We start from the raw sequence: 144,179 nt of genomic DNA, 5'->3' as shown, positions 1-144,179 counted from the left end.
AGGATGTAGCACTGTCTGATAATTTCTGTATTTTCTTTGACAGATCTATCCTACTATTGAAGCTAGATCTGTGTCTGTCAAGAAGAGATGCTTAAATGAGAACACTAGTGTGCTATTTATGAAGGCCACATCTTTAACACCAAGCATATCTGCAGACTCTGTTGATTCTCTCCTTGAGTCCTTTAACTCAGAGTGTAATAGATGATATTGCTCCTGTGAAAGTCAGGAAGAAGAGTGGCAGACAAAAATCACCTTGGCGAAACTCAACAGCAGTGCAAAATATGAAAAGACAATGCAGAAAAGCTGAGCGCATGTGGCGGAAGATAACACTTGTAGTCCATTATAACATCTATAAAGACAGCCTCCATGCTTTCAATGTGGAACAAAGCTAGACATACTTTCTTCTCAAATATTATAAACAGAAACATAAACAACACGTGCACTCTTTTTGCTACTGTAGAGAGTCTAACAAACCCCCAAGCCAGATTCCCAGTGAAATGCTCTCAGACAGCAAATATAGTGAGTTAGCTTCTTTCTTCTCTGAGAAAATCAATAATATCAGAAAGGCGATCAGCAAATCCTCGCGTGGCACTGAGGTCAGACAGATCAGACCACATCCGCAGAAAGTTACTATGTCTGATTTTGCAGAAATTAGTGGTACAATTTTGGACGAAACAGTTCAGCACCTTAAAACATTAACATGCGCCTTTGACACAATCCCCACTTCCTTTTTCAAAAGTGTGTTAAACTGCTTGGAAGCGGATCTCCTTGAAGTGGTAAATTCCTCACTTTTCTATGAACTTTTTCATAGTCCCGTAAAACTGCAGTTGTCAAGCCCCTCCTGAAAAAGAGCAATCTGGATAGCAACATATTGAGCAATTACAGACCAATCTCAAATATTCCTTTCATAGGCAAGATCATTGAAAAAGTTGTCTTCAATCAGCTGAACAAATTCTTAATCACAAATGGATACTTTGACAATTTTCAATCTGGTGTCCGACCACATCACAGCTCATAAAGATAATAAACAATATTTGTTTAAATACTGATACAGGCAAAACATCAATTCTGGTACTACTCGACCTCAGTGCTGCATTTGCCACTGTCGATCATAACATACTGTACATCTTGACAGGCTGGAAAACTGGGTCGGGCTTTCTGGGATAGTCCCCTAAATTATTATGTGAGTATAGGAGACCATAAGTCTGAATGGACATCCATGACATGTGGAGTCCCTCAAGGCTCAATTCTTGCGCCACTCCCGTTCAACCTGTATATGCTCCCACTGAGCCAAATAATAAAAAATAACCAAATTGCTTACCAGAGCTATGCATGACGACACACAGATCTACTTATCCCTATCGCCTAATGATTACAGCCCCATTGACTCCCTGTGCCAATGTATTGATGAAGTGAACAGTTGGATGCGCCAAAACTTTCTGCAGTTAAACAAAGACAAAACTGAAGTCATTGCGTTTGGAAACAAAGATAAAGTTCTCAAGGTAAACGCATACCTTGACGCTAGGGGTCAAACAACTATAAATCAAGTCAGGAATCTCGGTGTGATTCTGGAGTCAGACCATAGTTTCAGTAGTCATGTCAAAGCAATAACTAATTCAGCATACTATCATCTCAAAAATATTGCAAGAATTAGATGCTTTGTTTCCAGACAAGACTTAGAGAAACTTGTGCATGCTTTCATCACCAGCAGGGTGGATTATTGTAATGGACTCCTCACTGGCCTTCCCAAAAAGACCATAAGACAGTTCCAGCTCATACTGAACGCTGCTGCCAGGATTCTGAGCAGAAACAGAAAATATGAACATATAACACCAGTCCTCAGGTCTTTACATTGGCTCCCAGTTACATTTAGGATTGATTTTAAAGTATTATTACTGATATATAAATCACTCAATGGCCTAGGACCTCAATACATTACAGATATGCTCCCTGAATATAAACCTAACAGAACACTCAGATCATTAGGATCACATCAACTAGAAATACCAAAGGTTCACTCTAAGCATGGCGAGTCCGCTTTTAGCTATTATGCCAGCGGCAGCTGGAACCAGCTTCCAGAAGAGATCAAATGTGCTCATACAGTAGTCACATTCAAATCCAGACTCAAAACACTTCTGTTTAGCTGTGCATTTACTGAATGAGTACTGTGCCACTGTGCGTCTGACTGATTACACTGTATTTTATTTCTGCATTCTCCTTTTGATTCTAAACTCAAATGGCACTGAAAATTGGATAAGAGACTAACATAAATTACTTAATTGGAGATATTGAGAGATGAAACCATGCTGATGACCTGGGTCTGTGGTGGAGTAGTAAGTTTGATGTATCAATTAAACTCGAGATTCTGTGGGGTGCGGACTGGATCGACTCCATTCCTAGAGCTTCTGAACAAAGTTTTTTTTGGGGGGTGCGGACTGATGGGGCAGTGAACCCAAGGAGTCAGTCCTAGAGTTCCTCCTGTCCGATTTAGGGATCTATTGGAGACGTCAAATAGATTAGCTTGCTTTTATTTTGTGATTATTTTTATTCCTTTCTATGTAAAGCACTTTGAATTGCCATAGTGTATGAAATGTACTATATAAATAAACTTGCCTTGCCTTGCCTTATCTGTTATGTCTTAAGTGAACATTTGGTGAACTGCTGGAGGAGAACATCTGATGAGTAACCTTATATTATATCTATGCGGTACAGTAGGCCTTAATATAGGCTGTCTGTTTCATTAATGTTAATTAAACAATTGTGGTATAATGGGAAAAAAAAATATATATATTTTTCCTATAGATATGTTTTGACTTGGTGTATGCCAAATTTGGTGTTATTACCAGAGATTTTAAGGTTGACTTTAAGGACTTTAAGTTTTTTTTAATAGGGAATGTACATTTTGCCAGCATAGGTCACATATATATTTTTTACAATTATTTTTTTACAAAAAGAAAATAGCAACAAGCTATCTATCTATTAAATAACTTTAACTTTTGAATTTGCCACAAAACAATGACATTCTAAGCAAGTCGTGGTGACGAATCAACAGATTTGGCAACGACAAAGTAGAATAAATCACAGAAAGCTAGACATTTAATTTTGCAAGGCATAAAACCCCTTATAAAACAACAACAACAAAAAAAACATTTATTTTATACTAAGCATATTACAAATCCATTAACATATTTACTGATATATCGCTTGAGTCTTACTTGTATAAATATTTTAATTTAACTTTATTTGGATTTCATCTTTATTGCACAATGCACATCTCATAATATTAAACCTAAAATGTGTTTTAATATCACTATTAGTAAGGATAGAATCATCACTGTATAATATCAATCTTTAAATTCAAGATATTTAAAGTGTACCTAAAGTATACTTCAAATATAAATATATATTATATACACAATCAAATAAGTATCTCTTTATTGGACCTCAACACTATTTCCGTATAACTAAAGTGCATTAAACAGTTGTTCCAATTTAGCACACTTTAAGTATATCAACTTACTATACCCAAAGTACAATTGCAGGGTCTTTATGTTAAGTACATAAATATGTAAAAGTATTTGTAGTATGCAATTAAATGCAATTCAAATACATTTTAGTATATTTATTTTTCACCAGGGACTGGATCTACAAGATCAATTAATGTTGGTTAAATCTTTCAGTTTCAAAGCAGCAGTGGCCCAAAAGGATAAATTCTTATTCTATCACACCGCCTCCCTAATAAACTGGCGAGCTATTCTTATTGTTGAGCCCCAATGTATTAAAATGGCCACCAAGACGACTGACTTGCCTGTGAGGGACTTTGATAACACAAAGGTTTTTGAGAGAAAGTTTTGCAAATGCTCCTCAGTCTCTTTCTGTCTCTGAAATTCAGTTCCTGTGACTTTGTCAAGGAATGCAAGGCGTAATCTCTCTCTCTCTCCTTCTGTCCACAAATGCCTCTTTGAATTGACATGTTGACCCAGAGAGAGGCTAACTTTTCTGTGTGATCCTGGGTCAGAGTTAAAATGAGTCAGAACATGCTGACATCACAGAAGCATGCAATTATCACCTCTTACTCTCCAAACCGGCTGTCCTCTCCTTAGACACATATTTCTGAACCATTATGAGTAATTTCAACATGTTTGAAGTTTGCCCTCAGAAGATCTTGACATCATTAGCATTAATATTAGACAACGGCGCAGAGCTGTGATGAGTTTAACCATCTGAGAGTTGAATTCATTAATTGACAGTTATTAACATGCAAAGGTAGCTTGTCCTCTACCAGAACGACACTTTAAATTGATTCTGAGTGGCTCAACCAGACGTTTAATTTGGAGAGGCAGGGTAATTCTCTGAATGTCCTCTTGACAAAATAATTCTCCTCTCTCCCTGAAGGACGTTTGTCCTCTTCAACTACTGAAAACAATTTAAGAGTCCTTCTGATAAAATGGCTCAAATGTTGTTTAATTAGTTTAAAGGAGTGGGTGATTTCTGGTTAATTAAGACTCTATTAACAGTGGTGATTCCTCATTAAAAACGGAACATTATTAACCAAATAATGCCCTGTACAGATAGATCAGATTTATCATAGGGCGTCTTTTCTTCACTTCTAAAAATGAGGGTTCTTTATTAGCACCTGTGTGGGTCCATGAGGAAACTTTAACATCCTTGGAACGTTTCCATTGCACAAAAGGTTTTATATAGGCTAGCGAAAAAAGGTTTCTTCAAATTATTAAAATGTTAGAATGTTAGAAATCCCTAGAATGCATAAAGTGTGTCAAACTGACACAGCATGCTGTGATTTTTGTAACTGCAACTGCGGGCTTGTGGTTCAGACACTGTAGTATTTGAAGACTGCTTTAGGATCTGTGAAAGGGAAGAAGAATTTATATAAAATGAACCAATGATTAACATTTTTGTGTCCATGTTTGAATTCGGTATAATAATTTGCATAGAAATGCATTAGAATTCCGTTGACTTCTCAGTTTACCTTTCAAAGCTTTGACTATATCCTAATCAAGCTAAAAATGAGTGTCCATTTTTTTCCTCTTGTCTGTCATCACTCTATGAGTTCCATTGAACATGAGATTAGAAGAAGCCCACCACAACTTACAGTGAGCAGAGTTCAATCAAAAAGTCACTGATATAGTTATTTGCAGCAATAAAGCAACCTGTGAGTATTAGAGGGTATGTTGTATATTGATAATTGTGGTTTATTTAAACCAGGGGATTTCCCATGAACGTGTCTTGTGGTCATGTGGTCTCTGTTGCAAATTAGAAGATGTGCAAAATATTGTATGCCAGGACAACTAGGACAAGTGACTTGCAGCTTTACTAAAAAAAAAACAATTAAATAAACAGATTTTTACATGAATGACTCAAAGGCAGCACAAATTAGACACCTGAAATTAACACGTTGCTAACATTTTCCTAATCACCTTTCAATAGGCCTGAAAAATCTCTATAACAGAGGTCATATGAGATTAAACCAAACTTACTCTCTTCTTCGCTTGTCTCTGCAGTCAGATTTCAGTTTTTCTTCTATAGCAGCTGGTCTGAAAAACAACAAATATCAATATATATGAAAAAGAGAGATTATATATACACACACACACACACATATATATATATATATATATATATATATATATATATATATATATATATATATATATATATGTATGTACACATATAAGACAAATTATGTCTTTTTAAGAATGACAGTACGCTGAGGACAATGTACTTGGTGGGTAATATAATCAAAACCCTTCACAGACTCAGCAGTTTCAAATGTATGCTCTCTTATAAGCATCCCTTTTAACAATGTAATCTTTGTATTTAGTAATTTGTAATTAGAAATATATATTAAATCAAAAAGGCAATAATGTTGTGAAGCTTGAACAAATATACACACCAATCAACACACAATTGACCGTTCGCAAAGACCCGCCCCCCTTTAGTTACTGTCGCTATGTCCGACAAGCTACGCCGTTCTCACGCCACACCATGTTCTCACGCAGTGAAAAATACATCGCGGAGCAGAGAGGAGACTGACAACACGCTGACAGACAGGACAGACCAGGTTACTTTTCGGTTACGTTTGATATTAAACATATTAAACAAAGTCTCACCTTTCAAATTTGGTCATTTTTTTTAAAAGAAATTTAAACAATAAATACCGTTTTGTGGCTCTTTAATGTGTCGTAACAAATCGCTGTAGAGCATCAGTTAAAGCTGCTCGTGAACCGATCATCTCTTCCTTCTAGTTAATTTATAGCCTCAAATAAACATGAACAAACATAAGAAGGAATGTTGTTTTAACCACGGAAAGGCGTCAGTACACTCCGTTTTTCAAGTTCAAATCCTCCGATGTTAATCTACTAACTCTCCTTACTGCTTTGTCGGACAAAATGGCAGATGGCGAAGTATGATTGGTCAGATCACCTGTCAATCAAGCTCCCTGCGAAAGGTCAATTGGCTGGTCAGCTCAAGACAAAGTAACTTTATGTTATTGCAAAATTCACGTCTTTTTCACCAGGGAGGGGACCTAAAATGGTTCTTCTATGGCATCACTGCAAAAAAAAAAAAAAAAAAAAAAAAAACCTTTTGGAACCTTTATTCTTTCAGTGTTGGCCTAGGACTTGCTGGATAGAGAGATGAGCATTATTCTATAAAACTGAGTGTGGCCTAAAATAATTATATTAATGATAGATTTACATACTTTGTTATGATACTGTACATAAATTGTGATGTGTGATATATGAGAGACTTGAAAGTAGCACCAATTTCAGTTAGGCAGATGATTGGTTGCCATGGACGACAGCATATTTAGGAATATTTGACCACTGCATGTCACGATTGACCAGGTTCAAGCATGGAATAATTCAAACCCAATACACTTTATGAAGAATTAAATTATTCAGCTGAGCTTCAGCTTTTTAACTTTAGCCATGTTCATGCATATTTTCACATTTTCGCAAGAAATAGTTTGAATTTAAGCAACAGGCCTGGATCAAGTCACGAGAAAATAATGGAAAAACACTAACTTTACTTACTGTGCGTGTTACTGTTTAAACAAAACGTTAAAGTTATCATCATCTGCTTACTTTTCTTCTTCTTTTATTATTAATGCTTTGTTTTCATTCCAGGGCAATATTCCGTGAAACAGCAGAGACTAATGCAGCATTACGTATAGAAATAGTTTTAACATCCATGAGGCCACAATCTATTTTGCCCTGGTCTGCTCTGGCATCATCCGCACTGAAATATAATACCCTCAGAACTCTGGAAGGATTTTCTCCCATTGCATCACAGGGTATGAATTGATGGGCACTATCACATGTGAGCCAAGCAATCGAGTCTTAGATTAGATCCATATGTTCTCAGAGAGCCAGGTCAACTGCAGATACGCACTCGCTGTCTCTCTCTCCTGCTCTGACACAGGGGAATGAATGAGTGTAATTTCAGAGAAAGGGTGAGGGAGAGCCAGAAGGATGGATAGAGAGAGGGAATGAGAGGGAGATAGAAACTTTCCCTTGAAAGTGTGTGGAAATCATTACGGTGCAGAAATCGGAGCGTTTGTATAGAATAAACAATCTGAGTTCTGTAAAGTAATACTGACAGAAAATAACATTTGGAAAATTATTCTGGAAATAGGGTCGATAAAAAGTAAGTAAACAGCGTGTACTCTCATATTTGCTCTGTGGGTATGAACAAATTTCAGAAGATTTCTAAAAGGCTGGAAAGGGCGCATTTAAGAGCTCTGAGCCATTTATAAATTATATTATAAAATATTACATACAGTGTAAAGCTCAGTCCTGCAGGTAAACTGCAGGGATAAAGTACAGCATGTGCTGATTATATCAGCCGAACATCAGAACTTGGCTCTTCTCGCAGAATTAAATGAAGCCTTGAGGAGTTTTCTGATGTTTCAGCTTGTTTTTAATGCAGAAGGCCCTGTCATAAAAATTGCTATGATGAAAGGAACGGAATTAATATAGTTATTCACAACCTGAATATTTGTCAGTTTGGCTGAGGAGACACATAGGATGATGGAAGAGGACGCTTTAAAAGTTCATATATCCTATGTGCTCCAATTCTCTTTCTCTCTCTCAACCACACACACACACACACACACACACACAGAGAAACCCTTTCCCCATTTTCTGCCTATTTTTAAATTTGAGAAATGGACACAATGAAAACGTTATCAAACTGCAAACAAATGAAGGCTAATCTTGCTGCTATAGCCGGCAGAATAGGTGGAGAGAGTCAATAGACGTGAGCCGAAAGGCAAGATCAGCTTGATTAGGGAGAAGGACGGCCAGCGCATCCAACAGAGAAAATTACCCTCAGGTACACACCACGTGTCCACAGTCACAATCTCATGTAGTCCTGCCTCTAATCTTTCAAACACCTTCATTAAGGATTAAAAGGCCTTTCTATTTGCCTGCAAATGTAATGTGATTTTGAAAATCAGAATCTAATCAAGGTAGCTTTGACCTTTTGGTCCAGTAGAATTATTGTTGGATGAGCAGTCTCATTCGGTTAGGCTCGTCATTTATGTTGTTAGTCAGCTTAATGCTGGAAGTGTCAAGGGGCTTCCTTAACTCGCATTGTGGCGGCCTCTTGTGGCTACATCTGGAAGTGAAATACATACAGTACTGCGTTCCAGTACAGAAAAGTGCTGTCGCGCTACCATGCTCGATGGAATCGGATGGTAATATCATGATCCTTTGACATATATGCCTATAACATTTTACCGAATGAATATCATTACGGTTCGCCAAGGTACTAAGGGCGTCTAAGGCCACCATGAAATATCAGACCACTCCTTTAGCTCAAATCTGGATGCACCAACCAGACTGGAAGGATTTCGTCTAATGTTTTACGAAAAACTTTGTTGCTTATACACACTACCGTTCACAATTTTAAGGTCAGCAAGAAAAAAAAAGAACGTGTGTGAACTTATCTAAAAATTCCAGCACTCTTTATCAATTAAACGAACATGAGAGTTGAGGTCTGGGTTGTCATGTAGGCCTATAGCCTAATAACTTTTATTCAGTTCTACATATTGTCATTTCCATCATCCAGAGATCAGCTTTACATGATACAAAACAATCCTGTCAAAAAATAAAACGACAGACATATAAACAAATTGATTTGAAGATGCAAACGTAACACCCGATACCGTGATTCCCAGAAACAAACACAATTTCAGTGACTTCTCCAATAATGAATCCCAGTGTCATTACCACATGAGATTCCTGACCACTTTCCTGACCAGGAATAACTGCCACTAATTGCTACATTCGAAAGCGTTTAGATTAATTGTTCGTAGTAAGCACTTTAATTTGATTGACTTGTGCTAATGCATATTCAACACAATTAGCAACAAAGGAGTTGTAATATTTTTCTCTCTCTCCGCACCCAGAGCCTCAGCTCTTCTTCATAATGTCAAAGAGGATCCACTGTTTTGCAGAATAGAATAGTCAGGCAGTTCAAAAGTTTGGGGTCAGTAAGTCTTATGCTTGCCAAAACTGCATTTATTTGACCAAAATACAGTAAAAACAATATTTTGAAATATGTTTACTAATTACAGTAACTATTTTATACTGTAATATATTTTAAAATGTAATTTATTCCTACATTCAGTGTCACATGATCCTTTAGAAATCATTAATATGCTGATTTAATTGCTGCTTAAAGGGATAGTTCACCCAAAACTGAAAATCCCCCAAAACCCGTAGGATTGATGTTTATATGCCTTAGTATAGAAGTCTAAATTCAATCTGTTCATCATATAAAGTGATCGTGTCAAAGTGACTTTGAAGATTGCTCTTCAGAAAATTTTGACTAAAATTTGCTCAATTCATATAGTTCTCATAGTTTTAAAATCTCTTTAAGAACTGTGTGTCAAAGTGGTAGTTGTGTAGCTGTCAATGGAGGGACAGAAAGCTCTCAGATTTCATCAAAAAGATCTTCATTTGTGTTCCGAAGACGAACGAAAGTCTTACGGGTTTGAAATGGCATGAGGGCGAGTAATTACTGACAGAATTTAAATTTTTGGGTGAACTAACCCTTTAAGAAACATTCCTTATTATCAATGCTGAAAACAGTTGTGCTGCTTAATTTTTTTTGTGGAAATGTGATTTATTTTTCAGGATTCTTTGATGAATAAAAAGTGCAAAAGAACAGCATTTTTTTTAAATAGAAAGCTTTTGTAAAAGTCTTTCAATTTAATGCATGCTTCCAGAATAAATGTATTCACGTCTCAAAAAAAAAAAAAAAAAAAAAAAAAACATTTTTTTTTTTTAAATTAAGGACCCCAAACCTGTACAGTAGTGTATATACTAAGACAATATCTAAAGACATTTGACTTCTAATCATTTTCATTAACTAAGACTGTAATGCTTGCAATTAATGTTTGGCTCTTGTGAGACTGAGAATCACACCAATGCAGTTTACAAAGTGTTTGTTCCCTAATTCATTCATGCCTACATTCATTAAATATTAATCAGTTAAAGGAATTAAGACATTAGGCCATTTACATTGAAATAGACCCACTCCATCAAAAGTTTAATTTACGAGTCTGTTTATATAGCATCTCATAGTATGTCCAACTACTTCTTGAGGACACTGTACAGTAGGTACCAATCTTGTAAAAATAGCGGATGTACCATACCATCATCACTTTTTGCCCTGTTTATTAGGATAAAATAATAAATTGAATTAACATTTAACAGTGGCCACACTTGTGAATTATCATTAATTTCACAGATATAACTTACAAAACGGAACAAGACAAGTGCCACAAAAAGGCTGGCACTGGTGTTTCAGCTACACAGACGCTTTGCAAAACGAGTATGAAACATGAGTCCCTCTAGTTTTAAGGGGCGTGTCTGCTGTGAGATGTACACGCCCACTGCTATGATTGGCTTAAACCTTTGCATATGAAATAAGTATTAATTGTGTAACTCTCTCGAAAACTTTTACTACGTTTTTTAACTATTACAGCTATCGAGATTAACTAATCATGAAAAGTGTTGATTATAGTATTAGATCTTTTTTTAGATATACTCTACATTATATTTAGATCTCTACTCTACTTCATCATAACTAACAGTGCAAACAAGATGTAAATAAGAGATTCATTGTGCAGTGTAGACAGCGTCATTAATTATAATGGGAGTTTTGGCGGGAGTCCAGAACTCAGTCACTGATAAACTCGCGCTGTGTGATTGACAGCTCCAGCGCTTTCTGTATATAATTATCACAATTTAAATAACAGATTATGTTTGTGCTACTTAGAGAAACGATGTGAAGTTAACCATTGATTCATTGGCTCGATTTACTGACGCATAAACAGAAATAAATGATTTTGAGACAAATAACATCTGACTGAACATAAATCATTACATATCAGAAATCACTGATTGTAGATCAGGCATTAGAATTAACCCTGTTACTTACATGTTAGTGCATTACTGTCTGTTTGCAAAGCTTGCGCCGAAATTACGACTGATTTACCTAAGAATCCACAGTGAAATGTACCGAACAAACAAATAATGCTGAGATATTCACATAGTTGAAAATAAATAACCTGCTTTCCTATCATTAAGATGCTTTGGAAGGTAATGTTATTTTTAGTCGAGTGATAATTTATCGCTCTTCTCATCTCACTAACGCGCCAAAAGATTTGATGATGTCGAAGTAAGCATTGATCTGATTCTGCAGAGGCAGTCTTTAGTCGCACTATTATGTCATAAATGTGACAAAATCTGAAGAGTCATTTTCAGAGCTTGGTTTCAATAAAAGATGTTTTTGGACTAACAAGGAAGTTTTAAGCTCTGAAACGTATAGAATGCTTTTTATTGTACAGTGACCTCTTACATGTCATTTCATGACCCCTTTAATGAAGTGCTGAAATGCATTTACCACGCTACAGGAATGGTCAAGCAAGTAATACCAGCAATATTTGCATACAAACTTTCAGTAAATCTCATTTGTAAAGGGCTTGCAAGTACATACCTTACATTAAAAATCACCGCTGGTGAAAAACTCCACTCTAGGGATCACACACATACCGTATTACTGAGAGTACTTGCAGTAAAAGTGCTGTAACGTCAATACATGTCTTTTTTTTATTCTTCTCTTTTCTTGCAGAACTAGTGAACAGTCTTTGGTCAAAAATAAAAAACCTTTAGAACAACAATTCAAGGCTTCCTCCTTATTCAAAGCAACAAACTTAAAATCAAAGACCAATCTGATTGGCTGTAGAGTGGAGGTAACGTCAGTGAAAATGACCCATGGCTTCAGCGGCTTTCACCCGCACGAGAGGATCTGGATCCTGCAGCAGCATCACCAGACCTGGAGAGAGGAAAAAATAACTTAGTCCATTAATCAAAGAAAAATTATACTTTCATTGAACATACAAGTCAGGTTATAACCAACCAAGAGCATGGTGCATTTACTGTATTTAAGAGTTTCAACAGCAATACATTCTACATTGCACTACCAGACAAAATCATCATTAAAATAGAAGCAAAAATAATAGATTCCTTAGGTGCCAAGAAACAGCAAATGTAGCACAATAACAAGGATGTGCTGTCTTTCCTTAAATATTTCTCTTGACTGCAGATATTATTATAGAACTGCTGTACCTACCCTTGGTCACTGACCCCATATTCATATGGGAGAAATGCTCATCAGGAAGGTTTCCAAGCAAAAACCCTAAAAATTCACAAAACACGGTTACAAAACCATCACAAAATAATAGTAGGGAAAAAAATACTAGAAAGTTATTTTTTTAAATATTGTATTGCACTATTAAAGTTAAAAACAACTTTTCAATGAAGCATAAATATTTGCAATACTAAACAAAATAATAATAATAATAATAATAATAATAAAAGTTTTTACCAATGAACATGGCAGCACCGCCTCTGATCTCAGACCAGTTACTCTTGAAGAACTGAATGACTGTGATGTGGTAGAAGTTCAGCATGCCTGGGAAATCCTGGATCTTTGCGAACACACATTATGATTGTTTGTTTTTTTTGGACAAAATTATCAGTAACAATCAGTAACAATCTGTTCAGGCCCGTTCACACCAAGGACAATAACTTTAACGATAAATATAGTTTTGAAAAAATCGTTCTAAATTTAAAAGGATAGCAGAGTCCCCGCCTCAACTATAACAATAATGGCACAGAGGAACGATATCATTGGAAACACTTTCACAATGTTTGCAAAAATAAAAAACATTAACAGCCAATCAGAATCCATTCTGCTTTAAAAAGCTTGAGCATTTAAAGCAGCAGACAACCAAAATGCAGCACATGCTTGTAATAAACAGAACGATATTGTGTGTTGGTGTGGACGCTAATATAGTTATCGTTATAGTTATTGCTCTCAGTGTGAACTGGACTTTAGTCCCCGTATTATAAACTAAAACTGCTGACAACATTAAAAACATCAAGTATATCAAAGAAGAATACAAAGATACATGCAAATGTGGCACAGCACAGTGATTATAATAACAGTAATCTTTATAAAAGGGAATCAGTCAACTCATTAGCATGCAGAGAGAGATGAACAGAATGTACTGTGCAGTTATTCTATGCATGTACTTATAATTAAGTTTTGGTTCTTGCCATACTAGGTATTTGGTGAGGTCATTAATGAACTCTCCATAGTGCAGACCCTTCTCCTCAAGAAGATGATTCTGGAACATGGCAGAGATCTGTTCTGAACCTACAACTGGAGCGCACACGCGCATTGCATACTTGCATGCCTAGGGGAACAAAGAGACACACACACATAAACACAAACATGCAATAATTCCATTATTATTATTTTTGCATAATCCTTTTTAACTAAATTTCAATGTTTATACCCATTATAAGCAATCATTGTTGTAGGAGTGTGTGCAGACTAAACACTGACCTTGACCACTTGAGGGTTGGGATCATTGAGGTGCAACAACAAGCTGACCAGAACATTGTGGATCTGGTCTTTAAAGATGGGCTCACCTGAGCCGAACTTTGACAGGTTTCCCAGGAGCATGATGGAAGCACATCGGATCTCATCGTTCTCCTGACAGAACATGACAAAAGATCTTTCAAGTAAACCAAAACAATGTACTCTAACAGCCTGCATTTACCAAGAATAACCAAGAATTTACTTGAGAAAGTCAAATGTTTTAGGACCTATTTGTACCAAGATTTTCTCAAGAAAATTGTCAGTCAATATAGGTGTTAACCCTCTAGAAAATGTTGATTGTCAACTTCAGAAAGTCAAACAAAAGTTATTGAATATTTATTTTCTTTTTATTTAATTGTTTGAAACTTGTGCAACCATGTTACCAAAATCAAGGACATGTGTACATACATTTTAAAGCTGATATTTAAATAGACAACATTTATCAATTTTTCTTGGTACAGTATGCAGTCGAAACCATAATTTGTTTTAACCTCAAATTTGTGTGCAAGAGCTCAACAATTTTTAATAGTATTTATTATCATCTATTTATTAATTAAATTATTCAGTATGATGATGAATCATGCAGTAGAAAAGGTCCCAAATGTGGAACACACGCACAATATTTTTGGTAATTATTTTATGTAACATAAATAGTTGTGGAAACATTGGACTTGTGCTTTTTTATGTTTTTAAAAAAGTAGAGACACCAAAGAAACTGTTTTATCGGTAATCAAACTGATATTATTATTTTTTAAATTAGAATAAATAAAATGTTTACAGCTTCATAATTGTGATTTACATATTCTGAGCCTTCTCTCAAAACTCACATTCTCCAGAAAGGGTTTTATCTTCATGAAGATGTAAACCACAAGCAGTTGGACATTCTTTTGGTCCAGGTAAAGCAATATCTTGGACATTCCTGACATGGCCTCCAGTGTGATGAGTTTCCCTGGATCATCCTTCTCTTCCATTCCTGAACTCATGGCTGCTAAAAGCTCCTTTGCGTACTTATTCACCTGAATGAGAAGAAAGAAAAAAAAAGTTTAGCAATGTATAATTACACACTTAACTGACTGATTTTGTTACCAAGCTTTTGAAAGTAATGACATAACTTCATTTGACGACAGAGAGAAGAAAAAAATCAGAGCAGAACAATGGAGGGCGCGGGGAACATGGGGAACTTTTTGGCAGCAGTTGTTAGGTAAAATCTTTTCATTATTGTTGCATAAACGAGTTGCCATGTATCTCACACTGTTGCCAAGAAACATTGCCTAAAAAAATCAATTAGAATTTTCATCCAATTGGTGTTTTCAGATGTCAAGCAGAGCTTCTGTACCTTCTCGGGTGAACCCACAGCAATGTTCCCCAGGCCTCGGACCGCCAGCATGCGGACAGTACCGCAGGTGTCAGTAATTCTTTCCATCATGTTGTTCATCAACATGTCCAAAATCATCAGTTCAGTCACTACATGGTGGTTCAGCAGCTAGAAGGAGTAAACACATAAATCTTGACATTTAAATCTAGCAACATCTGAAAATATAATATAATTATAATATATATAATATAATTTAAGTCGTATTGGACTTAAAGGGGTGAATACAAGAACAGGCCAAAGTTTAGTTTATAGAATGTAAAATTAGCCTGTAATTATTATTTTATATATATATTATTACTATAATTATCCTTGCTGAATATAAGTATTCAATTCAAAAAATCATACTGACCCCAAACTTTCGAACAGTAGTATAAAATAAACTACTGTTAAAAAAATATCTAAAATAAACACTGAACAATCTGTGGTTTTGTAAAATAATTAGTCTTTAGCTATTCATTGTTACTAAGCTTTGAATTTATCTGTTAAAAAAATTTAAATCACATAAATATAAATGTTCTCACCTCAGAGAAGAAGGCTGTGACTGTGATCCTCTGGCACTCGTAAATATTACAGAGAGAAGGGCACAGACTCTCCACAATTGTGGGGAGTCTTGGACCAGCATGCTTTGCCATTGCTCTGATGATAGAAAGAATAGCTTTTTCAAAATCTAGTATTGTAGAAGACCACATTTAATCTTACCACAATGAGACAGAAAACAGCATGTTAATTCGAACAATTATTTATTACTCTGAACTTGCCAATTTCCACAAAAACGTAGCATGAGACAACAGCTTGAAATCGACGTGTAGCACTGTCAAAATGTTGTAATTGAACACATCCTGTGTCTTCAAGAACAGTTCTATGGTTATACACATCTAATTTAACATAGCAGAACAACAAACAGTCCAAGAGAACTGGTGTATGACGGAGGACAGGTGTGTGCACCTGGAGAGCATAGTGACTCCTGTTGTGTGCTGCTGCGGGTCCTTCATCTTGTCCCAAGCTCCCTCCTGATCTAATGGTTTCACGACAGCGTCTAGCTGAGCTCGACCCAGCAGGATCCGCAAGGCCTCCACTGCCACACTGAACACACACAGCAAAGAGAAACACAGATGTCTTATTAACTCCATATCAAATCCTGAGCTGCTTCCGTATCTGCGTGAACAGTTAACTTCAAATTCACCATCCGACCCAAAATGAAATCTCCTAAGCGATTGATTTGAAACCCCTTTTTAGACAGCATGACAGTATGTTGCTAAGCTAAACAACAAATAAGCACATCTATTTGGTGAATTTTTTTGTGCATTTTTAACTACATGGTGCTATTTTATTCTTCAAATTGGCAAAAGCTTCTTTTTTTGTATAATGACCGCTAAACTGTATATTTGACAAATAAAAACTAACAACCATTTTCCTAACCTCTGAACTCATAGCACTCCATGATCTCGTTCTTCTCACATTAAACAAATATGAACCCTTTTGACAGACTGTGATAAACATAAACACAAATCTAGAGAAGTTTTTCATATTTTCATAAAAAAAAAATTAATACACTAGAATGCTATACTTTGTGTTATATTGCTTTGGCAGTTAATGACATACAATTAATTAACGCTTCTGCAAGGCTGAGGGAGTGATCTTAATTAAGAGGAAAGTATATTAATGAATAAAATATCATTGACATTAAAATACTGAAAAAAAAACTCCAATCTCTATTTAAATTATTTTGAAAAGAAACATATAAAATCAAGAACTGCAAGCTCTTGAAATTTCTGGAATCATAGTTAATTTGGTATATATCAATATTCCCAGTTTCTGTAAATACCCCAAAAGATTAAAAACAAGTAGCTTTCTCACAATTACAACAGAGTCAAAAAGTTTGAGAACACAGTGTAACTCTGAATAAGCACAATAGCACACAATTGCATATGTATGCCACTCACCCGCACACATCAAAATAAGCCACATTGTTTTTGTTGGTTGTTTTGCGGTCTGAAATGATGCTGTTGCTGTTGAGATCTTTAGGTAGCTGAACTCCTACGCTAGAACCCAAACGCAAAAGCAGAGCACTGAAGAGCTTTGGAAACAGATACGCCACGGCGTCAGCTGACTGACCATTCAGCATCATCTCACGAAGGGCACATGTCATCTAGAAAACATGGAATAAAAATCAATAACTATTCATTATCAAACAGGACACTGCACTGACAAACAGACAGACTACCGTTTAAAAGTTTGAGGGTAGCTTTTTTTTTAAAAATAAATTAATTCCCTTATCCAGCAAGGATGCATTAAAAAGTGAAAATAAAGAAATTGATTAGATTACAAAAGATTTATATTTCAAATAAAACTTGTTCTTTTAAATGTTCTATTCATCAAAGATTTCTACAAAAATATTAAGCAGTACAATTGTTTCAACTTTGCCATCACAGGAATAAATTACATTTTAAAATAAGTTGTCAAATTGTAATATTTCACAATATTACTCTTTTAATGTATATTTGATCAAATAAATACAGTCTTGGTGAGCAAAAGAGATGTTCAAAAACATTTTTAAAAAAATTCACTGACACCAAACTTTTCAATGGTAGTGAAAGCCATTTAATAAATAAAAGGAATAAAAGAGGTTTAACAGTTTAACACCATTTCCTAACTAATGCAACAGTAAAGAATCAAGCTATTAATTGCATCCACTAGTATCTGTTTCAACAAGCAGTGACTGTCAATAACATTGCCAAACACTTGACATGTCAGGATGGGAAGTATGAAGCTCACAGTAAAATCCCTACATCCTGCTTCACAAGGATTGTGTTTGCTTTGTTGTGATTTTGTTGCTTCATGCAGCATTTCTCTTTCAATAAATACAGAAACATTACTTGACTCTGCATAATTGACAGATTATGTCTAGTTAGCATTATGTGTTTTAAAAGCCAAATGACACAAATATTAAAACTTACAGCCAATGGTTGGCTTGTGGCAACTTTGGTCAAACCAGGTCTTAACATGGACTCCTTCTTATCTACATAGGGAACCATAACACTGAGCTTCTCGATAATCATCTCCATGATTTGCAGGGCCAAAGTGCTGTCTGCTCCTAGAGCCATCCACATCTCACAGCTCCAGCTGGAGAAAACACACAATGACACACACACACACACACACATCAAGCACATCATTATTATGCTTGAGCATCATGGAGCACATGCCAGACAATGAATGCCATGCACATAAACAACACAAACAATAATCACCTGTCGTATGGTAGTGGGTAGGCGACGAGCGTGTTGACCACTGTCTGAAGGTGCTGTGTAGCGAGGATGAGGATGGACTGACCGATGGCCACCTTAACCTGCTCTTCACCAATCACCTGCAGCCGGTTGTGCAACACCTCCAACATCTCTGGCACCTGACAAAGAGTCAAGACACAAGAAGTGAATTTTGGGAGTGTTATAGAAAATACTTTTCAACTAATTTTCTGTTACCATTTACTAATCATTTCAAGCAGCTAAACTACAGATTGAAATTTAAGTTTTTATTCACTAAAAATCCACTCTATTGCCCTTTGCCAAGGGCATGATAGAAGTTTTGTCCAATTTGAGAATTAATTTTTCTTTAAGTTTCAATATTTCAATGAATGAGTTGATTTGATTAAAAAAAACAGTCTGAATGATTAGCTGGAGTTCAATAATGACATAAATTGCATAAAATGCATGTTATTGCATACAAACACTTGTAGCTGTATATAAACTACATATTTTGCTATAAATTGTCAGTTTACAACAAACCAGTTCATTCAAATAAATAGGATGATACATAGAGATGATATTTATTACATCAGTTGTCCATGTCCAATATATACTGATCATGTAACATTTGCCTGCACTAAAAAAAAAATTGATTTCCCAAAATCCGATGAAAGTGTAATGTACCAGGTCCTGCAGGCCAGCACCTCTGTTCTTCAGCAAGGTGTTGAGGATCACGCTTGATGCTCTGGAACAGTTGGACTGAGAGTCCACCAAACCATCAAACAGCATAAACAACAGGGTGCTCAACTGCTGCTGGGGCAAACGCTTACTGATGATCTAAAACACAAGAGAGAGGGGGTGAAGAGTGAGAAAAAGAGAGAGAGAGTGGATCTTTAAAGATCTCTGGAAGCATCAGTGCTTTAGGAGAACATTACATTGAAGCAATTTACCTTGGTTAGCTCAGAGCAGGTTTGATACAAGACTGAATGGTCAGGATTGCTTAGCTTCTCACGAACATCTAAAAGACCCTCAACTGAATCGTCTTTGTAGTCCAGAGAAAAGCCTGTCAAACAGAGAAAAATGGAAGAGGCAAGATACTTTTCTAAGTATTTCCAGAACAAGATAACAGTGTAAACAAGTTCATATTGACACACTGTCAATCTGAAGGCCACCCTGGGTCAGACAAAACAGAGTTGTGCTATAAAAAATAAATAAATAAATAAATAAAAAAAGGCAGTACCTTCATAGCGCAGCTGAATGTACATTAGACTATAGACGCAGTCTATGGCTGCCCGCCGCACCTCAGGGTTTGGGTCTGTGCACCGTGGGGCCAGACGCCCCACAAGAGCTCCCAGATTATGGAATGTCACTAGATTCTGAGAAAGAAAGAAAGAAAGAAAGAAAGAAAGAAAGAGAGAAAGAGAGAAAGAGAGAAAGAGAGAAGAGAGAGAGAGAGAGAGAGAGAGAGAGAGAGAGAGAGAGAGAGAGAGAGAGAGAGAGAGAGAGAGAGAGAGAGAGAGAGAGAGAGAGAGAGAGATTAGCACTGAGCATGAGATCTAATAAGATTTTAACTACAGTAAAAAAAAAAATCCGAAAGCACATATTTCATTAATCAGTGCCTTGAGGAAGCCAAAATAATTTATCCTGCTTAACATTTTAGCTTGGGCAGAATAAAACTAATATGTACTTAAAGTGAATGCTTTGTATTTAAAGGATGTGAGAGGATTGTCTTAAACATACCAATTCAAAGTGTTCAGGGTAACGATCTACAAATAACCAGAATACTTTTTCCATGCAACACATAAAATAACACTTTACTTGCTAAATTTATTATCATAATTTCAGAGTTACTTCAAACAAATATGCTTCAAAATAATGACTAATAAATAATAAATATCTGTAATCTAAATATCTTTTGATTATAATATGATAAATTACTTTATTTTTTATTATGTTTAAGCATGATGGGAATTGTAACATGAAGAAACATTTCCCAACACTAGCAATTCAAAGAGTCTATGACCCTATCAGTAATTACTCTCACACACACACACACACACACACACACTACATATATAAACATCAATGATGTCCTTTACCTTCACATTGAGATGGTCCAGATAAAAACGCAGTAACTCTGCCATGGTCTTTGCTGCTCTCTCCCGCTCATATTCTTTTCCTGAGCTCAGCCAGCTCTCAATATGCTGAGAAAAAGCAAAAGCACTCAATACATGGGGTTCAGACAAAGAGACTACAAAATGGCAAGTGACTTTTATAGTAACTACTTCACCTTAAAAACAGACTGCAGACCATCAGGACTCAAATCTCTGGCTAACACATTCTTCAGCAATTCAAGAAGAGCGTTAAAAGTATCTGAATATAAGGCCTGAGGGGAAAAGAATTGTAATGGAAAACATTTAAAGCATGCATGAGACAAAAGAGACACTCTCCCAGGGATGCATATGTACTGTACATGCATATTTTATTCTGACCTCTCTTTGCTGTGGATCCAGGGCTTCTTCATCTTTAGCTTTGTCCAGAGTGTCCACAGTAGGAAGCCCAAAAACACCAGTCAAACATATTTTTAACAAGTCAAAGTTTTCATTTTCTGATAAAGGAGGATCTAAGTTTCTGAAAGCTTGAGTCAAGTTCTTGATAGATTGTGGCACTGTTTAGCATCACGATGGACAAACATGTTTAGCATATATTTACAAAGACAAACTTTTTAAAAATAGCGCAGATGAACACTAGACAGATTTAAAATGGTAGGATACATGAGGTTGGCACATGTGGTCATAACCAGATAGCGAACAGGGGTCCGCATGACATCTGCTGGTTCAGCTTTGATGAAATCCTGCAGGAACATAAAAGACAAATGCTAAATAGGTATATCATATTCTGAAACTGATCTGAGATTTACAAAATAACATTTCATTTTATGCCACATTCATCTCCTAGATTTTGCCCAATGGAAATTAAATCTTCCTTATACTGCAAGTACATTGAAAACATAATGTATATTAAAAACTGAATGATCTTCAAATCAAACCTCTCACCATCATAACACCCATCAGCTCTTGTTTGCGGGAGAACAGGAAGCCCTGTTTGCGGACACTGTTGCTGATGGCCTTGGCAATGAGTCCAACACTATGAATGAGACTGAGCTTCATAGTCATGTCCTATGAAATGCCCATGAACACACACACACACACACACACACACACACACACACACACACACACACACACACACACACACGCACGCACGCGCACACACACACACAGAAAGAGATGAAAACACACTCAAACTGTGATTTATGGAACAAAGCATATGTCAATCAAACAGAGCAGGCAAATCAAGACCTGGAATTAGAAAAGTATGTCCAGGTCAAAGTTGCACCCAGCATGCTCATTTTAAATAAATAAATATACATGTTTTACTCATAACATTTACTTACTTGCACTTTAAACAGTGCAATAAGAGATGAAATCACAATGTGCAACAATTTAATTGTGATTCAATAGAAAAAGAGTTGAATGGATAAATCAAGCCACCTTAAATCCAGAAAACCATGTATCTAGACACTGTGACGCTTTAGTAAGACAAAGGTTATTTTCAGGTTAGTGAGCTTTTTTTTTTTGACCTTCTCAAAAACCATGAATCTTTTACTTACAAGTGTAGTGTTAAAGTTTTTAAAATGTCATCTTTATTTTATATCTAATTTACCAGAAGACCTTTTTTAAAGATTTAGATGAAATATGAAGAGCTTTATATCTGCGAAAACATTTTTTTTAAACTCAAGTCTCATAAAAAGAGTCATAAAGAGATAGCTTTTTGAGAGGGTCAAAAGGTTTTGATTGCAGCATCAAGACTGAAGAGAAAGTGAGTTAAAGTTTAAAGGTCAGAGGTGAGAGAAGGTCCTCATGATCTCTTTTCCCTTCACGGTACCTTGGTCTCTACTTTAATTCCCAGAACCTGTACAACAATAAAAGTAATGATCCAATGTAATTCACAAACATGAAATATAATCCATTTTATTTAACAATAATCAGAACTTCATGATTGGGCACACAATGGACTATCAGAATGATGAATTATGTGACCCTTCTTCAGATACTTTAAGTACATTGAGATAAATCAAAATTGCCTTTAGTTATTTGTGCGCGTGTGTGTGTGTGTGTGTGCGTGCGTGCGTGTGCATGTGCGTGTGTGTGTATAAAGTTGTCCTAAGAAAAGAATGGGTATTGTTCAAAATTCATGTATAACTTTGATGAAAGGTTTTGATCCACTTTAAATGTTAACTACTGTAGTGTAGAATAAATATAAAAAAATCTAATTTTAATGAATTCAGTGAATAAACAAAGCAAAATTCTCCAAAAATGTCCATAAAGACTCACATAAACTCAACTTTGATATTCAATTTGGACTGGAGTGCAGAATGCTAACAAAATGAGTAACATGGTTCCCTAAAAGTGAAATTATTTTAAATCGCACAGTTACATTATGAATATGGATAAGATATGTTTCTGCACTCAAAGAGAATTAATGATCCTTATCATTAAAAATCGTTTAGATCAAAGTGTCATAACTGCAGCCTCAAAAGCAGCCAACTGAATCTTGTCAACATATACTAGGACATTCAGAGGACTTATTTAGGAAAACACCTCACAGCAACAACACTTTTTTTTTTTTTGCCTCACTGCTATAACAAACAATGAGAAATGATTAATGTATTATTCTGATCAAATAAATGAGCTGTTCATCTAACATAATAGAGCTACAGAGGCATGAAAATTAAAGTTCTTCCAAAAATCTCCAAACAAACAACCAATGCAAATGCAAGTTGAGTCAAAATTTTATAAAACTGACTAATACCCCAAAACTCATTGGTCAAAACTCATAATAACATTTTAGAATTTAGAAATACCAGTTTACAAATACTTAGTAACACTACAATACAACTGCTGTATTTTCAGGCCACAGAAAGTCTTTTTACGCTGCAGACAAAAAAATATTATGGTGTTACAGTTGAGCCCTATGCGTTTTACCTTGGTGTTGAAGTTTTTCGAGATGTTCTGGAGAATGTCACTATCGATGCGAGTGAGGAGCTTATCTTCTGGAGCGTGCAACGCAACATAGCCGTAACACAAAATTAAAGTGCTTTTCATTTTCTCCACATCAACATCGTTTTTATCCTGAATGACAAGAAAAGTAACACAACAAGATACATCTGTGAAATACGGTTTCTGAAGCGCTTTATAAACCTAATATAATTATCCTTTTACTACCTAACCTTTGCACAATGGACCACTGTGCACTGTTAAATTTCACAATTATTATTATATATATATATATATATATATATATATATATATATATATATATATATATATATATATATATAAAAAAGACTATTTCAAACTAAATTTAAATTTTACAGTTTTTAACACCTGATTTGAAAAAAAGAAGATATTTTTATTTTGTATTATGTGAGAAGCACAATGAAACTCGCCATACTTTGAGAAGACCAAATATCCCTATATATATATATATATATATATATATATATATATATATATATATATATATATATAAAAAAGACTATTTCAAACTAAATTTAAATTTTACAGTTTTTAACACCTGATTTGAAAAAAAGAAGATATTTTTATTTTGTATTATGTGAGAAGCACAATGAAACTCGCCATACTTTGAGAAGACCAAATATCCCTGAGGCTTTCCTGAAGGCGTCAGACTTCCCAAACTCCTCCAGTTTTTCCAGAGTGCCATCGAGATGGCTGCTGGCACACAGCCCGATTCCCATGGCAACACCCTGCAAACCAATTATTGCCTGTTACTACCATTATTCTTAATTAGCAGCTTTTAAATAACTGCAAAAACCCTTATATAACAAATTTCTAATCTATGATTAGAAATTATATGGGATCTATGTTCTCAATGATAACTGATAGCACAGCAGAATAATTACCTCAATCTGGATACAGGTATGGATCAAAACGGACTACTGTATGGACTACCGTATTTTCCAGAAGTCATATTTTTTTTTATCTTCTGAAACATGCTGCAATTTATCTTCCAATATTCTATATAATGGAATTAACCTCAAGCACACAAAAGCGTTTATAATAAGTTTTGTTTTTAATGAATGCCACTTTAATTTATGTTTGTTTTATACTGTTCTGTTAAGAATACCATTAAATTGAAAGGATTTGTTGTGGAGTGAGGGGAACTAAAATACATATTTAGAATGTTTGCCAATGTTTCGTTTTATTTACAGATAGAATAATTAGCGACTAGCTTTAGACTTCTTTTCTAATATTTGGTTTAGATTTAATCATTTTTGTGATAGTGTGGTAAAAGGGATGCATTAAGATACATAATTCCCCAGAGAGAGTTTAGTGTGCTGTCTAAACGTTGTTCTTGAGCAAGCAGTTTGACTGTCAGCACATAAACTCTCTCTTAATTCAGAAGTCAGAAGTGAACTGATAGGTGCGCGGTGTGAACTGAGATCGGTGTACCGTTCTTTCGATTGCATCATTGTGGCGAGTGCTGATCAGGATCTCCTGCAGCTGTTTCTTGACCAACTCTTTATTATTGCACTGCTGGAGAATCACACCAACACACCTATACAAAAAACTCTGAAAAAAGAGAGAAAAAGAAGAGTTTGTCAAAAGAATGCAGAAAATTAAGTCAAATTCACATTTAAATAAATATTTCGTTGGGGGGAACTGCGTGAGACATTCAATATGTAGGCTATACATCCAAACAAGCTGAGAACTATGTTCTTGAATTGCTTTTTTATACATATTTATATTTTTTTAAATCTTTTACACAAAGCATTCAATGCACACCAAGAAACTGTCACTTGTTTAGTTCTTTCACAAATGATCACAACAGAAAATAGCTATTGGATGTGGACTGTTACTTGTCAGTAATATTAAAGCTTTACTTTTTTTATACCATGAAGAGGCACAGATGGATTTCTAAACTGACCTTCTCCTCCAGTGAGTTGTTGTAGTTGGGCAGGTATCGTGTGGCTTCTACTGCAAGCTGACCGGTCCACTGGCTGTCATCAATGGCTGCCAGAGTTTTAGACAGGAGCTTCATCACAATCAGAAAGCAATGTCTGATTAATCACCATCAATAACTTTGGCCACGTTCTCTTCTCTTATTCATATAGATTTCTTGATAACAGTTTTCTTGATATCGCAAGCTTTTCTTTTCAATAGTCATTTATGAGTTCATACACATTACTACAGACCTTAAGTAAACTTTCCTCCCACTTCTTTTTGTCCAGAGATTCTTCTGATGATTCTGGTTAGAAAAACACAAAATTCAGTCAGAGATCCATTCAAACCACACTCTGGAAAAACTCAAAGATAATGGGATACCCATTAGAAGTCTTTAAAGCTTCACCATGTAACTATCTTGGAAGAGTCACGGAATGTGAAATAGGAGTTCTCATATTCAAACATAATTTTGGCTGTATCTTGGAAACATCTGGTTGTCTTGTGAGTCTCTAAGGACAGGTGGTTTTGGGAGGCACTTGAGATCATAGCAGATGATTCAAGAACCTCTCCTTCAACTAAAAACTGACGGAGCAAGACAGAGCGAACCTGTAAAGTTTCAGTTACTGGCATAGGTGTAATTTGCGGGTGGGACAGGTGGGACAAGTCCCCACCACTTTTTGGTAGGGCCAATATTGTCCTCACCACCTTTTGAAACATCTCGCGGAACGGATGCATCTAAGGAAGTATCTATAGCTGACTATAAGAGTAGTAATTGCATTCATTTGTATTAAATAAGAGGTGATCTGGCGCCGGTGATGTGAAATCACAAAACAAAGTGCACACAAACGTGTCCCTGCTCTTGATAAACAATAATTGATGAACATCTTTAGTTTTAATATGAAAAAAAAATTAAATAAAAATAAACTATACAAGAGCGGATTAGAACCCAAAACCTCTAACAAGTTTAACAAAAGTTATACCCCCGGACCATAAAGGCACACAAGCTTTGCTTGCGGATCAGTGCATTTATTCACTGATGTGAAGAAACTCTGTACTAACAATATATTGTATTCTACAGTAGTCAACATTTGAAGTGGATATATATATTTTTTTATCAAAGTTGTCCTAAGACAAGAACGGGTATTGTTCAAAATTCATGTATAACTTTGATGAAAGGTTTTGATCTACTTCAAATGTTGACTACTGTATATATGTAAGGATGAAAGAAACTATCACATTAAACGAGTTCTGTCTACAAGTTAAACTCAGCGTACAATTGAAATTGATTTCTGTATATCATAATGTAATTTTTTCTGCAATTGTTATAGTACATATGTGATAAAGCAATGTATTAGGACTCTCCCACCCACACATAGACACACACACTCCTGTCCCACCCACTTTTTAAAACAAAGTAAAGCCACTGGTTACTGGACTAAATACAGAAACAAGACCTCTTATGTCAGTAAACTGACCTTCTTCGTTGAAATATCGCAGTTAGATTATATAGTTAGATTAGACACAGCAGTGCTTCCTTGCAAAGGCAATCAGACTAAATGGATTCTTTCATAGATCACATAATTTCTCATGATATCGAAATTCAGTTTCAAGATGACTGGACTTTTGAAAACATGGTGAAACACTGAAGTGTGCAGGTGGACGTTATGACCAGTAGGTGGCGTGGTCTGGTGGCCTTGTGAGGAACAGCCCTGTACCTAATCCTCTACATCACTGTTGTATATTTTAACAAACCTTCAAGAAAATCGAGCAGCTTTGGAATCTCATTTTCCCACAGCGGCTCTGCTTTAGAGTGAATGTTAGGGCTGATAGAGTTGAGCAGACTCAGGGAGGGAGCACCGTGTCCCCTGCACCGAAATGGGAATGAAGCATTCACCTGAGGAAAAGGTTACATTTATTTCAGATGTTTAAGGTCTGCATTAAGCAGCGACTAAATTACATCATGAGCCAAAAGAGTGGAGAAACAGAGACACAAAAAAATGGACATAGTTAGCTTAACACTAATATTATGTATATGAATATCTCAATGTGTTCAGTGTTTTGAAACACTACTGTTCAAAAGTTTGGGGTCAGTACGCTTTTTTAATGTTTTTTATGCTCACCAAGGCTGAATTTATTTGATCACAACTACAGTAAAAGCAGTAATATTGTGATATTATTACAATTTAAAAATATATATTTTTTAATATAATCTTAAATGTAATATTTATGTAATATACTATTTATTCCTTTGATGGCAAAGCTGATTTTTCAGCATTATTTTTCAGTCTTCAGTGTCACATGATCCTTCAGAAATCATTCTAATTTGGTGCTTGTGAAACATTCCTTATCGCAGCTGAAAATGGTTGTGCTGCTATATTTTTATTAAAACATGATACACTTGTGATCATTTATTTCATGATTCTTTGATTAATAGAAAGATCAAAAGAACAGCATTGATTTGAAATATAACTTTTCTGTAACAAAGTAAACGTCTTTATTGTCACTTAATTGTCAATTTAATGCATCCTTGCTGATTAAAAGTATTAATTACTTTCAATAATAATTCAAAAAAACTGACCACAAACTTATGAACAGTACTGTTATGAAAGTAGCACTGGTATGTTGCAAAAAATTGTGAAATATTCAGTTTGATAATCATCATACAAAAATAGGAAGAACTTTCATTTTACAGTCCTGTTCCCCATGTACATAATATGTATTATAATAGTAATTGCAATAACTGGGAAATAACTAGGTACTAAACCTGAACCTACACCTAAACCTAACCCATGTAGTTACCTTATAATACCCAGTACTTTCTTAGGTCAGTACACTGTAAGTACACGTAAGTGCACGTACTGTAAAATTAAGTGCAGCCCAAAAATATGCCACAACTGACCAGAAACAAGAATCAAGCAGTCCAGAGAGGCATGGAAAACCTAACTCGTTGCCCCGCTGAAACCGATAAAGAAAAAAGAAAAAAACCACTGGAAATTCAACACTTACCAAGAGCCTTATCATCAGGATATATTGTGAGGGAAGACTATAGCCTGCGGGAAGAGGAAAGAAACAAAGCAAGACAGAGAGAGGGGGAGAGCAGACAAGGGTAACCCATTAGTAAAGCACATGATCCAAAAGCATTACAATTAACGAATAAATAATCACTGAGCCTGGGACTTATTTGTCCTACTAGAGTTCAATTTAATCACTGTCAGCGTAAGAAACAATTACCCTCTGCCCAAAAAACTTTATTCAGTTGATAAATACCACTTTTCATTTGACTAATTAGAAACAGACTCAACAGGCAAAGCAAACGACTTGCAATGAAAACAGAACGTCTGCAAGTGCAATTTAGTTTCAGTCCAACAACGAAAAAAAAAAAAAAGATTTAACGGCGGCTGCTGGAGGAGACAGAAAGTGTGATTCAAGGGTTTCTGCAGGTCAGACATTGGAAAAGCTCTTAGTCTAAGACTAGGCTCATCAGTGACATCATGATCATATATATGTGTGTGTGTGTCCACACCTTTTGCATTGAAGTCGATGATGAAGTTGGGTTCTTGTGCTGTTCGCTTCTTGTTGGCCAGAAGAATTAAACTCTTGCACAAGGGGGTGGTGGCGTTGGCATACTGATTTGGGGTCAGGTAGCAAAGCAACATCGGCCACAGGACCTACACGAAAAATAACATGCACTCAATTCAGATGTACATACATTACGTTCAGTAAAAGAAGTGCAAGTGTTAATATCTTACAACGGTTTAACTCGAGATAAATAAATACTGAATAATGGATGTTTATTGTATATAATAAACAATAATAAAACATAACAAATATATATTTATATGGTTTGTGGATTTATATACAGTATATACACTGCCTGGCCAAAAAAAAAAGGCACAACTTCATAGGACCGCGACCACCTTTTTCTTTGATTAGGGAATGCATTCGCCAAATTATCGTTTGAATAAGCATCTGCAATGTCACAACATTATTTTCTATTCAGAGCTGCATTCATTTCTCATCAAGATCTTCTACTGATGATGGGAGAGTCGGACCACTGGGTAGTCTCCTTCAGCACATCCCAAAAAATCTCAATGGGGTTAAAGGAATAGTTCATCCTAAAATGAAAATTCTGTCATCATTTACTCACCCTTAAGTTGTTCCAAATCTGTATGAATTTCTCTGTTATGTGGAACATAAAAGAAGATGTTTTGATGAATGTTTGTAACCAAACAGTTCTGGGGCACCATTGACTTCTACAATGGAAGACAATGGTGCCCCATAACTGCCTGGTTACTGACATTCAAAATATCTTCCTTTGTGTTCAGCAGAAGAAATAAATTCATACAGGTTTAAAACAACTTGAGGGTGAGTAAATGATGACAAAATTGTAATTTTTGGGGGGTGAACTATCCCTTTAAGTTCTGGACTCTGTGTGGTTAAAAATTTGAGCCCAACAATCCTGGTATTGTCATTTTGGAATATGCCCATGCCATCAGGGAAGACAAAATCTATTGATGGAAACCACTGATTATTCAGTAGTTAGCCGTCCTCATTTTGGGCCACCTGACCAACTAAAGCAACCCTGCCACACTGACAGGCTTGTATGGTAGGCACTAGGCGTAATGGATACATCACTTCTTCTGCATCTCTTTCTACCCTGATGCTCATGCCCATCACTCTGGAACAGGTTAAATCTGGACTCATCAGACAACATGACCTTTTTCCATTGCTCCAGAGTCCAATCTTTTTTGCCCAACTCTTTTTTCCTCCTGATTAGCCTCACTGATAAGTGATTTTCTTAAGGCTACACAGTTGTTTAGTCCCAATCCCTTGAGTTCGCTTTGCATTGTGCGTGTGGAAATGCTCTTACTTTCACTATTACACATAGCTGTGAGTTCTACTGTTTTGTGAGAAACTGATTTTTTTCTATTATTTGATTTCACCACATTTTTTAAGAGATCTCTGATCAGGATCAGAAAAAAAATAAAATAAAAAATAAAAAATCTCACTACATTTCTTTCTCAAAGATGATGGTTCACTGCTATCCTTCTAGGTATTAATCATGCATTGGACCCAATTTTAGCAGTTTCAGCAATCTCCTTAGTTGTTTTATTTGTTTAAGTAAGGTCAGATTTTTGGTCTGAATTAAGCAAAGTAACATCTTTTCCATAACCACAGGATATCTTCCGACATGGATGATTAAGGAATGTGAAGCTACTCACTGCATCAGATTAAATAACTTCTTGTAAGCTGAAACATAATAATCTCTGTATTAATTATTATGCTTTCAGTGTCTACCTTGATAAATCCACACAATAAATCTCATAAAAGTGTAAATTTAGTGCTTTAAAACAACATGTTAACAAGTAAGACACAACAAAAATCTAAAAATAGTCTGGCTAGATGTGCATCTCCTGACATTTTCCTGGTTATCGTTTGAATGTGTTTTGGCAGAGTGAATGGAGACAGTCTCATCGGCACATAAACTGTCTTTGTCTGTCTTCTGAGGAGAGATCCCTGTCAACAGCCAGCTGTTGATGTTGGGAAGCTCACAGGAAAAAAGATCTAATATTTCTCTAGACACTCTTTCTTACAAGCAGCAATGCCGGGCTGAGGCTGCTGACTTTGGCTGTGAAGATGATGGACTGTGCTGAATGACTGCAAAGCCCATCTCTCACTATAAGAGTTTCATTGAGTTGTCTTCAAGATAGTAAGACGCATTGCAGATGTGCATGCATCTGATTTAGTGGCAGTGTGACAGTCACCACCACAGACATTGATGTTCCCCCTAATATTCAGAACAGTGGGAGATCAATATTGGCTTTCTGATGGTTGATTTTTAAATCACTACACTTGGTCCCCACAAATCCAGACAATCAGGTCAAATTCTTCAGTGGCAGCTCCTTTAAGAATGATGGCATAGATATGACAGCTTTATGACACTCATCAAGTTCACCTGGCATACATAAAATGACATATCAGTCAATCATAATGTTGCACAACTGTAACAAGAAAAAAAATTGTAAACATTGCACATTTTGAAATGAGAACCATGACTTCAAGCATCTAAGGAAACCATTTTAATTTGTTTGCGGAAGGTGTACAATTGTGTGTACTCACATCAGTCAGCCGGCCCACTGTAGTAGTGAAAAGATGTAGAGTGTTATCACACATGCTACGCAGAGCCTCATTGGTCACATCCTCTGGGTCTGGTGGTCGCTGTCCTCGCTGTATGAATTTTAACACAATTTATTACCCATATTGTATTACACACCCGAGCATAACTAGGGCTAGGCTAAAACCAATAATTGTTCAAAGCTATCAAACAAAGGGAATCACCCCAGCTAATGCAAATATTTAAAAACTAAGCTATGCACTGACACATGACTCAACATGGACTATGGACTGAACAAGCTTGCAAAATTGAATGCTTAAGAGGTCTGAAACAATAGATCATTAACAATCTTGCAGTTCAATGCATGGGAAATCAAGTGAGATTTGTAGACTTATCAAGAATCTAAAATGAGCAGAAAGTTCAGTTGCAGCTACAGTCATGTGACACTGCAGTAAGATAATGAAATGTGTAGCCAGTAAAGGTTGTTTGTACATGATAAGTGTCTGGTAGAGCACAGTGCTGAATGATGAAGCGGACGAGCATGTCTCCTCCCTCCAGCTCTAGGTAACCATGATGAGCCATCGCACTGATCACCTGCACCACTCTCTTCTTCACCTGCACAGGTAAACAATCATTAAGACCTCAGAATTTCTGCACATTTATCCCCAGAAAAAAAAGTTTCCACCACATAATTCCATTAAACACAATACATAACAGTGACAATGACACTGCAGCATAAATGATAACAACAGGAAAACAAAACAAAAAAACTCTTATGCATGAACATTTACTTTTGAACATGTTAGTAGACAAATTAAATAAACTAGTGTGACAAATGTATTTTAAAGGAGTTTATTTTCTAAAGGTCCACTGGGGCAAAATTGCCTAAAGTTGATGAAACACCCTAGCCTGGTTAAAACCAGACCCTTCTCAGTTGAAACTGAGTATAGGGTCTGGGGAAGCTATGTATACAAATCATTTCCAAAGGGGCGTCACCAACTGACGTAGCTCAAATTCATCTGGGCGCAGTTGTATAGTCTTAAAACCAATCAGATCGATGAAGGGGATGACGTATGCTTCGAGTGTTGTTCTTTGCTCCGGTTTTAACGAAAACGGTAAGTTTAAATCGCTCAAAACAGACGCGATAATTGATTCGTTTATATACTGTCTATGATTCAAAAGAGTGATGTTTCACGGCGGCAACCGGCGTCACATGTTGACGCTAAAGGGTGCCCTTTGCGTCGGATATTAAAGAAATTTCAAAAGCGTCAGTATTATGACGCCCTAGGATGAGAATGCGTTGCATGTAAATCCCTCCCCAAACGTTTCTGATTGGTGCCGCGATTTCAGCAGCACAGTAATGAGTTTGAATGGGCTCTTCTCCAGACTATCCTGAAGAGAGAATTAAAATTCGCCGGAAGTAGTCTGGGTTTTCCCAGGCTAGAAACACCCATGTTTTGTCACATATCACATTCAGAGGATTTATTATGTACCTTATTGCTGTGGTCAGCCAGAGGTTGCCTGATGCTGGTTAGAATTAGGAGCTTCTTGGTTTCCATAGTGGAGGCTTTAACAGACAGAGCAGAGTTTTAAAAACACAGATCTGCAAATGACTATCTCAGCAAAAAAATCTGATCCTTTCATAACCAAGTATGACAATCTGGATGTGTGTGTCTGGTTGAGAAAAAAATCATTGACGTATTTGATTACATGTTTAAAACTCACTGGATGAGTTGATGAGGTGTCTGAGAACAGCCAGTGAGCCCATTCTGTTCCTCTCGTTACTGTTCTCCAACCTCTGGAGCACAAACACTATCAGGCGGTCCGGGAATGTGTTTGCTGGGAACAAAAACAGCAAAATATAAAATCTGTCAAGTTCACCCTCAGTTACCATCATAGACTTTGACAGTGTTCTATGCCAATAAATGGACCAGCTAGTCAATGGTGTCTGGTATTGATGTCTGGTAAATGATCCAACATAGAAATAGCCCATATAAAGTCTCTGCTTCATTATTTAGACCAGTGGTATTTGACAGGTTTTGTTTTAGGACCCAAGCTGAACATTAATAGGTAAAAACCTGGGAACTAAACTAAACTAAACTAAACTAAAAAAAAAAAAAAAAAAAAAAAAAGTGCCTATGTAACCATTCATAAATGTAAGGAGTTATTTTTTCTAATTTATGCTCTTTTATGCTCCAGAACAGATCTAGTACTAACACCTATTATTTTCACTGATGAATGACACACTCATGATTAAAACATTATGACTGACATGCACACCCAGAAAACACATAACAACTCTTGGACTCCTTGCATCTGCTTGACAAAACACAAACGCGAGAGGAGAGAAATCCAGCTGGTGTGTGTCAGCTCAAATCAGCACCAAGCACACAACTGTACAAGATCATCTCACTGATTGAAAGAGCCTGCTGGTCGGACACTTTAACTTAATCTCAGCTCAGACTCCATCAGCACATGACAAAGATATAGCAAACAGCAGTCAGCTGATTTAGAACACAACCTTCACTTGAGTTCATGACCACATGGCTAGTAAAAATAAATTGATTTCTATGATTTTACACTTGCATGCACCTAAAATAATAAAGAAAAAGGTTTAAGCAAGACTCACCAAGGATACTGAAGCATCGCAGGACCTCGTTGTGATTTTTCACAGTTGGAGGGTTGCTGAAGTCTACAGGTGAGCATATCTGGAAAGAAAAATTAAAGTATTAAATAACTTTAAAAAATGCTTTTTTAATGAAAAACACAGTGATGAAGCATAAAGGCAATTAAATAATCTAAACGGGTTTTCTCATTTAAAAAAAAGGGTGTAAAGTTTAAAATAAATGTAATACATTTGAATAAAAAAATTCTCAAGTTTCAAAATTAATGGTGTAAATAAAACATCAGTCAATAAACATCTTTTCTAAGCCGATTTCAAATTAGATCAAAACAAATCCCAAGGCCTGAGAGGTGAACTTCTGTGAACACTTCCTATTATGTTAAACTGTTAAATGGCCCTGGGTTGCTCTATTTGTAATGCTGTGGTTAGGCAAATTAAAACCTGTTCCACCAAAATGAAAACACAATTGCAAGAAGTTAAGCAAGAGATTTAGAAGTCTGTAAAAGGTGGTGCACATAAAGAGAGATTGAGAGAGACACTGACCTGCTGGTGCAGAGCAAGTAAAAGACCATCCACCTGTGTCTCCAACACTCTGCTGCCCATATTCACAGAGGCCTCCAGTACCTGACACAAGCTCTGAACAAACACAAACAGCATTAGACTACATTAGGCAGTACAGAGACCTGGATCTCCTCAAAGATCAGTCATTAAATCTGATTTTATTCCGTCATGAACCAAGTCATTAAACAACACAAACAATTACACATTTTCACGTCTTTATTGAACACACTGTAGAAACATTCACAGTCCAAGGTGGGAAAAGTATCTGAACTTGGATTGAATAACTGGTTGACCCATTAACCTCCACCAAACATTTCCTGTAATTGTGAATCAGATGAAATGGTGAGGACTTTACCTTGCTGATGATATAGTGTTCTGCATTCTTCTTGTAGAGGCCCAGTATGGTGGGAAGGAGTTTGGGAAGCTGTTCTTCCAGTTTATCATGTGCCATCAGATGACTCATTGACCCGAGAGCCTCTGCAACAGTCATACGTAGCTGCCGAAAGATACACGAGAACAATCAGGTACAAACATGTACATGGATGAACACACACGCACAACAGATCAAATTGGAAAAAAAGAAGAAGAAAAAAACTGAAAAGCTAAAAAAAAAAAAATGGATGTGGATTGGAAGTAAACTAATACGTTATTTTACAATCACTTTATGAATATGTTTTTATTATTTTGATGATCAGTGACCAAGGAGTATTTAAATGACAGTTTTGAATAAAATGCATGATTTGTAATGCTTCCATTATTTTTAAAATTTACTTTACTTTTTTACTTTTAAAATCAGTGCTACAAAAATAAAATGTGTAAAAGTGAAAAAATACACACAATCCAATCTTCAGCTATTACAAAGAAATCTCTGAAAGAAGCAGATTTAGTTCACAGGCTCACATGTTTTTTTCCTGCTTCAATTCCAAAGAAAACTGAAATGAACCCATTTGGCAAAAGTTCATGTCCCTCTTTAGTCTCAAAAGTGAGTTAGCTGTAATTGGATGTGTGCTCTGTCTCATTGAGTGTACCTTGGACTCTCTGCTCTGGATCCAGCTGTTGAACAGGATGTCGTAGGCTGAGTAAATCTCACTGGAGAAGGTGTCTTTACGCACAGTGGGGTCTGGAGCCTTGTCTAAGTTGGCCAGATATTCTAGAATACTCTCGCTAAACCGGCAGAGAGCTAAGAAGAAACGTAAACAGGTGAGAAGCCACGTCACATCAAACAATAAGGACGCATCCTTACTGAATAAAAGTAATACTTTCTTTCAAAAATGACAAAAGTGACAGTAAAGACTTTTACATAGTGATGAGTAATGGGTGTGTTTTGGGATTTACGAGCGTTAAACCAATCAGAGTCTCATCTCCCATTCCTTTTAAAGGGATAGTTCGGCCAAAAATGATTTGCTCACCCTCAAGATGTTCGAGATGCATATGTCAATCTTTTTTCAGACGAACACATTTTCAGTTATTTTAGAAAATGTCTTAGAACTTTCAGTGGTTATAATGTGAAGCTATGGGGTCCACCTCCTTCAAGTCCCAAAAAGTGCATGCATCCTTCACAAAAGTAATCCATCCGGCTCCAGGGGGATAAACGAAGGCCTTCTGATGGTAATCTGTGCGGTTTTGTCGTAAAAATATACATATTTAAAACTTTATAAATGAAAATATCTGGCTTCCGCCACGTTCGACGCGCGTTCACGGCAGATGGATGTCGGCGTATGACGTAGGACGTTGCACTAGAAACTAGCAAAAAACACACGTGTCGCACTTGACGCTGCATTGTGCCGGGTGTAAGATAGGGCCCTTTGTCGTTTAGCTGACACAGAAAATGTAACACTTTACGCAGACCTGTAATTGAGCTTACCGGAAGAGAAGACCCATTTCATGTTGTCTTGTTTGGTCATTCCCAGCATGGGCAACATGGTCCCCAATATAGCACTGAGAAATGGCACCATTCCATATACTGTGGGGCAGAGGTCAAACATATCAAAACCGGTCAGAAACATAACCAAACAAGAACACAGGACTTAAACAAACAGTCCAAATCTGCATTATGGAGATATTTCTATGTTATTATTCAAATACGTTATCTTAAAATAGTGACCTAAGGGGCATAAGGGGAGTTTAAGCTGTTAGTTATACAGCTTACAAGTGGCTACAAATGTACATAAGACAAAATAGGTTGGGAAACACTGGTGTTGACTCCAATGAAATGTTAAAACAAAGTTTATAGAAAGTGAAAATAATAAGTACTAAAGTGATGGTAAAAATAATAAATACGGTTCAGTCAAATGAGGATCTGAAAAAATAATGATCAACTGTCAAATGCAACAAAGCATGATAACATAATTTGCTAACTTCCTGACAAAAGTTTGCAGGTCAAACTGTAACTTCCCTTTCATTTTCTAGTTAAAAACTAAAATAAAAGCTTCAAAAATCTTATACTGAAAATTCTGTAAAATTAATCAAATTAAATTAGAGCTTTATAAAAGAAAGACATCACTAGAGAAAACTTTACAAATTTCATGAGTTTTGATTAAGGTTATGTACCATTTGAGTCTGAGAGATTGGCTAGTGTTTGGACCACAAAAAAGTGAGGCAAAACTCCCGGCTGGAACTTCCCGAGTATCTCCTCCATGATGTCATTAATATATTTGTTTCCTACAGCAACCAGTATATTACTGGCTGCTTGCTGCCAGTCTGGGACAACTTCCTGTACAAAAGAAGACAATTTGTTTTATATGTTCAAATACAGAAAATCATAAATTTGTGTTGCACATTATAATATACAAACAATAAAGAAATAAAAATAATGCTTTAAAATACTACATTTTGACATGTTTAGGAGTAACCAGTCACATAACTATTTTCCTAAATGTCATTGAAAAGTTTAAGCAAGACACTTACTCAAAATAGACCCAGTTCTTTCCTCTATTTTTTTTTTAAATAACTGTTTTCTATTTAAATATATCTTTTTTAAATGTAATTTAATCCTGTGAGGGCAAAGCTGAACTTTCAGCATCAAATATGCTGATTTAGTGCTCAAGAAATATTTATTGTTATTATCAATGTTGAAAACAGTTGTGCTGCATATTTTTTTCTAATATTTTTGTGGAAACCGTGACAGATCTTTTTTTTTCTTTGATTAATTGAATTCAACATGTATTTAAAATATTGTTGTAACATTATAAATGTCTTTACTGTCACATTTGATCAATGTAATCCTGAACAAAAATATGAATTTCTTTAAAAAACTTTTTTTTTTAAATCTTAACGATCCCAAACTTTTGAACAGTATTGTAAATCAGTTTTCTCACCTTTGATTTAGTCATCTCATCTGATGCCAGATGTATAACACTCTTGATTTTGGGGTAACTGATGTCATCAATCCTGCTCTTCACCACCATCTCAATGGTTTGCAAGACCACCATTCTGTGCACAACCACCAGCTACACAGGAAAAAAATGACTTGCAAGTAAGCTCATGCAAGACATGCAAAGACATGTTATCACAAAACTAAATCGTAAAACCACAGTCTCAAATTTAGCAAACTCATACATCCTACATTCATATCTGACAAAGCTGGTCAACTATTAAAACAGACACGAGCCAAATCAGAGGCAGGCAAAAGCAACACAGCCATGCCTAGGCATTACAAATCGATAAAAAAAAAGAGATCTGGCTACAGTTAAAAAGGTTTATTACAAATGACATTAATGTGTGTTTCCTTTATAAAGAAACATGCACTGAATTGTTTTCCTTTCTTTCTGGGGATATGCTTTCAAAAGGCGATATTGATCTCAAAAGGTTCCCTGGGAAGTAAAATTCACCAAACAGAGAAATCATGAAAACATGGCATGAGACTACTTAATGTGACACACTGACGCCAATTGTCACATCATCAGAAACAACAAAGATAGTTCTGCTTCCTGTTAGCAGGAAGTGTAAAGTTAAGTGCGCTTGAAAGTGAAAATAGCCCAGCTATCATTATAAACATCTGCTCAAGTAATATAGATTATGCTAGAGTATACTAAAATAGAAAAGGTACTTGTTTTAAAAACATTGTTACCCTATTTTTATCATACAATGGTTGACAAGTACACTGCCATTTAAAAGTTTGGGCTTGGTATGACTTAATGTTTTTTTAAAGAAGTTCTTCTGCTCACCAAGGCTGCATTTATTTAATACAAAAAACTTGATATTGTGAAATATTATTAATTTAAAGTAATTGTTTTTATTTTAATATATAATTTATTCTTTTGACAGAAAAGCAGAATTTTCAAAACATTCTTTGTTGTGCTGCTTAATATTTTTTAGGAAACCAGGATACATTTCATCAGCATTTATTTAAAAACTTTTGTAACATTTTAAATAATCTTTATAGTTCAGTTGATCAGTTTAATGTATCCTTGTTGAATAAAAATATATTCATTTATTTAAAAGAAATCTTACTGACCCCAAACCTTTGAATATTAGTGTATCTAAAGCTACAGAGACAAGACTGAATCCATGATATCTTATGATATTTGATGCTTTTTAGATCATATAAAACCACAACATTCAGCATTAATCTATTTAACCCATTCTAATAGTCTTCACAGAGGAAATCATACGGAAACACACAAGACAAGCATTTGAAAATTTCAAGAGAGAACATAATATTTCTCTGGAAACCCTCTTTCAAAACAGGTTCAGATGTTTCAAGAAAAATCTTTGGCTGACCTTGGGGTGTTTGAGCAGGTAGTCCTGACACATGGACAGGACTTTATCAGGCTGCTGGTTCCCCAGTGTCAAGATGGATTTCCTAACCTGTTCCTGTACCACAGGATCCTTGTCATTGGCAGCATCCAAAAGAGCCAGGGTCACCTCTGATTGCATAAAAACATGCACATCAATATGAGCACAGAACAGGATGGAGAATTTCTGAAATGTGTGTACTGGTACACAAATAGAGTGGCTTTATCCTTATTTGTAGATAAATGAACATTCATAGTAGGGAAGTAGGCCTATTATTATATAGGCCTACTTCCCTACTATATAGTAGGCGAAAACAGTATGTGACAAAAAGAAGTATGTCCGAATTCACAGTACTCATTAAAGAGTAGGCAAAAAGAACCCAGATGATCTACTACTTCAGGCGAGATTCTGAAGCATGCGTACGGAGAACACTTTACTATCCCATGAGGCCACAGAAGAGGCTTTGTGAATGGCAGTGAACCTACGCAACTGATGCTGGTAGGTCACATAATGACAACATGGCAAATGTAGTATGTCCGAATTTCATTCATACTACTCACATTCATACTATAATATGTGACCCTGGATCACAAAAGCAGTCATAAGTCGCACGGGTATATTTGTGGCAATAAACAACAATACATCGTATCGGTCAAAATTATCGATATTTATTTTATGCCAAAAATCATGAGGATATTAAGTAAAGATCATGTTCCATGAAGATATTGTGTAAATTTCCTACCATAAATATATAAAACATTTATTTTTGTGAGTGAATGCAGCACAATCACGAATATAAATGGACAACTGGCGATTTTCTCAATGTTTTTGATTTTTTTGCACCCTCAGATTCCAGATTTTCAAATAGTTGTATCTCGGCCAAGTATTGTCCTATCCTAACAAACCATAAATCAATGGAAAGCTTAATTATTCAGCTTTCAGATTATGTATAAATCTCAATTGCAAAAAAATTACCCATGTGACTGATTTTATGGTCCAGGGTCACATATAGAACATACTTTTTTTAGCGGCCACAAAATAATTAATTATTCAAAATAAGTACCTACTCAAGAGAGTATGCAATTTCGGATGCATCCAATTATATACTACCATTAAAAAGGGGTTATTAAGATTGTTTCATGTAAAAAAAAAAAAAAGTTTCCTATGCTTACCAAGGCAGCATTTATTTGATCTAAAATACAGTAAAAAAAAAAAAAAATACTTTTCCAATTTAATATATTTTAAAATAGAATTTATTCCTGAATTTCCAGCAGCCATTTTTCCAGTCTTCAGTGTCACATGATCCTTCAGAACTCATTCTAATATGCTGATTTAGGCCTCAATAAACATTATTATCAATGTTAAAGCATTTTTGTGGAAACTGGGACACATTATTTTCAGGATTCTAAATAGAATTATTTGTAATAGAAATCTTTTGTAACATTAGAAATGCATTTCAATTTTGATCATAATGCATCCTTGTTTAATAAAAGTATTAATTTCTTTTCTTTTTTTTTTTCAAATACTGACCCAAACTTTTAAATAGTACTGTATACAAGTACATCGTTTCTCATAGTTTTGCCACTATGCCAGTTTCTCAATGGACAAACTGACCTTAAATCATTTTTATTAGTCTTACTATCTCATACTACGCGGTAAATCCAGATACAAAAGTCCTACACAAACATATTATTTCAACACCAGACATTACTGTTTCTCACCTACACAAACACAACTGTTGTTAGTGGGTGATCAATTAATCATTGGGATTAGTGTAATTAACTCGTGCTCTAGTAGGTCACAAGCAGTGCATTGAGGACATGATGGATGCCTCATGATATGACTCACTCCTGCTCTTAAACTTACAACACAGAGAGTACAACGTAAGGGGGAAGATCTGCAATGCAGAATATCTTAACACAAACTTTGCAACATCTGGACATTTTAACCATACTTAATCTTCACATACAGTCCCATCTGATGAGATTATTCTAATCTACCTACAGCACACAGAGTAAATGAGTTGCCTAAACATACTCATTGGGCAATTAGCTTTAAATCCAACCTAAAGAATTCAGTGTTGAAAGACACTAATGGGATAAGAGAAGCTCATGACTGGATTAATGTGGGAGTTCATTTTAAATGAAAAACAGGTGCTTTCACATAAATATAGACGTGTATCTATATCACTTAATCTGCCTCTCCATCTCTGTTAGGGCTGAGCTAATATGCGAATAATCATGATATAGATTAATATTCAAATGTTTAGGGGTTAGTCAGATTTTTTTGTTTTTAAAGAAATTATTCTTTATTCAGCAAGATGCACTAAATTGATTACAAGTCACAGTTAAGACGTTATACGGCTATAATGTTACAAAATATTTCTATTTCACCAAAGAATCTTGAAAAAAAAAATAGATCATGGTTTCCACAGAAATATTACTCTTTTTTTTTTTCATGTGGCAGAAAGTTCAGCTTGGCCATCACAGGAATAAGTTACATTAGATTAGAATTACATTACATTATCATTGAAATTATAATAATATTTCACAATATTACTGTATAAATAAATAAATGCAGCCTTAAAGGATAGTTTTGTCATTAATTACTCACCCTCATGTCATTCCAAACATGCAAGTTCATCTTCGGGAACACAAATGAAGATTTCTTTTATGAAATCTGAGAGGTTTCTGTCCCTCCATTGAACATCCATGCAACTATAACGGTGACGCTTCAAAAAGTTCATAAAGAGATCGTAAAATTAATCCATATGAATTGAACCAATTTAGTCCAAATTTTCTGAAGAGACTCGATCACTTTATATGATGAACAGATTTAATTTAGGCTTTTATTCACATATAAACATTGATCAGCGAACATAAACAGAAGCTCAAACATACTGCGTAACATACGAGAATGAACCTCGCTGATTCTGGCAGCTTCCGTTTACCACAACTGATGTGTGAGTTGATGAATGTATGTGAATAAAATTCTAAATTCATTCTGTTCATCAAATAAAGCGATCGTGTCTCTTCAGAAAATTTGGACTAAACCGCTCAATTCATATTAGTTATTTGATCTCTGTCTAGCTGCCTATGGAGACTACAGAAAGCTCTCAGATATCATCAAAAAGAGCTTCCTTTGTGTTCCGAAGACGAACAAAAGTCTAACGGGTTTGGAATGACATGAGGGTGAGTAATTAATGGCAGAATTGTCATTTTTGGATGAACTAACCCTTTAAAAGAGATTTGGCCAGCAGCCATAAGCATTACAAGTAACACTGGAGATGAAAATCAAAGCAATGTATAACTTGAAAAACATTCAGCATATTATAACTCTAGACAAGTGTGAAATGATCATGCTTACAAGTGCTTGTGTTTAGGTGTGGACTATTAAATTAGTTGACATTAAGTATATAGTGGGAAAAGTGGACAAGAGTGTTACTTACGCTCTACGTCAGTCTCCTCTATAACACCCATGACGAGGATAGCAGCAGAGATTTAGGAATACATCTGGTTGTCCAGTATCCCTCAAAAGATCCCACTCTACAGATACAAACCAACAACAGAGATGAAACAATAATCAGTTTTATCACTTTTTAAAAAAAATATTTACATTTTGTAATATCAGGCCTACTGATAAATGGTATATTTAATGATAATAATAACAATATACTTTATTCGTCAACAACAATATTGTGTTTGTAATATCATTATTGTTGTAGGAATATTCACAACTAATATTTAATTGGTGTATTATAAAGATGATTTAATCCTCACACTGTCATAAATCAAACATTTAACACAAGGCTACATCTCGGTGCCAGTCATAGAAAATATCTCTAAACACCACAAAGTATCAAAACCTAGCCAACGGACTAGACTGACAACATTTTTGGCACCACGTGTAAGTGTAACGTTTCTTGGGATCGTAAGTGCACCTATGATCCCTAAAAATGCTGTCTAGGTAGGCAGCTCATTAGGTTTTGAGACACAGCCCGACACAGCATTCCATGTGATTTGGCAATCTGGCATAGAAAATGCACAGGTCATGTAACATGCAGTGAAAACGTCGTCTGAACATATTGACTAATAGCCCAACTAACACTGTAGGTCACTTCCACAGTCGTATTTTAGTATTTCACGCTCAATGTCAACTTCCTCAAAGCCACAGCGACCTATTAAACTACAATGACAGCGTTTGCGTTTCACTTACATTGGCTGACATGCGCTCAAGGCAATTGAAATACAAATAAAAACGTTTATAATGCATTTACAACAACGTAAAATTTCTAAAGATGAACAATATATTAATCGTGTTACCTTTCTGCTTGACTCGCTCGCCCGCAGGCTACACACTCCGATTCCCTTTTCTCAGATGCATCGAGCAGTTATTTATCAGCGAAGACCCTAATGTAAATCCGATAACTGATTCCGATCCTGAACGTAAGCGTGTGATTGATTATTCGGCTGAGGTTGATGATGGTCTCATGGACGCTACATTGTATCATAGGTAAACACGCCTAATCACGTGCTTCTGCTCAGGTCAGGAGGAACGCATCAGAGTGGGCGTGGCCTGTCGCGTGGTCCTCTAAACACCAACGAAGAAGACGCGCTGCATGCAAATCAACCTACTTAATTATTCATGTGTGGCGTATGTGAGGAAAACGTACAATTTGGGAAGGTTTTCAAATGATCTATTACGTTGTATCTGTCATGCTTAAAAATAACGATTTAATGTTTGTTAATGTAAATTTTTTCAGCTTGTCCCACTGGAACAAGGTCAATTAAGAGATAAATTTTGCAGAATAACTTAAAAATATTACTAAATTATTATTAATATATTAGAATAATCAAACTCAAATCAAAAGTGAAATTCAAGACAGCAATCAAATTTCTATCCTACTCTATAACTTCTATAATATTGTTCGTATTGAAAAACATGCAGAACATACATTCTTGGAAGTTCTGAAAAAATAATAATAATAATATTCATGGTTAATTAATATAATATAATATTATATATATATATATATATATATATATATATATATATATATATATATATATATATATATATATATATATATAGTGAGGAAAATAAGTATTTGAACACCCTGCTATTTTGCAAGTTCTCCCACTTTAGAAATCATGGAGGGGTCTGAAATTGTCATCGTAGGTGCATGTCCACTGTGAGAGATATAATCAAAAAAAAAAATCCAGAAATCACAATGTATGATTTTTTAACTATTTATTTGTATGATACAGCTGCAAATAAGTATTTGAACACCTGAGAAAATCAATGTTAAAATCAATGTTAGAGGTCAAACGTTTCCTGTAGTTTTTCACCAGGTTTGCACACACTGCAGGAGGGATTTTGGCCCACTCCAGAACCTTGATATGCTTCTTACAGAGCCACTGCTTGGTTATCCTGGCTGTGTGCTTCGGGTCATTGTCATGTTGGAAGACCCAGCCTCGACCCATCTTCAATGCTCTAACTGAGGGAAGGAGGTTGTTCCCCAAAATCTCACAATACATGGCCCCGGTCATCCTCTCCTTAATACAGTGCAGTCGCCCTGTCCTATGTGCAGAAAAACACCCCCAAAGCATGATGCTACCACCCCCATGCTTCACAGTAGGGAATTCAACAAGCCCCATCCAAACACGTTTAGTGGAATTATGACCAAAAAGTTCTATTTTGGTCTCATCTGACCACATGACTTTCTCCCATGACTTCCAACTAATCATCCAAATGGTCATTGGCAAACTTAAGACGGGCCTTGACATGTGCAGGTTTAAGCAGGGGAACCTTCCGTGCCATGCATGATTTCAAACCATGACGTCTTAGTGTATTACCAACAGTAACCTTGGAAACTGTGGTCCCAGCTCTTTTCAGGTCATTGACCAGCTCCTCCCGTGTAGTTCTGGGCTGATTTCTCACCTTTCTTAGGATCATTGAGACCCCACGAGGTGAGATCTTGCATGGAGCCCCAGTCCGAGGGAGATTGACAGTCATGTTTAGCTTCTTCCATTTTCTAATGATTGCTCCAACAGTGGACCTTTTTTCACCAAGCTGCTTGGCAATTTCCCCGTAGCCCTTTCCAGCCTTGTGGAGGTGTACAATTTTGTCTCAAGTGTATTTGGACAGCTCTTTGGTCTTGGCCATGTTAGTAGTTGGATTCTTACTGATTGTATGGGGTGGACAGGTGTCTTTATGCAGCTAACGACCTCAAACAGGTGCATCTAATTTAGGATAATAAATGGAGTGGAGGTGGACATTTTAAAGGCAGACTTACAGGTCTTTGAGGGTCAGAATTCTAGCTGATAGACAGGTGTTCAAATACTTATTTACAACTGTATCATAGTTAAAAAATCATATATTGTGATTTCTGGATTTTTTTATTTTTTATATATATATATATATACTAATAGTTTCTGTTAACAAAAAAAAAAGTTTGAAAACAAACCAACATTGTTATAATTACACCAGAAATACTGGAAATATCCTATATGTTAATATACCCAATATGATCAAATAATGTGTTGGACAAAGAGGGGTCTTCAGGTCAAAAAAGTTGAGAGCCACTTCTAGGCTCTCTTTGTCATGCATTTTCACAGAATATAGTATCACCTAATTGAGCACGAGGAAAGGAAAGTGTTGTCATCCTCTATATGCTTTCTGTTAGTTGATTTGCCATGTCCAGAAGAAATCTTGAATATTTCAAGTGAACCTGCCTCCAAAGGTTTACAGGTGTTTTTCTCAGTTCACACAACACACACTAGAGGGAGCTGGTGAGCTCTTTAGACTTGAAATGTGTTGACTCCACAACCCTTTGGGCTTTTTCAGACGGAAGCCTTCCCTCTGGGCCCTACAACTTTTCCCATATGAGTTTATTTATTGTTTGTCAGTTACTGAGGTATAGACCTTGCTATAATAAGTTGCCTGTGTGACAGCTATTCTGGCCGGTCCCTACAAGATCTGAATCTTAAAGCCACAATGAAATGGAAGTGGCGACATTTCTTTTCTTCCGTGTTGTGACGTCCGGGTGTAATGAATAATCAAAAAAAGAAAAATGCACTTGGGTTATATGCATCGATTGTTGACTGGATGTTGAGATGTGGATGGTGCACTTATAAAGTAAAGGCAGATGAACGAGAGTCTAAGGGGCAAAAATTATTTGGGAAGTCAAACTTCTTTAAAAAAGGTATGCATGACAAAATTGTTCACAATAGATCTAAACAGAGGTGTACAGTAACAAGGTACATTTACTTGAATACTGTACTTCAGTACACTTTTTGAGTATCTGTACTTTAGAGTATTATTTTTTCTAACTTCACTACATTTTAAAGACAAATCTACTTTTTGCTCTACTACATTTTTGTCAAGGTCCTTGAGTAGAAAGTAGTAACGTCAGTCAAGGGATGATTTTGGTTGCAGGGTTTGCATTTTGGTTGGTCGTTGGTTTGACCAGTACGGTGACGCATTGCTGCTTCATAGGCTACATATTTTTTCTCCTCAATTATGTCATAATAACGAGATCTTATGTCGTTAAAACGACATCTTTTTCTCATAATAACGAGATGTTGTGTTGTTAAAACGACATATCTTCTTGGCCTTATAAGGACATGTGTAGTCATGTACAAAATATGCCTTTATCCACATAAAATTAATAGCCTATCACGCCTTTATCACAGTTCTACGTTCAAAAAGCTTAAGCAAATAGTAGCAGCCCCCAATCAGGCAAAATTAATCAATGAGGCCCTTTTTTTAATATATTTTATATAGGCCTAAAAGTTTTTTTTATATAATATATTATATAAGATTTATTGTTGTTAATAGGCTGTATCTTCATTACCTAGAGATATAATTAAACAAAAAGTAGTCAAAACACATCTAACAGAACATAGCCTAAGTTGTTTATTTTTAACAACATTGTGTTCTTGTTTTGTTTAATTAACGAAATGTAAATCTTCGTCTTTATAACAGAAGATACAATACAATACAATACAAAAATCTTCAAGATACAGCCTACAATCTTCACATGTATAATTGTCACCTTATAAACAGTCCTTTGTGTGGTGGAATGAGCAATGCTAGAAATATATGGTTAGTATCTTAATTTCAACTTTATTTTATTATTTTATTAGTTCATTAACTAATTATGCTAACTCAACTAATTTAATGTAAAGAGCTGGATACTAATTGCAAATTAAAGGGATACTTCACCTCTGGGAAGATGAATGTGTATTTAAAATAGGTCATTTAAGTAGAAGAAATGTGGAGAATTTTTTTAATTTGGAGCTTTCTAGACTGAGAAAAGCCAGAAAATGTATTTTTGGCTTATGTGGATGAAAGACAACAACTCCCAGAATGCACTTGCTTCGCTGCCTTAGGAGGCCACGCCTACCGGTAAGAGTGCGCAGATGAAAACAACAAAGCTAGCCTACGTGATGAGTTTACGAGGGATTTAGAGATCGTCCAAGATGTCCGGGATTCGGCTTTTGCGTTCTACAGTCGCCATTCATCATGTTAACTGTGGCGAGCAGGACGAGGCGGACGGCCGCGGGAGAACAGCGCGAGGCCGGTGGCGTCATTACTGAGACGCGCCGGGTCTCGCATCTCTCACGGAGGAGCGGGAATTTTCTTAGCTAGGGTAAAGCGTACATCAACCGATCACTTGTTTAGCGTTCATGTAAACACTACAGTCAGATTCACCAATCGGAATTAATTCAGTTAGATTGAAACGAGAGGTGTGCATGTAAACAATGAATGGCGACCGCAGAACGCAAAAGCCGAATCCCGGACATTTTTAACAGTCTCGCCCGCCGGACAAGTCCGGGAAAAGGAAGATGGTAACCCCTACTTACTCAGCTTTCTCCACAGAACAAGAGCATGCTAGCTTAGCTTCCAAAGAAATACGGCTGATACTGTGTACATTCTGTGAGTGAGATCCCACCCTCTATGGGCGGGTTGTAAACATGCGGAACAACGCCTTCTACTGGCTGTAGTCTTTAGCCTCTGGACAGAAAATCCTCCGATGACGCAAAATGACGATTTTTGCGTCATCGGAGGATTTTTTCCAGACAAAAAATACATAAATCTCTCGTCTCAGGGGGATATGAGGGTGGAAAGCATGGTAATTCGAAAATACTACAGGTTTTCTACTAATACAAAGCTTAATGCTAAATCCTGAAGTAACCCTTTAAATAAAGTCAAATATTAAATGTAGGCTATTGATTGGAGTTGCCACTAAAGATTTTTCTAGACTAGTAATCATTAATTTAAGCAATTAGGACTAATTGCATGTTTGTATTCAATCCTGGGTGCATATAGCCTAGTGGTCAGTACACTCTGCACTGACATTCATTGCTTTTCAGCTTATTGCGACCCGAGTTCAAGTCCCGGTTAGTCAAAACTTTCTTGATACTATACTGTCCTATCATAATAAAAGGCAAAATATATAAATATATTCTTTAAACTGATGCAAGTTAAGCTCCATCCACACACAGAATAGAATAAGCATATTTTAAGCCGATACATCAACATCTCTCATCATTGTGGTGGGGGAACGGATTTCGACAGCTGAACTATTTGCCGTCGGATTCTGTTCCCCCTATGTTTATTACACAATGAGTTTCTAATTTTTATCACATTGCATCCACTTTCTAAACCCAACAGCCTAGTGGTCAGTACACTCTGCACTGACATTCTTTGCTTTTCAGCTTATTGCGACCCGAGTTCAAGTCCCGGTTCGTCAAAACTTTCTTGATACTATACTGTCCTATCATAATAAAAGGCAAAATAATTAAATATATTCTTTAAACTGATGCAAGTTAAGCTCCATCCACACACAGAATAGAATAAGCATATTTTAAGCCGACAGATTAACACCTCTCATAATGGGAGTGGGGGAACGGATTTCGACAGCTGAACTATTTGCTGTCGAATTCTGTTCCCCCTGTGTTTATTACACAATAAGGTTCTAAGATTTATCAAATTGCAACAAATTGCTAGCCAAAATAGCCTAGTGGTCAGTGCCCTGACAGTATTTTTTTTTTTTTCTTTGGGCGACCCTTGATTAAGTCCCGGTTCGTCAAACTTTCTTGATACTATACTGTCCTATCATAATGAAAGGCAAAAAAATATATTCTTTAAACTGATGCAAGTTAAGCTCCATCCACACACAAAAATAAAACGGATTCCGACAGCTGTTTTTTTTTTGCTGTCGGATTCTGTTCCCCCCATATTTCTGACACACTGAGGTTCTGATATTTATCAAATTGATGCTGTTTAAGCTCCATCCACACACAGAATAGAATAAGCATATTTTAAGCCGATACATCAACATCTCTCATCATTGGGGTGGAGGAATGAATTTCGACAGCTGAACTATTTGCTGTCGGATTCTGTTCCCCCTATGTTTCTTACACAATGAGGTTCTAATATTTATCACATTGCATCTAATTTCTATACCCAATAGGCTATAGCCTATATTCCGTGCTCAGGCGCATACATAAAACTTGTGGCAAAGCACCGGCAAAAGTAGGCTAATGATAATACATTTTCTGGAAATTTTTTTTTAATTGTTTATTAATGAACTAGTCTTTTCTAAATCAGTGTAGGATGCCTGCAAACATATCTCCATACATCTCTGCTGTAATTTAGCCTAGATGCGCCTTCCATACGGACAGGATTACATAATCAGTACCATACGTATTTGCTTTCAATTGTATATACAGATAAACGCCCAACGCAGGTTTTTTTCTTTAAATAAATTCGTTTAAGCTTTAAAATAAATATTGTTTGTGGGCTAATTAATACCACAATAATTTGTTTCGTTTATTTTATTAAGCTTTTTCTTTATTATAAGGGTTTTCTATGGGAGGAAAACGCTTAGCCTAATGTGCAATTCAACACAATGTTCGTATTCTGGGCTCACCTGCTATTAATAAGGTGTGTACAGAATTTGATCTTTTAACATGAATGTCCATTGGAGGCTGCTATTTATTCAGCTTTTTGAACGTAGAAGTGTGATAAAGACATGATTGGCTATCAATTTTATGTGGATAAAGGCATATTTTGTACATGACAACACATGTCCTTATAAGGCCAAGAAAATATATCGTAGCATCTCGTTATTACGAGAAAAAGATGTTGTTTTAACAACATAAGATCTCGTTATTACGAGAAAAGATGTCGTTAAAACGACATAAGATCTCGTTATTACGAGAAAATATGTCGTTTTAACGACATAACATCTCGTTATTACGACAAAAAAAATTCGTTTTAACGACATAAGATCTCGTTATTACGACATAATTGAGTGGAAAAAATAATATGTATGTGGCAGCAATGCGTCACCGTAGACCAGAACCCGACGTCTGTTTGACGTGATTTTGGTTAGAAATGAAAGTCGGGTCGACGTCAGAACCCGACTGATGTTGGTGTCTGGCGTCAACCCGATTTTCATTTTCAACCACAATACAACGTCTGTCCAATGTTGTAGATTAACGTCAATCTGATGTTGGATTCTGACATCAACCTGATTTTCATTTTCAATGTTGGGTTTGGTCTTCAAAATGCGAATTTTGTCATTGTTTTGGAGCACACTAGCTTATAGATAACAGTAAGGCTAACATATTCATACTAAAAGCCAAACAACTTAAAAATAGGGCACTATTTGAGGGAACAGCCATTTGGGTGTCCGAAACCATTGTGGACGTTATTGAGTGCACTTATTCAATCTCACATTCAGTCCCACTACTGGAACTGTGTTCTAGAAATAAATTTGATAATGATATGAGGGTAGGCAGGCATAGATTCAGAGGCATAAGGTGTATTACATACAACAATGCAACAGTAATAAAACAATGCATTGACATTTACTTTTTACTTTTGATACTTAAGTACTTTTGAAAACGAGTACTTCTGTACTTTTACTTAAGTAAAAATCGGTCTTTAGAACTTTTACTTGTAACAGAGTAACATTTGACCGGTAGTATCTGTACTTTTACTCAAGTAAGGAAGTTGTGTACTTTGTCCACCTCTAGATCTAAAAAAATGCATACATAGGGTGTTTTCATTTTATGCCGATTTTAAAGAGGACACTGCAGTGTTATTTTAGTATCACTATTATAGTTTTATTAATATAAAAAATATGAATATTAATATTTTGGTGTTTTTGTTAGTTCTTTAAATATATCTATCTAGATTATTGTATCTGTTTTATGAAAAAAACCTCTTTTAGTTAACTATCTGAATTAAAATAAGTTTTTATATTTTTATATTTATATTATTTATAAATTATATTATTTATAAATTACAAAAATGTACAATAACCCTGCATTTAGCCACAAAAAAAAACTATACATTTGAGTGAGACTGATTGTTGTGAGTTTACAAACATTTATAATCGCATTGCATATTTTGTGCAATTGCAATGCGTTCTGCATGTCATCTAGCCAACATAAAACAAACAGTAATCATGCATGCACATTTTATATCAAGTTTTAGACATCTAACTGATATGAGTACTGAGAATGCAGTTACATCATTCAAATAAATATGGCCTTAAGAATGACTTATGGTTCTTTACAAATCTGTTCTCTATAATATTCAGCTGTTAGGAATTTAGCAAAATATAATTATCCAAACTGTATTTATAATGTGCTTTTAAATTTTTCATCAGTGGTGATATTTAAATATAGAGCTTTGACTGCAAAGGTCTTGAAATGATGTATTGCAGTTGATTTGTGTGTCCTGCTGTTCAGGCACTGCTGTAATTACACAGCTTTTATTTGCACAGCATGTATCATATTTTTCGCTCTTTATGTTCTTGGCCTTGTCAGAGAGTTTAATGAAAGTTTTACTGCAATTGATGAGACACAACAGGGATTTTCAGTCTTATTAGAAAAAATCCAAAGTCCACTAGACTGGGTGGCATTTTTAATTAGGAATGCAAAACTACTGAGACATTTTCTCCTAAGTTAATGCATAGAGAAAATTGGAAGCCAATCCATTTCACCCCAGTAGGGACTCTAGGTCTGAGAGAGAATTACGGAGTCAGTCTCATAAACAGACCTCGGGATGAATCGCTCACAAAAACCTGCTGCTTTTACTGAGAGGCAACTAATGTATGACAGACACATGTGTGCACTATGCAGCCAAATAAGCAGATGAAATATTTTCAGTCATGAAAAATGTGACATTTTAGAACCGCTTTGAATATGTTTTAATATACTTTTGTTTAAACAGCAGTTATAATGGAAAGGATTCTTTTTCGGCTTTCATGTGGAAACGATATGCTTTGCCGCCATCCAAATATGCAAAACCACCTTTAATATAGATCAATAATTCATATAACATTTACACACTCAATGAATCAAGCAATCAGATTCACATATGGGTTTGACTTTATATCAGCACAAGAATGTCTAAGTTTGAAATGAACGTAAATAACTGAGGATAACAAAAGTCCCTCACACTGCATAAAGGAGTATCTGTAATGCACACTCAGTCACTTAAATGGCATGACAAATTTTAGAGCCACTTGCAGCTCTGTCATTACTCACACAATTAATATTTTCATATTCAGTGAAACGAGAGGTGAATCGAAGTGATATAAAGGTTAAGCACACGCCAAAGCTCTAAACCACACCCTTTACGTAGGGCCTAAACACAGAAATCAGGACCACATGTGGAGGGGAAGGAAAATTCCAAACGGCAGCACTATATGTCAGGGTCAGTTTTGCTGTTAGCGCAGGGTGGAATCAGTACAGACAGGAGTGTAATCTGATCTGTGCACAGATCTCTGACGTGGTGTTTGAGAACAGTTCAGGATTGTGTGTTTAGGCCAGTGGACTGACTTTCTTTGCTTCATCTTCTCACTCTCTTTACCTGTGTATCACCCAAAAAACCTGGTTAGATGTTTGTTGATTCAAGGTCAGTTTTAAACTATTTGAACTAATTTTAAACTATTTTAAAAACAGAAAGAAAAATAGTTGCAGGAATGGGGTGTAGTAATCATATAAAGGAAATTGATAAAAAAAATATTACTCAAACAGGCTAACAACTGCAATCAAAGAGAAAATGCAAGTTGCGTCCCAAATGATGCACTATACACTTATACACTATACTTATGCTCTATATACTCAAGCATGTATTTTAATTTTATAAGGTTATTTTATCATTCAGTATTGGTGTCTGCCTGCAACAGTTGGGTTCCGGAATTAAAAATCTTATGACAAAAAAAAAACGAGTTTGCACGGATGTGCAAGTAGTGAATGCTGTAGTAGCGTAAAGAGCCCGTTTCTTAACAGGCTCGACCTGTGATCTGTATATACATACACACGCCTACATAATTTCCATATGAAACACATAACATAAACATATTAGCCAAATGAAAAAGTGTAGGAGAAATTTTGATTTATTAAGAGTGACTTGTCCCCCTGAGGACTCTGAAAGCAGGTCTCGGTCGTTTCAGCTGATGAACTTGTTGACAGTTGGTTTAAAAACTGTATTTTAATGCTGGTTTATACTAGACAGATTTGACACAGTTATTGCTAACGAAGAATAAGTAAGCCCAGAGGTCTGAAATCTAGAGTCCAATATAACTGGTTTTAAGACACATATCTACAGCTGGAGATTACCTGTGATGATGTCATATGGTTGTTATCACTCTAACTGACGGGAGGTTGGAAGAGGAGGGAATGATCTTATTAATGGCATTAAACTGTCTGCATAGGTCTGGAGCCTCTCTCTTGTGTGTGGCATGAATCCAGTGCTGTTGGCTGGTAAAGTGATCCATATGATGAGGGCTCTGTTGCTGAAGCCAGTGTGAAAACCGATACAGCATCTACCTGTCAAAAGTCTGGCAACAAATGTGTCTTGGATCAAATGAGACATCATGCAAATCAGGCTTAAATATGAGAAACAGTTTTGCTGTTTGTCTGCTAAGCATTTAAACTGTACTTTTTCAACCCACCAACTGAACCTAAACTGTACTTTACACCCACCAACTGAACCTATAATTATTTTCTTGCGGTTTATGATCTTGCCTTTCTCTTGCCTTTTGGCTCAGGTGTTCTTGACATTAATAAAATCCACAAACTGAAAGATTCTGGCGGGCTCAAACCTTTTGTTCCACAGGCCAGATTTATCACACCAAAACCTGCCCCAAACAACACGCTCTCCAAGATCCAATTGTGTCGTCACTGTCATTGATTTAAAATATGTGAATTTAGCTGCATGTAAAATATCCCAGTGAGAAATTTTGCAGGTGGAATTTGGCTCAGGAGGAAACAGTGAAGTCATGATTATGAGGTCATATTACTGACCTATGGGATGAGTGTCTGAATTATTTTATTTCCCCATTGAATCCCTTTCTTATCCCTAACTTTGGCATTCTTAGAAATATTTTAATATTATACCAGGCACACTATCTTCAAGACCGATTTTTTTATTATTATTATTATTTTATTAATGTATTTGTATTATTCAGCAAGGATGCATTCATTTGATCAAAAGTGACAGTAAAAACATTTATGTTTCAAAACATATATATTTTAAATTGGGGTTTTTTTTTGAAGAGGAAGAAAAGTATCACAGTAAACAACATTCCAACATTCATAATAATAAGAAATGTTTCCTGGCAGAAAATCAGCATATTAGAATGATTTCTGAGAATTTCTAAAGATCATGTACTGAAGGTTACATTTACATTATATGGTTCAATTGAACCAATTCGGATTTTTTCCTCCCATGTGGCACAGATCGGATATGACCCACAAACGTGTAAGCAGGAAAACAATCACATGGATTCCGATATTCTCAGATCGGTTTCAGGCCTCATTCATATGTGGAAATAAATCTGATTTGAATCGGATAAGTGCATCTGCATCTACCATGTAAGCAAATCGGATATTCCCATCAATGCGAGTTGTACGTCATTGAAACACTAACGGTGGTGAATGACGTCAATTCAGATGGACACCAGCCACGATCACATAACCTTTTCCAATGGTGCAATGGAGGACGAATGCTCAATCCAATGGAGTCATGCTGAAGTTTTATGACTTTTGTGCCTTTAGGGTGAAGACACAATGCAGGCAAAAATGCAGGGTTGTTACAAAAACCTTTAAAGATGGTGCAGAAAACATTGTTTCGCCAAGTACGTGTAAATGCAGATATCGGATATGGGTCACTTTTAAAAGATGATGTAAGCTGGTCATCAAAAAAATCAGATTTAGTCAACAAATCAGAATTGGGCATCAAGACCTGCAGTTTAAAGGGGTGGTTCGGGATTTTTGACATCGGACCTCATTTTTAAGTCAGCCTGGTTGTTATTCATCAGTGGAGACATTTTTAAAAAAAAATTATCCAGTCCTTATATTTGGATAGTTAGCCGATGCTAGGCTAGCGCGAGTCAAGGGTAGATGTTAGCCAGCCATTAAAAACCGTTTTACCCACTCCACAGTGCACCAAACGCAAATCAATTATAACACTAGACTATCGATGCAAATGTACGTTGAGAGAATAATGTTAGAAATCAAACTTACCTTTCATCTCAATGATCCCAAAGGAACTAGTTTCTCAGCAGCTGCGGAATTTTACTTTGCTCCAGTTAGTAATGCGGCAAAAAGTAAACACAGAAAAGAAGCGCACTACAGTGTGTGCAGTACATGTGTGTACCGGCTCACTCGGTTGCCTAGGTAATCAATATCACTCCGCTGCTGCTGTAGACAAGGCTTATGATTACAGGGAACAAATTATAACTAATGCAATGTGATGAAAGGTAAGTTTGATTTCTAACATTATTCTCTCAACGGACATTTGCATCGATAGTCTAGTGTTATAATTGATTTGCGTTTGGTGCACTGTGGAGTGGGTAAAACGGTTTTTAATGGCTGGCTAACATCTACCCTTGACTCGCGCTAGCCTAGCATCGGCTAACTATCCAAATATAAGGACTGGATAATTTTTTTTTAAAAATGTCTCCACTGATGAATAACAACCAGGCTGACTTAAAAATGAGGTCAGATGTCAAAAATCCCGAACCACCCCTTTAAATGCGGCCATAGTGGTCCAAGAAAAAAAAATACTTTTTCATTGTAAGTGTATAGAATTTTTACCTGTTTTTCTGTCTGCCAGGCAAAAATCAGAAGGCTGATTACTTAGAAAAGTAAAAACACACCTTTCCTCAATAACAAGCACAGTTAAAGTCTGTAGCAGAAACAGTATGGGACAAATTACAAACAAGTTACAAAGATTTGTCCAGAAGATGAGCTTAAGTGATGCTTAAGTCCAAATAATTAAGAAAAATAAGCTGTGATGTTGTTAATAGGATTTAAAAATCAATTTTCTTAAATATTCTTGATTCCTGACCGTTGCTGGCAGTGGAGGAAGGTCCAAGCTTATCAGAATTAATGGACATAGTGTAGTGTTAGGATCTTTTCCACTCTCCACATACACAGCTTTTTAATACACGATATTTTACAGCCCTTGTGGCTTTTTCTTATTAAGCATGCTGAAACAGCTTTGTGTTTGAACAGCTGTGAACTACAATTTTACTTCTCCTGAGGACACTCAACACTTGCAAAAATATGAGTTCACCCCTCTCCTGTCTTTCGTCCTGGACACTGACACCGGCTTGTAAATCGGTAAATCTCTGTGAATAAAGTTTTATTCTGGGCTTTGAGTGATTGGCCACCTCAGGCTGGTCTTCGCATACCAGCGCTGAGCTCATGTGTGTGTGCTTTGGGCCATTCTCAGAAATGAGTCAGATGATACATGAGCACGTTTGAATAGTGAATCCTTTAATTGCAGGTTTAATCTTTAAGGAAAGCTAAGAGCAACTTGTACCTGCTGACCCACTACAAATAACAACTCGGTATGTGGCAATCTCAGAAATATTTTAGAGTTTAGTTTTGAACGTAAATGGTATTAATCAATAATCTGAGGTGGGCTCTTTTGGAGTTTGAATTGTGTTGACCTGGAGGATGTGAATTACAAAGGCAAAGTTGTAAGAAAATAACCAAAGAATAAATCCTTTAAACTAGAACTTTATATACTCCCATCCCATCCAAGGGAAATAAACAAGTGTGATGGTCCATTTGAGTTAAATATTCAATATTTGCTCCAATAATACCTTAACATTTAACATAAACATTGTATTTCACCTCAATTAAAAGCAGGGTTCTGTTTAGAAAGACGTCAGGATCAGTTTTTAATTCTCTTAAGCAAGAGGATTAAGGTATCAAAACACTAATCATTTTGTTCCAGCTTTCTTTAAACTAAGTCTCCATTCCATCCCATTTGAAATGAGAACATTTCTATTGCCCACCTGAATAGTGTTAGTTTACTTGTACTTTGTATACAAAGTGCTTACATTTCGAAACGCATAGAAAACAAAAAACAAAATGAATGGTCCACTACTGTCTGGTCCAGTGAATAGTAACCATATGAAACTAATTTTCTTACAAAGAAATTAAATTATTTTTAGTTAATGGAAAATTCAAGTAGAGTTTTGATAAGGGGAATAAGAAAATTAGCTCTTAAAGTAATTGAAGTGTATATGTCAAACTATTCATGTCGTTCATAAACTGGAACATATTAAGGAGACGAACCCTGTTTAAACAGTCTTATGGGAGGTCCTCAAAATACAGTGAAAAGCAGCAACTGTAAAAAGTTTTTTATCTTTCGTTGTGCAACTATGAGGAAGGTTTTAGTGTCATGGCACACATATTGATGCTTTACAAGCCCTATAGTTTTTTTTTTTTAATGAGAATGAAAGGAATTTTAAAACAGTATATCAATATCCTTAACACCATGCACAGTATATTCTTAGAGCTCAATGAATTAAATCACCGTGCTGAGACTGGACAGTCAGAGAAATCTGAGAAAGAAAGAAACATTCTGTCCTTTGTATAAATTTTGGCACTACCAGATACTTTATTTCAAAGCAGAAGTATGAATTTATGCTTTATGCGTGTTTGGAAAGAAACGTTTAGGATAGAAAACCTGAACCGTTAAAGATCCACTAAGGACATGTTCAGACTCCATATAAGACCTGGGAGTAACACCAAGGCCATAAATCTTTCTAGCCAATGAGCTTCATGTTAAACTCTTATGATATCCTTGTTTCTGTGAAGAACATTTAACATTTCAAGCCATTTTAATCTTATACTACAGTTTGTCAATCTTAAAAAATATGAATATTTCACATAAAGGGATAGTTCACCCAAAAATGAAATGAAAATCTTTCATCGTTTACTCCCCCTCAAGTTGTTCCAAACCTATATGAATGTCTTTCTTCAGCTGAACACAAGTACTGGCATTTCTGAAAGGGCTGAGGCTGAGGATTTAGTGAGTATGAAGTGAAAGTATTTGATGAGCTTATACTATGTGCGGAGAGCATTCACTCAATATTATTATCTCATTTTTGACAGAGGTGTCTTTTAGAGGCTTTTGCATCGGAGGTCTTCATATATATATGTGTATTTCTAGCTATGGAACAAGCAATATTCAATTAGTTAAAATGTATGAGATTGAAACAAATTGCATTTATTGATTGTAAGTGTATAAAGTATAAACCTGGTCATTTTGTATTTAAAATTACGTTAAATCTGTGTCCAAAATAATGGAAATTTTATATGCAATTCAAATATATACATTTTCAATTTAGGCATAAAGGATGTTGCATAAACTATGTAAACATTGACTAGATGGACGACTTTGACCCCTGTTTTTTCAGCCTTAAGAGGCTGTGTCAAGTTAAAAACAGATCATTTTAAAATGCGTCCCAAAAGTCCCTCCATTCTTTTCCATTCAGTTGCGCTTCATCTAGAAGCAAACAGGTCAGGGAGCACAAATTATTTCTTTTTTCGAAATTGGACCCACTAATGTAAACCACGGAATTAAACAAGCTTTAGCTCGTGTAAGTTCATCTAGTCATATTTCATTATTACTCCTTTTTTATTTCAACTAGGGATCAGTTTCTGCTTGGTAAATTCTTGGTGTTTGGAATCAAGACTAGTCCAATGCCATCTGTTGGTAGTAATCCACTTGTCAAGCATGTGTTTTATACTAAGACGACCAGAGATTAATTTCACGGTGATTCTGTGCATCCCAAGAGAGTGTTAAGCAGCCTGCTTAGCTCTTAAGTTTAGAGATTTACTGCGGTGCAGGGCATCAGTCCAGTGTCCATGCAAACTATGATAACAAACATGAACACATGCGAACTACGAATGCAACATGAGGGGACAACACGATGGATAATTCTAAGCCATTATGTCTGACGTATGGTTGGTTTAAAATGAAAATTCTGTGATTATTTACTCATTGTCATGTCTTGTCCTTTAAAACTAAATGTATTTCTTTCTTCTGTGGAACCAATTCTCACTATATTAACTAATTAGTAACTATGACTTTTGCATCAATAAACTCCTAATTACTGTTTATTAATAGTTAGTAAGGTAGTTGTTAAGTTTAGATATTGGGTTGTAGAATATGGTCATGCAGCATAAGGCATTAATATGTCCTTTATAAGTACTAATATACAGCCAATATCCTAGTAATATGCATGCTAATATGCAACTAGTTAATTAATAGTGAGAATTGGACCCTTCTTTTTCATACAAGAAAAGTGAATGGTGATCATGGCTGTCAAGCAAGATTTTCTGTCAATTTCAGTCTGACCACCAGACAAATCTATTATATGGTTTTGTGAATCACATGGACTACTTTTATGAGGATTTTATGGTGTGGGTTTTTTGTTTGTTTGTTTGTTTTTTGCCCTTTGTTGAGTTTGACCCTTTAAGGCAAGTCATTTTACTTGGCGGCCATCTTTGAAACGCCTCTCGCAGCTATAGTGACACAATGATTTTACTAATTAGCATTTGGCTCTTTTATTTAGAAGGTGGGACAATTCCGCCATATTGTGGGTTACACTTTGTTCCATTCATAAGTAATATGAGTGAACCATCTTTGTATATCTAAAGTTTTTGGTTTGACCACCCTCAGAAGGGGTCATATGGAAGAGAGCACCACAGACATTCTGCTAAACTTCTCTTTTTGTTTTCCACAGAAGAAAGAAAGCCATACATGTTTGGTAAAACATGATGGTGAGTAAATAATGATAGAATTTTTCATTTCATTTTGGGTTAACTATCCCTTTATGTGCTTTCCAGCTGAGGACTGGTTTCTGGTTTATGGCACTCTGGGGGTTTCCTGTTGTGCTGAAGGTCAATACACAGCTGAAGCTTGAGAATGAGGGAGGGATAAATCAAGGTATGGTTATGAAGGGTAATCAAGGAAGGGAAGCAGGAAGAGCTGCTTTACTACGGCTGCCATGATCGGTATTTGACAGCTAAAGTGGCTTGAGTGGGTATCCTCGCAAGAAAATGAATTACTCAGGAAACATTACAGCACCTGCTCTTACAGTAGTGCTTTTACACTTTGACTTTGTAACAAACCTCTCCTTAGATTTCTCCAAGTGAAATACATGTGAGAAATCACAGGTGCCTCGTCCACCATTACTCTAATACATAGGGGAATTATTTTATTTATATAAAATAAAATAAAAATCTTTGGACTTCCTTTCAAAGATATAGTGAGGGATATTCATCAGCTAAAAATCATATAAAGTCCAAAATGATTGATAATAATAATAAAACAAACCTTAAAAGAGGTAATCCTTGCACAGTGGCAGTAGTTGAGAATATCCGAAAAAAATCACTCATCTGAAAGATATGAAACAGAAACATGCCATATCTCATCTAGAAAGGTTTCAATAATAAAAGCAAATCAGGGAAAATGTAAGCCTTATGATATTCCACTTCTTTAGCACACTTTATTAAAAGGCAAAATATGGATCTTTGCTTCCCATCCCTGTTAAATCTCACTTCTAAATCACGCAACACTGAATAAACATACGCTTTATTCAAGCAGAAGGTGTTACACTGGGCTTTTCTATTATGTAAAGCCAAGTCAGATGTTACTATTTACACCAAACCTGAGTGAAAAATAAGATGGAAAACTGTCTAGGCTGAAAGTTTGCATTTCCATGCATCTAAAATATTCAGCATCATACATTTTGAGTGATATTCAACTTTGCTGACATAAAAACCACATGTATGTGTATGTGGGCTCGAACAGAACATTCTGTATCTTCAAAATGATGTGAATAAAAAGCACCACAAATAATCAAACATCAGTTTTTTATAGATAATAATACTCTGTTGTAATTCTGGATATGACATTTGAACAGACAGTTAACAGATTTTCAATGTATTTGGAGAATGTAAAAATACACTATTTTATTAATATATTTTGAGTGGCATTGGTTGCTAAAGATGCCATTACAAAACCAACTCACATAAAAGGTATAAAAATGGATCATATCAGACAAGTTAATCAGCAAAAAAGGAGCATATCAGGTTCAGAGAGGGAGAAGAGAGGTTAAACAAACTCCACAAACCCAACACATTATAATACACCACATTACGTTTCAGACACAAACCATGTGGAACTCAAAAATGATGGATCTGGCATGAAGAGAAGAATGTTCCTCAGGCTTGCACATGCTTTTCTGTCTACTTGTGTTTCTCTTGGCAAAGCTCAGCATGGCCATCTTGTTTTTCACAAGGAGCCTCTGTCCACGCGTATATGGTTGAACTTTATGAGCACAGTAGACAAAAGTGGCTGAAGCACATTTCACCGGCTGGAGGACCCTCCATCCTCTGTCAGTTCTAGCTTTGGCGCGGTGGATGAAACAAAGCAAATCCGCAGTCACAGAACCGGAGCCTTGATATAGGCTCTAAGGCCACTTAGCTCATGACTTCAGAGTGAACTTGACGGCTGGAAATATTCCAAACTTACAGTCTCTCTGCTCACCTGTCTATTGTAGATAATGGGGTTATTTCAATGGCTCAAGTCAAGGGCTTTAGTTGTCATGCACAGACAAACCAGCAGTGTTAATCTTGTCAATGACAAAAAAGTTTTTAACAAAGGGTTTTTTGATTTTGAAGTGCCAAAATGCTAACTTGTTTCTGACAAAAATATGTCAGCCCTGCAGGACTCTACACTCAAAAAAATGCTGGGTTGTTTCTGTAAACAAATTGTTGGGTTGATTGTGCTGGGTCAAAAAGTTGGGTTGTTTGGGGTACTGTAAACACATTATTGGGTTGCTCATGCTGGGTCAAATGAGTTGTAAGGGGGTCATTCACAAATAAACCGCTGGTTGGGTTATTTTGACCCAGCAACTGGTTACTTTTTTCATTCTTTGCGGAACTTTCTGGATTCTTCACTTCTGACTCGAGGAGCACGCCACTCGGAGCAGGCAGTGTTTTATGGTAAGCAGGGCCGGCCCGAGGCATAAGCGAACTAAGCGGCTGCTTGGGGCCCCCTCGCCACCAGGGGGCCCCCCAAGCGAGTTTTTTTTTTTTTTTTTTTTTTTTTTTTACATATTAATTAACTTAAACAAAAGACATAAATGAATGAATGGATTAATAATTCAAGACAAGAAAATTCTGATTTCATGATCAGTACTGCCTACAACTGGTGCAGTGACTGCCAGTGTTTGAGTCATGCGCATAACCTTGCGTGCACTGACAATTCGTGCGAAAAGTCACGGTAATGTTAAGCCATGTCACAAAAATTTGATTTGATCAATGATTTATCCTTTAAGTTTAATGATATTCAGAACAGAACAAGGATAAAAAATAACTATAAACAAGCCAAAACGAATTAATTTAAAGCGAAAGTGAAAGCGGCGTTGGGCTCACGTATCTCTCTCATTAGAATCAAAATGTTTAAACATTCGCGATGGATTTGGATGGCAAACTATTCTTTATTATAGGCTTCTTTGTACTTCACCCACGTTCCAATATCGAAGAAAAAAATAATTCTCTTCACATGCGCAAAAATGTGCTTGAAATCCAATCGAGGGAAAAAATCATTCTCTTCACATGCGCAAAAATGTGCTTGGAAACATCACAGTGGAGCGGTGCTTAGGCTGCGCAGCGTTGAATGGTACGAATTAGGCTACTACTGACTATTTAAACAGAGCAGTGTAATTTTTATATGTTAGGTTGACTATTTTTTTATTATATTTTATTACGGCTATAACGAACAGGATGCGATATCATTGCAATGCTATGTTGTGTGTGTGTGTGTGTGTGTGTGTGTGTGTGTGTGTGTGTGAGGCGCGGACGCGATCGAACAGTGGAAACATAAAAACATATTCCGTCATGTTCATACAAGTCATCATTTAAACTGCAAAGTGTTGCAAAGCGTTGGAGGATATTTTGCAAATTATAATTTTTTATATGTTTTGTTTTCAGAAGTTTCAAAGAGTTAGTAAAAGAGTAAAGAAAAAGTTAAAACATTTTTATTTAAGTATATCTATTTTTTATTAAGTATTTATTTTGTATTGATACATAACCTCATTGTATTAATTTATAATGTAACATTATAGAGTGACATTGTGTCAATAATCGTCAAGCACAGCACAGGTGACTCCGCGTGTTGGGAGGGGGCCCCCAAATCAAATTCTGCTTAGGGCCCCCAAAAGGCTCGGGCCGGCACTGATGGTAAGTTAATATGAATGTTTACCTATATTTTTAATAAGTTGTGGTGGTAGCAGCAAGCTAATTTCACTGTTCAACATACAGTCTTTGATGTGGAAGTGTGATGGGTAACGTATTTATTCTGTGAAACATTAAATAGCCACAGCTAGCCGGTTAGAATTTTTGACAAAATGCTGCATCGTTAAATCCTTAGTTGAAATTAAACCAGCTATATATGCAGCCTTTTTGAGTTTAAATTCGTTTAAATTCTAAATTCATCATGTAATTATCGTAGGCCTATTCATTGTGGACGTTGCGTATTTAAAAGTGAGAAAAGCGTTTTGTATGAAATCCATACGCGCAGTTTCCCTCACAGGGCTCGCACGTAAAATCAGCGGGAAATGAGTCTCTAATGTAGGCTAGCTAGTGTGAGTGAAAAATCTGCTGGCGTAGTTTTAGAAATACTCGTCAGATGAAGTGACTGAGGTAAGTTCCAGCACAGTCTACATGTGTCTTCTGTAATGTCTCGAACCATCGTTTCTGCCAAAAAAAGGCTTTCAAGAGCTTGATAGCCTAGTTTTTTTAGTAAATGTATGACTTGCAATCTTTATAAACAGCGACTGAGGAAAGGAGAAATAAATGGACAGGTTTTGAGAAGAAAATGATACCCGTTTAGTTGAACGAATGATCGTCAATATTTAAAACTTAAAAAATGTAAACTTACATGATAGCCTACCCTATCACCATGCATGTCATCTTTCATTTTATTGTGTAACATCTAAACGAGGCGATCATCAGCGCTGCCAGTCAGGAGATTAATGAGCAACTTTGTGGGTTTGTGAGTTTTAATGTTAAAGACACTATCAACATTACAGTAATATTTAACTTTTAATAAAGTAATGTTTTATTTCAATGCCTTAATGTTGATAATATTTGTCCAAATTACTCTTTTATTACTATTACTATAATTCAGTTTGCAAATACTGAATACACATTTTGTTTATTTTTCACATTTGGTCATTTGGTAATGTTTGCAATAATTTTAATTGCATATTCAATAATAAATTGATACTTCCACAAAAAAAAGCTTAACTTGCATGTCAGTTTTATTGCAACACTCTAAGTGATTGTCCGGGAAGCAGACACACTCTATCAGTTTAAATCTAGACTAAAACGCATCTCTTTTACCTGGCATTCATATAGAACATTATACATTTATATTATTCAAATCAGTTAAATGATTATTAGGACACTTTCCTATAACACCTGATGTACTCGTATTTAATAAGAAGAATGGCATCTATGCTAATGTTTGTCTTTATGTTCATTCTAAAGTTTACTAAAGTCAGCCGGATCCGGGCCGTATCCAGATCAGAAGGTGGACCTGCGCCTGGACCCATCCATGAAGCATCCCTGAAGTGCCAGCCTCATTAGCCCTGTGAAGGCCTCATCGACACGACTGATCCTCAACAAACTCGTCTCCATACCGGTGTGATGACTCCGACTTCCAACCAGATGGAACTGGATAAATATTCTGAATGTTCTTATTCAGTCTGACCTGTAATGCTGCCTGAATCATAATTATACACTGTTCGCTCGATGGCCAGAGGAGAACTGAACGACTGAGCCTTCACCCAAGGTTTTTTTTCTCCGTTCTGTCACTGATGGAGTTTTTGTTCCTTGCCACTGTTGCCTTGGCTTTTGGCTTGCTTAGTTGGGGACATTTAATATTCAACAATATTATTATAAGGTGGACGATGGCGCAATTTTCTTCTATAAACAAACTTTGTTGTATTATTTTCATGTTACAGTATCACTGTGAAGCTGCTTTGATACAATCTGTATTGTAAAAAGCACTATATAAATAAAGATGACTTGACTTGACTTGTATAATCAACAGGTGAGGACCAACATGGTTGAATATTTACAAAATGAGATGACTGGAGAATTGCTGCACATTCTGTGCCTCAGGGATGAGACGAGGGGGACATGTCAGACCTTTGACATTGATTAACATTTGTATTCGTTAAAGAAAAGTATTAAAGAAATGTATCAAATAAATAAAAATAAAAATGAGATTGAAATCACATATAAAGTGGCCTCTCTGGTTTATTGTATTACAGAGATAATAATTATTTTACATTCGTAATATAATAAATATTTGTTACTAATTTTATTAAGGCAATGAGACAAGAAATAACCCAGCACATGAGTAAGACTTAACCCAGCAAGACGGTTAATTTCACCCACTGGTTGGGTCAAATGAATGACCCAGAAATATGGGTTAAATGGTAAAACCCAGCACTTGGGTCAAACCAACCCAGCGCGTGTTCTGTCCAATAGTGACCCAGCGGTGTGGTTAAGGTTGGGTTATTTTTTAACCCAGCAGTTTTTAGAGTGTATAGTGCACTCTTTATAATTTCATTTTAGTAGCTTGTGATTTTTATTTAAAATGTTTCAATATGTGGTTTAATTTTACATTCATAAATTAGAACATTATTTAAATTGACCAAAATTAGATGTTATTTTAGTCAGAGTAAATTAAACCAAAACTAGTGACATGACACAAAGAAATAATGACTAAATTTAAAAGATATTTTGGTCAAAAGACAAAAAGTATGACTAAAAAAAAATCAAGCCTGGTATTCAAGCCCGGTGTATGGCAATGGCATTGACGCTATGGAGAACCAGTACCCATTATGCCATGAATGCCTGCCCCACAAGGCTGTGAATATGCACAAACATAGAGGGCATAGCATAAATTGGCTCAACGAATTAACAGCACCATGGGGGCATCCCATTTGACTCATATGGTGGCATTACTCCATAAGCCAATACTCCCCGATACTGTTTCTCTACAGCAAGGAAAGTCCCGGCTGTTACACCTTTCCCTCCCTTGCGGGACAAGCCTCAGCCCTTTACGGTCCCAAGAGCAAAGCTCTAAGGGTAAAATACTCAACATGGTCTCAGCTATGTCAGGCACATAACACCAGTAATTTCAAAAGGCTCTTAGGGAGCAGCCTACCGAAGACAGCATTTCCAACTACAACCTTCCATACAATCATACCGCAGGGGAGCTTCTACTCCGTTTTAAGGACCCTAGAGTAGAACAGCGCTTGCTCCATTGTTAAGGCAGGAACCTTTAAAGAGGATGCAGCACAAGGGGAGAGATACCTCGCAAGCAGATCTTCAACTGGGGCATTCCTACATATCGCTGCTCAGTCTCTCCACACATGAATAGTTTGAATGCATGGGAGGGACTGTACGAGCCGAATACAAATTTCTCCATTATCTTAACATTTCTCCATTATCTTAACACCTTAATGAGGAGATATAGAAGGAATAAAAGGCTTACAAACATATATGCGGGCAGCGGAGGAGGCGGATTATTAATAACACCTGCTTCAACTCTCTATGCATCTAATTCCTCAGAATTAGACACATCACAGCAATCAATAAGGTCGGAGGTGGCCACAGAGCAGCTTCCTGAACTGACATGAAAGTCCAGAAGTCCAAAAAGGAAAAAACTCCTGTCAGACTCCTCCCTATGCAACACCTTCAATCCACGCAATCGATCCCGCACTGCTGCCTCGGCAGCCGCTTGACCCGAATCGTGATGTGCAGATTTTCGACTCTCATACCTCAAGAGAGAATCAAGGATGGAGCTTCCCACAGCGAACGCATCAGAATGAATACATTCAGCTCCCTCGAGAGTTGAACACGCTCCGTACAAACACTAGATTCCCTTTAAACTAAGAGAATCAAGCAATAACAGAGCCTCCTACTGCGAATGCATTGCCATGAGCACATCCAGCTCCCTCGAGAGTCAAACACGCTCCAACAGACTCTTATCTTATACACGCATACAAACAAGCGGCTCCTGAAGGCAAAAAAGCAGAGGACGTGCAACTCAGGCACCCTTTTATATTCACGGGCTATGACGTGTATGACGTCATGGACTGCCAGCTGCCAATAATTATTGCCGTTCGTTTACAATTGCTTCACGCCAATATCAAGACACAGCATCAAAGTTCCACTTCAAAAGGGACCTGTGTAAAAATGTACACTGCACACCAGCCAGATGAAATGATGATGCAGACTTCTCACATTCCAGTGTTTCTCCCTTTGGTCCAACTGATACAGTACATCAGTATGGCCGCTTTTCTTGGAAAAAGCAGAAAAAAACACTTTCAGTATTTCATTATTATAAAACATCTTAACCCATGAAGCATACCAAGCACAGAAATCACTTCTGAGGGCAGCATTGAAAGGTTTGGAAGAGGACTAATCAGTTTCTTAGTGGGTGTTGTAGAAAACACCCCAAAAGAAATAAAAATCTTGAAACGTTCTCAATTCAGTCCTAAAAATCCCTCTCCATTTAAAGATAGCCAGGCAGTGCTTAAATATAAAATAAGAACCTCACTTCTAGAAAAAAAGAATACAAATATTTTTCAAGTTCCAGCGCAGAGCGAAGCAGGGTTTTTTGGACATAATATATTGCATTTCATCAAGCGTACAGAGGATTTGAGCTGTAAACTGCACTTTCCCTGCATTTATTTTCTATTTTGCAGCCATTACAAACACATTTGTGTGATTTGTAATCTCCGCAGGCTGCCGTGAGGACATTTCAGCTGAACTTATTCATTAGCCTCTTGGAAGATGGTTTCAGGGCAAAGGTTAAATCAACAAGGCACCATTCCAAACCATCTTGAGGAAAAACTGCACATCTATTTAAGTGAGTTACATCTCAGTAGAGGAAGTGATCAAATGAAAACATCCAAAATGATCAAGGATAATCTAAATGATATGCAATTTAGAATTCTTAATATTGTTGGAATGAGGTATCCAGTTTAAGTGTGATAAGTGAGGATGTGAGAAATACCTTTTCCATGCTCCCTGTCAAAAGACACCTCAGAAATCCACAACAAAATCCAGTTTTAGTCCACTCTAAAGCCATCTTGGGCACCGCCGGTCAGCTATTTCCAGTAATGCAAGTAAAGCTCCCATTTACTTGAATGGGGAAAGAACAAATCATGAAACCAACCATCAATATTACATTCAAATTCAAATGAGGATTAAAATCTGACAACAATAGTATCATAAATTGTTCTTCTTTAAATCAAATTACACCACAAATATGTATTTTTCTGGCTGTTCCATCAACTTCACATGCACATTCTAGAGTAAACAAACAGGTGATGCCTCTATGAAAAATGAAATCTTGTAACTACAACATATATGCTGAGTGTTATGATTTCTCCCGTTCATATCATAATGTCTCTGCCCACACTGTTCATCAAATACCTTAAAATTGCAACTGTCAGCTTTATCATTACAAATTACCCATATAAAGTCCATAACTTCAGTCCATTGGTTAACATCCCATGATGACGTATCCAGCACTGATGAAACTCTTTTAAAGAAAGTTTTCTTGTGGTGCTGATGAAGTGCTGATGTCCCCTCTCTGTCTCGGGCCGGTTTCAGGCATAACTCAGCAACACAAATCCATCTGAAATGAGCCAGCATTAAGAGGGCAATTTGGCAATTCATTTCAGATGGCGGAGTGACCGCAATTATTTGTTTTTGGATGCTATCGAGGATGTACGTTTTGAAAAAGGATGTGTGAGGGTAAATGTTCCGCCAGTATATGACTGATATATGCCTTGTGGATTTCCTTTACACTCACTCAGAGCTTTTACTCAATGGATAATGACAAGCATATGTCCTAAGGATCCTTCGAACTGTGCGAACACACACACACAGGAATCAGTTTAAATTATGAATAGACCGCATGACATACTAAATCACCATCATAAACGAATAGCAAAAACTTCCTGTAAGGCTTCAAAAAGTAAATTTGAAAGTTCATACATTTTATTGACAATTTACTATAAGCTTCAACGCCAAATTTACTGAGGCCGTTTTGTAAATCATTTGAACATTTTATGGCCTGCATTAAGGGTTTTCATATTTCTGATCTGGCCACTACAGTCAAACGATTTTGCCAAACACTATAAAGAAAAGAAACAACCAAGCCAACGCTTGAGGATAAAGCAGACACAATTGTACATTATACTCAATTCTTGTTTTTTACGCCATACATAATGGAGCCCTGAGAGTTTCCAGCAAATGTTTGTTCTAAAAATCCATCTGCATGTACTCACCCACACCCAAAATGGATGACTTATTTCTGGGCCCTAATCTACATTAACAGGACTGTACAGCCAAAAAATTAGCTCATTGGTCTCACTGCAAAAGATGATATAAGCAGCCAGTTAGCTACTGCTTACATTACAAATGACCACAAGCAGCAAAGTGGGGCGTGCAATGTTGATGGAGATGAAACGGTGTTGGAAATGGTCCATGATGGAATGAACGGCAAAATGAAAACCTCCAGTTTCCATTTAAGGTCCATTTCCGTTCAGATATGTTCAGGATGTCTATGTGTTTCTGGCTGCTACTGAGCTGAGCAAAATTGTAAAAAACAAGGTCATTCACTTTTGCACAAAATTATGAATGCATATTTCAGCTACATTATTTGATGCATCTAAATTTGCAATAGAATATAAATTAAAGATAAATGCTGAGGACAGACAGTCAAGGTTGAACACTCACTGTTACTCACATAGTGTATTCCTCAGAGATGTCTATGAATCACTGTTACGCTCCGTGATGTAATGAACATATTTTAAACGTAATGTGTAATGTAATGAACATATTTCATGGGCCATGCTGGTGAATGTTGTAATGAAAACATATGTGACCTTCTGCACTCTGACATTCTGCCTTGGTCAAACAGGAATCGGCAATGTCGCAGGGTAATCACCATTAATAAAAACTAATAGCTGCAAATTGCAAATTTCCTGCCAAGCTAGCCATCCCCTTGAAAAGTACTTGAGCCTGTAAATGTGTGATTTTTTTTCTACTTAAGTCTGAAAAATCTGACATTTTTATTCATTATTGTAAGTTTAAATTTCAAAACCACTTAAAAATATTAGGAAACTGTTGATTATTCACCTTATTTTGCAACATGGAAGTAATCTATTTTCTGTGAATGTGTAAGACTTTTGATTCATTAGCCACATAAACAGTAAAACTATTTGCACCACAAACCACAGTGTATTTGTAATTACGACAATGCATTAATGCAATAATATGCAATAATATGATAAGAAATACTAGTTTGCAATTTCAAGCAGCATTATTTGCGTAATGAAAATATCTGTATAATGTTAATCAGTTTATTATTAATTGAATTAATAATGATTAACATTTACTGTTTTTTATTTATTCTATATATGTTTAGGCGAGAGTTTATTCTCATTGTCTCATAATATAAATGATGGCCTACAGTAGTTATATGATAATTTAATTCTGACTCACTGCTTTCCATTTATTGATAAAGCATGTAATTAAAAAAAAGTAACAAGAAATAATGCAATAATTATATTTTCAAACAAATTTGCAGAAAAAGCTTTATATCATTTTTTTTTTTTTTTTTTTTTTAGATTTACTAAATTAATAAAGTGTGAATCTTTAAATTAGTGACGTGATTATATCCAAGATGATAAGCAGATGTTTTATGGATTTGTTCTGGTGGTGGCACCTGGAGCAGATAAATGAAGTGTTACCACGATGAAGAGTTAACAAAGAGGAGAATGCTTTGAATTTAAAAGAGTCACTAAATTAGCAGTGAGCCATTGTTAGCGGGCCACAGGTTAGTCCCAGGGCTCCAGTTAGGAGGGGCGGAGGTGGATTTACAAGCCCAGGCCAAAGAGCCGCAGTGGGATTTCCTTCACCAGCTGCCTGCTTTACAAGGCAAACTTCAAAGATAAGGCCTTGACTTACCCCCCTCCAGTCCCTGCCACACCACCAACTACATGCCTTCTTTGGGTTACACAGTGTGAGTAAAGCAACATGTCTCATGGTTCATTTGTAATGACTTATTCTGAGTGACACACTCCAGTGTGTGAGAAAATGCCTGTTCACTAATGGGGTTTTTGGAAAACCTGTCACACATGATGATGGCATGGGTCCACAGACCCCCAAATATGATGATCCCCTTCCTAACATATACTGTAAAGGCAGCCATGTATCATCATGCATAAAGACCGATTTGTACTGTGTGAGAAAAAGCCTGATATAAAGACATGTAGTTTGCCAAATTAAATAATTGGCTTTTATATTATTGCTATACTGAAGCCAATGCAAAGTATTAAAATATTATCTGGAAAATATTGACTTTTTATTGGTATTAAAGTGCCCCAATTATGGTTACGAATATTCTTTTTCATGCAGTGTGTAATATAGCTGTTTGTGAATGTAAACGTTCTGTAAAGTTGTAAAGTCGAAAGTGCACGATAAATAAAGTTATTGTCTCCCAAAAGAAAGAATCGACCCAGAACCGCCTAAAAGAGTCGTCTGTAATTCAAATCCCACTGTGTTGCGGTTCTATGTCACTAGATAAGACATTTGCATAATGCCCGCCTACTGTATGGTGTATGTTGTCCGCCCTTGAACAACTTGTCCCGCCTTCAAACACCTAATTTTAGTTCAACGCAGGATTCGCAAAACACTTGCTCCGGAAAGAAGGGTCGGTACCCAGTTTATTTGGACCAGCTGGCTCCTCAGAATCACAACCTGTAAGTATGAATAATTATTGATGTTTATATTTTCTACTGAGTGTTCAAAATACGTAGTTTTGTGTTTTATATTGTGTAAGTTTCCGGTTAACCCACGGTATTACTGTCTCACTGAAATACTTCTGCAAATCAGCTGTGGGACACTATTACCTAAAACTGTGTCTATTAATGCAGGTTGTCTGTCGTTCTTACTACTTTGAGTAAAGATAAATGATGGAGCAAGATTTGTTTTGCCAACTTTAATGTTACACCAGTCATTCACATTAGTGCTCGGCTAACATATGCACCGTTATTGATACAGTTACAGTTCCCGCATGTGCATCGCAATAAATTTAAAATATACTTATCGGCCTTTTGATAGAAATACACTTCTTAATGCTGAGGTTCAGGTTGAATAATGTTTCATCATCAGACTCGCACTCGGATTGATATAAAATCGACGTCATTGTTACTGTCTTTACAGTGTGTACATCTCTGAGGACTTAGGAAGCCTCCGGAGCTGAAGTTTAGTTATGTTAATTAGCTTCCGTCAGGCGCTGTAAGCGGTAAACCAATCACAACAGACTGGGCCATCTGACCAATCAGAGCAGAGTAGGCTAGCGGAAAGGATGGATTTAAAGAGACTGATTTACCCGAGTCATTTGATCATGCTGTTGTGTGTGTGTATATATATATATATATATATATATATATATATATGTGTGTGTGTGTGTGTGTGTGTGTGTGTGTGTGTGTGTGTGTGTGTGTGTGTATGTAATCTATACATTATGAGAAAATCTACACATTATAAGTGTTTTTTGACTTTTAATGCATGTAAAGGAGACCTCCAGAAAAAAAACTTTAAAATAGCATAACGAATCTATTTTTTTACTACTCGCTATTACCATAATGTTAGATGTAAAATGTGACCTTTTAAAATTTAATTCAAATTTATTTTTATAGTGTTTTTGACATTATTGTTCCAGAGCAGTTGTAAAGTACATAATACAAAATACTATTTTTTATAATTTATAATTTATTATATTATATTATATTATATTATATTATATTATATTATATTATATTATATTATATTATATTATATTATATTATATTATATTATATTATTCAGGTTCTATAGGGTAAGATCTGTCGGAAAAGCTCTGAAGGGCACAGAATTCCAGAAGTTTCTAAACAGTTCACTTTTTCCATCTCAAAACCCCACTGACCTGCTTTGCCGTCTGAATTCTTTGGCTTCCGAGGAACGGGACGATTACGGCATGGAATTTCAGTAAAGACTGACTTCATTTCTGCTCCTGAAATAGAGGGGTTGGAAGTCAGAGGCAAGGCCACAGAAAGTGGCAATTACCAGTCAGCAGTGGAGAGATGAGTTAGACGAGACGCCAAATTATTTCTCCCATTTCTACTGAGGGGTTGAGCTTATGTGACCAACTCTAAATAGCATTGCCCCATTTCAGAGAAACCACCCCAGTCTATACATCTAACCGATGAGATCACAGTTCATTACTAATTAGACCTCTTGCTTGACACTTAAAGTGATATGCGTGTTAAAATGAGACAGCTGATAGGGTCCCTCCTTCCCTGTCTCTCTCCCTCCACCCCTAAATCCGTCTCCTCTTACACTAAATGAGCCAGCTGCGGAGGCCCTGTCCTGTCAGGCGTGGTTGCTGCCTGCTGGCCTGTCCCCAACTATGGCTAGACAGCGGAGTCCCCCGATAGTTGACTGGACGTACGTCCGGCAGACATCCATAACGACTGTCTGCAGTCCTGAGCAAAAGATTAGTGATGGATTTTGACAGTTTCCCAAACTATGCCAGAAGAGTTCAACTACACAGGGCACAAGAAGAAGGGCACTTAAAGCTAAAATGACGTTTTACCACAGATGTTCCAGGGAAAGTAATGATAATCAGATGTAGGGAAGAACAAACTACCGATCTGTTCTGATTTATAGACATCAAGCTTCAGTATACACAGCATTAATGCAATGGGCTTTTTCATACTGAAGTATGCTATAGTTACTATTTCATCTAAATTAGTCATTCTTGTTATGCAGTGCATTTTCTTCAAATATCCTTATTGTAATATACTGGATGAAATACGAAACTTGAAACTTTTAAAGAAATCAAATAGCTTTTTTTTTCTATTATTACAATATTCAAAATCATTGAAAAAAGGGATGTATTTTAATTGTAATTTAATTCTAATTTTACAACTATGTCCCTCTTTAAATTTTTTAAGCATCTTGGTAAGACAAAAAAAAATGGAAAAAAGAAAATCTTGAAAATGTCTTAATAAATTGTGTATTTTTTTGTAACCAAAATATTTCAAACAAAATGTGTTTTCTTCAGAACATTATTAAAATTGGTCTTCATTTTATAGGTTTTATGTTTATATAAGTCCTTAATATCACACAAATCATATTCCATCAGGTTAATAATTTGTATCATTATTATTAAATAATAAAAGTTCTTTATGGCATTATCATCCAGGAAGTGACATCATTTTAGAAAACAACAGCAAAATCATCACATATTAGCAGTGGGAACAAACCACTTCAGTATTCTGTAAAACAGGTTGTTTCGCTTCCGGTTCTAGTCTACTGTATGTGCTTCACTCAAGATACCTTAAAAGAAGCAAGCAAAGATGAGCATAACCGAATGATATCTAAAAGTTGTTTTATTTGTCTTCTTCTCATTAATAATTAGATATTTAGATGGAATAAAACGGCAACAATAAAAAATAACTAGCTAGGTTAGCTGATTACCTAAAGTTCATAGACATCGTCATCAGTTCATACTGCCGTTAAAACTTTCTCTGACAAGCGGATGTGATGAGACCGGTTTTCCTGTTTGTACATGTGATGTTTGGCATAAAGCCTATGGATTTTTATAAATGAATCATCTAATATTTTGAGGTCTTAGTTGGTTTGTCTCATTCTAAAACATTCCATCTGGTTTGCAGAAGTAGGTGTGATAATATTAATATTTAAAAAGATTATAAAAAAAAAAAATCTAAATTAAAGGCAGGGTAGGTGATTTGTTCTAGAATTTTTTTTTTGTTATTCTTTTTAAAAGTCTCTTCACATCCTGATAGCAATCACTAAGTTAAGTGGTCTAAATATATTTCTATGCATATACATCGTCTGTTTATATAACGTTTTTGTTCATTATTATTGTAATGTTATGTGCTTTGAAACATGAGGTAGTTTAAAGCCGTCTCTTGTGTCCCTGCTGTACGCGTTCAAGTGTTTTGAATGAAGCGTGGCTTTGGAGTACGCTCTGAATTATAATTCCATCATATAATTTAAAATAACCAACACATATTTTTTTCAAAAGATCAAAAATGTACAACAGGAATGACCAGAACCCCTAAAATGTAAGTGAATCAGGGTCCTAAAATGTTTGAAAAATGTTTAGATCAATAACATACCATTTTTGGCAACGTTTGACAAGTATGGCAAATTAAAATGTCAGTGTGCCCGTGACTGTCATACAGCTTTTCAAACAACCAATCCATCTATCGCCTTCACTCAACCATTATGAGAGTCATTGTGCTTACAGTGAAAACTCTCCCCAGCCCAGGGCACTTCCTGTTTAATTAGCACTAGAGCTGCTAGTGGACAATCTCCATGCACAAGAACCAATATTATGAACAATGAAAATGATTACTATTATTATGAATGTTGTATAATATCCTGTGATATTACCCCTCAACAACTGTGCAATCATTTGTCAGGCCTCCTGTGACTGTGGTGCCAAAGGCAAAACGATCTGGGCTACCGTCCACAGACTGAATGCTGTATTTAGGTTCAGATTGGATTGATTCATGAGCACCTGGCCCTGACGACTCCTGTTTTTGACAAAGAGTGAGAGAGTGTAGACAAAAAATGGAGAGTTAATGGACTGAATTGAAAATTCAGTGTGAAAGGACCAAAAAAAATGTAATACACTGAAAGAAACGAACCAATCTATCACACTGATTAATCTTCTGTGGAAGCACTTCAGGGTCACGTTTTTAAAAAAAATACTAATGTGGAGTGAAAGAGACAGAGGGAGAAAGAGAGAGTGAGTGAGAGAGAGAGAGAGAGAGAGAGAGAGAGAGAGAGAGAGAGAGAGAGAGAGAGAGAGAGAGAGAGAGAGAGAGGGGGGAGAGAGAGAGAGAGGTCCCTGATTTCTCTCATTCCTCCCACTTGCTCACAGGATTTCACAGGGAAGGGAGAAGGGAGAGCGAACCCCAGCCACACCCCCTGACTATAAATCCAAGGCATAAGGAAACGCTCAGCTGAAATCACACGTGGAACTGAAGGATCTGGAGCTCACAAACCCATTCACACACACACACACACACAAACACACGCGTGAACATACAGATTCTGGGAGGTGGCTTGGCATGCTGTTAGCCTAAATAACTCATGACACTGGAGAGAAGAGCATTTCTTGTGAATGAGTGAGTCCGAAGTGACTCAGTCAAGCATCACTGGATTGGTTGGATCCCTCAAGCAAAACTGGTAACAGGAGCTTGGACTCAAACGACACTAGTGTGTCCTGGTGTGTACGATTAGAAATAGGGATTGAGTTCATTCTTGTGTTTGTGTAGACTAGAAAATATTCAGTGCTCTGGTGTGCGAGGTTGAAAAGCAAGGTCCTGGGGTCCTGTAAGGTGCTGAGCATGTCTTTCGCGATGGTGCGACCAACCCCAGGTAATTTCTTGTGCTCTGAGATCAGCATGCATTCCGAGGACGACGACAACGGCAGCGAGGGTTCTGGATCCGAAGACAAGTCCTTCCGTATGGCAAGCCACAGCTATGGTGCCTTTAAGTTGGGTGTTCCCAAAAAGAGGTATAGCTGCCGACCGGTAGCGGTTCCTACCGAGATCCGTTCACAGATCGTTGAGGTACGGCAGCGGAACACTGCAAATGCCCGAGAGCGGGATCGCACGAACAGTGTGAACACGGCGTTCACCGCTCTGAGGACGCTGATACCCACCGAACCAGCCGACAGGAAGCTGTCCAAGATTGAGACATTGCGGTTGGCCTCCAGCTACATCTCACACCTGGGGAACGTCTTGCTGGTTGGAGAGGAGTGTGGAGACGGCCAGCCCTGTCTCAGGAGTCCTGGAGCCCTGTATCATCACCACCACAATCTCCAGAAGAGCTCGACACCCAGCCCGGACTCGGAAAACTCACAGCCCAGACAGATCTGCACCTTCTGCCTCAGCAACCAGAGACGACTGGTGAGTAGCATGATGGAACGTAGCTGTCAAAATGTATGAGTTTCCTCAGTTTGCAGTCATTTAGCCCTGATAAAGACCTGTGTGCCTAAATAAAGTATCATTTTTTCAGTTCCACTTTCTAATAATTTATTTACTATTAAAGTGTTGCTGATATTGCCTAAAAAAATACCTTTGTTCTTATTATCCACACACATTGTTGATTTTATTGCACCAGAATAACTATTAAAAATGTACGAGCGGTTAGTTAGAGGTCAGATATCATCTTAACATTTATAGAACAGTCAAAACCTATAAAAATTGGTGTTTAATAATAAACTATTATTATTTTGTGACAGGTTCAAGGTTAGAGGTCAGTGCATTGTTATTCATCCATGCCATTCAGAAATGCATCTGAGATATAAAGGGATAGTTCACCCAAAAATCATTTACTCTCACGTCACTCCAAACCTGTATGACTTTCTTCTGTGAAACAGATATTTTGAAGAATATTTCATCTGTTTTAGTCCAAACAATAAAAGCGGTGTCCAAAACAACATTGGACCTTATTGACTTTTATTGTATGGACGAAAAAGAAAAAAAAAAGTTTTTAAAAACATCATCGTTTGTGTTCTACTGTGAAAGTCATGGAAAAGAAAGTCAAGTTTGTAAGACAAGAGGGAGAGTAAATGATGACAGAATGTTCACTTTTTAAAGTGTCATTTATCAATGTTTAGTGACTGATACAATAAAAAGTTCTGAGTGTGCAATTGACAGATAAGCAGATATTTATCCATAGCTTTTTAAGCTTACGTTAGTATAATTTCTTGATGTCATCAGATCATAAAAACAAATCATTTTGGCATAAAACCCTTGATATGCTTGGTCTGACTTCAACCTCATTAATTAACATTTACCGCATTCTAAAAGAAAGTGTTTATATGACCCACTGTGATGAAAACAAATGATTCATTTGGCTCTAGACAAAACTTTCATAGAGGTACACAAAAACGCCATGAACACACACTGCACAGGCTGCAATGCGTCTGCTGTGTTTGTGCAGTGCACTAGAAACATCTGGTCTATTCCCCTGACAACCTGAACGTCTTCCTGCGCAGTTCATGTATGTCCTGAGTTCCACCAAAGCCTTCAACACCCTCATTATCATTACGAGGACTAATCCTGAACAGACTCTTTAAACACCACAGTTTAATGAAAACACTCTAGATTCATCCTTTCATCTAGTATTTCACATACTGTTACTGAAATAATATGGTTGTATTTGATGGGCCATAGAGGATTGATTATTTATTAATAAAAATTTCATCGGCTGCAACCAATTAATGAGGGCTGATGAACTCAAACTTGCAATTTGTCAGTGTTTAATGTCAAACATTCAAAAGACTTTGTTTCATCAGCTGAAAGCACTTCTTTTTCTGTTATGAGTTAAATTTAAGAAGCATTAATTTTTCATATGTACACCTACAGTCCCATAGGTAAGGCTCAAGTACCCTGTCAAACACCAAAACAAAAAGAATCAACTTAATGCAGTGAGAAATTTTTTTTTTCTTTTTTTTTTTTTTTTTTTTCCCTCAGAGATTTCGTAAACATATACAAAAAATGCCAAGCAACACATTTCATCAAACAAGAAATTTCGAAGTAGATAGACTAAAAAAGTATTTCTTCTAAAATATACTCCAATAAAATCTGTTTTATTTACAACTCGTTTTTTACAGTGTATATTACACTAGGTATCATTGTAAAAGAAAAAGAGACTTGTGGAACGCTGCTTGTTCAAAAAAAGTTAAAGAACTGCAACTAACAGCTGTATAATTACTTATATCATTCATATTATTCAAATTATTCAAATGGTGTAATCCACTGAAACTGAGAAATCTTTCGCATATTTTTTGCTTAGAAGCTGTTAAAGGGTTAGTTCACCCAAAAATGAATTACTCGCCCTCATGTTGTTCCAAACCCTCAAGACCTTTGTTCATCTTCAGAACACAAATGAAGAAATTCGAGAGCTTTCTGACCCCACATAGACTGCAATGTTATTACCACTTTCATGGCCCAGAAAGGTAGTAAAAATATTGTTAAAATAGTCCATATGACTACAGTGGTTCAACCTTAATGTTATGAAGTGATGTGCGGAAACCCCTGAGCAGATTTCATGCTACTTATTCACATAAAGAAGGCACCAAGCACCACATAAACATGCCACAAACAAGTGCTAATGCACCTCACCACACACACCCAGCTGTGCCTTCTGATTAATCTGGACCAGGTGGAACTATGACCTGTGCCTAAAGATGACGTTATGGTAAGCGATCAGATTCCCTAAATGAGATCTATCTCTGAGATGGTCCTGATTACGGTTCAGACCTGTTGGTAATGACGGTCAGAGTTCAACTGCTCATCAGTGTCCTAATGTGTTTAAAAATCTAATGAGATAATTGTTTGTATGTGTCTGTAAAATGAATGGATGTACAAGATGTATAAAGACCCTTTAACCTACAGGCTAGTCATTCTCTCATCACTTTGTTTTCTTTTCTTTCAGAACAAAGACAGAGAAAGAAAAACTGCGTTAAGGAGTTAATGATGAGGAGAAGAGAGAGTAAAAGAGCGTTCCCATCAGATCCGTCTGAAGAAGCGCACCTGAGCGAACTGCACATTTAGTGTAAATTTGCTGTAAATAATGTTTCATTAAATGTAACACTGCTTAACTTCCTGTTGGACGGCATTATAACAGACAGCAACACTGCCTTTCTGCATTTTCATATTTAGAAGCCAAAAACTATGTGAATTTAATCCTAACCTTTTTTATTCAGAGGTGATATACTTTTATACAAACATGATAGGGACAAAAGACAGTTGACTAAGACTATAAGGATGATTTGTAATTTAAAAACCGCAAAAGAAAGACAACTTGCTGCAACAGCTCAACTTCAGCTCACCAGTACAGACCTTGTTTGTGTCTTTCTGGTTTTGTCTATGGTCTATATATTTCTTATGCACTACACTGAACTTTATCTACATTTGCTGATGTAAAAAAAAAAAAAAAATGTGTTGTGTTGTGTTTTCTACTATCAACACATTCCTACAGTACGAGCAAACATCAATGTCAAGGAGTTTTTAAAACCTGTAACATAATTGTTGTTATTTTTATTTATTTATGCCAATTAAACATTAAAAACATTGTTTAAACCAAATTATGAATATGTCAGGGCTGAAAAAATATAGAGCATGAGAGCTTCAATGAAATCAGACAGACTGTGAGAGGCCAGGGGGAGTAAAAGTGAGAAAGAGACTGAAAGATGAACAGGGAAGGGAGACTGTAAGTCTGGTTCTGTAAGTCTAGATGAGATCTGCAGGTAGATTGCTGCTGGCAGACAGTGTCCTCTACTTTAACTCTGACCACAAGCTCACACACACATTCACATATACACACCTGCACACACAGGCAGTCTGGGACTTGCATATTAGGAGCCTCCCTTTCCAAAGCTCTAATGTAAATGCCTGTCCTGGGTCATCAGCATTACCTTGCCCTTGCCCTACTACAATTGTCTTTCAAAGACAATTAATAGATCGCAATTAATTGCACTGAACTTCTCATCAACAACCCTAAGCATTTAACCTTCAGGCTACTGAAGCTGCTGTATTTATTATTATTTATTAAACACAGGAAATTGAAGCGACCAGTGATTGATTCTTTCAAAGGCCCACACCTGGGATTGACCATGTGGGTTTAAACCTATAAACTCTGGCCTAACCTATCAGGTAAATTTAATTCTAATTCAATCAGGTGTTGTTGAGCCGAAATGAACCCAGATACAATTGAAATCAATGTTTAGGAAGCCCACGTCCGGGGGGTTTGTTTGCGCAAAAGTATAACGTAGTGTCAATAAAATCATTAATTTCAGTATTTATCATGTTATAAATGAAAATTTGAGTATTGCATCTCAAAACCCTCTGTATAATCTATCATTTACAGCAATAAACACACGTGACCTATTTTTGTCATTTTTATGACTATGACTACTTTGACGCTCTTAAATTCTAATTAGATTCTGCGACTTTAGCCGGGGTTTCACAGGCGGGGTCACAATTACTCACCCTCATTTCGTTCCAAACCCGAAAAACCCATTCATCTTTAGAACACAAATAAAGATATTTTTTATGAAATCTGAGAGCGTTCTGACCCCATATAGACTGCAATGTCATAACCACTTTCAAGGCCCAGAAAGATAGTAAAGACATCATGTGAGCACACCGACGCATGAGCTCTGAGCCGGCGTTCTGACGTAGAACCCGGAAGCGCTGCACTGTGTTTACTACGTGAACAGCATCGGAAAAGTGAAGGGAAGAGAAGAAATTGTTGAAAAAAGTTAATTAATTTTTTTGCGCACTAAAATTTCCTCGTTGCTTCATAACATTAAGGTTAAACCATTGTAGTAACATAGACTATTTTAACAATGTCTTTACTACCTTTCTAGGCCTTGAAACTGCTAATTACACTGCAGACTATGTGAGGTCAGAAAGCTCTCGGATTTCATAAAAAATATCTTTGTTTGTGTTCCAAAGATGAACAGGTTTTACGGGTTTGGAACGACATGAGGGTGAGTAATTAATGACAGAATTTTCATTTTTGGGAGAACTAACCCTTTTACACACAGTGCATATAAAAATTCAGTGTTATCATATTTCAAATACCTCAACTGTATTGAGGTAATTTATTTTATTTGTTCTTATTTTATTACTGTTTACTTGTCCTTTTTTGCAAATTCAATTCAGTTTGAAATCAAGCTTCCTTGCGCTGTGTGTGAGCTATTATTGTAAAGACAAATACACAGAGTGAGCAAATGTTTAAGTTAGATTATTGTAATGGTTATTGATCAACGTTTAAATATGTAAACAAAAGGCTAAATTAAAATCCGTTCATCGTATAAAGTGGACGTGTCTCTTCAGAAAACTTGAATTAAACTTTTCCATTCAAATAGATTACTGTTACAATGAGTTTTGAAGCTTGAAAATAATGATTGCCTTGACAAAATGGATGGACAAAAATTTTGATATTAAAATATTTAGCATGTGGTGGTTTTCCCGATGGTATTGAAAATGATACTATTGAAGTCATATTGAAGTTAGAAATTCCAGTATCATGACCACTAATTAATGTCCTTCGTCAATAAGGTAAAAAATGTGTTAAAAGTAGCTATTTTCTACATAGATCTATGATTTGATTGAATCGCCAGCTAAAAAATAACTAGTAACTAGTACTCTGAGTAGTTTTGAGAAGTGTAATTTGTACTTAAGTACTTTTTTGACACCAGTACTTTTACTTGTAATTGTATTATTGTAGTATTATTTCAGCAATGTAACGGTACTTGTACTTTTGAGTACAAATTTTCAGTACTCTTTCCACCACTGATCTGAAGTGAGATAATTGCTATAATTATTTATAAAGATCATGTGACACTGGAGACTGGAGAAATGATGCTGAAAATTTAGCTGTCATCACAGGATTAAATTACATTTTAAAATACATTAAAATAGAAAACAGCTATTTTAAATTGTAATAATATTTCACAGTGTTATTGTTTTACTGTATTTTTGATCCAAATAAATGCAGCCTTGGTGAGCATAAGAGACTTCATTTCAAGACTTAATTTTGTTTAATCTTACTGAGCCCAAACCTTTAATTGTAGTGTATATTATATTAACTTTATAAGACAATTAATCCTACAAGCTTTGTAAAACATCTATACATTTTATTAAAAAAAAACCCTAAATGAATGTTTCACATTTGTCAAAACTGTGATTTTCTATAGTGCTGAGTGTCACTATCCCTAGACTTTCAGCATTGTTCTCGGTCTCGTCTCAGTAAAGTCTCCCACACTCAGTGGATCCCTCTGTTCAGCTCAATATAGAGTCTGTGAACTGTGACCTGGTCTAGTGCTCTCAGATCATTTAACTCACTTCTTCCTTCTACATCTGCTTCTGTTATCCAACATCAACAGCTCTTCATCATCCCCTGTGGCTGGAGACGGCACTATAGAGACTAGTTGCCATGGCAACAGAACTGCTCCACTAATACCATTATCTGCATGGAAACTGGTCCAACAACTTGGTCCAAAAACTAAGGTTAAGCGATCGAAAGCTGAATGGTATGAAAAAGGGAGACACCGTTTGGGACACAAGGCTTCAAAATCACAGTATGAGACCTCTTTAGCTCAAACGGTTAATGCACAAAGATATTTGATTCCCAGACAAATGCAATACAAGCTGCTTTGTATAAAAGTGTCTCCTAAAAGTATTGTAAAAGTAATGAACACTGACCTGTACACTGGATGCCGTTGATATGATGTCAAAGAAAGAGTCGGAGCTGTAATTAAAGACATCAGAAAAGTATTAGAAACTTTCCACTTGCGATGAACTCCACCAAAAATTCAAAAACGTGTATGACCTAAAACTGATCTAAATGATTTCATACTAAGTACAATACAAAACCTTGAATAATTCTCTAAGTGGAATAATACGTGCCCTAAATATCCTAACCAGCAGCACCTGCATACTGAGGACGGAAAGGGCTTGAATATCCTCATGTCATTCCTTTGGTAATGGGTTTGGATTCACCATGTTTTTTATGGTCCAAATGAAAGGCCAGCTAGATTCAAAGAATCCTGTGGCACTTCACAATATGTGTCAAGTAAAATACTTTGTCTGTTCGGTATTTGTTTGAGCTATTGGATTTCAAATGGATTTGAAGTGCATACAGTTCTGCTGTCTTTTTTGTATTAGATATGTTTTGTTTTTCTGTCAGAGTGTTTATGTATCTGGGTTGCACAAAAACAGTACAACATGACTAATGTGGCAAGATTTCGTCTGTCTCAAGTATCAACATAATCGTTTCCATGGTTGAGAAATATACACACATATACATAATATACACACACATGGCCCCCAAAGTGACGATTATAAACACTTTAAAGGTCCCGTATTATGCCCCTTTTCACAAGATGTAAAATAAGTCTCTGATGTCCCCAGAGTGTGTATGTGAAGTTTCAGCTCAAAATACCCAACAAATCATTTTTTACAGCATGTTTAAATTGTCATTTTTTGGGTCACAGAAAAACACGCTTATTTAGTGTGTTCCCTTTAAATGCAAATAAGCTGCTGCTGGACGACCCAGGGGGCGGAGCTTCATGAGCTCGCGCTCAGTCTCTCAGGACAATTTCATCTCACGGAATGATGATAATATCAGAAACTCTCAGTAACGGTGTTCATTTCGAGTCGGACAATAATGCCTACAGAGTCAGAGTGCTGTATAGAGATGAAACAGGTATAGTTTAGGTTATTATAACGTATTTGTCATCTGCTTGTATGTATCCATTATTTATTAATAGCCTACAAGTCTGCTGTCTGAATGATGATCAAACATATACTGATGAGTTTAATAAAGTTTATTGTACATCACACAAAAGATGAAGCGTCAGTTTTACTTCGAATTGAATTTCGGTAGAGTTGAGGGAGTATTCCTGTGGGCGGAGGTTAGTCAAAAAACGGTTTTAATGACGTCATTAAAGAAGGAAGTAGAGGGATGTAGTCCAAACGGGCCGTTCGATGTAGTCAACTTCTGTTAAATAAAATATCTCGCTTGGCATTGAACTTTGAGCTTTATAATTTTACAGATATTATTTATGTGACACTCATGTGACACTAAAGACTGGAGTAATGATGCTGAAAATTCAGCTTTGCCATTACAGGCATAAATTACATTTTACATTAAAAACAATAAAATAGAAAACAGTTTTTACTGTATTTTTGATCAAATAAATATAGCTTTAGTAAGCATAAGACTTACTTCAAAAACATTTTTAAAATCAACCCCAAACTTTTGAACGATAGTAATAGTTTATTACTTATAAAAAATAACATTTATAAAATAATCAATTATTAAATTAAATCATTCATCAATATGTCATTTCATATTATTATTTTAAAATTTAGTATTAGTATTTTTAAATGACTCACGAAAATTTAACAAAGTCTTATCAAAATGACTATCTATGACTTTTTTACTTTTCAGTTAAATATTACAAGCAAAATTGGCAAAAGAGGTTAAATTAGAAAACATGATCCATTACGTCAAGTATCCAAGAAATTTCCCTCAGGTTTTAGTGTGCACCTCAGTCTTGACTTCTAACCCCTGATTTCACAGCGAGGACGAGGATGAAGACAGTGATGGTGAAGGTCAGTGGGGATAGAGGGAGTTGGACTTTGCAGCTGCTCCTCTCTCCTCATTTGACTGGCCTTAGGAGAATAAGTTCTTCTTGGTTTTACAGCACTCCTAATCCATACACACACTTTTATGCCCAAACATGTGTTCTCAAGACCCAGGCTTTGATGCATCCTAAGGCCCCTCTATACCCCCATCCAAATCCTCAACTCAGAATGTGAGTTAACAAGTTTTGATTGTAAAAGAAGCCTTGAGATCCTAAGGGCCAATCTGTCAGCTCCCTGTGGCTCACCACAGAGCCATTGGCTTCATAACTAAAAAGAAAGGGAAGAAATTGAGAGAAAGAGAAAGACAGAGAGAGAGGAAGAAAGAGAAAGGTGGTATAACCCAGTCCCAGTAGCTCAAAGTCAAGACTTGGTGTACTTTGTCCCGTTCAATTGGGCCTAGAGTTTAATACTGGAAAAATCTTCCTTTGCTGTCAATCAAACGCTTTAATAAAAACAAAGTATAACACTGCGGTCTTGCTCACTCTCTCCCTGCCCCTGGGAGAGTGGAAATGCGAGGGGTGCCTGCGGAACTGTGAAAATCCCTCCTTTTATTGCCATCAGCCTGCAATGGAAAATTGGGTTTGCGGAGGGGCCCATCTGTTGGACATTAAGCAGCCACCTGGAGCTTTAGCCAATCATGAAATTAAACATGAGTATTAAAGAAAAATGAAAAATCTCCTCTCCCAGACATGCGGGTCACCCAGTCTTTGCCGCATTTAATCAAATTTCCGACAAGAAGCAAAGGCTTAGTTCACAGGGTGTCATCCACCACCCCACCAGTAAAACCACTCCTGTTTTTCCTGGTTTTAAAGAATAAAAAAGCCGGTAAATATGACTATTAATCTTCAGAAAGGAGGTGTATAAGGAACACTGCACAAAAATCATTTTGCCATAACTTTGCCTTGTTTTCCATTAACAATACCTAAACATCCTGTACAAAATTTACTTGAAAAGCAAAATGAAAGAGAAAACATTTATTTTTTGATTCTGTAATAGTTTTTTTTAAACATAGCCTAACCTTATATATATATATATATATATATATAGAGAGAGAGAGAGAGAGAGAGAGAGAGAGAGAGAGAGAGAGAGAGAGAGAGAGAGAGAGAGAGAGAGAGAGAGAGAGAGAAAGAGAGAGTCAGTGTTTTATGTTAATTTCGGTTCTCAGGTTAATTTATCTTTTTTAAGGACATTTATTTTTAAATGGTATTAAAATTATTGTTCACCCAAAAATTAAAATTCTGTCATCATTTACTCAGCCTCAAGTTGTTCCAAACCTGTATGAATTTCTCTCTTCTGCTGAACACAAAAGAAGATTTTTTTTTGCAGGTAACCAAACAGTTGATGGACCCCATTGACTTCCTTTTATTCTTATTTTTAATGATGGCCCAGTCTGTGATTGGTCTACCACTTACAGCGCGCAACGGGAAAACAACACCCATTTCCATACCAACTAAACTTCAGCTCCAGGGGCTTCCTGCTCAGAGATTGTACTGAAGGGGTGGATTCTGGAATCATGAAATGATTTTTTTTTTTTTTTTTTTTTTTTGGTTAAATGACTTCTCTAAGCTTATGAGATTTTACTTTGTTATAGAAGATACCAGTGTGATTACTGAAATGTTCTTTTCATGTATCCTCTAATATCTGTGAACTATTTGTGAGTCTTGAAGCTGACTTCTGCCTGATGAAACAAACTATCTTCAGTAAAACTTTTCTTCAATTGACTGCACTCTTGACTCCGGGTCTTAATTCATCATATCTGGTTCTGGGTCTTTGACTGTATTATTCCCTTACAGTACACTTAAAGACAGCAATGATGGCCTCGATTTTACCAAATCAATCCAAGCGCAAGTCCAATGATGAAACACTGAAAGTTAGTTGTTCAACCAGAACCTCCATCGCAAGGACGACTTGAGCAGGACAGTTCTCAGTAATACGCTACTCATTTGGACGTTCATCATGAGATGTTGCAACTGTAATTCCTCACCATCAGCATTAACAAGTGTATGTCTATCACCAAACCGATATTTTAGATTTCTAATTTATTGCAGTGCACATGCGGAAACTGTATCAATAACCGTGCATATGTTAACCGAGCATTAACGTGATTGACTGACTTAAAACAAATCTTGCTCCATCCTTTATCATTACTCAAAGTAGTAAGACCGGCAGACAATCTGCATTAATGGACAGTTTTAGGTAATAGTTAACCACAGATAATTTGCAGAACTATTTGAGGAAGACAATAATAACGTGAGATAGCCGGTTAGCCACTACATATTTAGAAACAACAGGTAGAAAATATAAACATCAATAATTAATCATACTGAAAGGCTGTGATTCTGAGGAGAAAGCTGGTCCAAATAAACTGGGTACTGACCCATCTTTCAGGAGCAAGCGTTTTTGCGAATCCAGAGTTAATAAAATGACGGAAACACAAGAAAAGATTGGGATTGTACTTTGTTTTAAGATTAAAAGTCTAAATAAAAAAAATACAAAAAAAGTTGTTTAAAAAATATCAAAATTAAACGAGACAAAAACATTTCCAAGACAATTTTGAAGTGACTTTCATTGAACAAAAAAAAAAAATAAATAAATAACTGTAGAAACCCTCAATTCCAATAAAGCACAATGGAACGGACCTCAACAGTGTGCAGTCAGCAAATATCTCTGAAGATCTGAGCCCAGATGTAGGGTATAAAAATAAACCAGACACAAAGATACTGATCAGATCCTTCAATGAGTTACTATAAAGTACTGATGAGGGATTCTGGGAGTTATTTCTTACAATACCCCCAACCCACAAGACCCCCTATACCCCCTACACATGCATTCATTTTATCCATCATTTAATCTGGAAATGACTGATTTCACTCCGACAGGCCCTGAATAACGTGCTTTTGTGTGAAGGCTCTCTGAGAGGTGGTGGAATCGGATGAAATTAGACTCTCTCCTCTCTTCCTTCTCCCTCTGCATCTCCTTCCCATTCCCTGTTCCGCCTGGAAAAGCCATTGCAGAATAAAACCCCACTTCCTCCCGCAGAGGCTACAGCCAGACATGGAGCGGTCACACATGTTCCCTCTCACTCCACATAGACGGAAACAGCTCTCCATGGTGAGCACATATTTGCTCACACGGCTGATCTGGTGTGTGGTTCGGTGTTAGGTCTGAGGACAAATTGCATTGGGGGTTCTGGACCCAGAGCCGGAAGATTTCAGGGGATTGAAAGGAACCAGACTCATTGGCAGATGGTCAGCTATCCAGCAGTCATCATGGGACTGACCTCAAACGAGGCTTCAGTCATTCTTACAAACTCATGATTTGGTTTTGTCTTTAACAAATATGTAATCGAGACTCTATTGGATAACCAATAAACCCATCAGCTCTGTCACCATCAAGTCTTTGTCATAGTAGGCTATTTCATGTTTCAACAGTCTCATTATTCTTGTTGGGTTTTTTTTTAAATCTAGCCGAGAAAATCCCTTTTGATGTAACGTTAGTATCTGGTTACCCGTCCAATGTGGTCACTATATAGTCTTGTAAGCAGGGCCAAATGGCTGATGTAAAAATTTAGAACATGAAACATTCGACATGCAGTTACCATTTTTCCAATGAAACGCTGAATCAGACAGACTCCTGAGTCGTCCAATTTACATAACGCGCGGTTTCCCGATTTCTGCCGTAGGAAACAATTAAATAAACAAGAAGGAAGAGTAACTTACATTTTAGACACAATAAGCCCAGTTACGTTGTCCATTTAGCTCCGCCAAATTAAACCAGTTGACCGTTGGTATTCCTGAATGAACCAGTGTTCAGAACGAATCGTTTGAGTGAATGATTCAACTCAAAATGCCTTTGTTTGTCACATACTGGCGTAGTGTAGCGAGCAAAATAAATATAAAGATATGCAAAAACAACCCACACACACACACAAAAAAGACTTATCCAAGATAGTCACTAAATGATGTGAATTCAAAATACTAAAATTAATTTAAATACTTAAGTTTACATCGCAGAGTGTTTACGTTTGGCTGGTAATCCCATGCTGGTAGATGCAGTAACCAGGCAAAAAGCATTTTTATAAGTTTATTTTTATTTTTTTATTTATGAGAAAAAAGTCAGTGGCAGACAGATAAAGAGAACAGTGAAAACAGAGGGACCAAAAAAGCAGACAACCACAAACAGGACGGGAAAATTTCCTTATTTGACTGATTTTAGTTAAACGGAAAAAAATGGCGAGTTGTCAGAGGGATTTAAATAGGTCTCCACAATTTTCCAATTAAACTGAAATATGAAACACAAACTAATATTGACTTAGGCTATTTTACACTGTGGCTTAAATATATTCAATATCAAACTTAAATATATTCAACATCAAACCACACAAACGGAATTCAAACGACTGTGTGTATTCGCCATGGCCTACGACCAGCTGGATGTGCTGATGGTGCTCAGTGAAGCACTTGGTTTTACAGGGCTTAAATCCCAAAACCTCTATAAATTAGGAATCTAAAGAATGTAGAGCACCGTGGTTGGTGTTCTTGGACAGGGTTGACAACTTTGACCCATAAAAAAAACCCACATGTCTTTTTTAAAGACTATTTTTGGTCTATAAAGAGATTGATTACTTGCTAATCGTCTGCTCTCCTGATATACCGTTTAGCTTCACGTATAAAATACATGTGCAGACATATTTATACACAAGACACTGGAGCTGCACTGTGCTGTCCCAAAGGCTTCATCCAAGTGATAGATATTTCTGGAGATGTTACATGTCTAGATTTAATGCACACAAGATGCGTAACAGGTCAACATCTTTTTCATGAGCAGTGTCAGGATTCGAAGGTATTGAAATAATTAACTTCATATCAAAAAGTGACAGATTTGCATCGCTGTACAATCTGTCGGTCCATTGTTTGTGTTATACTGAACCGACAGGCTTTGGTGTGTCAGATCAGTTGCCCCCTGTCACCTTTCACACGTGGGAACTATTGCTGAAAAGCTGAAAAAGATGACAACATACAGCATGAGTCCTAAAACTGGCTGATTGCCATGAGTACAAGATCTGTTTAACATTGTTGCAAGGTCTGCAATTATTTTAAAGGATGCGTTAAAGGAATATTTTGGGTTCAACACAAGTTAAACTCAGTTGATAGCATTTATGACATATTGTTCATTACCACAAAAACAATTTTGACTTTGTAAGTGCCTCAATGTAACCCAGATTTCTTAAGGATAAGGAGTGGTAAGTTGAAATAGATGTATGTGGTAATCAACATTAAGCCACAAAGTGCTGTCGATCGAACTTAACTTGTATGGAGCCCCAAATGTTCCTTTAAGGACTACATGATAGCTTTTCATAACAGTTTTGTTTCGTATGATCCATGTCTCTCATTCACCAGGATTTGTAGTAATTTGATGGTCTTTTTGCAGATTAATGTGCCCCAACATTGCAGTGCGGAGATCGATAGGCCTGCTGGACCAGCCGTGCATCTGCGAGTGGAGTTGTTATTTCACAATTGCTTTGAGTGAGAATCTCTTGTAAATCTCCTTAGACATGCTGACATCTCTGTCACGATTACGAGTCTGGAAAAGATTCTCCGAGGCCTGGTAGAGTTGATGAAGCCTGCCATAGTCAAGAGACTGCATGATTTATGACCCCGACAGAACGGCATCAAGCCAACGATACCTGAAGCTCCTTACATATACAGTCAGTCGGACGTTGATTGTGAAAACCCACCAAAATCAACACCGTAGGACAAATAAGCACCAGTGGGAATGAGATCTATATGATAAATGGGGAAGACAGCAGGATCTGTCTGATAAACGGATAGGAAAGGTGGATCTGGTCGACGTATTAGACACACTCATCACCATCGCGTCTATAGAGCTGCGAGCTGTCTTGTCATAGCTGATAAATACCCTCTATTTGTCTGTCTAAATCCACACGCTGAGAGATTTAATCATTTAGCTGTGTTGAATCAATGATTGACTCGCAACAAGCCGTTCTGTGCAACCTGGGACTAAATTTAGCAGAAAAAGCACCGTTGCTAAACCTCTGACCTAAAAAAGCCATTTAAATCTTTTAAAATACTGTCAGTGGGACACGAATCAGTTCAGTGGAATGAATGGAACATTAGCAGCCATTAACTGCATATGGAGGATGTTTAAATGGCAACTTAAGGTGAACATTGGTAAAGTGGGACACTTTGGGGAATGTAACTTTTCTGTGCACTTTTAATTAGGATCCAAATAGCATATTACCTGACATTACACTTTAATGGAAAACTTAGAATATTTCATTGGTCAAAAGCAAACATGGGAAGTACAACAATGAAAGTATTAATAATTGTTATCACTAATATCTATTTATTTATTTATCAACATAGGCTTAGATAGGATCGGATAGGATTCTCCTTAAAATACCATTAACATTTTATTCTCTGTTCAAATTGCCTAATTTGCATCACCATACATACACCCTTGTAAATGACAGTTTTTTTTTACCATGTGTCAAAAGAATGTCTCAAAATCATATCAATAAAATTCACATTCCACATCATCTTTTTTGTATTTATGCAATGACAAACAAACAAATGATATCAGATCAAACTGACATTAAAATCACAGTCCAAATAAAAAAAGTAAAAAGTACATGTTCTACAAAAGTAAGTGATTCTCTACAGATGAACTGCCACTTGATCTTCCAGCCTCTCACTGCTGTTGTCCCTGTCCAAAACTTCACTGTTTACTCTTTCTGGACTATCTAAATCCAGCTGTGCTCTTGGGTTGTTGGATGCTCGTACGCTCTTGGTGAAACATATCTTCCTCAGCATTGTGTCCTTTTGAATCTCCTGGTCCACATTAGGGGCATCCAGACTGTTGTTCTCTTCCATGGGATGGTCAGCAGATGTTTCTGTGCATCCTGGGATCAGATCAGCCGATTCCCTGCTGTCATCCAGCGTGGCCCGGTTAGCAGTGTAGTTTAGTTTTGCTTTGATTCCTGCGTATAATTTAATCAGAGTGTCTCATTAACAGTGTTTGTCTAAATATTTCTCAGTAAAATTGATTTATTTTGGACTGACCTGAGATTTGTCTCTGAGATCTTCCATGACCACCATCACGTTCTTCACTGTCAGCATCAAGGTCTGGTGTATCAGGGGTGTCCACAAACTCTGGGCTGTCGAAATCCATTGCTCTTTTGTGGCTCTCCTGCTGGTGTTTGTCAGCATCATGTGGTTTACCAGCCTGGTTTTTGAGGTTCATTCTACTGGCAAAAATCTGAATTATGGCGTTAATCTCTTTCATAAAGTCCAGATTTTGTCTGTCTGTGTCCGCAACGTTGTGTTTTTCTAACATCTGGATCATTGCGGGTCGGTTTCTCCCGTTCTCCTCAGGTCTGTCCATTTCCTGACTGCTTATGTCCTCCATCACTGCAAGGAATTATAAGATGATGCATATATTCAGTAAAACATGCAGAAAAAGATATCCACTTTATTCAGTGAGCCAAAACTCATGACTCATTTACAGACCTTGTGAAATCGAAATTTGAGTTTTATGGATTTAATTCCGTGTCTGTTAGCAAACACCATTCAAATGTTTAGGTTTGGTAAGAATTTAAAATGTTTTTTATAGATGTCTTTTCAAAAGGCTGCATTTATTTGATCCAAAACACAGTGAAAACAGTAAGATTGTGGCATATTATCACTGTTTTCTAATATAAAATACTTTCAAATGTAATTTATTCCTGTGTTGGCATGGCTACATTTTTTTCAGTGTCAAATTATCCTTCAGAAATCATTCTAATATGCTGATTTGGTGCTCAAGAAACATTTCTTACATTGTGTGGAAACCGTGATATATTTTGTCAGGACTCTTTGATAATTGATAAAACTGGCAGATTTGATCCCTTATGTAAAACGACATACCTGTTGCTTTATGGATATGTTTGTTGGAGCTCTCAGCCAAGCCTGTGTCCATGTCAGTCCTGTCCATACTCATACTCTCTATATTAAGATGCAATAAAAATAATAATCTTTAATATTATATCACATCAGCAGGTATGTGCAAACAGTAGCAGAGTGAGGAACTGATGGAATTATGGCTTACCTGCTGAGTTCCCATAATGCTCCTGCAATGCTTTATGGGTGTCTGTTGACAGGTCAGTGATGAGGTATATACATGATAGAAGTTTTAGCATGGCAACAAATTGTTTACTCCAACAATCACATAAAATCCTACAGCTTACCTGCAAGTGCGGTTCTCAGCTGTAACCTCCAGTTGTCACCCTCTGAAACAAACAGTATTTTAAATCAGTTATATATCTGCACCTAAAATATGATTATAATTTGGCTGGAGTATATAAGGAGAATATAAGGCTGGAGTGTGTTTGTCAAATGACTTGAAGTGTTAAAATGTTGTGATCATCTAACAGGCTATATAACATAATACCTGTACCTCTGCTGTCTTCTGCTGATGCTCTTTCAGCTAATCGGCTGTCTGTTTAAAATAAGGAAATAAAAAATAATAAACATCTAAATAATACTATTAACTTTAGCTTTAATTATCATGTGTTTTTCTTGACTGATCACCTGAGTCGCTGCTCTCAGTTGATTTCTCTTCAGCAACATCTTAGGAAAGACATGTTAGAGAGGTCATATACGTATGTCTTTAAAAATCCAGAGACAAAATAATATTCAAATAAATTGGATAGCATAAATTGTTCATTTACCTGCAGGTTCTACCAAATTTGGTTCGGGAGTTGTGATGGAAAAGTCTAAAATAATTAAAATACCTTATTAGACACATTACATGAATATATACGATAGATAAAAAATATTATAGGCCTATGAAACATTATGCAAATTTCTATTTATATGATTTATATATTTAAGGAACATACCACAGTGAAAATTATTTTTTGTAAACAAATATATTTTAACAAAAAAAGTTATAAAATTTAAAACATACCAGCAGAGATCACAATTGTTTCTGGGGCTTCACATTCTGTAAATAGAGGAAAACAGAATTATTCAGGTCCTTCATATATATAATACATTTAGATTCTGTTCACTTTATTTAAACATATCTGATTAGGAGTAATACGTATTTATATTTCATGAGTCTAACATAAAATATTTAAATAGTGTCATGAAATGTAAGTTTGACCAACTCAATTTAGTTAGATTTAGGAAAGAGCAGCTATTACCTAAATCAACAAACATACAGGTCTGATTTTTTTTTTCTTATACATGATCATGATTTCCCTGTTGCCTCCACTGTCTAATCACTCACCAGCAGTCGGATCTGTCGGATGTGCAGGATCCAGAATCCTCTCAGTTGCTAGTTCCATTTCTAAGGAAAAAAGGCTCCTTACGTCAGAAACCAATAACTAAAAACACAACTAACTGTTTTCTGATTCCCATATTCATATATAGAGGATTAAAATAGCACTATTCCCTTCACTTCCATACAATAGAAAAAAAAAGGTCATATACCAAAGCAACAGTTCACAGACCTGAGAGCGGTGATGGTTCAGTGTGGTCAGGGGGCAAATTCATTTCAAATGCATCTGAAGAGACATTGTGTAAAATGGGAATAAATAATTTAAGATTTGCATGAATTTAAAAGTATTTAATACATTCATTAAACATGCTCACCATTCAAGAAACTTAACAAATCTTCACTTCCTTCTAAAATATATAGTGAATAAATATAATTATAAAATTAGAATAATGTCATTATCATTTATTTTAGCATTACTATAATCAAAGCAAAACAAATATTGTTCTAAACAATCAAATCAACACAAAAAAAATGAAGTTTACCTCTCAAAGCTGCTGAATATACAGCGTTTATAAAGACTAGAGCAGTCAGGGAGCTGTTGATGCTGAGCCAGGAGGGAGAACGAGAGGGAAAATTACTACATTTTCCAAATGTCAATGTAAATGAAACAAACACATTTAATATTGTTGAGCTGTCGCTCTCATCGTTCAATATCATTAATTTTACACCAGCAGTCATAAAACATGCAGCCCTAGTAACACGGATCTTGTAATTTATGGTGGAAAATGCTGACTAAACATATCTTGACTAAATAAACCCAAAAAGAAGAAAAGAGAGTAGTTTGGTAACTTACAGCTTCATATTGAGTACTGATGTCCTTTCTGAAGAGCTTGTGTGTCATTTGTGGCTTTATATCAGTGCAGGTTGCTGATCTGGACAATAGGGACATAGATGAGCAGTTACAGAGACACTGAGAAACCAAAGACCTGTTTTGCTATGAATGGCAGTTGTGTTTTATAATAATAAGGGGATGCATGGCTGAATTTACCCCATGGCATTTCCTTCCTTGCACAGAGATCCAGTGAAGGATTTTGTTTGTGCCATTGTGAAGAAATAGGAAACCTTCTCATTTAGCTTCATAGACTTTTAAAGTAACACTACAGAGGAAAAGATTTTTTATAAATAATAATGATAAAAAACACATTAGAATTGATCCCGTCTATTCAGAAGAGTGATGATAAAAAGTAGGATGAAGGTAAAGTGAGACACTTTCTAATAATTTGCCATATACAGATAAAGCATATAGTTGCTATAAAAATTTAGAGTGCTTCCCTGGGCACATAGACCCACAATTTCAATCAGAAAATTTAATGTAGTTCTTTTTAATATAACAAAATTAAAACGTAAATGTAATAAATAGTGGTTTAACCTTATCTAGGGTTAGGCTAAGGAATTGTGCACCCCCTGAAACAATGAATTGATTACACTTAAGTAATGGAAGCATGTACACACAATGATAAAGCAGATTTATAAAATATATAATTGATTTAATGTCCCACTTTACCAATATTAAATCAATAAAGGTTATAGAATAACTTACGTAAACATTCTCATTTGTTGATGCATAATATAATAAAAAGATGGTAAAGATAGAAATAAAAATAAAAAATAAAAACATTCTCTAACATGATCACTAGATGGCAGAAAAAGCTCAATAAACAAGGTCTAACGTGTTGGAGGGCTAAATTCTGCAGTTCCACAAACGTGCAAACACACTTCGCTCCAAATTAAAACTCATCACACACACAGAAAAGCCAACCGATAAATGAAACAAAACATAACAGCTCAAAAGGCCCTGATGGCACTTCCGAACAAATTAAAATGTGAGATTTAAATGATGCTGTTAGCTATACATGTATCTACTTATTTATGTTTCTACTCATTTTAACGTTGAAAAATTATGTAATTTAAAATAAGTACAAATCTGAAACCTCAGGGAATGAGCAATAAACGAAGCACAAATATATTTAATGATGATCAACACTGAAGATAAGGCACTACCGGCAGGCTAACATACGTTATCAAATGAAATTGTTTATTTATTATTTTCCCAACATATATATTTGAAATCGTAGGCTACTGGCTAACACCAGCAAATTCCAGGTTGAGTAGCCAAGTAAAAACAGCTGCAGTAACTTTCTCAAAAAAGAAAAAAAGGAAAGAGTTTGACACTGTGGTGAAATAGTTGAGTCTCGCCTTAGAGCATTGCGGAGCTTTAGGCGAAAAATTAAACCTAGTTTTCAACGAAAGCCAACCATTGTTTTCCTTTTTTTATTGAATTCCATAGAAATGTGAGGTAGCCTCTGTTTTCCCACCTGACTTCAAACATATACCATTCACTTGTATTAGAGAGGCTGCAATAAACGTACAGCTGAATAAAGCAAAGTGACATGGTCTTTTTTCGTCCACCTTAAACAACATATTTCCTCTTTTAAATTATTTATAAAACAAACAAAAAAATCTCTGCCAAAAAAAAAAAAAGTATCTATTTCAAATTTTAAATGAATGAATTTACAATACAGTTAGATATTTAGATGTGAACTCTTCACACTGAACACAGGAGGACAAATACGAGTTCAGCCTCCACTACAGAGCTAGTCTTCAACATCGGATTATTTCACTAATAGACAAGACCAAAAGTAAGAAATTAAACACTTAAACAAGAATTAAGGTATTAAAATATTCAATTTGTCTATACAAGATGCTTTGAGAGTGACAAGCCACATAATATTGTTGTTCGTTCTTCAGTCAGCCAACCAACGGCAAACCACAGTAAAACACAGTAAAACACAACATGCAATTCTAAATCGATATTTCACCGGTTTAATTTGTTTAATTTTGGGGATAGAAAGAGATGTGTAATTCACTGAACAGTCACCTCTCAAACAAAAATTACAAAAATTCTTAGTTTCAAACAAATGTCTGAAACTTCTTAAAAATAAAAGACAACTCCACTCGTACGTACACACTCACACAAACACGCACGCAAACAGAACTTAAGGTAACAAAAATTGGCATATTATTGATTGTGTTACTTAGCAATCGGTACAAGTCCTTGAACAGCAACTAGTGAGAGTTTAACAAGATCCGGGACCATATCCAATTAACCTGTAATACACAGAACCAGCACAGCTGAAATGAAAGAGCTTCCACTATTGGAAAGAGAATGTTTTGATACACAATGATCGAACAAATCAGAGATATTACAGTAGTTTTGATTGAATCTTGCCCTCAGTCTGGACGCAGAGCTGAAACGCACTGTAACCGGAGGAGTCGTGACACTGGTGCAAAATGCTCTCTCCAACATCAAATCAGATTTCTCTTGTCCCAATCATCATATTCTTCAAAATCAAATGACTCCTTATAAGCATCTTCACTCAGAAGTTCAATATATATGACACTAGGTTTTGTAACCTTTGTGATCAAGATTATTGTAAAAACAGGGACTAAAATAACATGAAAAAAAAAAAAAAAAAAATCCCTGCTTCGCCCCCACCCCCCCCCCCCCCCCCCCAAAAAAACAAAAAACAGTTAAAAATAAGTCAGTGAAATGGTTTGAGTACAAGAACACTAGAGGGGACAAATAAAATTAATTTTATTATCCTTCTTCAGGTGGACATTTACGTGTTTCTAAACAACGGCGAGTGAAAGTTCACACCGTTTGCTTTTCTAACTCACATAGACAGGTGCAAAAACATCATGAGTTTCTTTGAGTTCAAGAACCCCTAAACAACAACTGAGGGGAAGAACAACAAAATAAAATGGTAACTTAACATTAGTTCTGCGTTATTTGCAACATAATAAAAATAACCACAAATTAAATCATTGTCCCCCCCCCACCAATTCACAATTCCAAGCAGGCCCACTGAGAGAGAGAGAGGGAGAGAGAGACGGATAGAGAGATGTGAAAGGGGGGGGGGGAAGGTTGGGCAGTTGGTGTTCAGGGCTGGGCTCCAGCGGCAGTGGGCACTTGTGTGGCCATTGTGTTTGGGGCAGGGATGACGGGTGAGCCGGCGCTGATGTTTGCGATGTTGGGCTGTGTGCTCGGAGTCATAGAGGTGATGCCTGCAGTGCGAAAGCCACCAACACATTTAGCCTAGTGTTTTGATTTCCTGCACACAGTCGAAGTCTGAATATCTCTATTAGTAACATTCTGTTCAAAAGCTTTCAAAACAATTTTGAATTACTCTTAAAGTTTCACCCAAAAATGAACATTTTTATTTATTCACCCTTATGTCATTCCAAATCTGTACGACTGTCTTTTGTAGAACACAAAAAAGCTCATTTAAAAATTCTAATGTTTTGAACACCACTGACTTCCATTGTTCACCAAACATCTTGTGTGTTCTGCAGAACAAGTCACAGGTTCGAAATGACATTTTCAATAAAAGACTACTTAAATTAAATTTTCCATCAGAGGTGAAGCGCTGAGGAGAAAGACAAATGGTTTACCTGCCATCAAGCTAGAAGAGCTGACTGGTGTGGAACTAGCAGCCATTCCTGCTGCCGGCGCTCCTCTGCCCTGGTCTTTAACTATAGGGTCTACACACAAAGAAACAGACCATATATGTTATCTCAAAATGAAGACAAATTATGACATGAAGTTTCCATCAACACGTACATTCATTCCATATGAAGCCAATTAAACAGTTCCATGACACCTTTCAACTTGCATCTGGCAAATTCACTCAAACCAAAGACTATCTGTAACAAAATTGTACTAACCCAGGGCTCAAAAATAAGGATGGCCTAGGGCTAGTGTGTGAGTTTTAGACCATTTGTCCATAACCATTAGTTATAAAATATTTTATTTTAGTTGATCATTTACATGTTTTTTTTTCTTTTCTTACTTTTTTTTTTTTTTGGCAATGACCAGGATAATTCACAAGAAAATAGAGAGCAAAAGGAGACATGTAAGTATTTGTCCTCTGCATTCAACTCATCCAAGTTAGTGCACACACATTAGGAGCAGTGAGAATTGAACACACTGCAAACCATGGACACACACAGCCGGAGCAGTGGGCAGCCATTCACTGCGGCGCCTGGGGAGCAATTGGGGGTTAGGTGCCTTGCTCAAGGGCACCTCAGTCGTTTCCTGCCAGCATTGAGAATCGAATGGGTTACAAGTCCGACTCTCTAATCATTAGGCCACAACTGCCCCTTTTTATAGCTTTTTCATAAATTATGTATATATAAAAAAAAAATGCAACAAAAAAAAATGCAAAAAAAAAAAAAAAAAAAATCACTTGGGCCAATGCAAGTAAAATGTGAAGAGACTATATAACAGCTGATTAATATTATTTTTGAGCTCCGCAATCAGTTTCTAGTCCCAAATGAAAATCACCACGAGGAAGAAAAATGTATTAATGAATAGAACATGTCACCATTTATTACTGATCAAATAGCTTTGAATAATGCAGGACCATAAACTCATTAATTTGTTCAACTGTATATAAAAGGAAATACAAGCAAAAACCGGCATCAAACTCTGAGACTGGAAAGCATTCACAGGTTTCCAGGGAGTCAATTTTGAAATTGCTAAACTCTGGGAACTCACAGAAGTAAGGGTGGTCCATGGCCTCGCGGGCAGTCAGTCGGGCCTGGTGGTCATAACGTAGCAGCTTGTCCAGAAAATCCAGAGCCTCTGTACTGACCAGGTGCTGATTCTCACTGTGCACAAACCGTTCCCATCTTTTCCGGGAGTGTCTTGGTGAATGAGTGAGATGTTAAAATGGTATTAATATGACTATACACACGCACACACAAACACTTCAGTTTTATAACTAAAAATGAAAGAACTATGAAGGTACTTAAAAAAAAAAAAAAAAAGAATACTTGTTTTAATCTAGATAAAAAGTCTGCCCATCCTGTATTAAATTCATACCTGCCCAATATGTCATTGAAGCGTGGGTCCAGCTCAATGTTATATTTGTCAATGTAATCATACAGGTCCTCTGTACCCAGAACCTTTGCAATCCGAACCAACTAAACAGAAAAATGAGATCATATCAATAAACTGTTCACAACAGACATTAACCAGCATTATAAAAGTAGTTTGGAGCAAAAATAAATCAGGTATAATGTGAATGACTGGACATCACTACTATTTGCTTAGAATAAGTTGAGAAGTTGAGGCTAAAAATCAATTAATAAATGGTGGACCTGGTCATAGTTGTCATGTCCATGGAAAAACGGTTCCTTCCTGAAGATCATACTGGCCAGCATGCATCCAAGACTCCACATATCCAGACTGTAGTCATACATCTGGAGAGACCAAAACATTTATTTGACTCAAAAATATCAACTGGAATTGTCATTAAATGTGAAAACCACAATTAAAAATCTTAAGTAGATGTTAAGTAGACGATTAATCTGCATTACTAATTATTCAATTGAGGATTCATAAATTTGAACTCAAATGTGTTCAGTAATCATGCAATGTCCACCACAAAAACCCTGATCTTATATTAATGTAAAATAAGATATCTGTACGGCAAAAGTATCTGTTAATGGACACTATAGCATGCAAGAAGCGGACAAATCGTACCAATCGGACAACATTCGATTAGCACACATGCATTCTATGTTGCTCCGAAAAAATATTATTCCAAGATATGAAATAACTTGTGTCATAGTGTGTAGTACCGATTGTTTGATTGTTAATAACCTTGAAAATTCACATCCCTTATCTTAAGAGACTAACCTGATAGTCCACAAGTAGTTCAGGGCCTTTAAAATATCGGGAAGCCACACGCACATTGTACTCCTGGTTTGGGTGGTAAAACTCAGCCAATCCCCAATCAATCAAACGAAGCTTTAAAGGGAAAATGCATATTCGACAAATCAAAAATTGGACTCAATCTATACACACATTAAAATTGCCATCAATTACTCACCCTTATGTCGTTCCAAACCCATAAGAAATTCGTTCATCTTTGGAACACAAATGAAGACATCATTAATTAAATCTTTGAGGTTTTTGTCTCTCCATTGACAGTCCACGCAACTACCACTTTGTTGATTTCTCATTAAGAGATCAAAAAACTAATCTGTTGAATCGAGTAGTTTAATCTAAATTAAATTGAGGTTATTATCTACATATAAACATTCAATAGCGAACAAAAAGAAGCTCAACCATACGCACGAGAGCAAACCACACTGGTTCTTGCAGAAGCATAAACGTGCTGCATAGCACACGAAAATTAACCTCATTGGCTCTCGCACATCAAGCATGTTTGAGCTTCTGTTTTCCATATCTGATGTGTGCTGTTGATAAATGTTTATGTGAATAAAAACCTAAAAAATAAAATTCATAATAGAGATGTTCCATTTCTTTTTCATTTTTCCCTAACCGACAACCAAAGCTTGTTAACCGATCATTAACCGCTAACCGACAAGACTATGTTAAATTACATTAGAATGGATAAGGGTCTGTTACCAATTGAAAAATAATAAAATTTGTTTTCCATGGGTTTACTTTTACAAGCGCAAATAGCAGCATAAACAACAGAAGAACATGAAGATTCATCGTCACATCACGCACCTGCAGCGCTTCTGTGAACGGAGAAAAACAGAAAATCATATATATATATATATATATATATATATATATATATATATATATATATATATATATATATATATATATATATATATATATATATATATATAGGAATAAATACACTAAATATATTTCACTTAAATTAACAGATTAGCAAAACGAAAAGAAAACTGCAGCAAGTAGTATATGCTGAGTTTCGGTTCATTTTTGTGACGCGCTCCACAAAAAAGTTCACGGAAAGGAAACCAAGACAGCATAAATCACACCCTGTTTGTTTGTTTTTTTATTTTACAAAAGCACGTTTTATTTTTATTGTGTGTACACAAATAAAAATAAACCTTTTACAGTTCCGAATGACATCTTACTCTTAATCAGCATGACCAGAGTATTTTAAGTAGTTTCAGCAGTCATAAGGAAACATTAAGAGATCGCGCAGACGCCTCGCACACAAACACACAACATATCAGTTCTAGCATTGCGAACTTGACATCGCATCCTGTTAAAAAATATAATAAAATCCAGTCAACCAAACATATAAAGTTACACTGCTCAATTTAAATAGTCCTTAGTACAATCTGTGTCATTCAGCATTCCCTGTAGAGTTATGCCAAAAACATTTTGCGTTAATTATGAGAATCGCTAATTCATATGGATTAGTTTTACAAAATCTCTTAATGAACGTTTTGAAGCTTGAAAGTGGTAGTTGCGTAGACTGTCAATAGAGGGACAGAAATCTTCATTTGTTTCAATATCTTCATTTGTGTTTCGAAGATGAACGCAAGTCTTACGGGTTGGGAATGACATGAGGGAGAGTAAACTGACTTTTGGGTGAACTAACCCTTTAACATTCAAAAGTTTGGCGTCAGTAAGATTTTTTTATTTTTTTTATTTTTTTTTTTTAAAGAAATTTATACTTTCAGCAAGGACACATTAAATTGATCAGAAGTGACAGTAAAGACTTTTACATTGTTACAAAACACTTTCAAATATATGCTGATCTTTTGAACTTTCTAAAAATCAAAGTATTGTAAAAGCACCATTGTTTCCAAAAAAATAAAAATTAATTTGAAGCACAACTGTTTTCAACAATGATAAATGTTTCTTGAGCACCAAATCAGCATATTAGTAGAGATGCACCGATTGCACCGTCATATAATGGGCAATTTTTGTTTTTTTCAATTAAAAGTCATAATGCAGACTGCATTATGATAGTCATCATATAGATATTAAGTGGCTGTTTCTTCATTGTAAATGTGTTCAAATCAAGCCACTTAATATCTATATGATGACTATCTTGGACCACTCCGATGAACACTCAATTTTTAAAAACTGGAAACAAAACGGACCGGTCCGGGCTGAGCATGTGGAAAACCGGCTGATTCCGGACCCTGGCCGTTCGATTGGTGCATCTCTACATATTAGAATGATTTCTGAAGGATCATGTGGCACTGAAGACTGGAGAAATGATTCTAAAAATTCATCTTTGCCATCAAAGGAATACATTACATTTCAAAAATACATTAAAAAAGAAAAGTTATTTTAAATTGCAGTATTTCAAAATACTGCTATTTTTACGGCATCTGATCAAATAAATGCAGCCTTGATCAGAATATGGGATTTTCAAATGAATAATAATAAAAAAAAAAATATAGCTGCGAGCAGCGATTACGGGCCCAAGCCGGTGGCACCGCAACCCCGATGCCTTTAGTTACCTAAAGGCACCGGGGTGGCGGTGCCGCCGGCTTTGGCCCTTCATCGCTGCTCGCAGCTATATTTATATATATATATATATATATATATATATATATATAATCTTGAATGTATTTTTTATCATGTTGAAAAAGTTTGGTGTGAATAAAATAAACCACTTAGGAGGAGTAACTAAAAACTCAGAGTCTGACATATCCAAAAAATCCACATTCAAACCAAAATATCTGACTTCCTGTTGCTCGGAGCTAATGACTGTAAATTAGAAAGTTGTCCGGCTCGATGAGACCAATATGCGTACTGATTTTTGTAACTGTGGGTAAAAGTAACCCCCCCCACTTTTGATAAAAGCATTTTGAAAGTGACACACTTCCTGCTACCAGTTGGTGGCGCTATAACTTTGACTCACAATAGTTACATCCATCTGACCGGCCTCTTACCATGAACACACTGCTGAAGTTTCATCAAGATCAGTTAATGTATGCAGAAGTTATAACACTTCGTGTTTCTCTTTTCTCGCCATAAATTTGTTTCCTCGCCACGGCCAAACCGTTCGAGATATCAAAAATCCGTCCGCAATTTAGCATCCTCAATGTCTTGACTTCATGCACACCGAGTTTGGTGGCGATTGGATGAATTCTCTAGGAGGAGTAGTTCACATTCCACAGCAAGCGTTTTCCAAACAACCCATAATAGCTGACTTCCTGTTGGGCGGAGCTAATAACTTAGACTGCGGAAGTTGTTCGGCCCGATGAGATCTATATGTGTACCGAGTTTCATATTAATTCATGCAAGTGTGTTTGACATATGGACCAAGTTTTCAGACCGTGTTCAAGGGGGCGCTGTTGAGCCCCCTGCCACGCCCGGGTACCAGCTTCAGCCCGGCACTGATGGCCGTGGGTTCTGACCTGTGTGTAAAGTTTCAAGAGTTTTTGAGCACGTTAAGGACCCCAAAAGCCCCTGAAACCTTGATTAACAATATAAAAGCAATAGTCAAATCCCCCCCTCCCCTCACACACACAGAGACACAGAGAGAGGGAGAGAAAATTCTTCAGAAAATCCACATTCAAACCAAAATATCTCTTTTCCTGTTGGTCAGAGATCGTTAATGTAAATTAGAAAGTTGTCCGTCTTGATGAGAACAATACACATACCAAGTTTTGTTGCTGTTGATAAAACTAACCCCCCCCATTTATGACTAAAGGTGGCGCTACTGAGCCCCTCACCACGCCCGTTTCTGAAACTTTGCACAAGTCTACGGGCTAATAAGTGTGATGTGTCTGTCGAGTTTCATTCAATTTCAAGTATGTTAAGAGTCTCAAAAGCATCAAAAAACAATATTAAAGTTTGATGCGTTGCCACGACAACAGTATTAAAGATATCAAAAATCCTTTCACAGGTCTACATCTGCCGTGTGTTTACATTATACACATAAAGTTTGAAGCAAATCGGGTAAAAATAAGAGGGTGATTTCAAAGCATTTTGAAAGTGACACACTTCCTGCTGCCAGTTGGTGGCGCTATAACTTTGACTCACAATAGTCACATCCTTGTGTTCGGCCTCTTACAACGAACACACTGCTGAAGTTTCATCAAGATCAGATAATGTATGCTGAAGTTATAACACACTTCCTGTGTCCCTTATTCGCCATAAATTCGTTTCCTTGCCACGGCCAAACCGTTTGAGATATCAAAAATCCGTCCGCAATTTAGCATCCTCAATGTCTTGACTTCATGCACACCGAGTTTGGTGGGGATGGGATGAATTTTCTAGGAGGAGTAGTTCACATTCCACAGCAAGCGTTTTCCAAACAACCCATAATAGCCGACTTCCTGTTGGGCTGGCGTGAAACTTGACAGAGGGAAAGTTGTTCGGCCCGATGAGATCTATATGTGTACCGAGTTTCATATTAATTCATGCAAGCGTGTTTGATATATGGACCAAGTTTTCAGACCCCGTTCAAGGGGGCGCTGTTGAGCCCCCCTGCCATGCCCGTTTCTGAAACTTTTCACATGTCTACTGGCTAATAAATGTGATGTATCTGTCGAGTTTCATCCAATTTCAAGCATGCTAAGAGTCTCAAACGCATCCGAAAAGAATATTAAAGTTTGATGCGTTGCCACGGCAACAGTATCTAAGATATCAATAATCCTTTCACAGGTCTACATCTGCCGTGTGTCTACATTATACACATAAAGTTTGAAGCAAATCGGGTAAAATTAAGAGGGTGAATTCAAAGAATTTTGAAAGTGACACACTTCCTGCTGCCAGTTGGTGGCGCTATAACTTTGACTCACAATAGTCACATCCATGTGATCGGCCTCTTACAACAAACACACTGCTGAAGTTTCATCAAGATCAGTTAATGTATGCAGAAGTTATAACACACTTCCTGTGTCCCATTATTCGCCATAAATTTGTTTCCTCGCCACGGCCAAACCGTTTGAGATATCAAAAATCCATTCGCAAGAATTCATCCTCAATGTCTTGACTTTATTCTCACCGAGTTTGGTGGCGATCGGATGAAATCCCTAGGAGGAGTATTTCACATTCCATTGTATGCGTTTTCCAAACAACGTATAATAACCGACTTCCTGTTGGGCTTTTGTAAAACTTAGAGCACGAAAGTTGTTCGGCCCGATGAGATCTATATGTGTACTGAGTTTCATATTATTACATGCAAGCGTGTTTGATTTATGGACCAAGTTTTCGGACCCCATTCCAGGGGGCGCTGTCGAGCCCCCCTGCCACGCCCCGGTACCAGCTTCAGCCCGGCCCTGATGGCCGCGGGTTCTGACGTGTGTGCAAAATTTCAAGAGTTTTTGAGCATGTTAAGGGCCCCAAAAGTGGCAAAAAGGCAAAAAAAAAAATAATGAAGAAAAAAAAAAAAAATAATCCTTACGAAAACAATAGGGCCTCCGCCCTTTCAGGGCTTGGGCCCTAAAAAACACATACTGACCACAAACTTTTGAATGGTGCTGTACATATACATAAATAAACAAGCAATGCTCAATGGAGGGTATATTATTAACTTGGGAAATACCTTTCTGTGCTCATGGTCAATCATAACATTGTGTGGTTTTACGTCTCTGTGCATTATTCCCATACTGTGGCAGTAGTCGAGAGCCTGGGGATAAAAGAGAGCCGAAGATAAGCATTAGATCTAACATCAGTGCAAAGCAGTTGAGCTCTGTGTAAAGTTTCCACAGCAACAGAACATTCTTACTATTACTATGAGCATTACTCAAACTGTTGTGCCATTACAAATAAGCCAGAGAGGCAGATATTGGCTGGTTATGTTCCATGTTATCGCTCTTGTAACACAGTTTTAAAATGGGCTTAAATAATGGTAAGGTCAATATGCACCTTTGTACAGGAGGATCAGTGTGATCATCTCACCTTAAGAATTTCATACATGTAGAAGCGAATGTCATAGTCTGATAATGTTTGATACAGTTGCTGTGAAGAAAGAGAAACAGTTTACTACAACCTCAAATTAAATGCATTTAAATTCTACAAGGAGGGCCGACAAATAAAAACATCTCTTACCTTGAAGTCCGTGTTGTTAACATGCTCAAAAACCAGCGCTGGTGTTCGGGACTGTGGATGGAAAAAGCAGAATGTGTTTTAACCCCGAGGGCACACAAACAAACTTGCATATTTACTTTGAAAATTAATTAACTTTCCAAGAAAATACCAGCGAGACATTATAAAAAGCGTCACAGTTAAAAACACACTGACACAGTCTTAAAGTTAGGAAGACAATGACAGTCGAACTCCCAAATATTTCAAACTCACCACAGGATCCTTTACGATGTCTAAAAGCGTTATGATGTTGGGGCCTCCTCTCAAGTTCTCCAGAATTTTTATTTCTCGTTTAATTTTCTTCTTTTTCACTGGCTAAACATACAAGGAAAAAAAAAAAAAACTTAAATATAAACTGACTTATCTCCTGTCAAATCTTCTGAGGTGTGAAACCAAACATCAGATGATAGTCTACCTTGAGTATTTTGACGACTACTTTCTCATTGTTAGTGATGTTTATGGCTTCAAACACTTCACTGTATTTTCCCCGGCCAAGCTTTCGCACTAACTGATAGTCGTCCTGATTTCTGCATAATACAAACATACAACAGAGTACATACAATGTGAGTTTAACACTAACATGCTGAAAGCATCAAACAATACTTGATAAAGCAGCACATTTGATCCAAGGCTTCGGAAAAGCACAAATACTTAAATAACAATTAAATGTCAAAATTGGCTATTTACAGCACATGTCATTTTTAAGTGCTAAAAAATGAAAGAGAACACACCCCCAGTCCACCACATGGGATTCATAGTCCCAGTACTCTCTGGGTCGCTGTGTGTTTACATCAGGGTAAACTCGAGAGCGACTTGGGACAGGGCCAGACATATTCTACACACGGTATTCCCTGAAACACCTGGAAAGACAACAGTATAAAATACTGAGAGTTTACAGGAGGATGTTTATCAAATCAAACAGCTTTGAATAGCACAGTAAATAAAAGCTCTGAACTGCATCTAGACTAGGGGTTTTCAAAGTGAGATACAGGGCTGCAGGTCAAATGTTTAGAGAAAAACTCTAACGTTAAATAAATTAAACAGGTAAATAAATAAAAACTGATTTAAATAAGTAAATGGGAGAATTAATAAATACACAGTACAATAATTAGTAGACAAATATAGTAATGCAACTTAATAGAAATTAAATATTGTCCAAGTTATATTTTTACATTATTAAAAGGATTAAGTTTTTTTCCACAGTACACACTGGGTCTTTATACAAGAAACTAAACCGATGCCTTTTAAATTTTAGAATAGGGCCCATCGCATGAGGATGATCATATTTGGAGGTCTGTGGGATCTAAAAGATTGAAAACCCCTGATCTAGATTAATTTCATAAAGTGTTAAGCATACTTATATATGTTGGTTGTTACCTTGGAGGAGTCCTCCAAGCAGCAAATGACAGGTGAAGCTGATGAAGGCAGATGTGATGACTTTATGGTGGAGCATAGGCTACAAAATACATTAAATAAGCCTGTTAAGACAGCTGATGATCAAATCAATTCAAAGTAAACCACTTTCATTTGAAATTCACTACATTCAAGCACTGCCGCACAAACAACCCACCTGATTGTAATTCGAATGAAAGAGGACATCCAGGAGCTTATTCAGGAGACACAGCAATCCTAAAAGTCCTTCCTCATGGCCCTCCAGATGCTGGAAAACACAAGGATGTTGTAAACTTTACAGACACCGCTGTGCAACATCAGCCTGAGTGTCAAAGTACTGATTTATGGAACAACGTCCATAAATAAACTAAATTACTGTACTGCCAGATAGTCATTAGACTAACAAATCGCTGTTTGTGACAAGACTTGTGATCTTCCTGAATGAATTTCTAATTATAAAACCACGCGAATTAGCTTAATTAAAGCAGGGATGGGAGAACAAACACATTGGAATATATAAAAGCCGAACTAGAATTGATATTTAAGCTCTATAGCCTCCATTATAAAGAGGACTACATTTTTCCTTAAATCAATATCTTGTTTTGAGGAGCCAAAGGCCTGGTGACACAGCCAAAGAAATCAGTTTAGCTCACTGGACAGCTTATCTGCATTCCCAACGTTATCCACATATAATACACATTATTAAACAACTACAAACAGGTCATATGTAATATAATTACAGGATGTCTCAATTGTATTATCAGCTTTCCGAACAGCTGTTAGTTAGCCAGCTAACCGCTAACTAGCATAACGTTTGCCACGCCTAAGCCATATCTAATTCATTTTACGACACATTTAACTCATTCGCACTCCAAATAGTTCATTTCAATTTAAAACACATTATAGAAGCATAAATCACCCAATACATGAACCCGGGAAAACATAACACAGTGTTCTATCGCACAAATGCTGCTAGCTGAACGTGGCGCAACACGCCACATCAAAGCTAACGCCATTCGCACAAAAGATTAAACAAGCGAATTCAAGGGAATACATACCAATTCATAGTCATGAGAATTATAAAACATACACGAAGCTTATAATTGTGTTTAATCGGACCCGGAATTAATCCAGACAGTTTATGCCGGTTTTTATAAAGAATACGGCGGGTTTAAGTGGTTAGCGAGTAACGTTAGCTAGCACTGGCATGCGCTAACTGTGTCGCCTGCAAATACCATGAGATAAATTCACACAAGCATGTATTAATAGTGTAGTGCCTTACACGTGTGTCCTTTTTTGAAATAATACGTAGAGCCAGTAAAAATGAGAATACAAATATCAGTGGGTCGTAAAAGCACACTGCATTACCTCTCGGCGTCTCCTGATAGACAATATGGCGGATGCTGCACTGGAGAAAGGCTGCGTCTCATTACCTAGCGAGCTGCTCGACAAGAACGTGTTGAATGCGCATGTGATGTCTCAAGATGCTGTCTAGGTGGGCAGCTCATTAGTTTTTGAGGCACGGCTAAAAAATATAACGCGCAGACACACAGACAGACCGGTGTCATTCTGTAGCCTACATTCTGTATATTTGAGTAGTAAACGTGTACTGTGTATTGTAGGCTACAATGTCTAATGCTCCGGCAATGTAAATATTTTTTACCATGCCAAAAAATCTCCGAATCTTAGATAGAGACAGACAGATTAACAGAAAGTAACGTGAAGTTTCTTTCTTTCTTGGTATATTTCCAGAAATTATTTCTGAATTTATTTTCCTTTTTTTTTTTTTTTTTTCTCAAAGTGCACATCTGTCTATGTTTTGTTTTCTAGTGTTTAGGTGTGTATGACATAAGCTATTCAATTGCATATAGTTTCTCCAATTTGAACATTCATCAAATTTGTTTAAAGCAACCATAATTTTGAGCAATCCATCAAATTAATCCTGTTCATTTGTATTATTGCACAATACGTATAACATACTTTATGATTCCATGAACAGCAGACCAGTTTCTAAGTAGTTAAAACCTAAAAAGTTATCATTTAATCTTCCTAGTGGTAAGTTTCAGAGGAGACAAAAAGGAGTGCCGTCCTTTCCCAGTTTTTATCTGGTAAATCTGTTGGCATTAACAACAAACAAAGAAGATAAAGGCAAGTTCTCAAGGAGAATCAGTGTAGAATTACCCTCAGATATAATTAAAATCCATGAACAGCTGTTAGGATTACAATATACACCCATTAAATATACCCAGTTATTTCCCTTCTTTGTTCATTATTCCTTCTGATAGATCTTGTGATTAGAGACAGTGTTTTATAAAATATAATGTACAACATGATTGTGAGAAACACCAGAATGACATCCAAAGAGATAACATTAAAGTACTGTGGTATTGAGCAATCTGTTTTTATTTATTTAGAATTAATCCAGATTTCACATATGTTCCAATTTCATAAAAAAAAGAGCAATATTTACATCAATTCTTAACTTTTCTGTTTTGGTATTAAAACTTATCAATAATACAATCATTTCAACCACTGTAGATATGAACAGGGAACAATAGATCATTAATTATGGATCAATGTTTCATAATTATCACTAATACATCAATGTCAAATAGGCCACTGTAGAGATGATCAGAAAACAAATGGTTCAATGAACATTACTGTGGTGTAAGATAATGTCTTCATACAGATCAGATCATAAATTGATCGCATGTGATTTTTAAACATCATCCAATATCAAGGGTAATGACTTCATCTCTGCTGTTTTATTCAAAAGAAAAGACGAAAAAAGGAAAACAAATTTTCTAAAAGATATGGATAAAGGAAACATGAAAAAAGTGGACATTCCCATGGATGATGTCGTCATCTTAAGGACTATGAATGAATGAGGTTTAAGATAAACCTGAGACGTGGCGTGTAGTTTGAGCCTCACTCACCTGTCTGATCCTTTATCACAAAAAAAAAGAAATGTTTCCTTTGAATATTAGTGTGCAGATCATTCAGTTTTCAGAGACATTCCGAGAATTATTTGGCCAACAACTCTACAAAACATTCCAGATAACAAAAGTGACTAAAGAGGATGTATGAAAGAGAAGCCCTTATATATGTGAGCTGATTTATTCACACCTTTTTATAAATGGGATCCATGGTGGAAAGAATTATCGAGTGTCATAACCTGAAATGCAAACTGATGTCCTGTATTAAAGTTCAGCTCTACACTGAAGTGAGCTTGGCATGTTCCTTTAAAACATGTCTATTCTCCTGCTGTCATTTCTGTAGATAAACATAAGAGAGATTAAGTGAATATAATTGGAAAATAATTTAATACACATAAAATGTGCTATTTGCCTATCCTTCTCGTAGTCATTAAGATGCAATTATGCAAAGATGCTCTTTTATTAGATATTTCTTTAACATTTCCTTCACTAGCTTTTGCTTTCAAAGGTAGAGAAATGTGACAGTCCCCGATCCAAAGTCTTATGCATTTCATATCCAAAAGGGAAGCAGATTAATTATGCATGTGAGATCATTTCAGTACCAACACAGATTCGTTAAATGTTTTCCTCCGTTGGTGTCTATATGACCACTAGTTAGGCAGAGATCCTGTTTCCATTTCATTTCCCATTAAATGACCAACACAAAGTAGTTTTAGCCTCACTCTGAAAAGTTCATTCTGTAATTCTAAAGTGTCCACAGTACAACTATGTCTCTGAGAAACAGCCACGTGTGAGCACTGAGCGCAAACAACAATAAAATAAATAAAACTAGTGAAATTCAAAAATGCTGTATGTATATGTTGCAAAAGATCTATCATTTGAAGCATGTAGTGTGAGGACTCCCTCTTGTGGTTGCTGATAAATTAAGACAAATCTACAGATCTACAAGTGCGCTCACTCATGGATTTCTCTCAGTTCGTTGGTGCAATTCTGCGGCACAACCGGGTGTCAGATAAGCTGGATTTAGTTTTCTGTGTTTTGAAAGCAGCTAAAACATCCAAAAACCTGGAAGTCATGTTAAAGTGTGCTATGTTATCCATCTAGATGCCCACAGTTCTATTAATAAAGAGCCAGTGGTGTAAAACTCGAATCCCCGAGTAGATTCATGATACAAGGTAGGAAAAAAAAACAAGGTTAAATCACTCACTCGAATCCCCAAAAATGTAGAGCAACATGCATTCTGAAACTTCAAAATGACAAAAGGGGTAGTCAAGCAGTTTCATACGAAAGCGCGAGTATAACAACCGTGATTTTGATGAAGCAGGGGGCCATGATCATCTTTGGATTGTGTGCTGCTGGTACAGTGTGATGGCTGGTAGCGTTGAGTGTGTGCGAATATGCATTGGCGTGTGTTTGTGTTCACAATTCATTTGTGAACACACAGAGGATAGGGGTTTTTGTGTGTAAAGACAAAATTCAAGAGGCTCGCCTTTCACAGCCCTGAGCTGGTAAAGACCCTGTGTGTAGGGGTCTGACATAAACACCAAAAGGGGGTTGAATACCCCTCCAAAAAGTAGCAAGAGTTCAAATGCACTAGGTTGGTAATTTAAGTCCGGTTTAGTCCATGTGTGACTTGCTCCTTCAGATGCAGGCTAGTGAGACCAGATCACATTATGCAGCACTTGCTTTTGTGGTTGTGTGGGTCTTTGAAACGCAGTCTTTGTTTGGGACGGTACTTCTCCAAGTACGTCAGCTGCTTGCTGTTGATGGCGCCTCGGCGCTTTCTATGTGAAAAAAACAACAACAACCCATCAGTTATAATAATGTGTGATCAGTGATTTTAATTATTATTATTACTACTACTACTATATGTACATACACTAAGATATTCATGTTAAACAGGCGTTGAACTGTGAGTACAGTTCATAGCGGGTCGATGGCAACCCGTCACCATTCTAAGTCATTAAGAGCTACATATAGTGCACATTGTATGCATAATTTCTGGACTGCATAATGTGCTATCATTTGTTTGTGCTGTATAATTAGCTCTAATGCATTAATGCTGCACAATATCAGTGCTGCATCATTTACTGTGATGTGATTGTACTGTATCGCTCACTGTATTGATTGGGTATTGTTTCATTTTGCTACAAGGTGTTGGTGATGTTTTGTTAGCTGTAATGTATACTCACTGTCTGATGAACTGAATGGCATCCTCATATTTCATCCCGCTCTCTATAAGTGCCAGAGCCACCAGCACCGGAGCCCTGCAACATATACACACACAGATAGTGTTTAATGCCAGGAAACACCATCACCTCAAACAGCTTGTGTGTGCACGTGCCCCCCAGAAACAATAGGCCTCCAGGAAAAGCGAACATTTAACCCTTCTCAGCAAGGATACCACCTAATGGATGTGAGAACAGGTTAGCAGTTATAGTGTGTTACATTTTTGTGAGTGGCAAGATTCATCACACAAAGCTATTGTATGGCTTCAAGACTTAATACAGTGAAGAAGTCGTGGTTGAAAAATATATGCTGAAGTGCTTGACCGCTCTTTTAGACTAAATGAAAATGAATGAGTATTTGGGCTGTGGAAACCAATACATTCTTCAACTTTTTTCCAGGTTTGGAACAACATTAGGGTGAGTATGAAACAGAATTTTCAGTTCACTTTAATGACATTTATTTGGATGTTTATGAATTTCAAGCAGCCTTCTAATCATTTACAGAGCAGTTAAGTCTTAAATGTCTTGAAAGTCATATTACGTGCAAATCCCAGATTTACTAAAACACAATACATTTTTATTTGAAGAGTGTTCCGTCCCTGTCAGAGACTTTGTCTATTTTTACCGTTTGCATTCAGGGTCCTGACAGCTTTCAAGTATCCACTGAGTGTGCCCCTTTCCAATGCGTAACAACACAAACTCAGCCTACTAAAGCAAACACTGGCTCCCTGTCAAAAACTGCTGAGGGCTCCCATAGGAGCCGCAACCTACGTCAGAGAGGCTGGTGCTTAACTTGTCGGCAGAAGCGGTCAGGGTTCAAAGTGGGAGGAGGGCAGGCAGGGTAAACCGGACTGTCATTAGCCTACCACTCCTGCAGAACCGCCACATTTGACCGTCTAGCTCGACATTTTGAGCGCCGCAACTTAATTAAAGTCTGTGTGTTTTGACAGCTGACAAGATAAGAGGGCAACACCGACACTACACCAGGATTCTATACTGAAAAGAGATATGAAGGAGCAATTAAAAGAGCTGCTTATCATCAGCTTCCCGTTTCGTCTTCGGACGTCAACCTTTGTGCCTCGAATAATAAACATGGATTAATATTGTGTGTCCGTGTGGACGGTTGGTTTTGGCACACAGCGGTCAGGCAGAGAGAATGGGTTTGACCTGGAGAGGACGCGGGCCAAGAACGAGAGGCCTGTCGCTGAGGGGTATTTGGGGTAAAGCAAAAAAAAAAAAAAAAAACATTATGAGAAACCAAATGTAAACAGTAGAACTCAAACACAACACTAACACAAGCCAGCTTAAAGCTCTGCCAGAGATATTACACAGTACACACAATCCATGATTGCATTCTGAGGGGAAAAAGAGCAACAGATCCTGGGAAAGGCTGTTGATATGTTTGAGAATTTTTGTAAGAGAGAGAAACGAGCCACATAAAGCCAGACCCATCAAATTCAGATGAGCATTTGCACGTCTACAAGCTCTGAACAGTCACAACTGCAGGCTGGGAAATTACTAGGACTATATGGAATCTGCGCCAGCAGAACACCGTAGAAAAGCTCAGCAGATTTCCATTTGAACCAATGTTATTTTACTATTATTTATATACTATTATAGTATTTAATATTATTTTCAATTAGCTTTTATGTTTTCAGTTTATGCTTGTCATTTTATTAGTTTTATTATTTCTATTTAGCTTCATTTTTATTAATTTCAATAATTTTTTTTATTTAACAAAAATTATGTTTTCATTTTAGTTAATAGTGACAACATTGATTTGAACAGCATAAATTCCAAAATTGTTCACAAAATTCTAGACATCCTTGTGCTCTTTTTTGTTGTTGTTGTTATAATAGCATTTTGAAAGGTTTAACAAACCAGGTGTCTTACTAGACCAATTTTCAGCCAATTTCCAATCAGAATAATAATTTACATTTACCTAGGTGATTGTAACAGATACAATTGGGCAATATTTAGCCGCTAGGCAGGAGTGAGTTGTTTTGAGTTGCCACATAATTCTTCACTAGAATATTAAAGCAAAAATTTTGAAAAAAGGCACACTGATTCAGAGTGTGCGCAGCACTGGTTTGATTAAGTTCAATTTGTTCCATTTTAACATACCACATAGGTGGCAATAGCCTTGGACTTATCAGCACGTCTGTGATAACAGGATGAAGTGATGTGATGCTGTTCTCCTTCACTCACCGGCCCAGTCCGGCCACACAGTGCACAGCCACACAGCAGCCTGGATCCTCACAGAACTTATTCTTCAACAGACTAAGCCAGTCATCCACGATCTTAGTAGGAGGAGGTGCACCGTCATCGAATGGCCAATCCTGAGGGAGAGAAACAGAAGGATGAGTTCATATCTATTATAACTATGGATAACTATACGTCTGTATGTTACCAAGTTTCCCCTTGAAAGGGAAAGACTTGCACAGAGAGACAAAATAGCAGATAAGAACGAAATAAATGATTGGGGTCATCACCAGCAGGTGGTGCTCTATAATGCTTCAGAGTGCATCATCTCAGATTCACAGCAGCTTGCGAATCCCTTTGATGATTCCTGTGTGATTTTTACAAGTTCTGCAATGGCAAACATGGCACGTTCACTCGTCCTGTCAACTCCAGCACTTCAATCAGATCTGTCACTAACAGCTATTTAACACCATGTGCAAGAGCTGAATCGTCAGAAATATTATGTAAGAGAGAAACGGAATTATCACCAAGACATTGCATTCAATAAGCCGTTTTATCAAAGTCTTTACATATTTAAAGGGATGGTTCACACAAAAGTGTTGAAAAAAATTCAATCTTCAGGATATCTCCTTTATGCTCAGCAGAGAAATAAAAGTCAAACAGGTTTGAAATGACTTGGGGGTGAGACAATGATAGGTGAAGTAACACTTTATATTTGTACATTTCTCATGTTCTTTACAATTTTATGATTTTACCTGTGGTCACATGCTCTCTATGCTTCAGAGAAACATTCTGAGTTCAGATAATTGCGTCAACAGATCAGAACAAATACATTCAGTCTAGGCACAATCTGACTCACATGCAGATATTAAAGACTTTTTTTCATGGAAGAATGAACCTGAATGATGTATTAACAACACAAACGTGCTGGGTCATAATACACTGAAAAACAGAGCATGGTGTTCTGAATCGCTGCTTTCTCGGAAAAGGGGACATTTATAGGGAGCGAGCTGATGAGACTATTTTCTACGAGGACCGTCTATGAGAATCTCCTGGTTTAAAAATAACATTTTAATCCACTAAGAGGTTAATAGGCCCCTCCTTGTCTGGTATGTCAACAGTAGGCTATTAATTCCAGGAGTCCATTCCAAGATGGAAACGCTCTGTACTCTTGCCAGGGCACACCGACTCCAGAACCAGCAGTGTGGGGCCTAATTGTGGAAAATGCCCTGCCATTTTCCTTGAATCGGATACCTGCTATTCCTCCAGCAACTCGAGCCTCTGCTTACAAGAGAGCAGGAGAGGTTTGAAGCACCTGTTTGCTGTCAACCAACACTTCAGTTTCATTACTTCCTTTAAAGGGGGTCTTGATTTTAAAACTTAAACTTTGGAGAATTAGATACTGACATAATGCACACAAATGTCAAAACATCAAACAAAAAAGTCATGATTTATAGAAAAGTTTAGATGGTTGTTTCAGTATGATTGATACTTTTTTATGATTTATAGTGCACCTAGACTTTTTACCATTTTATACTTCTGTGAGACAAATGGGATCTGAAACGCACATATCCACACTGCAATGACACCACACAACTTTTCTGACCCAACGGTGTAAAAATGTGGAGGATGACTGTTTAAATCCATCTGGAGTTGATTGAAATGGAGAGGAAATCCCATTCCATGTTTTGACCCCCTGCAAAGCCATTGCATCATCACCACTTATGAAGAGCAGAAGTGAAAAAAAAAAAAAAAAAAAAAAAACAGTCCACTAACAAAAAAGAGAGGACAAAGAAAGAGCAAAGGAAAGTCAAGTTAAGCACCAAAGACATTCTCAGGTTGACTCGGGTTGAGAAGTGCAAATACTATGCCATTCAAAATATCGTTTGAATACTGTAACATGAAATTCTATATCAATAGTGAGAGTTTGAGCAGGACGTTTGTCTGAACAATGGAAGACACTTTTCAATTTTGCACCATTGTTAATGGTGCAGCAATTACACATTTCACCTTTAAAAGTAAAGTCTTTTTTCTTTTCTAAATTAAACACCTTTCTTCTATACCAGGTGAAAAATGCAATGACAACTATACCACCTTCAAAAACAAATTAAAGCTGAAAAGTCTGGGGTTGCTAATTTTTGGGGGATTTATTAATGTCTTTGAAAGAAGTCTCTTATGCTCACAAAAGCTGCATTTATTTGATCAAAAATAAAAAAAGATCTAATATTGTGAAATATTATTTAAATTTAAAATAACTGTTTTCTATTTTAATATACTGTAAAATAAAAATGTATTCCTGTGATAGAAAAGCTGAATTTTCAGCAGCCATTAATCCAGTCTGTCACATGATCCTTCATATCAGAAATCATTCTTTTGATTTGGTGCTGGTCAAGAAACATATCTTCATATTAACAGTGTTGATTAAGTTTTTATGGAAACTGTGATCACTTTTAAAAGTTTAAAGCACAGCATTTGTTTGGAAATCTTTTGTAACATTATAAATGTCTATTGCACTTTTAATGAAAAAAAAATGAATGCATCCTTCCTGGATAAAAGTATTCATTTATTTTATTCTTGCTGACCTCAAACTTTTGAACAGTATGGTAAATGCCTTCTCTGAATCTGAAAATAGCTTATAAATAAATAAATAAATAAATATATATATATATAAGTCTAAAAGACATGATTTTGTAAAAAAAAAAAAAAAAAAAAAAAAAGTTACTTTTTTTCTTCATATGACAGCATAAGTAAGCCATGTGTAAGTTTATTTCCTAGAAAAGTATAAACACTGTGGCTCTAGGGTACAATTAAAACATTGCTCTGTTTGTTTAAGTATCCTGACCAGCATGACAACAGCAACACTGGCTCAGCCAATGGCATTAGTTTGGGGCAGGTCAATCAGTTTTGTTCCAACCAATAGCAGGCAGAGGAGTATTCTGCAAAACCCATTTGAAAATAGTCATTATTTTTAATATTCCGTTTTGTGACACTAGTGATACAGAAAGTACACATTTCAGCTTTAAGTAACCAAGTACACTATTCAAGTTGATCCTCTAAAATCTCGCTGAGGAACAGCTAAAATAACTAAACAAAAGCACTAAATCCTGATAAATGCATTCATGTTTTTAACCAGCTCCATGTTCTTTTGAAGGAGAGCCATGGACTGAAGCTTTACATCTTGTCTAGCTGAGCATAAACACACAGCAGCAATGTTTCAAACAGGCTCTGTGTTTAAGAGTGTTTCTCTCTTGCGGAAACTGACTTTTCTCTTGATGGCACCATGGAGGAAGTTGATTTACATAACTGTGCTTCTGCTATGCTTCTCATTCACGTTACAGTTTCTAAAAGTAAAGCCTGCGATGCACCAGAATGCTGGATAAATTCACTATGACCTCAGGTCAATCTAGGAGGCTTAGACAGCTACATTTCTAGAATTCTTCTAAGAAGCCAAAGTTAAATATGTAGCATCATGTATACGTCTTATCATTTAATGAGAAGTTCAACAGAGTAAAAGGGCACAAGGGTGTATGAGTCTTAATAAAAAGCTCAGATGGAGATAGATCAAGCTCCCCTCCAGCTGCCATGGTAACGGGGAAATGTTGACGAGCCAAACTGAAAACACGTGTGGATGTTGGATTCAAGTAGTTTTCAAAAAAAAAAAGGTGAAGGCAGAGAAAGATATGATGTTTGGCAGAACGTTATAGGATTGTATCCTTAAATGCAGAGCTCCCTTCGGAGCACCAGACAAAAAAGCAACCTCATCTCACTCCACTTGACATCATATCACATGACTGGGCAGCCAATTCGTACAGCATGTGGATTCCAGAAATATAGAAGCGCTTCAGGGCTGTGTTAGATGTGGTTTCTGCTGATCAGAATAAACCTCATTCTACATATGACTTCAGACAGTCTTTACTTGATGTCAGAGGAAGCCAATAACCTTCATTAGAGTACCACTAATTACAGAAGCATCGCTGCAGTAAAGCAGAAGTGTTAATTAAAGTACGGACGGCATGGAGTGACACACTCATGATCAGGAAACTGTCCAGGATTATTACATTCAGGTGACAGTGAGTGTGTGTGCATCAGACACATTCACACACTCATGTTCTAGTACAGAAGGTGCCAGATGAAAATGCATCTAAAAACAATAGGCAGAAAAGCTAAGAGAATGATCAGTGCTAGTATTACACTGAGAGAGTCAATTACATAGTCAATCTATAGTTTCTATAGACACAATACAATCATTTTAACTAGAGTTTGACCGATAGATTTTTATGATACATTCAGATATTTATTATTTTAATGTAAGTATCCGATAACTGGTTTTATTTCTGCTCTGACAAAATTATCATTCTAACAAATAATAATAATAAGAAGAAATTATTTAAATGACAAAAATTAAAAACACTAATAATAATTTTCAGTCACTTAGGACAAAGTGGAATGTTTCGTAAAGTTCATTTGGAACAAGATTTTGGCATTTATCGGTAATGGCAGTGTAGAAAAGCAAGAATATAAAATAAATATTGGCGATTATCAGTCTATCAATCTAGTTTTAACATTACTCAAAACCCATGTCTAATTTTTTTAAAAATAAAGGAAAATTTACTTTTAAAAAATACTTTACAGTAGACACTTATTTGTAGTATGACAAAGAAATATATCTCACCATGACAGTAATTCCGTCCTTTTCCAGCGGGGTCTTATCATAGGTGATTTCACACACACGCACTACTGTTGTTGCCCCATACTTCTTCAGATCCTGAGGAAACAAGCGTTTGAGTTTTGAGGGACTCAACAGAGTACATTTAGGATTTTGAACAAATGTTTTTCATTTGTTCTTGCTTGCTGTCCATTTATCTGCAGCAATGAATGTCACATCACAGTAATTAGTGACTCTTTTAAAGAAAAGAATGTTTATGATCTTTCATATCTTAAAATGATCTGTTGCATATGTTTGAATGGTCTCTCACCTCAATGAAGCTGCTTAACGTTGCATTGGTTGGGTTGTGCGTGATAAGGAAGCGCATGTTTTTGTAGCAGACCTCGACAGGAGCCGGACGGTTCATCTTGGTCATGCTGGTGTCCCTCCACTCTACAGTAAACACAGCACCCAGTCCGGGCCAGAATCCACAGAGCTCCACTCACAGTACGGCACTACTCTGACCTAGAGCAGTGCTACAGCAGATCACAGTGAAGGTGTCCGGGAATTGTAGAATCCTCCGTGATAAATCAATACTAATCAGTATATAAAATTTAAAGCTGCCTTTCTGGGAAGTTAGAGGCCACAAGAGTCTTCCTCTTCAAACAAATTGGCTTCTTCCTCTTGATACTCTGACAACTAGACAGGTGGAAAAGTGTCCGGTAGCTAAATGCCAGGTGCCGCGATGCCAGTTAACCCATTTGGCGCACAACAAAGTGGTCAGTCAGAAAGACCAGCAAGAGAAGAGCAGAGAAGGTGTTTCTCTGGACATTCAGGGACAGATTCCGGGCGTATCCACCCGTGATCATGCGTTGCGATGTTGGGCGTGGCAGTAATCACCGCTGCCCTGCCGGAACTCCATTAACAAACAAGAAGCTGGAGAAGAAAGCTGTTAAGAGAACAAGACAGAAAGAAAAATTAACACATTTTAGAGTCAATTACATACCAATCCATACGGATAATTTAATAGGGGTGTCACGGTACATGTATTCGTCCCGAACCGTCACGCATACAGTCGGACAACGAATACAGTCAAAGGTGATCCACACTCCAATCCAAAGAGACGAACCATGCACCAACCCAAAACAAGGGCGTTTCTCAATACAAAGTACGCAAAGTTCGGTTTTGTGTCCTTGGTAGTTCAGACTTGCCAAGTTCGACTCAGGAGTGCAAACTCCAGAGGACAGGAGGACGCAAGTTTGGTGATTCTGCAAATTGATAATGTCACTCACCACGCCTTGGCTACTCCAGTTATCTGTATGTATATTTACAATAAAACTAAAAAGTACGCCAATCTAATATAATAAAATATAATATAATATAATATAATATAATATAATATAATATAATATAATATAATATAATATAATATAATATAATATAATATAATATAATACACTGTACTCGTTCATTGTCAATACAAAATCTTGACCAAATAGTTGATGCACCTCTTGATGGAAATAACATCACAACATTTATTTTCATCAAGAGGTGCAACAATTTTTGGTCAAGATTTTGTATTGACAATGCGAGAGTCAAGCACTCTGTAAAGTCTATTCCAGCACATCCCAAGGACTTTCAATGAATTTAAGGTCTGGAGGTGCCAATTCATGTGTGAAAATGATTCTTCATGCTCCCTCCCAACCATTGTTTCACAATTTGAGCCTGATGAATCTTGACAGTGTCATCCTGGCTACACATTCCATCAATTAGGGTTAAAGAACTGTTGTGAATATATTATAATATAATATAATATAATATAATATAATATAATATAATATAATATAATATAATATAATATAATATAATATAATATAATATAATATAATATAATATAATATAATATAATATAATATAATATAATATAATATAATACTCTTAAAGGTCTTTGGCAACTTAAAAACAAGTTTCAAAGAATAAATGATAAATGTAAAAATACAAAATGTAAATTATGTAAATAAAGAAGTTAAATAAAGGTCCAGGATATTTAAATGGACAAATGGGTTAAAATAACACAAATGTTCCTAAATCAAATTATGATGATATTTAATACATCAGACAAAGCCATTGAATTTCCAGAATCTGGCACATTTGAAGAAAGGTTTCAAAGAAAATGTAGAAACGAGTCTTTAGACAAAGGCGAATAAAGCAAAAAAGAAATACATTTAAAGTAAAGGATTTAGGATTTAAATGGACAAATAGTTAACTAAAATAAATGTACATTTGTAAATCACAAATTATGATTATGTATATATTTAATTTAAATCATTATCATTTATTCAAAATGTCTCGGCACTATTCACTTTTTATTTAAATGTTAAAAAAGAAATAAAATCAAACATGTTTGGAACTGCATGAGGGTGAGTATATGATGACAATTTTGGGTGATAGATCTCATTAAAAATTAAACAGAGTGACAGAACACTAACTCAGAATTACACACAATAAACAGCAGAGGGTTTGACAGCGGCATACAGCGTTCACCTACGCTAACTTCTCAAACAATGACACAGAACATTTTAAAGACAGAACAACCATCTAAAATTCATATACACACGAAAAAAGAATCACAAACGAGTTCAAAAGAGAAAGAAGTAAAACACCAAGAAACCTCAGTAACACGTCTTTTCCCCAATAACACGCGTGAGAAAATCATGCGGAACGGTTCTGTCTGATCTCCCCCGTGACTCGTGAGAGTTGTTTCCCCCTTACCTCTGTGACAGGCAGCGTTCTGCTCAGGATTAAGACCAGGGCTCTGGTGGGAACAGCGGAGAGTGAACAGTTGCGATCCGTAATAACCGTCTCTGTTCTAAACCAGTCGAGGCTGCCTTGGCTTGCCATATGACAGTGACAGCACACTCTGCTAATGTCACAAACAAACGCACTCGTAATGCTCTTAGGAGGAGCGGTGAACAGGTCCACCCCCCACCTCTTTCTTTCCATCACAATATTAAAAATAGCACGGCCAATGAACCTAATAGGTATAACCCCGTACACACGTCTTGTTTATGTTTTGCCATAGGCTTTGAGGTATTATACACACTCCAATCCCTGCTGCAACAAGAGTGTAAGGAAACTACTCCTGAGTTAACTTGACTGTAAGCAGTTTAAAACTCACATACTTCCATGTCCGGCCCTGTTAATTTAATAATATTTTCACAACATGACTGAGGAAATAATATATAAATGGCAGCCTTCAAGGAACAATTCACCCAAAAATTCAAATGTCATAATCTACTCACCCTCATGTCATTCCAAAACCATATGGCTGACTTTATTTTGTGGAACGACATGTGAACTGTCCCTTTAAATATAAGGTCTCTATATAGGTTAGGCTATATTTTGATAAGGGAAAAAATGGTGGAATTCATACAGTTGAAAGAAACGGGTTCTACAGAAACAGGTCCTACACAGATCAGCAACATATTTGCTCAAGAGTGGAGAGGAAACCACAAAATTAGACAGCCACTTATTTCTTCATGAGGTTATCATTGAAATCCCGTTCTTCGGATGAGACGTTAAACCGAGGTCCTGACTCTCTGTGGTCATTACAAATCCCAAATTTGCCCATTGGTCTCTGTCCATCATGGCCTCCTAATCATCCCCATATACTGATTGGCTTCATCACTGTCTCCTCTCCACCAGTAAGCTGGTGTGTGGTGGGTGTTTTGCGCAATATGGCTGCCGTCGCATCATCCAGGTGGATGCTGCACATTGGTGGTTGAGGAGATTCCCCCTTCCACAGTAAAGCGATTTGAGTACCCAGAAAAGCGCTATATAAATGTAACGAATTAAATTATTATCATTTTGATGCCTAAACCACGTAAATCACATCATGAAGGACTTAGACAACAAAACAGACAGACTGCCAGCACTATAGTTACCCTGCTACTCTTGTTGAGGGCTTAGCACATCTTGAGCCAAATCCTTTTACGTAAAGCTGTAAGGTTGTATAGGTCTCTCTGCCCAGTAGTGCAGTGTGTATTCAGGTGATCTGTTGGCTCTGAGGTAAATATAGTCACTCCAACCTATGTATGTTCACAAATCTTTACTGTTGACAGTAGCACGCTTTATTTTGCTAGGTAATTTTTGTTCCTTTTTAGTTTTCAAAATGCCATCAGCATTTATGTGTCTAGCTAAAGAGAAGTTAAGAAGACAAAACATGGGCAGAGAAAAAGGGAAACAAACTAAATAAACGGGGTCCAATAAATTCCAATAGGGTCCCCACATCATGTGTTTGGGGGAAAAAAAATCGATTCACATATCGCGATGCTATCTTCTGTCAATCTGCATTGATTCACAAATTTCAAAAATCGATATTCTAAAGTTGTACATTTCTTAAACTTCGCTTTATTGACAAGATAGAGTGTTATTAATCACAATAAGCTGTGAAAAAGAACTCAATGTGGTGCTTGCGCTGCACAACACAGATGCATGCAATCCTGAATTCAGTTCCCTTTTACAGCTTATTGCTCTTGAATGGTCAAATAAACAGAGGTATGTCAAAATGCACATTGTGTAGGCTATTCACACAAACACAGTCTGTTATGTCCTATGTGAACGTAAACGGAAGCAAATCAGATGTGTAATATTGTATTAGATGCGTACATGTGTTCTTAAAGAGACAGCAGCATAATAAACTGTTGCTATCCATTTCATTGTTAATCCTTAAAAAAACAAAAAAACACTTAGACTTTTGACTGAATCCCTTTTGTATTTTTATTATGAATCAATTTATATTTAATTCATACAGTGAAGACAGTATTTTATTTTTACATTTGATTATTCAATTTCTGTAGTATTTCTTAAGACACGTTAAATAAAACTAGGCTACTGTACCTGAAAAACTTAGTTTATTTAATTTGTATATTTTTTTCTACTGTATTTGTCCTATTGTTTATTTATTTTAATTTTATTTTCCAGTTTTATATTATCAAACTTTTTTTTATTTTTGTATCAAGGAATAATATTTATGTCCTATTTAGTTTTTCTAACCTATTTGTCTCAGGTCTGCTTTGCTTTATTACAGAAAAATGCCAGTTATGTGTGTAATGACTGCAGTCAGCTTAAATGGCATTTGTTTTATAATATTGGGTTGACAAAAATGGGAAGAAAAATGAAATGAATGTCAAGGTTTACAATTAATTTTCTTCTAGACTGATTAATTTGTCTACCGCAGTCAAATAAGAAAACACAAAACAGTACACTACAATCAAATCTATATCAAATCCAAATTTTATTCAAAATCGAGAATCGATTTTTAATCAAATCTTGACCCCAAGAATCGATTTCAATCGAATCATGAGGTACCAAAAGCTTCCCACCCCTGCTAATTAATAAATACAGACTGAACCTTATAGCTTCTGAATTAACCAGACTTAGTGATCAACAAGGCTTGTTTGTAAACAGGTTTACACAATAGGCACCCAGCAAAGTCTTCTTTCCCAGAAGTCCTGGCTTGACTTCAAAAAGGCCAATTAATTGAAGGATTAAATGCAAATGACCTCATCAAGGGCAAGTGTTCCAAGTAATCAAACAACAAACACAATGCATGACTCATCTGGGCCAGAACTCTCGTCGTGTCAGAAAGTGCAGACTAGAATCAGAGTGAAGAAAATCATACAGAAATCTATTTAAGCAATAATAAGGCACTATGAATATGCTGTAATGAATACTGTCAAAGCTAAGGCAGCACATTTAACATTCTAGAACAATTTAAAAAATAATTTATTTGGGAGTTTAACATTTTGGAATGATTAAAAAAATATATTCATTCTGGAATCAAGCAATTTTTAATAATTAAAAAAAAAGATGAATTCTTGAATTAAATATTAGAATATATATTAATATTAGAATGATTAAAAACAAATTAATTCTGTTATGATTAAAAAACATTATGCTGGAATTAATAATTCCGCAATTATTTAAAATAAGGTTTCTGACACTAAACATAAATAACAAAATAAAAATAATAACAAAATAAAAATATTTTTAAAAAGTACTAAATGTCACTAAAATTATACAAATATGATAATATTATAAATTAAACTTGCTTAAAATTGAAATTCACAGCCTGGAACCTTTCTTTTTTTAATGAATGGATGCCATTTCCAGAGGCTATGGCCTGGGCCTATAGGGTATTATCCATGTAGATAAGCTCAAATCACAGCAGCAGTGAACAATCTGGAAAATATAGCGCTCTAGAATCCTCCACCGATTGTTTACCCAGCAGGCTGTTCTTAACTTGAACTAAACTAAACCGATATTTATCAAATACTAAGTGTTCCAGCTCTCTGAGCCAATTATTTAATACAAACTGCACTAATTAAAAGAGGAACAATAAGAGTCTCAGTCTCAGATTTACTAGAAATATCAGGGTTCTAATTAACTTGAGTTTTCAGGAAACTTCTGGAACTTTAGCTGCAAAATGAGGTCAACATTTATTGAAGGTAAGATGTGATATGGAAAACATCCCCTCTTCCCCACTCAGCTGTGCTCAAGTGACCCCTGTGCAAGGGCTCCCCTGGCACACTCCGCTAATGCCAATGGCCAGCAAATGCCACACTGGCAGCATCAACACACTTTCTCGACTGCGGAGGTTCATCATTAGTCTTGCCTTGTGAAAATTTCAATAGGATTTTTTAAAGCTGTTTAAGATTGCATAATTATCCAGAATTACCAGAGACATTAACACTCCCACACTCAATATATTTTAGGATTCCTTTAGGACAGAGATGGGGTCATAAACATTTGAAAAATGATTTAAATGACAGGGCAACTACTTGAGTACAGGAGGTGTTAGTTCAATGAACAGGTCTGCAGGTGTCTTCCTGTTGGCGCGACTGAACCTGTATTTGACGGGAGAATGTGAGTTGAGGACTGGGCTGGCTTTGTTCTGCCTCGGTTCTGCACTTGACTGGAGAGGAACTGCAGGGCACTAAGGCTCTCATGGCCACCTGTGTTCTAAATATACCTCTGCCAGCTGTCACCTATTAAATTTAGTCCGATCCGAAATGAAGAGGGTCATGAGTTAAAGATAACTGGGAACTTGTTTTGAAACATGAGCATATGCTACCCGGAAACAGCTACCCAGAAAGGGAAAGGTCTCGCATTTTACAAATGGATTAAATAATTAGCTGTGAAAAAATAATTAATCTTACACACGTTTCAGTGCCATGTAACTTTATAAGGTTGGACATCTGAGCACAGATTCCTAAGAGCTCAGATACCAGGTGCCATACCAAGAATTTACTCAACTACTTAAAACAACATTTTGAAGAGGATCACCTCATGATGCAACATTTTTATTTACTTTTCAGCCACATACTGATGGTTTTTCATAACACTAAACATCTGGTGTAAGTCTATGACATTCAAAAACAAACGGCAAACGACAAAATCTGACCTTTGCAATGCAATATCAAACTTTTTCTCTTGTGTTTGGCAAACTGACAACCAGCGTCACATTCCTTCAAAGATGATAGGGCCGAGGTGATTTGTATAAAATAAGATGAGCAATCAAAGCTAAAATATGCCTCCAACATAGTGACTCAACCCCAAATAGCGCAGCCAAAACAGAATTCGCTAATATAATTTTAATATCGACATTTGTCCGGTCAACTTTTTTCCCTCAGTAGCTATAGGAAGTTAGCTTATACAGAACATTTAGGTGACATTTGCATGATTTATTTGCAGACACTTTTATTCAAAGCAGTGCATTAAGATACACATTCAAAGTGTTCCCTCTAATTCATGACCGTGGCAAGCATCACGCTCTGCCAATTGAGATACATTAACACCTAGTGAGAACCTTAGTGTACTTATTTTAAAAGCTGCAGGTTGTAAAGATGAGTGACATCTATTACCTTTAACAGCACGCAAAGATCACGGTGCACTGGGATAAGGTCACCATGACCAAAACAAACATGCTGGTTAGAGCAAGAAACAAAACTGGAAGGACATGGGCTGGTTAATTTTCCTATAATAAAGTGCATTCGTGATAGGCTTTGAGCATGCAAAATTACTTCAGAATCTTAAGAAATAACTCCACCTTCCCGCAACAGTCCAAATCATGCATATTCAAAGTTTGCACTTGTTTTAAGCAAAGAGGACAATCTGTGATGTTATATTCTCTTTTGGTTGAAATGTTTTTTTGCTATCCAAATTTGTGGTTCAGAGTTGAACTTGAACATATGATGTGTCTACATTTTTACTCTGATATTGATGAGTCTTAAACATGAGCACAAATGCACACGTTGCTCTGCATGTTAGTGTGGTGTGCAATTTGTTATCAGGCATAAGATACACATAAGGAAACGGGCAAAAGGGGCAAAACAATACCACATGAATAGGGCCCAATGCTTTGATTTCCAGCAGACATAATGCAAGCATATGTTATTAACGAAACAACATGGAGAGCTGGATGTAAAACTCAATTACAGCATTTTAAGACAAAGGCAAACATATACTGACAAAATCTCCACAAAATTAGAAATCGCATTCTAAGATATTCAATGGGTGCCATTCTAAACCAGAAAATACCAACCAAAAAACGGTTCTTCTCACTCACATATGAAAATATCTGAGGAGGGGTGTTTCCAAGATGTGATGGTTTGTAACTACAACTGGAGGGTTTTTGGTCAAAGATTGGAGATTTGCAAAACTTCTCAACTTCGCAAGGCAATGTCCAGAGAATCATCAATAACATCCAATGGATTTCAGAGGACAATTTCCATTAATTTCATTAATGCTTCGTAGACTACAAACGATGTGTGCCTATGTATTGGTGTTTGTTCTCTATAGCAACATATCTGTGATGTCACAAGAGATCTGGGGTTTTATCCTTATCCCTTCTGACCTGCAGGACCCAGTGTCCCTCATAACAGAAGAGAGTTATGAGCAGTGCCATAATCCCTATAAGAACACTGAGATCATCATCTCCTTTCCAGTCACATGACCCATTCAAACACAAATAAGATCATTCTAAGCAAGTTCTAGAACAGGTAATTTCTCCAGAAAGAAAAGGCTATAAGTTCTCAAGAATGTAGCAAATACATCACTTTTACAAAGCTTAATAAGGGTCAGGCAAAAAATAGATTCTTAAAACTTGGGCCACACAGTGTTGCAATGCATCTCACCTTCCCTTAAGCTTTCCTTTCATTTCTTGTGCGTGTGGGTTCATGGGATGGGGGGAGAAAAAACAGAGACAGATACAGCACGTACGTGCATGCTTAGGAGGCTCCCTGGTCACCACCTATCGAAACTCGACTCTTTTCCAGCTGGCAGACCACATTTAAGCAAAGTCTCCATGAAGATTCCTCCACGCCTGGTGTTCAGCCCTGCAACTGAGATAAAATTTATATAAAGGAGAACAAACGCTGTATTAGGGGTGTTGAAATTAATCGCTGCATCGCAATGCGTACGATTCTGCATTGGTGCAGTAATAGAACATAATCGATTGTAGCCTACTGGCATTTCTCTGACGTCATTCGTCACATACACGATTCTCACGCTAGCTAGAGTAAAAAGGCGGAGGGAGGCGAAACACAAAAGTGAGCAATAAAAAAAATCCACCCACTATTTTAAAATTTACAGCATGTGAGCTTGAGTGTGTGTGCGAGGCTGCGAGCGTGAGCGTGCGCGAGTGTGTTGAGTGCGAACGTTATTGTAACTTAAGTACACTTGAAAATTTCATGCGCGTTCGTTTGCTAAATTCAGGAAGTGTACTTTCTTGGAGTAGATCAAATAAAAAGGAAGTTCATATATCTGACTGCTTGTATTCATTGACGAAAATGTAGGCATGTGCAGTAATATAGAAAAGTGAGGATGCAACGCATTGTGATATCGAATCGAATCGTTGACATAATCGTTATCGAATTGAATCGTGAGACCAGTGACGATTCACACCCCTACGCTGTATACACTTCAGTAAACTCATCTGATTGCAAATGGGCATACACATATTATGACTCTCAAGAGAACAACATGCCATGAAACAAAACAAAATAAAGAATCTTTGAAATTAACACTTAATGAGATATGTGTCTAGTCTGCGATGGGACAGGTGCTTTTGGTATACAAATGACCAGGCCTCATTCAAAACCCTCAGCATCAGTGTGCCATACAATTAGTGGAGTTCAAAGCATGTAAACACTTGGAATGGAAGCCACTTCATCAATGGCATTATGCCTGGGAATTTCTTTGTCCAGTTTTTTAATGTAAACTGTAGCTCTCCCAGTTAGTCAAGGGAGATCAGTTTTTGCAATAAGGGTTATTTTTGAGATGGGAAGAAAAAAAGAACAATTTCAATGTTTTGTGATCCAGATAAACTTCTCTGAAAGGAATGTAAAGATTCTTGGTGTAATGTAAAATATTTGCATTCATTATCATTTTTCCTCTACCATTTTATGTAGGGGCTCTGTAACACTGTTATTGTCTCCGACACAAAATGTTATAAACATAAAAATGATATTTACATATTTATTATTCTGGCATATATAACAAAATCTAAAACCATAGATTTTAATATAATAATCTGCAAAATTAGCAGATAGATAATGTTACCTATCAGCACAATTTGCAACAATACTAAATTTGTAGCATTTATAGAAAAAAAAAAAAGCATTTCAGTTTACAAGACAAACACTTGTACAAGACAAGATTAATGACTGGAAGATTCAGTTAACACAGCACTGGCTTGACTAAGAAAGTGACTGTTCTGTCTACTAGCCTCACATTGATTGGCCCTGGGCCTAGATCAGGGGGCCATCTTTATTATTGATGCCTGCCACATCTACCTACATTAAAAGCAATACCCAAGTCAAACAACACTCAAACCCATTTGGCACACCTGTCAATCACTGCATGTCTCTGGGAAATCACTGGATGTTCTCATGGACTCTCCAAAGGATAATAGAAATAACTTTAATCTTCCAGATGGGTCTTAACGAGCCCCTTTGGGTATGCCTTTAAGAAAACGTCCTACTTCTCCGGGCCCATCTCCTTCTGAGAGCAAGAGTCCAGTGACAGCCCCATCTGTCTACTGCCACTCAGCCTTTACTGAAACATTTCACACCATCACTCTTACTCCAGATCTGCGTGAAAGACACCAGACCCACCCGAGATAGTCTCACATCTGCGGCCAATGGAGAAAGATCAAGATTGCACACCAAAAGGTCAGGACCTGCTATCAGGACTTGCTGCATTTAAACACCAGGATTCAGATTTGTGTTTATAAAGATAATGGTATGTTTAGATATATGATATAAAAATAACTGGTTCAGAAGTGTTATACGTTTAGGGCTCAGACTACACTGGTCACGATGTTTGTTTTTGATTCACTAAAAAGAATGGTTTCAAACGACTCAAAAAATGTGTTTACCTGTTCATGAAAAAAATAAAAAATAAAAATAAAATCACACGTCCTCACACTCTAAAGACTCACACACTAATTCACATGACAGGTCTACGTGCATCCATACACTCTGGATGGAGCAGTATAAACACTGGCTCTCTCAGGGGTCACCATGGTTCCAGGACAGTCTTTTGGCCACAGCTGCTGGTGCATAATCAGATACTTGTTTAGATTTCAGATTGATTCATATCTAAACAATTTGAATATGAGCACAGGATGACGTTAAAGTACTTTGTGTTTACTACAATCAACTGTCCAACATGCATGACATGCATGTTCCTGTGAAAACTGCATAAGAAGTAAAACTGTGGAGAGGATTCTCAGTACCCTGGGATATCTCTCATGATATTGCATCACCTCAAAATCCCCCAACACATGATAACTACAGTTTATATATTGGAGCTCAGGGGCTTCCCTACTGCCCTGTGGGCCACTGTTTGTTTTTTTATTCCCACATAAGAAAGATACGGTTGTAGCAGAACTCTATGGGATCCCCACAGGAAGCATTTCCCTTCATTGTGTCTCTGTACACTGTGGCCACCAGGAATCCCCCGGGACTGCTCAGACACCAGCTTGTGCTCCATCTCTCTCTCTCTATCAAGTTTGTTCAACTCTCTCTTTTCGACTTTTTGACCACCATGTCTCTATCTCCCTGTGAGGCACTCACCGCCCCTTTTCCCCTCAACTACCCCAAACACATGCAGCCACACACAGTCTCCAGATCTCCAGCACATCACCTGAGGAGCAGCGGGATAATTATGGAGAGATCTTAAGAAAGCAACAGGGTATAGGCCTAACTAATTAATATCTATAAATATAATGTCTCAAGACATCTTGAGCATGGCATAAATACACACAGGCAGCAAATATATTATGGCTTTCATAAATATAAATACACAAAAAATTGGGGTAGATAGGTAAGATTTTTTATATTTTGTAAGAATTCTTTAAAATAACTTCTCTAATTTAAATATATTTTAAATCCAGAATTTTCAGCATCATTACTCCAGTCTTCAGTGTCACATGGTCCTTCAAAAATCCTTATCTTGCTTAAGAAAAATGCCTTATTATTGTCAATGTTTAAAACAGTTGTGCCACTTAATATTTTTGTGGGAACCGTAATAGGCTACTTTTTTTTTTAGATTTTTTGATGAATAGCAAGTTTAAAAGGACAGCATTTATTTGAAATAAAAATTGTTGTCACTTTTAATCAATTTAAAGCACCCTTGCTTTTATAAAAGTATAAATTATATATATATAATCTCACTGACACTAAATTTTGAATGTGTACATAAAAGATACTCTGAAGCCAATGAGGTAAAAACCAAATGCCCAAAGCTGGCATCTGTTCTCTCCACCTTTGTAGCAACAAATATAACATATACAGTAGATAAACTTGTTTCCCATGATCTTGCCAGTGTGACAACATCTTTCTGAGATCTTTTTTTTTTACATCAAATTTTCATGTCAGAAATGAGGGGATCAAATGAACCCGCATCTAAGGGTCCTTATGTTAAAGCATTTGCATAAGGATATTCTTTAGCTGGATGGCATTTGCACTTCGCACAGGATCTGAAAAACTACTTGCAAAAAAATGGCCACTTACACATTTTATAATGAATTAATTGAAATTACTGATGGATAATGATTTCAATGTAGTCAGCATGCATCCTGGACCCCCTCTGAATGTGGTTTCAGTGATTTGAACACATTCTGATCGCAATGAATGCTCTTACACCAGCATTTAAGGAAGTCAAGTCCAATCCGATTGTTATCCGATCACTGAAAACACCTTATTCACAATACAGTAAAAAGGTTCCTATTACAATAATGTGTGTGTGTATGTATACACCACTAGCCATGACTGTATTGTGCTTTCTGAACCCAAAGAGCGACCTTAAATGCCAGTTTAAGAGAACGGGGACAACTGTTCCTTTGGGAATCGCAGCATAACCCTTTATTTGGCAACAGTGCACTTCTGAATCCTCCACTACTTTCTCCCCTTTTTCGCCTCTTTATGTGGTTGTCAGAAAGCCAGAAACTATCAGGCTCCGGTAAAGTCAGATGAAGCCACTCTGATTGACAGGCAGAATTGCAGTGGTGGAGTCCTGCGGTTTATTTCTTCTATGAAACTACTAGAATTATGCAGCAGTGAGTAACAGGTTTCTAAGACTCCGGTCCCGCGCGACTTTGTTCTCAGGGAGGAATTCCCAGCAGCAGGCTTCAGTAAATGCACGCTGGGTAAATGTCACATACCCCTGGGGGCCGACTTTCTTCGAATGAAGGAACTTGCTTTGATTAGACCCACTGCGTTTCGGGTTGAATAACAGAAGTAACCCTCTAATAAAAAAACACAAACTAGCCTATAGCATCTGTGTTGAAATGGAAAACAGACAGGGAGGCAGAAGTGGTGCTAAAATAATGGGAAACATAAATAGAGAAAAAAAAGTTAAATCAAAGAAAACATTAACACCCCCACCCCTTTATAATCTCTACATTTCTTACAAAGCTTCCAACTTCGCTCACTTTTTCCTAATAAAAGGGGAGTAACTCACTTGCCGTGGAGGAAGCCACCCCTTGCCCCATGGTGGCAGCTTACGTCAGCGGTTAAACTTCAGTGTACAGAGCCAAGTAAAAACTCTTCCAACATTCCATTATAACAGGGCGGTTTGGTGACCTGCTGCTTGGAGTGCACGGCAGGTAGGAGGAAACCCATCCCAGGCTAAACTCTTCCTGCCTGACTGATTAGAGGTGGGCTTACCCTTCTTGCTTGCACCTATAGGGCTTTTCCAACTGCAGCAGAGGTTGTGTTGGGGAACAATGATTGCTTGCTTAGATGAACAGGTAGAGATAATGGAAGCAAATCAAATGAACACCATAGGAATAGCAAGCTCACTTGCAGGTTCAAAGGATCATTAAAACTAAATCTAGACTCAAAGGAGAACACACACACAGCATTTATATATCACCTGCAGCTAAATACCAAACCCACGAGTTGACCTTTTCTGCGAATTTCTCACTTCACTAGAAGTGGCAGGACCGTCTTTGTCATGACTATCTCTTTCACACACAAGTACAGAGATTGTGTTCACAAGCCAGTTTTAATGTTTAAAGCATTTTGCTTGTGTTTGTATTATTTTTCCACATTTGTAAGTTGCTTAAAAGACTATTAAATGAATAGCTAATGCATAATTCGTTTAACAACAAGATTTCAGGTTAGCATAGTACAAGGGGAAAACATATCTTATCCCCTAATTGGGAACTACAGTTTATCACCATTTTTAATCATCTTTCATCTTCACTCTCATTTTAAAGAGATAATGACATTGTCATCATTGACTTAACCTCAGGCCGCTCCAAATCTGTATGATGTTCTTTCTACTGTGGAACATTAAAGATATCTTGAAAAACAGCTCCATGTTTTTATCCATGCAATGGAAGTTAGAGGTCTCCAAAACTGTTCTTCATAATATCTCCTTTTGTGTTCTGCAAAAGGAACTGCATAAGGGGGAGAGAAATCCTAAAAACTGCATGTTTAAAAGCTATAAGAAAATAAATGTTATTTAAAATAAGTTTTAGATGGAGTTTGGGATGTCACACCACACCAGTTTCACTACCCAGTTACATGTAAACAGATTTTAAGAAAACTTTTCCACACTGAAAGCATGCCAACTGATGCACTCAAATGTCTTGTATACGGTTTTACAGCAACTTTAGTTATAGATAAACCAAAAAGCAAAAGTACCCGAAATGCTCCTTCTGTGTCAAAGCCAAGAAAAAAATAATAGAAATTTTTAATACTTGAGCTAATGGTTCACACAGCTCACATCTCGGCAACGACAGCTTTATATCCACTTCTTCTAGCAGCGTTTAACAGAAACAGTCAACTACAACTGTGAAGAAATACTGAAACATGAACTTGAGATAACCTGGTACAAGAGAGCTCTTTAATCTGGGAACATCTCTTCCTGAGAACACAAATCGCAACTATCCAGAACTGAACCATCAGGCAGTTCAAGTGAAATGAACATAACAGCTTATATGCAAATAATACGTGCATGATCATTAGTGAAGGTTTACAGACTTCTGCGCCCAGGGACAGATACCACACCAGACAAAGAGACCACACACATGCACAACCCGCGCTTGATCACAACTTGTTGCTTTTATTGTGCTACTGAGTTAATCAACATTCCACTTTGACAAAATAATATTCATGTACGTCCAAAGTTAAAGGTTTTCTTTTACTTATCCATCGTTATGCGATGGATGGATGCTGATAGGCGTCCAGCTGTGTCCCACTCCATACACAAAGCGTTGACTTTCTAACACCGAATAAAGACACGTGTATTACCTGAGAGCTCCTTAATTATTAATGTTAATATGAACACACAAGCTTAATATAACGGGTGCTGCTGTGTGAAAGAAATACCTCCAGTCCGTTAGCAGCGCGCTAACGCTAACAGCCCCTCAACGCTTTTGTTCTGAAAACGCCGGTAGCAGACGACCACTTATCTTGACAAATTAACTTTCCACATTGCGTAGAAACAACATACACAGCATAATATGTCGGGTATTGACAAATATGTGCGATGTATGGAATATATGAGAAGTTATTGACTATAACAGCCCCAAAACTATAAGAATATTCGCTCAGCGCGCGCTCTCCACCGTCAAAAATACGAGTAGCGCGGATTACAAGAGCATACCAGATTTCACAAACCTGTTAAACACATAGTCTTGTCTTAGTAGACGACTTTCTGGTCATTTTCATACAGCTTTTTCATACTCACAGATTTGTCAGTCTCGCTCCATGTGATTCAGTGTGTATCCGTGTGTGTATGGGTGCGTGAGCGCACGCAAGCGCGGAGATTCCCCTGCTGCAACCATGGAGACGCAGCGTCACCCAGAGCAACCGAGAGGGAAGAAAATTTTGTGTAAAAATTACATTAGAATATTTTCAGTATGTGTACTAATACAAACAAGATAGTTCCAAACAATACAAGACACATTTCTGTGAGTTAAACTGATCATGTGAAGAGAAGAGAGATTAATAGAAATTCACATTTCATATTTTCGTTTGGTTACAGTTGAGTTATTAAATGGATTGAAATGTGTTAAAATATACTAATAAAGCATATTTACATTCACAACACACTGTCTCTAATCTAATTCCGAACGAATCACTAAATAATTAAATACTGCTGATATTGCGCCATCTAGCGTAGTCTAGGCTACAACATAATGGAAATGTGTCAGTAGGTCATGAAATGTGGGATTCATCTAATTTATTGAACAAATTTATTGTAAAATTTAACTCACTGTAACCATGTCATCGACATATACTTCCGTATATAATGAGATTATATATATATTTTTGAAAAAAAAAAAATAGCTACTCTGTTATCCTGCATACAAAGGTATTTATTTAATAAAAGTATTTCCTATTGCGGTATTAATCATCATTACATAGGCTATCTGTAATGAGGTCATTAGATTTATTTTTACATCGCCCCTTATAGGTTAAGTACTCTGTCTGGTTTAGAATTTATGCAGGTCATTGCCTAATAAAAGATGAGGCTCACATATGTCAAGCAACAGATGGATAGGCCACATCAGTTGTTACTTAGTCAGTAGGCTAATAGGGAATAGTATAGCTACTATTGTTTGAGTTAAACTATATTAGTAGGCTAAACATGTTTTGAATAAAACTAAAAAAAAAACATTTTATTTACACTGGCTCTCCTACAGTATCCTGAATGCAATTAATGAGAGCTCTGTCATGACAACTCTCGGACTGTTTGACATTGTGATGGATTTGACAATGTTGATATTTTTGGTCTTGGCGAAATAATCTGCGGCTGCTGCTATAGGTTATTGCTGCTGCTTCAGGGTAAGTATGGGACTTGCTATACTGCCAAATACATACACAGCACGCTGCTGTTAGCAAGACATGCTGCTGTACAATATAACATACATGAATCACCTGTAGCAGATCTATACAGGTGGAGCTGGGGAAGGTGGAGGGTTTCTGAAAGTGTGCAGCAACTGCTATAGCAAATGCTGACCAAGTATTTGAAGGTTTAGCAGCGAGCTCAGTGTATACTGATGTACAACAGAAACCAATCAGCTGTGTCCTATAGAGAACGATAAGATTGCAGGCAGATCGAGTTAAGGACCTATCAGCCTGCGCCATCTAGATTTTAATGACCGAACTTTGTATTTGAGAGAACATCGGCAAACAATTACATATCAGTATAAATCAACTGTTCATTAAATACAGTCTGTAATTGTTGATTTAGTGATTATTGAAGAAAATGTATGCAGTAGACCCAGAATCATTTTGCATCATGTGATATGGATGATAATGGGCACACCAAACAGATCAGGTTTTGTATTTTCATAAATAACTTTTTTTAAGTGCAATTTCAACTTTTTTTTTTTTTTTTTTTGTGAAATTCCAAATAAAATATTTCAACAAAGGAAATTTTTGTTCTGTATTTTCAATACAAGTAAAATCATGTGTGCCAGTGTAACAATCACAAGCTGTACAGACAGAGGGTCCGTGTAACGCTTCACAATTCAGTTTTCAGACCATACAATGCAAATGCAAAAATGAAAAATTGAAACCAAACATTCTTTTTTGTTGGTTTTCCAGTTACATTATCAATGGATATTCGCCTTTTTCTCCCCTTTTTTGAATTTTACTTTTGCTAAATTGTGACTTCAGAAACAAACATTTGAATAAATGAAATCTAACCGATTTTCTATTTTTCCATTTTTCGTCTTGTAATTTGCGCCGTGGGCGGTACCATTAGCACGGGGGTGTGGCCGTGGACTAACTTTACTATCATTTCATTGATGTAACTGCTTTATTTACACTGCATGCACGTTTGAGGAGTTTAAAAGTTTAAAAGATGGAACACAGGACAATATTTTTCACCCAAAGTGCCATAACTTTTATTATTAGGCTAATAGTCTACGTGTGCTAAATTATAAGGCAGTCTCGGACCGGCCATCGGGAGCAGCCGGCAAAAGTGAAATCCCGGTGGCCTGGATATGATTTGGCACATTGCCCTACCTGTTTTGTATTGACCTTATTAATAAAAATACTACCAAGCGAAAATATAGGAAAAAAGCTTCTTCTTTTTTTTTTTTTTTTGTTAGGTTTTTAGCTCTCGTTTCTCGCCTAGCCTACAATACAATAAAGATGCAGATGTTTTCACTATAGACCCCTTCAATGTTTGTAAACATCGAACGCCTAGGTTGGGTGCGCGCGCAGCATGGGGTCAGAAAAATGGTGCGGCTAATAGACCGGCATATATATGCACTGTCTTTGCCATCACAGGAACGGGAACAGAACCATAATAAACTTGTTTTAGCTAATGGCGATTGTCTGCCTGATTAGAGTCCTGCACGGGTTCGGACGAGTGACCCGCAAATTTTGCTCAAACGGGTGAAAAATATCCAAAGTGTGTCGGGTCGGACACGGGGGAAACACGGGTCTAAACACGGGTTTAAAACAATCACATGCAAACGTAAAAATATATTCAGATTTTTAGGAACATGTCTACACAAATATGCCTGATTGCCTGTATTTCAAGTTGATAAAATAATTTAAAATCCACATCAGTTTATTTGCCCACGCGCCACGCCCTCCCAGGAATCTTTCACTTTTAAAAATGCATCATAACCGCGTGCGCGACCTGCTTGCAGTCGTCGAGATGGATGCTGAGGAGTTGAAGAAAGAATAGCTAGTGGAGATTGTAAAGTTGTCGACAGTCATCAAAAATCAAGTCCAGTGTGTGGGAGAAATTTGGAGTTATCTGAAGAAAATATTGTGAACGGCTTATTTGCTGCATGCATTTTCGTGTTGGATAGCCGCAAATGTGGAACTTCATCGCCGAGGAAGCACGCAGATAACTGTGGTAACAAAACCAAGCAGTTCTGTCGAACAGTGTTTTTTTTTTTTTATTTAACACTGTTAAGTATGTGTATTTTTTATATAATAAACGAGCAGACTGGGACAATGCTATGATCAAAGATGCTCGTGTTTATTGTGTTATTGACAGTTATTGTGACAACAACGGTATAGTTAAGCCCTGGTAAGTAAACAAATGTTTTCTGTAAACTGTAGACTGGTTTAATAGTTAGGTGAAGTTCGATATCTGGCATTAATTTGACCTGTGTCATGCTACTTAGCAGATAGCTGCAGTATCTGAACCATAGACTGTAAAAAAAATAGATCTGAACAGATGTCGTCTATTTTTATTTTTTTTTAAACGGATGAGATCCTGCAGGAATCTTGAAAAACTTGACTCCACAACTGGTGTGATTTTCACAGTCCACGACGCAACAATAAGGCATTTTTTCTTGACGAGAAATTCTCTGGTTAACACACAATTCAATGGGATGGAATGAACTTTCTGACCCCGACATGCGCACTGCGAACTTAGAATTTTCCTGTGACGTCGACCGCGAAGGGGTCTATAGCGGGCATTGTTCGTTACCACGGCATCCGCTTCGAGTTTCTGTGCTTCTCGTTCCCGTAAAATGCCCTTAAATCTAGCACAGTTGTAGAACTTTCATTACAATAGAAGCAGTTCGCTGGGATATGAGGCGATAGGCTATAGCTAACTATGCTGCAAATCAAGAGCAATAATATTTATTTATTTTCAATAAATAAACAGAAATATCTTGCTACGTTTGGCACATTGCCCAGCTTGTTTTTTATTTATTTATTCGAGCACATTAAATTCGCCATTCGATAATGAATCAGTACTATAGACATTAAATATTGTATTAGCCTACAAACGAGAGGGGGGGGGGGGTATGGTTATTTTTTTCTATATTTTTGCTTAGTAGGCTATAACTTTTATCGTTATTCTAGATTCCCGTGAAGGATCTCGCGAGCCACCCCCGTTCTGCTGCACTGAAAATGAACTGTCTGGATCTCATGGTTGTGGCTGCCTAGGCTACTGTAGGCCTACCATGTAAAATGAACAACAACAAGGATAGCTATATATTAATAAAATAAAGTAAAAATGGATAGGTAAATACAAACAAGGGCAATGTGCCAAATCATACCCAGGCCACTGGGATTTCACTTTTCCCGGCTGCTCACGATGGCCGGTCCGAGACTGCCTTATAATTTAGCACAGACTATTAATAATAAAAATGATGGCACTTTGGGTGAAAAATGTCGTCCTGTGTTCCGTCTTTTAAACTTCTCCTCAAACGTGCATGCAGTGTAAATAAAGCAGTTACATCAATGAAATGATAGTAAAGTTAGTCCACGGCCACACCCCCGTGCTAATGGTACCGCCCACGGCACAAATTACAAGACGAAAAATGGAAAAATAGAAAATCGGTTAGATTTCATTTATTCGAATGTTTGTTTCTGAAGTCACAATTTAGCAAAAGTAAAATTGAAAAAGGGGAGAAAAATGCAAATATCCATTGATAATGTAACTGGAAAAACAAGAAAAATTAATGTCTGGTTTCAATTTTTCATTTTTGCATTTGCATTGTATGGTCTGAAAACTGAATTGTGAAGCGTTACACGGACCACAGAGCATGAAACAGCTGTCTCATGGCAGATGGGCTGACACTGTCCCTTCACTGATGAGGATCACATATGGCTCCTTAGTCTTAACCCTTTAAAAATATGCATGCATTGCCTTTCTCTAGCAGCACTAAGATCACTCCAGCAAATATCATATTAGGCTGCATCACATTCTTTAAATGACTGGCATATAACAGTTAAAAAATAGCCTATACCTTTAAAATTTTAAAATTATTATATTAAAATGTTCTTGAAAGAAGTCTTTTATTCTCAACAAGGCTGCATTTATTTCATCAAAAAAGAGAGAATAGACTGAAAACTGTAACTTTCTTGAATATTATTGAATTTTCAGCATCATTACTCCAGTCACATGATCATTCAGAAATCATTCTAATATGCTGATTTACTGCTCAAGAAACATTTCTTATTATCAATGTTGAAAACAGTTGTGCTGCATACATATAGATTTGCTGAATCATTAACAGTAGCCATCAGTTCTGTAAAAGTGGCACAATGAGGACTGAAGAAACAGCGTGCTTTGCCACTGATCCAAGACCATTTCAGTACTGCTTGCAGACCACTGTCGTGTGCTTGACAGGGACACTCGTATAGGGGCTCTCAGCAGCAATGACGTCTGGACCACAGAAATGCCATCTGCCCTGAACCGCCTCATGCCTGCACAAACATGTTGCACGTTGTCATTATGCTAAATGAGCTTAGCGCTGTTACTGTGATGATGGCCAATGTAAACAGAGTACTTTAGATCAATTACTGTGAGATCAAGGTTCCTTAAGTGCTAGACAATGCTACATGCCTGACGTGAGCTCTGACTGTCTTTCTTTTCTTTGCAATGGCATTTTAAATAGATTGTCTTAGCTTTTTGGACAGAAGTGCTAAGTGACTTAGAACTATAAGTGTTTTGTGCAGTTCAAACAGGGATAGTTAACCCAAACATAAAAAAAATCTGTCATCATTTACTCACACTCGGGTTGTTCCGAACCTGTATGAATTACTTTCTTCTGCTGAACATAAGATAACTTTGGAGAAATTGGGTAACCAAACAGTTGTTGGGCCCCATTGACTTCCATAATATTTTTTTTCCTCCATACTATGGTCCATCAACTGTGCACGTGTCTCATTCAAATGTTTACGTACCTTAATTGGGAACACCAAAGAG

General features: G+C 36.6%; 5 protein-coding genes across 12 annotated transcripts; 1 reads left to right on the top strand and 4 right to left on the bottom strand.

The window, feature by feature from the left end:
• Positions 1–10,315: 10,315 nt before the first annotated feature.
• Positions 10,316–44,228, bottom strand: mroh1 (maestro heat-like repeat family member 1). Of its 3 annotated transcripts, XM_081388432.1 has the most exons (43): positions 43,990–44,228; positions 43,116–43,212; positions 39,653–39,798; positions 38,248–38,379; positions 37,481–37,643; positions 36,795–36,893; positions 35,959–36,110; positions 35,286–35,426; positions 34,913–35,005; positions 34,376–34,454; positions 33,472–33,585; positions 33,240–33,313; positions 32,239–32,361; positions 31,752–31,859; positions 29,155–29,299; positions 28,638–28,681; positions 27,384–27,525; positions 25,883–25,935; positions 25,615–25,722; positions 25,140–25,259; positions 24,311–24,433; positions 23,652–23,798; positions 22,552–22,578; positions 21,660–21,782; positions 21,378–21,457; positions 21,096–21,234; positions 20,894–20,989; positions 20,703–20,807; positions 19,844–19,979; positions 19,554–19,666; positions 19,288–19,440; positions 18,610–18,764; positions 18,316–18,481; positions 17,302–17,507; positions 16,304–16,441; positions 15,880–15,994; positions 15,320–15,466; positions 14,811–14,999; positions 13,948–14,097; positions 13,661–13,795; positions 12,922–13,024; positions 12,667–12,732; positions 10,316–12,369 (listed from the first exon to the last, which is right to left on the bottom strand). In XM_081388432.1, the coding sequence occupies exons 2-43, from the start codon at positions 43,144–43,146 to the stop codon at positions 12,293–12,295; spliced, it is 4,956 nt and encodes a 1,651-aa protein (XP_081244558.1). In that variant the 5' UTR covers positions 43,147–43,212; positions 43,990–44,228; the 3' UTR covers positions 10,316–12,292. The 3 variants fall into 3 exon arrangements, with proteins under 3 accessions (XP_081244558.1, XP_081244559.1, XP_081244560.1); XM_081388433.1 differs by lacking the exon at positions 22,552–22,578; XM_081388434.1 differs by lacking the exon at positions 39,653–39,798 and having other exon boundaries at positions 43,990–44,053.
• A 33,312-nt stretch (positions 44,229–77,540) lies between these two features.
• On the top strand, positions 77,541–80,679 carry scxb (scleraxis bHLH transcription factor b; the record flags this gene model as incomplete). The annotated part of the gene is made up of 2 exons (XM_081387929.1): positions 77,541–78,104; positions 80,641–80,679. The coding sequence occupies 2 exons, from the start codon at positions 77,541–77,543 to the stop codon at positions 80,677–80,679; spliced, it is 603 nt and encodes a 200-aa protein (XP_081244055.1).
• Positions 80,680–92,578: 11,899 nt separating this feature from the next.
• On the bottom strand, positions 92,579–97,051 carry LOC308704715 (uncharacterized protein). Of its 4 annotated transcripts, none has more exons than XM_081389220.1 (15): positions 96,697–96,834; positions 96,502–96,580; positions 96,191–96,252; positions 96,023–96,055; positions 95,881–95,934; positions 95,658–95,717; positions 95,334–95,369; positions 95,095–95,139; positions 94,955–94,993; positions 94,821–94,862; positions 94,612–94,653; positions 94,473–94,514; positions 94,292–94,369; positions 93,449–93,796; positions 92,579–93,366 (listed from the first exon to the last, which is right to left on the bottom strand). In XM_081389220.1, exons 2-15 carry the CDS (start codon positions 96,507–96,509, stop codon positions 93,044–93,046), a joined length of 1,212 nt encoding a protein of 403 aa, XP_081245346.1. In that variant the 5' UTR covers positions 96,510–96,580; positions 96,697–96,834; the 3' UTR covers positions 92,579–93,043. The 4 variants fall into 4 exon arrangements, with proteins under 4 accessions (XP_081245346.1, XP_081245348.1, XP_081245345.1 ...); XM_081389219.1 differs by having other exon boundaries at positions 92,584–93,366; positions 94,815–94,862; XM_081389222.1 differs by lacking the exon at positions 96,023–96,055 and having other exon boundaries at positions 96,697–97,051.
• A 1,452-nt stretch (positions 97,052–98,503) lies between these two features.
• csnk2a1 (casein kinase 2, alpha 1 polypeptide) lies at positions 98,504–112,144 on the bottom strand. Of its 2 annotated transcripts, none has more exons than XM_081389223.1 (15): positions 111,322–112,144; positions 110,132–110,221; positions 109,939–110,017; positions 109,293–109,421; positions 108,977–109,088; positions 108,775–108,876; positions 108,526–108,576; positions 108,376–108,435; positions 108,020–108,103; positions 102,412–102,522; positions 101,871–101,972; positions 101,593–101,693; positions 101,266–101,414; positions 100,161–100,250; positions 98,504–99,773 (listed from the first exon to the last, which is right to left on the bottom strand). In XM_081389223.1, exons 4-15 carry the CDS (start codon positions 109,391–109,393, stop codon positions 99,649–99,651), a joined length of 1,188 nt encoding a protein of 395 aa, XP_081245349.1. In that variant the 5' UTR covers positions 109,394–109,421; positions 109,939–110,017; positions 110,132–110,221; positions 111,322–112,144; the 3' UTR covers positions 98,504–99,648. The 2 variants fall into 2 exon arrangements, with proteins under 2 accessions (XP_081245349.1, XP_081245350.1); XM_081389224.1 differs by having other exon boundaries at positions 111,236–111,324.
• Positions 112,145–112,338: 194 nt separating this feature from the next.
• ptp4a3b (protein tyrosine phosphatase 4A3b) lies at positions 112,339–138,335 on the bottom strand. Of its 2 annotated transcripts, none has more exons than XM_081388821.1 (6): positions 138,231–138,335; positions 122,296–122,913; positions 121,992–122,084; positions 117,326–117,456; positions 115,082–115,156; positions 112,339–114,673 (listed from the first exon to the last, which is right to left on the bottom strand). In XM_081388821.1, the coding sequence occupies exons 2-6, from the start codon at positions 122,398–122,400 to the stop codon at positions 114,556–114,558; spliced, it is 522 nt and encodes a 173-aa protein (XP_081244947.1). In that variant the 5' UTR covers positions 122,401–122,913; positions 138,231–138,335; the 3' UTR covers positions 112,339–114,555. The 2 variants fall into 2 exon arrangements, with proteins under 2 accessions (XP_081244947.1, XP_081244946.1); XM_081388820.1 differs by lacking the exon at positions 138,231–138,335 and adding an exon at positions 124,737–124,912.
• Between the last annotated feature and the right edge of the window lie 5,844 nt (positions 138,336–144,179).

This window comes from Scardinius erythrophthalmus, assembly GCF_964197995.2.
Source record: "Scardinius erythrophthalmus genome assembly, chromosome: 16".
In the NCBI taxonomy this organism is placed as follows: domain Eukaryota; kingdom Metazoa; phylum Chordata; class Actinopteri; order Cypriniformes; family Leuciscidae; genus Scardinius; species Scardinius erythrophthalmus.
The sequence above is the reverse complement of the archived record's forward strand: the minus strand, read 5'-3'. Positions and strand labels throughout refer to the sequence as shown.

Excerpts from the sequence above, each read along its gene's own strand:
- mroh1 (XM_081388432.1), bottom strand. The coding sequence starts at position 43,146 with ATGGGTGTTATAGAGGAGACTGACGTAGAGC. Across the intron at positions 25,260-25,614 it reads ACAACTCACTGGAGGAGAAG|AGTTTTTTGTATAGGTGTGT; the intron begins GTCAGTTTAGAA and ends CTCTTTTTTCAG. Across the intron at positions 16,442-17,301 it reads GCTTATTTTGATGTGTGCGG|TGTGGCAGTGGAGGCCTTGC; the intron begins GTGAGTGGCATA and ends GTGTGTGTTCAG.
- LOC308704715 (XM_081389219.1), bottom strand. Across the intron at positions 94,515-94,611 it reads GCTGAGAACCGCACTTGCAG|ACACCCATAAAGCATTGCAG; the intron begins GTAAGCTGTAGG and ends ACCTGTCAACAG. Across the intron at positions 93,367-93,448 it reads ATCTCAGAGACAAATCTCAG|GAATCAAAGCAAAACTAAAC; the intron begins GTCAGTCCAAAA and ends AATTATACGCAG.
- csnk2a1 (XM_081389223.1), bottom strand. The coding sequence starts at position 109,393 with ATGTCTGGCCCTGTCCCAAGTCGCTCTCGAGTTTACCCTGATGTAAAC. Across the intron at positions 108,436-108,525 it reads TTAACAACACGGACTTCAAG|CAACTGTATCAAACATTATC; the intron begins GTAAGAGATGTT and ends CTTTCTTCACAG. Across the intron at positions 101,694-101,870 it reads GACATGACAACTATGACCAG|TTGGTTCGGATTGCAAAGGT; the intron begins GTCCACCATTTA and ends TTTTCTGTTTAG.
- ptp4a3b (XM_081388821.1), bottom strand. The coding sequence starts at position 122,400 with ATGACCAAGATGAACCGTCCGGCTCCTGTCGAGGTCTGCTACAAAAAC. Across the intron at positions 117,457-121,991 it reads AGGACGGAATTACTGTCATG|GATTGGCCATTCGATGACGG; the intron begins GTGAGATATATT and ends TCTCTCCCTCAG. Across the intron at positions 115,157-117,325 it reads TGTGTGGCCGGACTGGGCCG|GGCTCCGGTGCTGGTGGCTC; the intron begins GTGAGTGAAGGA and ends TATATGTTGCAG.